The sequence below is a fragment of the Meles meles genome, chromosome 3, assembly GCF_922984935.1.
Source record: "Meles meles chromosome 3, mMelMel3.1 paternal haplotype, whole genome shotgun sequence".
NCBI lineage: Eukaryota > Metazoa > Chordata > Mammalia > Carnivora > Mustelidae > Meles > Meles meles.
Genome location: NC_060068.1, coordinates 149,432,970 through 149,560,348, shown reverse-complemented (window position 1 = coordinate 149,560,348; position 127,379 = coordinate 149,432,970). Strand labels below are relative to the sequence as shown.

At 40.5% G+C, this 127,379-nt stretch overlaps 1 protein-coding gene and 1 non-coding gene across 6 annotated transcripts; both read left to right on the top strand.

The window, feature by feature from the left end:
• Positions 1–23,146: 23,146 nt before the first annotated feature.
• On the top strand, positions 23,147–117,134 carry NNT (nicotinamide nucleotide transhydrogenase). 5 transcript variants are annotated; one of them, XM_045999579.1, is made up of 22 exons: positions 23,147–23,260; positions 28,565–28,765; positions 32,911–33,140; positions 35,620–35,837; positions 39,349–39,436; positions 45,292–45,380; positions 51,025–51,212; positions 68,801–68,934; positions 69,219–69,410; positions 70,508–70,661; positions 73,774–73,935; positions 74,930–75,040; positions 76,224–76,369; positions 77,595–77,790; positions 80,342–80,575; positions 81,711–81,871; positions 84,625–84,804; positions 92,602–92,761; positions 94,173–94,254; positions 113,000–113,118; positions 114,352–114,467; positions 116,149–117,134. In XM_045999579.1, exons 2-22 carry the CDS (start codon positions 28,618–28,620, stop codon positions 116,296–116,298), a joined length of 3,258 nt encoding a protein of 1,085 aa, XP_045855535.1. In that variant the 5' UTR covers positions 23,147–23,260; positions 28,565–28,617; the 3' UTR covers positions 116,299–117,134. The 5 variants fall into 5 exon arrangements, with proteins under 5 accessions (XP_045855535.1, XP_045855531.1, XP_045855532.1 ...); XM_045999575.1 differs by having other exon boundaries at positions 23,253–23,390; XM_045999576.1 differs by lacking the exon at positions 23,147–23,260 and adding an exon at positions 23,397–23,504.
• On the top strand, positions 34,853–34,979 carry LOC123939554. The gene has a single exon (XR_006817919.1). It is a non-coding gene; the product is annotated as a small nucleolar RNA SNORA33 (small nucleolar RNA).
• Positions 117,135–127,379: the final 10,245 nt, after the last annotated feature.

Sequence of the window (127,379 nt, the reverse complement as noted above, 5' to 3'; positions counted from 1 at the left end):
AGAGGTAGTGGGAGAGGGAGTAGCAGTCTTCCCGCTGGGCAGGGAGCCCGTTGTGGGGCTTGATCCCCGGACCCTGGGATCATGACCCGAGGTGAAGGCAGACGCTTAACGACTGAGCCACCCAGGCGCCCCTTGAGAATCATTTCCATAGGAACAAAACTCTTGTTAACCGTTTTCTCTTCGTGCTAATAAGAAAAAAATAACATCTTTACCTAAATGAGTGAGAAGATTGACTTTAATGAGGGCAATCATAAATAAATGAGTCATGCTGTTGATTGTTGACAAAAATAATGAAGTCAGGGAAGGAAGCCAAAAAAAGTATGGTTCCTTGGTGTAGAGAAAGAATGTGGGCCCGAGCTTGGTTTAGATCCCCGTCTTGACCCCCCTCTTTTTTTTAAATTTATTTTTTCAGTGTTCCAAGATTCATTGAGGTCTTGACCCTTAATGCCTTTGTGATCCTGGGTAAGCTAGGGACTTGGCATCTCTGAGCCTCATTTTCCTTATCTTTAAAATAATGAGTATGTTGTAGCACTCAGCATATATTACAAAGACAAGATTACAACGTAAAAATTAGATGAGGTGATACTCATCACATTAAAATCCATTCTTTTGGGGGGCACCTGGGTGGCTCAGTCGGTTGAGCATCTGCCTTTGGCTCAGGTCATGATACCAGGGTCCTGGGATCCAGTTCCACATGGGCCTCCCTGCTCAGCGGGGAGTCTGCTTTCTCCCTCTACATCTGTCCCTCTCCCACTAGTGTGCGCACGCTCTCTCTCAAATAAATAAAATCTAAAAAAAAAAAAATTCCATTCTTTTATGTAGTGATCAGTCACTTCTTTTTTTTTTTTTTTTTTTTTTTTTTTTTTTTTTTTTTTAAATTTATTTATTTTTATTTGCTTATTTACAGCATAACAGTGTTCATTGTTTTGGCATCACACCCAGTGCTCCATGCAGTACGTGCCCTCCCTATTACCCACCACCTGGTTCCTCAACCTCCCATCCCACCCCACCCCCTCCCACCGCCCCTTCATAACCCTATGGTTGTTTTTCAGAGTCCATAGTCTCTCATGGTTCATCTCCCCTTCCAGTTTCCCTCAACTCCCTCTCCTCTCCATCTCCCCATGTCCTCCATGTTATTTGTTATGCTCCACAAATAAGTGAGACCATATGATACTTGACTCTCTCTGCTTGACTTATTTCGCTCAGCATAATTTCTTCCAGTCCTGTCCATGTTGCTACAAAAGTTGGGTATTCGTCCTTTCTGATGGAGGCATAATACTCCATTGTGTATATGGACCACATCTTCCTTATCCATTCATCCGTTGAAGGGCATCTTGGTTCTTTCCACAGTTTGGCGACCGTAGCCATTGCTGCAATAAACATTGGGGTACAAATGGCCCTTCTTTTCACTACATCTGTATCTTTGGGGTAAATACCCAGCAGTGCAATTGCAGGGTCATAGGGAAGCTCTATTTTTAATTTCTTCAGGAATCTCCACACTGTTCTCCAAAGTGGCTGCACTAACTTGCATTCCCACCAACAGTGTAAGAGGGTTCCCCTTTCTCCACATCCTCTCCAGCACACGTTGTTTCCTGTCTTGCTAATTTTGGCCATTCTAACTGGTGTTAGGTGGTATCTCAATGTTGTTTTAATTTGAATCTCCCTGATGGCTAGTGATGATGAACATTTTTTCATGTGTCTGATAGCCATTTGTATGTCTTCGTTGGAGAAGTGTCTGTTCATATCTTCTGCCCATTTTTTGATATGATTCTCTGTTTTGTGTGTGTTGAGTTTGAGAAGTTCTTTGTAGATCCTGGATATCAACCTTTTGTCTGTACTGTCATTTACAAATATCTTCTCCCATTCCGTGGGTTGCCTCTTTGTTTTGTTGACTGTTTCCTTTGCTGTGCAGAAGCTTTTGATCTTGATGAAGTCCCAAAAGTTCATTTTTGCTTTTGTTTCCTTGGCCTTTGGAGACTTATCTTGAAAGAAGTTGCTGTGGCTGATATCGAAGAGGTTACTGCCTATGTTCTCCTCTAGGATTCTGATAGATTCCTGTCTCACGTTGAGGTCTTTTATCCATTTCGAGTTTATCTTTGTGAACGGTGTAAGAGAATGGTCGAGTTTCATTCTTCTACATATCGCTGTCCAGTTTTCCCAGCACCATTTATTGAAGAGACTGTCTTTTTTCCATTGAATATTTTTTCCTGTTTTGTCGAAGATTATTTGACCATAGAGTTGAGGGTCCATATCTGGGCTCTCCACTCTGTTCCACTGGTCTATGTGTCTGTTTTTATGCCAGTACCACGCTGTCTTGGTGATCACAGCTTTGTAGTAAAGCTTGAAATCGGGTAACGTGATGCCGCCAGTTTTGTTTTTGTTTTTCAACATTTCCTTAGCAATTCGGGGTCTCTTCTGACTCCATACAAATTTTAGGATTATTTGCTCCAGCTCTTTGAAAAATATCGGTGGAATTTTGATCGGAATGGCATTAAAAGTATAGATTGCTCTAGGCAGTATAGACATTTTAACAATGTTTATTCTTCCAATCCAAGAGCATGGAACAGTCTTCCATCTTTTTGTGTCTTCTTCAATTTCTTTCATGAGTGTTCTGTAGTTCCTCGAGTACAGGTCCTTTACTTCTTTGGTTAGGTTTATGCCCAGGTATCTTATGGTTTTTGGTGCTATAGTAAATGGAATCGATTCTCTAATTTCCCTTTCTGTATTTTCATTGTTAGTGTATAAGAAAGCCACTGATTTCTGTACATTGACTTTGTATCCTGCCACGTTGCTGAATTGCTGTATGAGTTCTAGTAGTTTGGGGGTGGAGTCTTTGGGGTTTTCCATATAAAGAATCATGTCATCTGCGAAGAGAGAGAGTTTGACTTCTTCCTTGCCAATTTGGATACCTTTTATTTCTCTTTGTTGTCTGATTGCCATTGCTAGAACTTCTAATACTATGTTGAACAAGAGTGGTGAGAGTGGGCATCCTTGTCGTGTTCCTGATCTCAACGGGAAGGCTGCAAGCTTTTTCCCATTGAGGAGGATATTTGCTGTGGGTCTTTCATAGATAGATTTTATGAAGTTCAGGAATGTTCCCTCTATCCCTATACTTTGAAGCGTTTTCATCAGGAACGGATGCTGTATTTTGTCAAATGCTTTTTCTGCATCAATTGAGAGGACCATGTGGTTCTTCTCTCTTCTATTATTGATTTGTTCTATCACACTGATTGATTTGCGAATGTTGAACCAACCTTGCAACCCAGAGATGAATCCCACCTGGTCATGGTGGATAATCTTTTTAATGTGCTGCTGGATCCTGTTTGCTAGGATCTTGTTGAGAATCTTTGCATCCATATTCATCAGTGATATTGGTCTGAAATTCTCCTTTTTGGTAGGGTCTTTGCCTGGTTTGGGGATCAGGGTAATGCTGGCTTCATAAAAAGAGTCTGGAAGTTTTCCTTCTGCTTCAATTTTTTGGAACAGCTTCAGGAGAATTGGTGTTATTTCTTCTTTGAAAGTTTGGTAGAATTCCCCAGGGAATCCGTCAGGTCCTGGGCTCTTGTTTTTTGGGAGGTTTTTGATCACTGCTTCAATCTCATTACTAGATATCGGTCTATTCAGGTTGTCAATTTCTTCCTGGTTCAATTTTGGGAGTTTGTAGCTTTCCAGGAATGCATCCATTTCATCTAGGTTGCTTAGCTTATTGGCATATAACTGTTGGTAATAATTTCTGATGATTGTTTCTATTTCCTTGGTGTTAGTTGTGATCTCTCCCTTTTCATTCATAATTTTATTAATTTGGGCTTTCTCTCTTTTCTTTTGGATTAGTGTGGCCAATGGTTTATCGATCTTATTAATTCTTTCAAAAAACCAGCTTCTAGTTTCATTGATACGTTCTACTGTATCTCTCGTTTCTACCTCATTGATCTCTGCTCTAATCTTGATTATTTCCCTTCTTGCATGTGGAGTTGGTTTGATTTGTTGTTGATTCTCCAGTTCTTTAAGGTGTAGAGACAGCTGGTGTATTCTGGATTTTTCAATGTTTTTGAGGGAGGCTTGGATGGCTATGTATTTCCCCCTTAGAACCGCCTTTGCTGTATCCCATAGGTTTTGGACCGAGGTGTCTTCATTCTCATTGGTTTCCATGAATTGTTTAAGTTCATCTTTGATCTCCTGGTTGATCCAAGCATTCTTAAGCAAGGTGGTCTTTAGCTTCCAGGTGTTTGAGTTCCTTCTGAACTTTTCCTTGTGATTGAGCTCCAGTTTCAAAGCATTGTGATCGGAGAATATGCAGGGAATAATGTCAGTCTTTTGGTATCGGTTGAGTCCTGCTTTGTGACCCAGTATGTGGTCTATTCTGGAGAAGGTTCCATGTGCACTTGAGAAGAATGAGTATTCTGTTGTTGTAGGGTGGAATGTTCTGTATATGTCTATGAGGTCCATCTGGTCCAATGTTTCATTCAATGCTCTTATTTCTTTATTAATTTTCTGCTTCGATGATCTGTCTATTTCTGAGAGAGGCGTATTAAGATCTCCTACTATTATTGTATTCCTATCAATATGGCTCTTTATCTTGATTAATAGTTTTCTTACGTAATTGGGTGCTCCCATATTGGGGGCATAGATATTCACAATTGTTAGATCGTCTTGGCAGATAGTCCCTTTAAGAATTATGTAGTGTCCTTCTGTATCTCTGACTACAGTCTTTAGTTTAAAATCTAATTTATCTGATATGAGAATTGCTACTCCGGCCTTCTTTTGAGGCCCATTGGCATGAAAGATGCTTCTCCATCCCTTCACTTTCAGTCTGGGTGTATCCTTAGGTTCAAAATGGGTCTCTTGTAGACAACATATGGATGGGTCCTGTCGTTTTATCCAATCTGCAACCCTGTGTCGTTTTATGGGCGCATTTAGGCCATTCACATTGAGAGTGATTATTGAGAGATAGGTTTTTATTGACATCGTGTTGCCTTTGAAGTCTTTCTGTCTATAGATTGTTTCTATATTTCTGTTCAATGATATTCTTAGGATTTTTTCTCTTTTATAGGACCCCCCTTAATATTTCCTGCAGTGTCGGCTTGGTGGTTGCATAGTCTTTTAAGCCTTGCCGGTCTTGGAAACTCTTTATCTCTCCATCCATTTTAAATGTCAGTCTTGCTGGATAGAGTATTCTTGGTTGCATGTTCTTCTCATTTAGTACTCTGAATATATTTTGCCAGCCCTTCCTGGCTTTCCAGGTCTCTGTGGAAAGGTCTGACGTTATTCTAATGGGCTTTCCTCTGTATGTAAGAAGCTTCTTTGTCCTAGCTGCTTTTAAGAGGGTCTCTCTTGAAACATAATTCCCCATTTTAACGATAAGGTGCCGTGAGGACTTTCGAGAATCTAAAATCTTGGGAGGAGATCTTTCTGCCTCTAGTACATGAACATTGTTTCCATTCGTGAGATTGGGAAAATTTTCATAGACAACTTCTTCCACTATATCTTCTAGACTTCTTTCTTTTTCTTCCCCTTCAGGGATTCCAATAATTCTGACGTTGGAACGTTTCATGGCATCGTTTATTTCCCTGATTCTGTTTTCGTGGCTTCTGAGCTGTTTGTTCCAGGCTTCCTCCTGATCCTTTCTCTCTATCTGTTTGTCCTCCAGATCACTAATTCTATCTTCTGTCTCAGTTACCCTAGCTTTTAGAGAATTTAGATTGGACTGGAACTCATTGAGAGCATTTTGAACATCATCCCTGGTGGCTTTCAGTTCTGCCCTAACATTGTGAACATCATCCCTGGTGGCTTTCAGTTCTGCCCTAATCAATTCTGTTTGGTCATCCATGGCTTTCTCCAACCTAGCTATTGCCTGGATAATTGTTAGTCTGAATTCCTTTTCTGACATATTGTCTATGTCGATAGCCATTAGCTCTGTTGCAGAAGGCCCATCCTCTGTATTTTTCTTCTGTTGGGTATTCCTCCTCCTAGTCATTTTGGTAAGAGATGACTAAACAGATGCAGCTGGACTTATCGATTGTGGTGCAGTCAATGTGCACCCTGGAACGCTTCTGTGCAATCAGGATTCCCCACCCAAATGAGAGAAAAAAGAAAAGAAAAAGAAATAGAGAAGAAGAAAGAAAAAAAAAGGGGAAAGAAAAAAGGAAGAAAAAAAAAAGAGAGAGAGAGAGATAGGGAAAAAAAAGGGAAGATATAAGAGAAGGCTCAGCCCAAATGGGCCACAAGGTAAGATTTGTGGAGTATACAAACAAAAACAGACAGACAAAGAGTGATAAAAGTATATGACAAGAGAAAAAATATGTATATATAAGCAAAAAAAAGGGAAAAACCTCCTCAGAAAGAACCCCAAGTATAAGATTTATATATTGTCAGGACAGACACAAATTCACAGAAACACTGACAGAAGGAAAAATTGGGAGAATGGTTATAGATTCTCAGTGTGGGTGAGGAAGGTTATTTTGATTCTTCCTGAAGGTATCTTGATGTTTTTGTTAAGGGACTCAACTTTCCTAAGTTACAGGGGGATTAGAAACTGGTTTGCCTATAGGGGTAGCATTGATTGGGGAAAGGGGGTTACCTTGAAGTTTAACTCTATATGTATAGTAGAAAATAAAAATTAAAAAAAGAATAAACTAGACTAAACTAAGTTAAAATTAAAAAAATAGAAAAACAAAAGAAAAACACGGGTGTATGTATCAAAAATTTCAGGTTAGAAGGTTATTAAAGAATTTGATGTACTGGACATCTCAGTGTGATGGTAAATAGGTTAAAAATTATCTGTATGTATAAAAAAAAAAGAACCAGAATATTGGTAAAGAGTTAAAAATAAAAGTTGTATTTATGAAGTAGTGGTGGTTGTTCTCTTGTAGTCTTTTTTTTTTTTTTCCTTCCTTCCTGGTTGGTTTTCTGGGGGAGGGGCCTGCCACGTGGGTTTTCAGACAATGATGTTCCCTGAGTTAGGTCCTCCCGCTCCCCTCAAGGGGGTGAGCTCTTTTTTTTTTTTAGGAAACTGTTTTTTTTTTTTCAGCCTTTTGTTCTCTGGGGGTTTTTATGTTCTTTCATCTGCTTTCTCTCGCCTTGACAGCTTTTGATGGTTTTTGGAGGTTTAGAGGAGAGCAAACAGCACCCCAACCTCCCTCTCAGAGAGAAGCCTCAGACTGTTTTGCAAAAGCTGCTGGCAGAGTTGGTTCTGGGTCACTGTCCCTGGGGATGCAGGGGCTCCTCGTTGTGCCCAAAACCAGGGCAGCTGTGGCTGTCTAGGCAGCTCCAGACCGCCAGAGAGGTTCCGAGCAGAGATCGCGCACTGAGATTTTCCCGCTGTCCCGGGCTGGGAATGTCTGGTTTTTCCTGCTGCCAGAGCTCCAGGCTAGCGCCTATGAGCACCTATCCCAAGGGAGGGTGTGGGACGCGCGCGTTTCAGGATTGCCGTCAGGCCAGGCTCCCAGCCCCTCACGGGAGACAGACCCCACTCGTTCTCAGGCGCGCTGGCGTTCAGGTGCACTCGCGGCTCAGGGACCGAGACCTGATTTCTCCGCCACACTCTCTCTGGCTCCGCGCCAGGGGAGGCTGTCCTGGGTCCGGGGACTTAGGTCCCTGACCCTAACCGCCCAGGTTCCCACTATTACCCCCCTGCCACCGCGATCCTTTGCTGTTTGTTTTTTGAGTGCTTTCAACCAGACTCCAAGTTAATGCTGGTCCCCAGACGCAGAGCACTCTCGTGTTGGGGTGTTACTTTCCGATCGGTCACCTCTGGTGGCTCCCTCCCCCTTTTGTTTATCTTCCGATATCAGTGGGATGTTCCCAGTCTGCTTTACCTGCCACTGGCGTCTTCTGCTCCAGTAGAGATCCAGTAGAGATCTCAGGCTGATTTCATGGGTGGTCGGAGTTCTTTGGTAGGTAATCAGCTCACTTTAGGGTACAGGTTGAAATGGTGCCTCCTCCTACTTCCCCGCCATCTTGCTCCCCCCTGATCAGTCACTTCTTACCAGGACTTTTCAATAGGAAAGACACGCTGTATACTCAGACATACTGTATACTCAGACACAGTGAGAGTGAGTTATCCTGATGTTCCACTGAACTAGATGCCCTACTCCTGTCTCAGGCTTTTGTTTGTATTCATCATCCTTTTGTTTTCCTTAGACTTTGATGATGACTAACACTTTTTTTTATTTATTTGAGAATAAGTCTACTCAGCATCCACAGTAACATCAGGATATCTTTATAGCCACCTTTTGTTAGATAAGGTGGTTAATTGCGATGTTATCCTTTGCCTTCTCCCAATTTACTGTATGCAACTTTAGCCCTATTCTTGAGATGGGAAAGGTGGCCTTAGAGATAACACAGATGGATATAGCTTCATTATAATAACACTAGCTAATATTTCGTATCCACCAGCCACTCTTTCAAGAGCGTTATTTTATCATTTTATTTAACCCTCACATCCTGTGAGACAGGCATTCCAATTATCCTCATTTTACAGAAAGGTGTCAAGATATTGCAAGGACTGTATCCATCTGGGGACTGTTACAGTGCTAAATGGAGGTGGTAGGTATTGTAAAGCCCCAAGAGGCCAGGGACACCTGTCTGGCTCAGTTGGTAGAGCACGCAAATCCTTTTTATTTTTTTTAAGAGCATGAAAGAGAGACTCTTAAGCAGGCTGTAGACACCCAGACACCTTATTAGAGCATGCAACTCTTGATCTTGCGCTAATGAATTGGAGTCCCACACTGGGGGGAAAGATTCCTTTAAAAAAATGCCAGGTCACACACACAAACAGACATAAGAACCATATAGGACTCTCCAGAGAGAATCATCAAAAAAGCTCCTTCTCTACATTTATGCCTTTCTTACTGATTTAAGAGGGTTATGAGGGTAGAGCTAAATTTGAAGAGTTGGAAAATGTCTTATAATATGGGAAAAGGACCGGCTGTAAACTATGGAAAGGATTTGTTTCCTTAAACTGGGTTTGAAAGATGTTTTGCAGGAGGACTTACCCAAACTGTCTAATCTTAGATGCTTTCCTTATGATAGTTGTACTTTGGAAAAGCTGTGTCTTGGCACTTAGCATGCTAGATTGTTAATATTTGGTCTATTCCTTATTTTCCTTATTTAGTCTCTTCTCTACTTCATTAAACTACTTCTGAAATCAGAGGACACCTTTTTTTTTTTTTCTAAGTAACCTGTACACCCATTGTGGACCTTGAACTCACAACCCCAGTATCAAGAGTTGCATGCTTCATTGACTGAGCCAGCCAGGCGCCCCAACCACAGGACATCTTTTCATCTCTATACCCTTAGCTTTTAGCTGAGTACTTGGTACACAATAGGCTTTTAATGGTGATAGGGATCACATGCAATACTGCTTTTCCTTGGGTCACTATTATAGTAATAAAAAAAGGGGGGGGCGCCTGTGTGGCTCGGTGGGTTAAGCCTCTGCCTTTGGCTCAGGTCATGATCTCCAGGTCCTGGGATGGAGCCCCGCATCGCATCGGGCTCTCTATTCAGCAGGGAGTCTGCTTCCACCCCCCCACCCCCAACCCCACCTGTATCTCTACTTGTGATCTCTGTCAAATAAATAAATAAAATCTTTTTTTAAAAGGCTGGTTTTCTTTTATAGTTTTTGAAAGATTTAAATTAAATATTTTTTTTAAAAAGAAGATTGGTTTTCATAAACAAAGCAGAACTTAATGGCTTCAAGGTCATCATTGGATAATATGGGAGTAGACAGTGCAGCCTTTCAAATCCAGCTAATGAGAGAAAGTTTTCATAAATATGGGGAAGAAAATATTTGCAAGCCATATATTGACAAAAGATTTCTATCTAGAGGTGCCTGGGTGGCTTGGTTGGTTGAGTGTCTACCTTCAGCTCAGGTCATGACCTCAGAGTCCTGGGTTCAAACCTCAGCAGGGAGCCTACCTCTCCCTCTGCCTCTCCCCGCCACCCCCACTGATGTTCTCTCTCTCAAATAAAGTCTTCAAAAAAAAAAAAAAGACTTGTATCTAGAATATATGAAAAACTCTCAAAACCCAGCTGTGAAAGAATAATCCAGTTAGGAAATGGGCAAAATACATGAATAGATATTTCACTGATGAGAATATACAGATGACATTTAAGAATAGAGGGGAAAATGTTCAACTTTGTTGGGTATCAGGTAAATGAAAATTAAAACCTCAATGAGACTTCATTGCCTACTTATCACAATGGTGAAAGTAGAAAATACAACACCAAATGCTTGCAAGAATGTAGAGAAACTAGACACTGAGTCACTCATACTTTGCTGGTGGGAATGTAAAATTAGTATAATCATTCTAGAAACTAGTTTCTGGTAGTTTCCTTAAAAATTATATGTATAACTACTATACAACCCAGAAATTGCACTTCTGGATATTTGTGATAGTTAACTTTATGTGTCAATTTGACTGATCCATGGGATGCCCAGATATCTGGTTGAAACTTTTTTTCCTGGGAATGTGCATAAGGGTATTCCTGAAAGATTATCATTCAAACCAGTAGATTGAGTAAACAAGATGGTTCTCCCCAAAGTGTCATCTTATCCATTGAGTGCCTGAAGAGAGCAAAAGGAGAAGGAAGGGAGAATTCCATCTCCCTGTCTGATTGCTTGGGCTAAGACATTGGTCTTTCAGCATTGGACTGGGACTTAACACCATTGGTGCTCTTGCTTCCAGGCCTTCAGACATGGACTGGAACTATACCACTAGCTTCCCTGGATCCCCAGCTTGCATACAGTAAATCATGGGTCATTTCAGCCCTCACAATCATGTGAGACAAATCTGAGGATTGGTTTTGAGTATTACAGTGTCGTGGAATTTGCCTGCTAGTAGGTTTCTTTTCTATTTTCCTTTCGGAATGGGAATGTTTGTCTTATGCTTGTCCCACCATTGTATTTTGGAAACACATAACTTAACTGGTTTCATAGCTTCACAGCTGGAAAGGAATTTTGCCTCAGGAGGAATGGTACCTTGAATGTCATCCATATCTGATTTAATCTTATTTATTTATTTACTTATTTATTATTTAGTAGGTTCTACGCCCAGTACGGAACCCAATGTGGGGCTCGAACTCATGACCATGAGATCAAGACGTAAGCTGAGATCAAGAGTTAGATGCTCAACAAATTGAGTCACCCAGAGGCCCCTAGATAATATTTAGATGAAATTTTGGACTTTAGTTTTTAGACATGTTGCTGGAATGAATTAAGATTTGGGGGCTCTTGGAATGGAATGACTATATTTTGCATGTCAGAATTTTTTTTTAAGATTTTGTTTATTTGACAGACAGAGATCACAAGTAGGCAGAGAGGCAGGCAGAGAGAGAGGGGAAGCAGGCTCCCCGCTGAGCAGAGAGCCCAATGCGGGGCTTGATCCCAGGACCCTGAGGTCATGACCTGAGCAGAAGGCAAAGGCTTAACCCACTGAGCCACCCAGGCACCCCACCAATCTTCTTTTTAGAAAATATTTAATTTAAATCTTTCAAAAACTATAAAAGAAAACCAGCCTTTTAAAAAAAGATTTTAGGGGTGCCTGGGTGGCTCAGTGGGTTAAGCCTCTGCCTTCAGCTCGGGTCATGATCCCAGGTTCCTGGGATCGAGCCCCACATCAGGCTCTCTGCTCTGTGGGGAGCCTGCTTCCTCCTCTCTCTCTACCTGCCTCTCTGCCTACTTGTGATCTCTGTCTGTCAAATAAATAAATAAATAAAAATAAATAAATATAAAAAAATTTTAAAAATTTATTTATTTATTTAACAGACAGACATCACAAGTAGGCAGAGAGACAGGGAGAGAGAGAGGGGGAAGCAGGCTCCCCGCTGAGCAGAGAACCAGATGCGGGACTCGATCCCAGGACCCTGAGATCATGACCTGAGCCAAAGGCAGATGCTTTAACCCACTGAGCCACCCAGGTGCCCCCAGAATTTTTTAAGAGGGGCAGAATGGTATGAATGTTTGTGTTCCAAATTCATATGTGAAAGCTATAATCCCCATTATGATGATATTTAAAGGTAATTAGGTTTAGATGAGGTCATGATGAAAGAGCCTTCATAATGGTCCTCTTGTACTTATAAGAAAAGGAAGAGACCAGAGACCTCTGTCTTTGTACCATGTGAGGACACAGCAAAAAGATGGTCATCTGCAAACCAGGAAGAGGGTTCTCACCCAAACCTGGCCATGCTGGCACTTGATTTTGGACTTCCGAGCCTCCAAAACTGTGAGAAATAAATTTGTTCTTTAATCTACCCAGTGTGTGGTATTTTGTTAAAGCAGCTCAAACTAAGCATTTTTCCCAAAGAAATGAAGATTTATGTTCCAACAAAACCCTGTACCCAAATTTTAATCACAGCTTCATTCATACTATTCCCAAACTGGAAACAACCTACATGTTCTTTAATGAATGAATGGTTAAACTGTGGTTCATAGAATACTACTCAGCAAGAAGAAGGACAACTCCTGAGACACACAACTTTGACAGCTCTCGTAGGAATTATACTGAGTGGGGGAAAAAGCCAATCTCAAACAGTTATTACGTGATTCCATTTATACAACCTTGAAATGACAAAATTATAAAGATGGAAAATAGCTTAGTGGTTGCCAGGGATTAAGGAGGGGTTGGGGTTCAGAAGGAAGTAGTATGGCTACTAAAAGTGTAGATATTATGAGGAATCTTTGTAATGGAATTATTTTGTTCTTGACTATGGTGGGGGTCACGTGAATCTACATATATGACCAAATTGCATAGAACAAAATACATGTATGTGTGTGCACACACTCACAAATGAGCGCATGTAGAACTGAGGTAGGCATACTGTCAATTTCCTGAATATGATATTGTATTGTATTTATGGAAAATTATGTAAGATACTACCATGGGGAGAAACGGGGTAAAGAGTAAATAAGATCTCTCCATATTCTTTTTTTTGGGGGGGGGCTTATTTATTTGAGAGAGAGAGTGAGTACAAGTGGGAGGGGCAGAAGGAGAGGGTGAGAGATTTGTTTTAAGATTTTTTATTTATTTATTTGACAGAGAGAGAGATCACAAGTAGACAGAGAGGCAGGCAGAGAGAGAGAGAGAGAGAAGCAGGCTTGCCGCCGAGCAGAAAGCCCGATGCGGGGCTCGATCCCAGGACCCTGAGATCATGACCCGAGCCGAAGGCAGCGGCTCAACCCACCGAGCCACCCAGGCGCCCCAAGGGTGAGAGATTTGTAAGCAGACTCTGTACAGACCCCAATGTGAGTCTCCATCTCGAACCCTGATCTGAAACCAAGAACCGGGGGCGCCTGGGTGGCTCAGTGGGTTAAGCCGCTGCCTTCGGCTCAGGTCATGATCTCAGGGTCCTGGGATCGAGTCCCACATCGGGCTTTCTGCTCAGCAGCGAGCCTGCTTCCCTCTCTCTCTCTCTGCCTGCCTCTCTGTCTACTTGTGATCTCTCACTGTCAAATAAATAAATAAAATCTTTAAAAAAAAAATAAAAAATAAAAAAAAAAAAAAAAGAAGAAAAAAAAAAAAAAAAATGAAACCAAGAACCGGATACTTAACCAACCACAAGCCAGCCATGTGGGCCTCTCCATATTATTTCTCAAAACTGCTTGTAAATCTAAATTATCTCTAAATAAAAAGTTTTTAAAACTGAACACATATAAATAAACCTTGTTCCATCTGTTTTTTTAAAAGATTTTATTTATTTATTTGACAGAGAGAGACAGTGAGAAAGGGAACATAAGCAGGGGGAGTGGAAGAGGGAGAACCAGGGTTCCCGCTGAGCAGGGACCCCGATGTGGGACTCCATCCCAGGACTCTGGGATCACGACCCGAACTGAAGACAAATGCTTAACGACTGAGCCACCCAGGCGCCCCAACCTTGTTCCACCTTATCCCATCACTTCCTACACTTTCCTAGCTAGTTCAGTTCACTCCTCCCCATCCAAATTATCATTGCAATGTATATATCATAAACTAGTGGGGGGATATTAAGAGAGAGAAGAATTAGCTGACATGTTTGTTCTCTTGGGTCTCTTTTGTATAAATTATCTTCCACTCCTAGTCCACTCCAAGTCCCAGCCAGTCAGGACTTGACTCCCATCTGGATCAAGGCTCCAATCCATTTCTGAGTCTGAGATAGCAAGGAATGCTACTTGGGTTTTCCCCAACATCTGCTATGCTTACTTGTTTAATGTTGCTCTCTTAGCTGAACTATAATTCCATGAGGACAGAAATTCATTCACTCACTTATTCATTCATTCAGTAAAAAAAAAAAGACTTCATGCCCAATGTGGAGCCCAACACAGGGCTGGAACTCATGACCCTGAAATCAAGACCTGAGCTGAGATCAAGAATTAGATGCTTAACTGACTGAGCCACCCAGGTGCCCCTCACTCAGTAAATATTTATTGCATGTCTACTCTGTGCTGGACACTATTCTAGAGCTAAGGATAAGGACGGGTGTGTGATGAGTAACTGTGAGGTGTCTGAGACTAGAAGCGGGAAGACCTGTGATGGTTGTAGCAGAAATTCCAGAGGGAAATGATGATGGTGATTAAGGTAGTGATAGCAGGGCTGGAGAGAAGGGCCAAATTCAAGAAATGTTTCTGAAGAAGCTGACAGATGTATGCAAGGCTTACTAAGAAGCCAGAAATAGGGATGACTCCCAGGATTCTGGCTTTGATCTTTCAGTTTCCAAAAGTGGGCATACCAGAGGGGGGCAGGTTCAGCAAAAAAGGGGACACCCACTAGCTCCATTTTGGACATTTCATTTGACACCTGGTGCATCCAAGTGGAATTGTTCAGGGGATAGGTAAATTATGGAGTTAGGGGTCAGAGGAATGTTGCCTAGCATTAGATAACTGAGAGCTGAAGCCACAGAGGAAATAAGATAACTTGGGGAAAGTGGATAGAGGCAGAAGAGGAAAGAGAAGCACACAGTTAATGGCTATTATTATATGAAGAAGAGAGATCTGTTTATTCTGTTTACATAGGGCTAAACCTAAGAGAAGCCTCGAGAACAGAATGTAAAAAGGAGAGGGCCCTGGGGCACCTGGGTGGCTCTGTCAGTGAAACATCTGCCTTTGGCTCCGGTCATGATCTCAGGGTCCTGGGATCCACCCCCCTTCTCTCTTCTCTCTGCCCCTGCCTCTCCTCACTGCTCATTCTCTCTTTCTCTGTCCCTCTCAAATAAATAAATAATATCTTTAAAAAGGGGGGGGGGGATGGCCCAAGAATGTCATACGTTAAAGAGAGGCCAAATAAAAGTAGGATTCTGAAGGAATCCTAAGTAGGATTCTGTAAGAGGGCCCCTTCTCTGAGCTTGAGCCCTCTACTCATCTCGGCAGGTCCATGCTGCCTACGGCTGCTGACCCGCTGGACAGCAACTGCCTCTGGGAACCAAGGCCCCCTTCGTCATGTGATCTTCCAATTATCTATCTAAATTTGCTTTTTGAGAAGAACAATAACAACAATAATAGTTAATATTTAGCACTTAGTGCATTCTAAGTAAAAACACTTTACGTAAGTTATCTCATTTTAATTACCTAATTTCATCTTCCAAACAACCCTGTGAATAGGTACTATCCCTTTCCTTGTGTTGTAGATGAAAACACTGAGACTGAGAGAGCTTCATTAACGTGCCTAAGATCACAGAAATAGTGAGCAACCCAGTTCTGTGAAGTGCGGAGTCCACAAGCTGAAACCATTCTACACTTTATCTCCAGAATAAGTGGGTCACAGAGATGCAAACATCCTATTCTATTTGAATTCTATTTCTCACCATAAATTAATAAATAGACATTCTCATGAAATTTGCAAACGGGATAATATAGATTTGCGAGGGATTTGGCTACAAGCAGTTGTCAGTATTGACATTGACAGCTCTAAATCTGCCAGTGATATACATGGGAGAGAGATGTGAAGTTTGTAAGGCAAGGGTATTCCAGATGTTTTGTCCCCGTTATAGTTTCTTTTTTATTTTAAAGATGGGAGAAAGATGATTTGTTAGCTAAAGACAGTGAGGGGAGAAAGGAAAACATCAGGAGGAAGGGGGGAAGCTGAGGGACCAAAGGACCAGAGGAAGAGGCCGGTCACAAATTCAGAGTACAGGTGGCAGAAATAACTTCAGATGGAGGGAAGCTTTTTCCGCTAAGAAATGGAAGCAGATGCAGAGAAATTGCAGGAGAAGGAGGGTGCTGGAAACTTAAGATGATCTCCATGCTCTCAGTAAAATGGGAGGAGACGTCTTTACCTTGAGGGTGGGAGACATAAAAAGGGGGAGTTTGAGGAAAGCGCGACGGTGGCAAATGCTGCTTCGGAAGGGGGCCAGTTCACAGAATTCCTGGGGGCTGCAAAAAAGTCCAGCCGGGGTTGAAGACCAGGGATTTGCAGGGGCAACGCTCTGAACAATTTTGTGATTTTTCTCTAGCAACCCTTGACGACCTGATGTAGGAATCGAGCAGCCTGTTACTGGGAGTGAAATTTCATTACGCAGTTAAAGCAGGAGAGTAAAGTCAGAAGGGGTTGAGGGGCTGCTCATGGCTTAAAGCTACATAGAGAAAGGATTGAACACGAAAGATGAATGATAGATCAGAAGGAAAAGGGAATCAAGAGTCAGAAAGAAGGGAGTTGGAAAGAAAGAAAGTGGTGGTCAGAGCATGAGATCTGAGGTGAAAATTTTAGAGGAAGTTCTAGGTGAATAATTACAATGGGCAACATTCTACTAATTGCACAGTTCCAAGAATTGAACCGAAGTGCTTGCTGGCTAGCAACGAGGTAATGTAATAGCTAGAAATGTTATTTTCAGGATCCAAATATGGCATTCAAAAGACAATTAGGAACATCAATATTTAATGTATAAGTATCAAATAAGAGGTCTTTTGGTACTGATGTGTTCTATTTGCCTAGCTCTCTGCCACAGTCTGTGTACTGCTCTTTTTGTTGGCGCAAGGCCAGTACAGTCTATCTTTGAACAACATGGATTTGAACCATGCAGGCCCACTTATACGCAGATCTTTTTCAATAAATATAATATGGTACTGTAAATATATTTTCCTTATCATTTCCTTAACATTTCCTTTTTTCTAGGTTACTTTATTATAAGAATACAGCATGCAATAAATATAATATACAAAGCATAGGTTAATTGTTTATATTATTGGTAAGACTTCTGGTCAACAGTAGGATCTTAGTTAAGTTCTGGGGGAGTCAAAGTTATATGCAGAATTTCAATTATGGGGGGCAGGAGAGGGTCAATGCTCCTAACCCCTACATTTTTCAAGGGTCAACTAAATCTTCTTTCTGTTTCAACTCTTATAGGGTACTCACAATGTTTTTCTTTCTTTTAACAAATACATGTTGACTGCCTAATGACAGATAGCTTCATGACCCCGAGATCAAGAGTTGTAACCTGTGTGCCTGGGTGGCTTAGTCAGTAAGCATCTGCCTGTGTCTCAGGTCATGTTCCGGGGGTCCTGAGATTGAGTCCCCATGTCCAGGCTCCCTGGTCAGCGAGGAGCCTGCTTCTCCCTCTCCACCCCATCCCCATTCCCACCCAGGTGCCCCTATTTATTTGTTTGACAGAGAGTAGTAGAGAGTGAGGGAAAACACAAACAGGGGGAGTAGCAGAGGGAGAGTGGGAAGCAGGCTTGAGCAAAGGCAGACGCTTAACCCACTGAGCCACCCAGGCACCCCTATTTTCTCCCATTCTGTAGCTTGTTTTTTCATTCTCTTAACCTCATCTTTCATAGGTTTTCTCATTTTGATGAGATTCAATTTATCAGTTTTTCCCTTGGTAAATCATGCTGTTGGAGTCAAGCCACGCCCTGGATCCTGAAGGTTTTCCTCTTATTTCTTTAAAAAGGTTTTGTGGTTTTGTAACTGAACCAACATGAGTTTGCTCCTTGGTGAGTCAGAAATTGCACCAGGTTGAGTTGTTGCTCAAGGAAAACTTTCATTTGTAGCAAATGAGATCATAAGGAATGGCTTCCAAAGCTGTGGCTCCCTGAGAGGGTGAATGGGTTCCTTTGGGTTAGTGTTAGGATGAATGTTTAGACAGAGAAGACTTGTCATCCTGCGGAGAAGAGGGCATAAGGTCATGCTTGTGTCTTAAGGAAACATGCCTACACAAACATTGTATGTCATGGAAATGAGGCTGAGGCTTCTCCTGGAGCAGAGACTGTGGTATTATAATTAGGTAAAGGTAATTGTAGGTCATTCCCTAGATCAGACCATGGTCCATCTGCAGAGGTGTGAGCCAGGTTTAGCTCAAATGGTCTTGGTAGTCTGGCCAGCGGGGAGAATTTATCAGTGCAGTTGGTCACCTGGGGGGCGGATTTTAGGTTTCATGTGCCTGAGTCTAGAGGAAAGCCTGAAAGAAGTGCTTAGGGGAAAATGTAAGACCAAAGTTAGTGGGTACAAACAGGTGGGCAGTAAAGGGTCTTGGGGTCAGGCTGGTGACAGTTTTACATTAAAGTCTGTATTCCATTCTGATTTAATTATTGTATAAACTGTGAGACTTAGTTTAGGTGGAGTGATTGTTGCCAATGGATGTTCAGTTATTTTAACACCATTTCTTAAAAGGCAACCTTTCCTCCACTAAATTGCTTTTGCATTTTTGTCAAAATTAAACTGGACACACTTCTGAAAATCTATTACGGGCCGGAACCTGGGCTATCTTCTTTACAGTCATTTTTTCTCCTAGAAACAACATGCAATATCATTATTTAGCCTCTGTTCTGTGCTAAGCACTGTGCCAATTTGGAGAACGGAGAGGCAGAATGAGCCTGCCTGGAATGCTTCACAGAGGAAGAGACAAGCATGAGCACAAGTCTGCAAAGAGTAGGGAGAACAGGGAGAGCTTTCCGTGCTAAAGAAAAAGCATGTCAAAGGGCGAGCGGGTGTAGAGCAGCTTTGTACATTTAGGAAACAGTAAGTATATTACAGTTAAAAGAGAGGAAGAGGAGATAATTTTCTCATGTTGAGTTTAAAATACCTGTGGCTAACTCAGTGGAAATGACCAGCAGGGAGCTGGCTACATGGGTCTGGAGCTCAAGAGAGAGATCTGGGCTGGACACTAAGCTTTGGAAGTTGTCATAGCACAATTGAGCAGGGAAACTGACATGGGGCTTTAAACAAACTAGCAATTATTTAGCTTTGTGCTGGCTTTCTAATGTCAGATTTCCTCCATCCTCTTCCAATTGATGTTGAACAGTGTAAGTTCACTTAGTCGGTTAATATTTGCTTCCTCAAATCAATACAGTCTTGATTGGTCTGTTGGGAGAAAAAAGGGCTGAGATTGGGGTTAGCGATGGTTGCCTTAAAACCAGTCAAGTGTCTGCATTATTCAAAATCCCTGGAGTCTACAGAGTCTAAGAATACTTTCTCACTGGAGTTGTTCACTTTGCTAATATTTACTTGTAAAAGGGAAGCTTGAAACCATAAACTACCGATAACTGTTTAACATAATAATCATAATAAAAATGCATTTAATTGACCAGTCTCTGGTCTGGTTTTAATTAGATGCGGGGTTTTGATAACGTGTTCTCTTTAGGATTCAGGTGGGGTTTTTTTTAATTTTAAAATTTTATTTATTTATTTATTTATTTGACAGAGAGAGAGAGAGAGTGCATAAGCAGGGGGAGCAGCTGGCAGAGGGAGAGGGAGAAGCAGGCTCCCCGCTGAGCAGGGAGCCTAATGTGAGACTCCACCCCAGGACTCTGAGATCAGGAACTGAGCCGAAGGCAGATGCTTAACCAATTGAGCCAGCCAGGCACCCCTAGGATTCAGTGTTTGATCTCATATCTTCTCAGGCTCAGTCTACATTTTGATTTTTGGCTGTAGGGCACCTCTCTGTGTTGAGGCTCCAAGCAGAACCTAATGGTGTGTTATACTCTTCTAAAGATTTAATCTTTTTTTTCTTTTAATAGATTAGGACTCTAAATTTCAGAGGGCTTAAATTTGAATGTGTTTAAAATTGGATCTATCCAGGGGCACCTGGCTGGCTCGGTCAGTAGAGTGTAGGACTCTTGATCCCGGGATTAGGTTTGAACCCCATGTTGGGTGTAGAGATTACATAAAAATAAAATCTTAAAAAAAATAAAATTGGATCGTCCAAATTTAAATTATTAAATATTTATTATTTAAGTTTTTATTTATTTGCTTAAATTAATTATTATCCAAACCATAGCCCAATCTGTAATTCTGTAATGAAAATTTACATATATGTGAGAGATACTTTTCTTTCTTTTTTTTCAAAGATTTATTTATTTGAGAGAGAGAGAGAGAGAGAAACAAGGGAGGGAGGGGCAGCTGGGGAGGGAGAGAAGCAGACTCCCCTCTGAGCAGGGAACCTGACATGGGGCTCAATCCCAAGACTCTGAAATCATGACCTGAGCCAAAATCAAGAGTCCGCCATTTAACTGACTGAACCACCCCAGCATCCTGAGAGGGGTGGTACTTTTCTAAATGAGGACTGGGGGCGGAAAAAGCCGGGAAGAAGAAGCAGATATCAAAGTGGACAAAGTCCTCACAAAACCAAAGAGGGAATATAACATTTTTGCAAAAATTTTATACGAGATATTTTTTAAGATTCAGAAGCAACTAACTTACAAACTTTTGGAACTTAATCCAATTTTCTTTGGAGACTGCTATGAATATTTTGTAATTACTATATAGGAGAGTAGGGCCTAAAACAGAACCTTCCAAATGACAAACGTTTTCATCTGGAACAATGGCACCAAGCTATGTCCGACAAATGAGAAGAATGAATTTTAAAAATTATCATATACTTACTGTTTAACAGAAAAAGTGAAAAATGCTATGTCATCTTTGAATCTGTTCTGATATGAAATAAGAAGGTGAAATTAAACAACCCATTAAGCATTCATTTGAGCCAGGATTTCTCAGTCTTAGCACTGTTGGTGTTTGGGACCAGATAATTCTTTGTTGTAGGGAGCTGTCCTGTGTAATGTTGACTGGTTAGCAGCATCCCTGGTCTCTACCCATTAGATGCCTTCCCTCTGCAGTGTGATGACAAATGTCTCCAGACACGGTGGGATAAAAGTGTCCCCAGCTGGGAACCACTGATTTTTAAGTCTTGAAAGAGAAAAGCAACAAATATTGGCCCCCAGTGTTTTAAAACGAGTATTTGTTTTCCCCAGTTTGATTGAGATATGACTAACATGTAGCTCTGTATACGTTTGAGGCGTACAGCATGATGATCTGACTTACATATATCATGAAAGAGGCTTAGTCTTAATCCTTACCAATTACTTCTGCCTCATTGAAACTGCCGTATCTTGAACCTTTTTCTATGGTTACATTTATCATGGTTCATTACACTTTTTATTTTTTATTATTTTTTAAAAATTTATTTATTCAAGGGGCACCTGGGTGGCGCAGTTGGTTAAGCCTCTGCCTTCGGCTCAGGTCATGATCTCAGGGTCCTGGGATCGAGCCCCGCATCGGGCTCTCTGTTCAGCAGGGAGCCTGCTTCCCCTCTCTCTCTGCCTGACTCTCTGCCTACTTGTGATCTCTCTCTCTGTCAAATAAATAAATAAAATCTTTAAAAAAATTTATTTATTCAAGAGAGAGAGAGAAAGTGGAGGGGAGGGGCAGAAGGAGGGGTAGAGAGAAACCGAAGCCGACTCTGCACTGAACATGGAGCGCCACTCAGAGCTTGATATCATGACCCTGAGAACATGACCAGATGGAAATCAAGAGTCACAGACTTAACTGACTGAGCTACCCAGGTGCTCAAAGCTTTTATTTTTATTTTTCTTAAATTTATTAAGAAGGGGCGCCTGGGTGGCTCAGTGGGTTAAGCCTCTGCCTTCTGCTCAGGTCATGATTGGAGAGTCCTGGGATCGAGAGCCCCATGTTGGGGGCTCTCTGCCAGCGGGGAGCCTGCTTCCCCCCTCTCTCTGCCTGCCTCTCTGCCTACTTGTGCTCTCTCTCTTTCTAAACAAATAAATAAAATCTTTTAAAAAAATTATTAAGAGGATTAGAGGGGCACCTGAGTGGCTCAGTCCTTAAGCATCTGCCATGGGCTTAGGTCAGGATTCCAGGGCCTGGAATGGAGTCACACATCGGGCTCCCTGCTGGGAGGGAAGCCTTCTTCTCTGTCTCCCACTCTCCTTGCTTGTGTTCCCTCTCTAGCTGTGTTTCCCTCTGTCAACTAAATAAATAAATCTTAAAAAAAAAATTTGTTAAGGGGAGGAGAAAGAGGGAACACAAGAGTCGGGGAGAGGCCGAGGAAGAAAGGGATTCTCAAGGGGACTCCCCACTGAACCTGGAGCAGATGCCAGACTCATTTTCAGGACCCATGAGATCATGACTTGAGCCCAAATCAAGAGTCCTATGCTTAACTGACTGAACCCAGCAGCCGTTCACTGCCCTTATATTTTCTAAAATACGGGGCTTGTATCCTTTCCTGTCTGTGAACTCTTTCAGGAGAAAGGCAGTGTTTTTCCTTGACATCCTCTGGATGCCAGTAGAAGCTTATTAGTTGAATGACCTTTTATGCTGATTAAAAGCACGAGATGGACATCCTTTATTTTAAAATTTATTTATTTGTCAGAGAGAGGGAGAGAGGGAGCAAGCACAAGCTGGGGGAGCTGCAGGCAGAGGGAGAAGCAGGCTCCCTGCTCAGCTCGCTCCATCTGGGCACTCTGGGATCTGCTCGTGACCTAGGGCTGAAGGCAGACTGCAGTGTAAGAGATGTTATTAAAGGAAGGGTTTCTCTGAAGTTTCTTTTTTAAGGAATATCTCTGTTTTGCCTATCTTAAATATTTCACTTAAAGTAAAAAGCAGTGATCATGCTGACATTTCATGATGATTGAGCTTTGGCTAAGTGAACCATTTTATGTGTTTGATTCTTCTCACTTTTAATCAGAAGACACCCGCAGACTAACAGAACTATGTGGAGACGACAGGCAGGTCCTTAGGTTTTGGAGTCTTTTAATAGTTTTGGTGCCATCAACCCAGGCCATGCCCGGCCACTTCTTGTCCATCTCTAGCTGCTGGATATTAATACTACCAGCGGCACACGGCTTTCTCTGGGCCCGCCGTGGGAAGAAGAATACGTAGATGTGTGTTAATTTTTGGGCCTTGACATCGTTTCCGAGGAATTTAACTCCACCTCTCCGGGCAGAATGCAAAAACAGCGCCCTCCTTCCCGCCCTTCACTACCCCGTGACCTCCTCCCACTTGCCTTTTGGTCCTCCTGTGTTACAGAAGTTCTGATTTTTTCCTAGACAGCTAGAGGGAAGGTACCAAAAGTGGAGTTATATTATCTCTTTATTTGCTCTGGTGGGACGCTGGAGAGGAAATCACACTTGCAGCTGGTTCTCCACTTATAAATGTAGCGCTGCAAACTTCAGCGCCCGCGCAGGGCTCCAGGTTTGATTGACAAGGACGCGCCGAGGGAAAGCGCGGAGGCGGGGCAGGGGGCCGCGGGTCGAGCCCGAGACAAAGAGGTTTTGGCTGCTACTGAGGAGTGAAGGGCCCCTTGGGGTAACTAGCTTTGAGCTCCCAGGGGGCGTTCGGCTAGATCGTGTTTTGTCGGGAGCGAGGGAGGCAGGCACCGGGGTCGAGCGGGCTGAGGGCCGGGGTGGGGAGGGGGCGCGGGGCGGAGGAGGGGGCGCGGGGCGGGGGAGGGGGCGCAAGGGGGGTTGGGGGGGTGCGCCGCCGTCACGTGGCCTCCGCCGCCGCGGGGTTGGGGCTGTTCTTCCGGGTTGGAGGCGCAGAGCGTTGGGGCCCGAACCCGGGTCTGCCAGCGCGGCGTCCACCGCCGCGTGCTGCCCACGGCCGCCTGGCCTCCCAGCCAAGGTGAGCGGCGCGGCGCGGGCAGCCCAGGCGCTGGATTAGGGCGCAGCTGGGGAGGGGCCGGGGGGCTTGCGGGGATGGTCCGGGCCCCCGCCGTGGAGACCTGTCAAGGAGCAGAAGGGGGCGGGGTCGGCATTGACCCGGGTGCGGGGTGCCCCGCGGCGCCCGCAGGCTAGAGGCTTGGGTCCGGAAGGAGAACCGCGCTTCTAGGGCCTTCTTTCCTGTCTCTTGCTGGGGCGACGTGGAAAGGAGTGGCCGGGTGGTTGGGAAACTGGGTACTCTCAGGGGTCAGGGGACTGGCAGCTGTGCAGGTGCAGTTCTTGGAGCTTTGGGGGGGGGCAGCGGGAGTCGTGCGGTGCCATTTCTGCCCGCAGGACGGGAGGAGGAGGGGAGGTCATAGAGGACTTTTGACAGAGGGTGCACCTAGAGAAGTGGCGGCTGGACGCCCCGAAATTGTGCTAGAACCTTGAGGGAATTCGGGGTCGGCGATCGGCTGGAGACCTAGGCGAGCGAAAGTTGTGAGTGTGCGTGTGAGTGTGAGTGTGTCTGTGCGGGCTGATGGTGGTCCGGGCAAACTTCAGCCGGGCAGAGTGGGGCTCGGGGTTGGCGACGGGGAGGAGACAACGGTGGGGCCGAGCTGATTCGAACCCTGGAGGCGGAATGTCTATTATTCGGCCTCCGCCAATCGGCTCTGGGGGAAGGTTATAAATAGCGGTCCCGTGCAGTTGCCAGCAGCGCGGCAGTTTAGTGGCCGAAGGAGAGGGGCGGTACCGGTGGGTTTGGGCGAGGTCACGCTGCCTGCCAGTCTAAGCTTCTGTAGGGTATAGTGTCCTTGGTTGGTATGCTTCGATTTAAAAGCGTGACTTGTTTACGGTTGGAGGCGTCCTTTATTCGCCCTGTGGTGCAGGGCAGTCGTAAAAAGATCGCCTTGTAAGGAGTCTTGTGGGACAGACTCCGTTTGGATGGGGCTTGCATGCTTTTATTTAAAACGCCCCACTCTTCTCCATCGCACCCCCTTTATTTGCAAACCTGGCTATTTTTTTAAAAAAAAACTTTATTAAATGTACAGTTTAAGATTACTTTCTTTTTTTATTTTATTTTTATTTTATTTTTTTTAAATTTTTTTTTAAGATTTTATTTATTTATTTGACAGAGAGAAATCACAAGAGAGGCAGGCAGAGAGAGAGGAAGGGAAGCAGGCTCTCCGCTGAGCAGAGAGCCCAACGCGGGACTCGATCCCAGGACCCTGAGATCATGACCTGAGCCGAAGGCAGCGGCTTAACCCACTGAGCCACCCAGGCGCCCCTTAAGATTACTTTCTTATCGACAAGTGTGCTCAGGCTTTTTACCTTTGCTGATGAAATCAGTTTTCCACAAGGATACACAGCATTTCATTTTCAAAGGAAATTTCCTGAAACTCTGTAGAATGTGTTCCCTAGATACTAGGTTCCAGGTTACCTAGCCCTAGTTATTCATTCATTCAGTCAAAAAACTTGCTGTTTTCCTACATTGTGCAAAGCTCTGGGCCGGTTAAAATTCCAAAGTGAATAATAATAGCAATTAAAATAACTGTCTTTTTAATCTTCACAACCCAATAAGGGCGGTGCTGTCATTATCATGTTAAAGGTGAGGATATCAGGTTCAGAGGAGTTAAGTGACCGACTTGCTAAGGACACAGCTAATAAATTGCAGAATGGGGCTTACAACCCACAGGTCACCTTGTTAGGCTGTAGGCTGCCCTCTCTTTCTGCCCTCAAGAATTTACATTACATTACTTACATTACACTGCAGCACGGATGATATACCAATTTTTTTTTTTTCAATTTTGGTTGTAAAGCTTTCCTCCATCTCTTCAAAGTTACAGAAGCACATGGATAATAAAATAGAAGAGAGCTTTTTTTTTTTGAAAAGATTTTTATTTATTTATTTGTCAGAGAGAGAGCAAGAGCGAGCACAGGCAGACAGAGTGGCAGGCAGAGACAGAGAGAGAAGCAGGCTCCCTGCCGAGCACGGAGCCCGATGTGGGACTCGATCCCAGGACGCTGGGATCATGACCTGAGCCGAAGGCAGCCGCTTAACCAACTGAGCCACCCAGGTGTCCCAGAAGAGAGCTTTTTAAGTGAAGAGAGTGGTAAATGTGACAATTAAGCTAGTATTCTATGTTTGATGGAAATAAGTACCTGTCTGTGATAACACAGTCTCAGATATTCTCTGAATATCTTTCAGGGTCATTTGTATTTGATTTAGGCTTAGTGGTAGGAACCGTTCCTGTCAGTAAACTACTTTCTGATCGCTGTCTGGTTACGTTCATAACTTGATTAAGTGGAATTTTTTGGTGAGATAGGCCTCTGAAGGCCTTGTCCTTAACTGATGTCTGATGCCAGGGATCTGTTCAACATCAAATTCCCGTTTTCCAAGTAGGCAGGGCAGTTTTTTCCAGATTCCATGAAATAGGACTTCAGCTTTAAGGCATTGTAAAATCTCATCATAAAAGTTTTAGAGCCTAATGGGGGTCTTACAAATGAGCTTTTCTATGTTCTATAGATGAGCAGACTGAGGTGCAGAGAGATTCAGGTCAAGCAGGGAGTGAGTGGCAGTGGGTCTGGGTAAACCTTATCAGCCCCACGAGAACAGTGGTTGTTAGGGAGGTGGGATGATCCAAGAAGAGAAACTAGGGTAAGTGGGGAGATTGGAATAAGACTTGGTCATTGGTAATGGTAGGACAAATCTCCCTCAAGGCAAGAATTTTTTTATATCTGTATCTTTTATATATCTTTGGTTCTTGGCATAGATTCACTGAATGTTTTGAATGTGGGGCTGGATTGCTCTCCATTCTCAGCCATGACTAACCCTACAAGTGACCCATGAATAAATAAGGAGAATATTTATGGGACTCAGGAATGCTTGGGATTGAAATGAAACGACATGTGGAAACACTGAAAATATAAACCTATTCAAGGGCAAAGCATTATTCATATACATTTCTGATTGCCAGAACCAATCTCGCATGCTTCCCCTCCTTACCTTTTTTTTTTTTGTATTACTCTCTCCATCTTAAATCTATTTCTTTTATTTTTTCTGAGACCTGTAGGAATGCATAATCTCCTTCTTTGATGTCTCAAAGAACTTTGGACTTGCCTTACTCTGCTTTGTAGTGTTATTACTTGTTGACTTTTCTTATCTCAAAATGTGTGACCTATTCCAGTTTGATTTTACAGATGCTTCTAACGGCTGTGCCTCTGACTCAGCTCTCTATACGTGTTTGTTGAATTAAAGGGCATTTTAAGAATAAGCGCCATCTGGATTAAGGATTTCCATTCCCCCTGTGGCTTTCTGGTATTTGTAAAAAGTTGCTTCAGGGAGTTGTAGCAGCAGTTCTGAGGGAGCTAGACCCTTCTTCCTCTGGATGCTGGAAGAATGCTTATGGAGTCTTCTGGGACTGGCACATGATGGTGCAGAACTTAAAGTTGTTGGTGGAGTTAGCTGAGCTTGAATGATAGGGTTCCAGATCTTCCACTTTTTCCTAATTTTGAAGGAAAGAAAAGGTTGGGAGTTAGGGGAACATTGGGAATCCAGGAATGGTGGGGGTACCTTCTACATATCCCTGGGGATCTCCCATGGAGAGCAGTGGAGGGAACCACTGAAGCTTAGGTCATCCAACCCCGTTAGAGTTGGTAAAGAGTGGCCACTTGTGAGAACCACTGATGGAAGAATTCCTAGTGGCACTCATACCTACAAGCACAAACTTATGTGATAATGGCATTTTCCTTTCTTTTTTTAAAATTGGAGTCATATCCCACACATGTTTAATTTTCTTTTTTGGGGGGGGAGAAGATTTTATTTATTTGACAGACAGAGAGAGAGAGATCACAAGTAGGCAGAGAGGCAGGCAGAGAGAGGGGGTAGCAAGCACCCTGCTGAACAGTGAGCCCAATGTGGGGCTCGATCCAGGACCCTGAGATCATGACCTGGGCCAAAGGCAGAGGCTTAACCCACCGAGCCACCCAGGCGCCCCATGCTTAATTTTCTTAAGATGTGCACTTGGCAAACGTGCATCTCATGTTCACTTATCTCAATTCAGGGGTCTTACAGAATAAGCATCTTGTTGCACTGACTAGGTTGCCAATGTTTTCTGTTCAACATGGTGGCTACGTAGGTTGCTATTATACAGTATTATAGACAATTTAGGGGAAATTCAAAGGTAACTGTAATTTTTGCTGTACATGCAGACTCAGAAGGTAACTTGCCCGTAAGACGTGACTGAACTCTAGCAATTTTCTTTTTTAGCTTTCCAGCTACATTAGGGATCAATTAGACTTAGGTGATTGAGGCTTAGAATTGAATAATGGGTTTAGAACCACAATTTAAGTGGGAAAATGAGTTCCAAGTTTTAAATATCTGAGTTGGAAACAAACTTTTGAAGCATCTTTTTTTTTTTTTTTTTAGTTCATGTCTTTTATTATTAACTCATATATAATCACTTGTCTTCTGGTTTGTTGAAGCAATAGGTCAGACAACATTTGCTACAGTAATGTCTGTCGAAGTGGCTAGCCATAAAAACTCCAGCACCACACTCTGAAGCATCTTCTGCAAGTAAAGGACTTGGCAAATAAATTCATCTTAGGTGCCCACACACAACTTTTATATTCCAAGCTCTTTGGATTAGTATTTTTAAAAATGTTTTTGATGTTCCAATGGCAAAGTATGTTTTTCTTAGCACATAAATGCTTTATTTTCTTTCCTTTTAGCATTTTACTGTCAAGGAAATTTGGCATCCAGAAAGTTGGGAGCTCATACGAACATGGCGAGTCTACTTAAAACCGTGGTGTCTGGCTGTTCATGTCCATTACTTAGCAATTTGGGGTCCTGTAAGGTTATACCTGGGAAGAAGGATTTTTTACGAACATTTCATACTCATCAGGCACTGTGGTGTAAATCTGGAAAACCAGGTAAAGTCTCACGTCAATTTATGTAAATCAAACCTTCAAGTCGTAGAAGCTAATAGATCTTCTGATGATTGATGAAAGGAAAAACATGCAATGTGATAGCCTGGTGTTTGTGAGTCATTATTTTGCATTAAAAAAAGCCTAAGGAGTGCTTTTTTTTATATTTTCCATGTATAGAAGTTACTGATCATCAGTGCCCATAGAAAAGAAAAGAAAATAGAAAAAGAGGAACACTAAACCAGTTGAGTTGTATCCGGGAAGCTATTGCTCAGCGTAACCATTTCTCCCAGCAGCTCTTCCTCTTTCCTTCTCAGTACTGAGGAATTGTAACACACACGGCTCATCTCTGCTCAAGAATTAGCAACTAAGTATATGCATTAATCTGAAGCAGTGCTTCTTAGTTTAGTAAATGGGAACTTCATTTCAGTTGCTCAGTTCAGAAACCTTGGGGTCAACCTAGATCTTCACAGTAGGTGTGGGTCAGCTCTGCCTTGTATCTGGAGTCTGTTCTCACCAACACTGCTGTTATCGTCCTGTTCCATGGCACCATCATCGGTCACTGGGACTACTGTGCTAGGCTTCTAAATGCGCTCTATGCTTTCTGCCTCTGCTCCCACTACAGTCTGTTCTCTACACAACAGCATCATCTTTTAAAAATGAAAGACCATGTACTTTTCTATTCAAAATTTGCCAGTGTCCTAGCCCATGCAGAGTTAAGAGCTGAAGTCTTTCAGTAGCCTACAAGGCCTTCCCTGCTAGGATCCCCAAGCTGCTGTTCTAGTGTGCAGGCCAAAAGGAGATGAAACTAAATAAGGGCTTTCTAAGCTGAGTGAGATCCCTTTTTGCACTTTGCACAAAAGCCCTCCTAGGACTCTGTCTATACCTCATTGGCCAAAACTCAGATTGATGGCCATTATGTGGTTGTAAGGGAGACATGGACATAAAAGAGGTCCTTTGTTCTAGATGATGACATGTTGCACTAAAATTAGCTTTTTTTTTTAAACTAAAGTGGAAGAACAGGATGGATATTTGGGGGGGCGGGTAATCTAAAGTCTTTGCCACATAGAATAATGCCCTTCTTTTTAAGTTTGTTGGACTCCTTGCATTTGGGATCCCAACACTGCTATGCTTTTTGAGTTCTTAGGTCTGTCTATTACAGAATTCATAGCCTTTTTTCTTGTTCTCACATGGCAAGTGACTCTTGGCCAGGTACCTGACCCCCTGAGTCCTCAATTTTATGTTCAGATTTTTATTTTATTTTAGGTGTTCTAGAAAGCCAAGTGATCCAAGTGTGATAAAACGGTGTATAAGATAAAAGTAAGTAACTGCATTGAGGATGTGAGAATTGTCCTTGTGAATAACGGCTGGACATCAAGATCTCTATAGCGACTATGCAGGAGACTTGTTTATTCAATTTCTGGCTCTTGACTATTTCCCAGATAATTTCTTTTTGTATCTTAAAGATAAGGATTCTATTTAAAGTATATAACACCACAATTTCATTACCACATTGAAAAGCATGGACAGTAACCCGGTTAGTATTCATATTTTTTTTCCATTTTTTTTTATGGTTGCCTTACCCAAATAATGATCCAAACAAGGCCCATATGTTGTATTTGCTTGCTACATCTCTTATTTTGTTCTCTGTGCTTCCCTTTTTCTCCTTTTAATTTATTTGTTGAAGAATATCATTGTTGCCTTGCAGAATTTCACATTCTAGATTTAGCTGACTGAATTCCCTTGGTCTTATTTATCCAGTTCCTCTGTCCCTTGTATTTTCTGTGCCATTTGGCTAGATCTAGAGGTTTGACCAGACTCAGATTTCCTTTTTTTTGGGCAGGAATGCGTCATAGGTGATGCTGTGTACAATCTATTGCATTACATCAAGAAGATTAATCAGTGAGTTTAGATGTTGTTGGTATCCATCTATTAAGAAGTTCCCATTAGTGTTTCATTCAAAGGCTATACAGCTGTTTAATGATCATTAGCTAAATCCATGGTTTCATGGGGGGTTTTAAAATGGTGATACGCTCTCATTTTATCTCCATTTATAGCTAGAATTTTTCTGTAAGAAAAACTTTCCCTCTATTATTTAGTTACCTGGAGGTTGCGATGGTGAGGTGGGATGAATGTTGGATTCTGTCCCATTATTTACTAGTTTTGGTAATAATGTCTTGGTACCCTTAAGTATTAGTTGTCTATTTCTGCTGTAACAAGTGGTCACAAATATACTGGCTTCATATGGCACAAATATTGTCTTGTACTCCTGGAAGCCAAAGTCTAAAATGGCTCTCACTAGGTTTATATCAAGGTGTTGGCGGGGCTGTATTCCTTCTGGAGGCTTTAGGGGGAGGTCTTTTTCCTTATCTTCTCCAGCTTTTGGGTGCTGCTTGCATTCTTTGACTTGTGGCCCCCCACTTCCACAGAATCTTCAAATTACCGTTTGACTCTGACTCTTCTGCCTTCTTTTTCTACAGTTAAGGACCCTTGTGAGTGCATCGGGCCCACCCAGATAATCCAGGATAATCTCCTTGTTTCAGGGCCACTTGATTAGCAACCTTAATTCCATCTGCTACCCTGATTCTCCTTTGGTGTGTATCCTAACATATCCACAGGTTCTGAGGATTAGATTCTGGCTATCTTTGGGGACTCTAACTCTGCTTTCTACACATCTGCTAAAGTTGGCCAGCAAAGCTTTTTAAAAATACTTGTTTTTTGAGTATCATGACTAACTCACTTGGATGTGTTTTATTACTAGGGCCTAGGTAATCTGAGGTGGTCAGATAAGTAAACTCCAAATGCGATTTAACTTTGCACATCAATCCAAAATATTTTCCAGCTTTCTATTATTTTCCTCCCTCTTCTTCAAGTAGAGGGTAAGATTCATCATACTTTGCCTTTGGCTTATTATTGGTTATCACTGCTTACGGAGTATGGGGTCTAAGACTGTGATCAAGTGAAGGTATTTTTAGGTTGACTTCATTTCTCGAAGGCCTCACCCAATGATTATTGTTATTCTGTGGAGATAATTTTTTATTATGTATATCTAGAGTTTAAGTTGTTAGAGTAGATTTCCTAAGCTTTAGTAAAATGTATAGATGCAGATCTTTATTTTTAAAAAAAATCTATCTATGGCTGCATGTTGAGTAAAGCAACAGAAGAAACTAATCTACTTTAGCTAAAGCTGTTCAGAACCATCTATAAATACTTTATGTATATCATACAGGCTGTTTTGGTTTGCAGGGAACAGGATCCCATTAGGATATATTTTGTGATGAGGGTTTGTTGTATGTGTTCTTGGGAAGTACAGAAGCCCAGGAAACCGTTCATATACTTCTTGAAAAAGTAGAATGTTCTTCTGGATTTCATAACTATGGCTCATCTTTCGTCTTTGTATCGCCAATCCTGATGTTTCCACTGCTGTTGCTGTATACCTCCCTTTGATTACCTCATGACTGCTTACAAATAGCTTCTGTACCATTTGTCCCTCTGTCCTTTTCTGTGGCTCTCAGACTCCCTGAGAAAGAACCTGAATGGATTGGATCATCACTGGCCAACATAGAGTGTCCTTGGGCAGTTCCTGTGTAAGTCACATCAGAGGCGTCTGGCCTATAGACTGTTATCTTTGACCCAGGTGTGGATCCCTGGTCTGATCAGCTGTGGTCAAGAAGGTAGGGTCTCAGGATACAACCTTGGAAATCTATGAGGAATTTCTTGTGGTCAAATTGCCAGGAAGGAAACTCTTGAGTGTGGCAGGCCACCAAAGTGTCTAGTATAGGGTAGTTCTTCAAAACAGCAAATTACTTCTGTCTTCCTTAAAGGTAAGGACAAGGAGACCATAAATCCCAGAGGGGTAGTTTGAAGAGTGGAATTTGCCTGTTGATTGATTTTTCACAACCCATTTTTCCCCCACTAAGGCTAAACTAATCTAGTCTTCTGCCTTGAAGAGAGCCATTTGGCTAAATGAAATATTTGGGAATTTTCTGGGGAGCGGGCATAAATATTTCCCATCATTGATCAAAAAACTCAGTATGACTATGAAGTGGGAACATTATGTTGAGCTGTAACTTGTACGTGTAGTATATTTTGAACAAACTGCCTATTTTTGTTTTTATGTTGTTGTTTTACTTTTTTTTTTTCCTTTGTAGGAATTCCATATAAACAACTGACTGTTGGCGTCCCCAAAGAGATTTTCCAAAATGAGAAGCGGGTGGCCTTGTCTCCTGCTGGTGTTCAGGCCTTGGTCAAGCAGGGCTTTAGTGTTGTCGTGGAATCAGGTGCTGGTGAAGCTTCCAAGTTTTCTGATGATCACTACAGAGCAGCAGGTGCCCAGATCCAAGGGGTGAAGGAAGTGCTGGCTTCTGATTTGGTGGTCAAAGTAATTATTCTTTTCCCCCCTCATTTATGGCATGCTGACTTTTAAAAAACCTTTCATAAGAAAATTATATTACTCTATTGCTATGTCTCTTCATATTTTCAAACAATGCCTTTTCTCAGAGAGATGCTTGAATGTTATGAATATTCTTCATATTCCAGTAGAACTTTTATCAGGCAATGTGATCCATGGTTAACCACGAGGGAGAAAGTGATCTTCCTTTTTACATTTGTCGTATGGAAATTCCCTTCTTTTTGGCTGGGGAGAATTTGCACTTCCTGGTTCATATATATCTAAAATACCTACAGGTGAGTATTTAACTGCTACTGGAATAGAAAAAAGGCATGGAATTCCTCCTGGGACTGAGTGTACAGTGATCTTCTGATACATAAAAGGAACAGTGAGGTAATTGACATAAATGCTATTTCTAGAGAGGGCCGTGCTGCCCTGGATAAAAGCAATATGGGGCTGAGTGGAGAGTAGCCATACCTACTTTAATAAAAGGTTTTAATATACATAGAATCTCTGTGCTGAAGAACTTTAGATGTAAAATCTAAAGTAAAAATTCATATAGGGAAAGGAAGAGATTACATCACAAGTCTAGCAGAGATAAATACTAGAGGGGAGCATTAACTTAAATCCTAAGCCTTCTGCAACCAAGACAAGGAGGAAAATAGGGATCATAGAAGCATTATCATTAGGCTGAAAGACGCTCCTTTCAGGAAACATGAGCTGTGTGTGTGTGCATGTGTGTGTGTGTGTGTGTATTAATTTCTAAGATGAATCAGTCATACAATTTTTCTTCATAATCTCTACTGAATAACTTGGGTAGGGTCTTAGTGATTTTTGCAGAAGACAATTTTTTGCTATAGATGTTAATAGTAAAATTTATGGTATGTAGGTAAGTTGCAATTCAACTAAAGTTTTTTAGAATGTTTAGGTGTGCAGATGCTTCGTGATATAACTTAGTATATTAAAGAGCTTAGATAGAAATAAGTATAATCCATTCCAATATCTGCTGTAGGGATCAAAAACTTTTGAGACATCCCACAGTAAAGTGTTGGTAGGGTACACATAAGTTTTGGAAATGCTTTGTGTTATTAGAGACTCAGTGTGTACGAGCATGTTAAAAGCACTGAGAAATCCTATAATATAGAAACTTATATAACTCTGTGCTTCCATTAATAAACTACTTGGCTTTGGGACCTATTTTTTTAATCAAGCCTTTACTATCTTGTGGAACTAGTGATCTAAAAAGCACATTCAGGGAAACATTCTATTGACTTAAATCACTCAGATGCCAACTGTTTCAGCTGAGCATTTGATAGGGGTCGGTAGCATTAATGCAAAGTCGTCCTCTAATTTTTATTAAATCTATATTATAGATTCTCACTGAGGAAAAATAGACCTTGCCAGAGAGTCTTAATTAAGTCCAGAACCTTAATTAATTAATTAAAATCACATGCATCACTAGAGCAGCAACTGACATGGGAGTAACCAACAAAGGTGTCTCATAGGTAAATTGAGATGAAATGCTGTGGAATGAAAGTATTGACCCACTGTCTGTGTTTCTGTTTCCTTTTAAAATGTAAGTCCCCAAGCTGTTGTTTTCTGGGCTTACTTGCCTAAGAACACTGCTGCGAAATGAGAGCTAATGAAAGGATACATGTTCATTGGAGACTGATTTTTAAACTTGGATATAAAGCACATTTTAAAAGCCAGCCAATGAATTGGCTTACCTGAATGCCTGCAGGAACTTAGGAAAAGCTGGTATGGTAGTAAGCCATGTTACGAGCCTTAAAGACATCTAAGTCATTAAGGTCCCTGAAAATGGCTATAAGAAATTAAAAAACAAAACAGAACACGAGAAAAGCCACATTTAAAAAATCTTTTTAGGTGGAATTAAAAAAAAATGTGGTTTCAGAACATGCGCATTTGAAACGTCCTAACATATGGTGTGTATGTTCATTGACTTATTTGATACTTCTTCCCAGAACGGAGTTGCTTTTGCTTAAGCACAATTCAGCAAGGCTACTAGTTTGAATAGTGTTCATCCTATTCATCCATTCATTCCCCTGGAATTTTAAGGTGACATAAATCTATAGGTATGACAGTGGAGAGTTTAGGTTATACTATTCTTAACTTCTTGCCAATCCAGATGTTTGTGCTTGCCAAAATTTGCAAGAATCGAAGAACACGCAACAAAAACTCCCTGTCCATTTTTTCTAATATCTCTTAATCTTACCAGAATAATAGTATGCTCTGTACTCAGACCAGTTCATAGGTCATCAATCAGAGGACAGTGGCAAAGATCTTTGTGTTCCTTACCTCGTTTAGGAATTTAATCAGAAATTTATTGCTGAAAGATTACTTCTGGGGTGTTATTTCAATTATGGCATATTATTTACATTGTCCTAGTTATTTAAAAATATGATAAAGATATTTACATTTTTAATCAGTGATGTGACTTTTTTTCCCTCAGGTACGAGCCCCCATGGTTAACCCAACGTTAGGTGTTCATGAAGCTGACCTTTTAAAGACATCGGGAACACTGATTAGCTTTATTTACCCAGCCCAAAATCCAGACTTGCTAAATAAACTTTCTAAAAGAAAAACTACAGTTTTGGCAATGGACCAGGTTCCAAGAGTCACAATTGCTCAGGGATATGACGCGCTAAGCTCCATGGCCAACATTGCTGGGTATGTCGATTCTTTTCCATTTCAGTTGAACAAAAGTACAGTGGTGCTCTAGAAACATGCTCATTGTAGCTCTTCTCTCTTATAGGGATCTTACCTGTAATAATTGTTGGAGATTGCAGCTTTTGAAAGTTTGCTTATTTTTAAGGCTTATTTTATTTTTTCACAGTTATAGTTATAGTCTGTCATGTTATAGTCTGCTCTACACCCTTTTTTAGTCTTCATAGGTAGAAGCCTAATTTCCTTGCACTGAGCAAATGATTATGAAATTACTTGTATGAGGAATAGACTCTCTTCTACATATGTGTGGATACGTGAAATGCCCATTTTTGGTGATACGTTGTGATATATGATATATTGAGATGACTATTGTTTTTTCAAGTTTTATTGAGAGATGATTGACTTATAACCTCGTATAAGTTTAAGGGATAAACAATGATTTGATATATCAGTATATTGTGAAATGATTACCACAGTAAGTTTAGTTGATATAAATGACTTTATAGGTAAAAAATGGTTGGATATTGGCAGTTTCATATGGTTCAACCTAATGTATACATGTTAGTATTTGCCATTTTAATTAGGTTTTACTTAGGTAAATTCATAAACTATTTAATGAATAGGGAAACTGTCTGGACTTGAGGAAGTTTCATCTGGTGTCAAAACCCATATTGCTAACTGAGGGCTAACTATGTCCTCTTATCTTTGCCTGCCACTCACATGTTCCCCGGGTACTGGCTGGAGTGCTTTGTAGAGAGGAGACTAAGGCACTCTCTGCTCGGAGGAATGTGGCTCAGACTGAGGAATTGTGCCTACCCTGGGGAGGGATGGGAGTAGCTGTATGAGGGTAGCCTATTGCTGACTTTGCTAGAGAGTGCGAAAAATCTGGAAATAGATGATGCTTCTGAAATCACCTCCTCTAAGACACTAGTTGAATTAGGATTTAAGCATGAAAACCATTGGTAGTGACAATTTGCTAATATGAATGAGGCACCAACAGATGAAAATGGTTAAATAAACAATGCTTGAAACTGAGACTAACTTGAATAAAGCTTTTTACGGCCTGACACACGAGGTTAAGTTTTTCTTAGGTTTTGTATCTTACATGTTGTGTGTCAAATAGGCCAATAGAGCAAATAGATTCTACTTTGGGTTTCAACTGTCCATTTTTTATAGAAAAGTGGAAAACAGAATGGACAAATTAAAAACACATTTTGTTATTCTTACTATAATATGGCAAATGGTTGGTTTGGAAGATGATTTTTGTGATATAAAGTATATACCAAAGGACAGAATTTTTGCCATATTATTTAGTGTGTAGAAAAGTTACATTAGGTATTGTGGGACTAAAAATTTTTGTAGAATGGCTCTAGATCAGTGGTTTTTAACTGTGGAATCTTTTGAGCAAATGAAATACCGTGAGGAGATATTAACAAATCCAGGAAGAGCAGAGTGGCCTTGCTTGAATTGAGGGATGGAGGGGTGTCCAGAAACATGTTTATTCTTTACCCTTCCTGGAATGGCTCCAGAGCTGGCTGAAATTTGAACCTTTGGGGATTTATGGGGCACAATGTAAAGAATCACTCTCTTATGTCCTTATCTGATATATATAAAGGGCGTAGTTGCAGGTGAATCTTCTGGTATACTTATCTACACAGTATGTGATAAATCACTATCTAACTCACACACATAGCCATGTTACAGTGAGGACACGCTCCTTCCAGTTCACTGATGTTCTTCTGGGCTGTTTTGTTCTCATCAAAAAAAAGGACAAACTGTTACCACTTTGTCCCCCATTAACGTTTTCTTGTACATTTCCTGTATGCGCCGTCTCATTTTTGTTATTTTTTCAGCATAGCAACTGAATCTTTTGAAATATTCCAGTGTCTTACAGTGGCCTTTGAATCTTTATTATGTTTGCTTTTTGAAAATTTCTATGACTTGGATTCAGAAGTAAGACTAACAAGTAATGTAATCTCTACAATAATTGTTTTCCTGCTATAATAATTTTTTTTTAAAGATTTTATTTATTCATTTGACAGAGAGAGATCACAAGTAGACAGAGAGGCAGGCAGAGAGAGAGAGAGAGGGAAGCAGGCTCGCCGCCGAGCAGAGAGCCCAACGCGGGACTCGATCCCAGGACCCCGAGACCACCACCCGAGCCAAAGGCAGCGGCCCAACCCACTGAGCCACCCAGGCGCCCCCTATAATAATATTTAACTTAAAGTAATAGTGGTTACCATTTTATACTTTTGCGTCCATTATCTTATCAAGTATTATTTTATAAAAAATAGGATCAGGGAAAGGTTTTATTGTCAGCAGGTAGATCTTACTACATAGTTGCATTGTGATTTTAATTGTATGTATGTTATCAAGTGAGACTGCAGAAGTGCCTTTAAGGTATAAAACGATCTGAAAATGAACTTGCTCTAATATGTTAAAAATACCCTAGTAAGGAAAGTTGATATATTTTACTAGTTTTTCTTGCACAGAGTATTTCTTTAGCAGAAACACTAATATTTACCAAGCATTTATTGTGGCAGGCTTTGTGCGAAGACCTTCACCTGCATTATTCCAGTTAGTCCTTGCAACAACACTAAGAAACCGATGCTTTTTTTTTTTTTAAAGATTTTTATTTATTTATTTATTTTGACAGAGATCACAAGTAGGCAGAGAGAGAGAGAGGGAAGCAGGCTCGCGGCTGAGCGGAGAGCCTGATGCGGGACTCAATCCCAGGACCCTGAGATCATGACCTGAGCTGAAGGCAGCGGCTTAACCCACTGAGCCACCCAGGCGCCCCCCAATGCTTTTTTGTCCCCACTCTATAGATGAGGAAACCAAGGATTAGAAAATTATAGAAATTTACCCAAGGTCACAAAGCCTGGTTAGTGGTAGAATTGGGACCTGAGCTGAGGGCACTCTGTCTCAGCATCCCATGCTTCCATCTACTAGCGATCAAGGGAAGTGTTTTGTTTCTTTGTTTTAAATTCTCTACCTCTCTCTGTGTCTCTGTTTACTCATCTATAAAATGAAGGTAGTAACAGTACCTCTCTACAGGATTGTGGTGGAGGTTAAAGGAGTAGGTATCCATGCGACAGTGAGAATGGCTTTTGACAGGTTTCATGCTTAAAACCTAAGTCAACTAGTCTCTTAGAGGTGTTGATTTCAGAAGCATCATCTATTTTCAGATTTTTCCCACTCTCTAGCAAAGTCAGCAATAGGCTACACTCATACAGCTGCTCCCATCCCTCCCCAGGGCAGGCATGATTCCTCAGTCTGAGCCACATTCCTCCGAGCAGAAAGTGCCTTAGTCTCCTTTCTACACAGCACTCCAGCCAGTACCCGGGGAACATGTGAGTGTACTAGTGTACTAGTACTAGTAGGTAGTGGTACTAATAGGTACTAGAAAATGTTAGTGACTTTTCTTTGACAATTAAAGAAAGCTTAATTGGCAAGGTAGGATAATAGAGGAGTCTAAGATCTTTCATTTCATGGAAATATTTTTTTTTTTCAGTTATAAAGCTGTTGTACTAGCAGCAAATCATTTCGGACGGTTTTTTACTGGTCAGATCACAGCCGCTGGAAAAGTTCCTCCAGCTAAGGTAGGAAAAACTTTGCATATTTCTTCATAATATGACGGGATGAAGAGTGAGGGTAGGTGTAGTACTAAATAGTACTAAACTACAGTTGCTTAAAAAATTTTGTTCCGTGTTGACTTCACACTAATAACCCTGTGGCACGTACGGACACACGCTGGAGCCTCAAGGCTGTTTATGGATGCTTGACAGAAAAGAATTTGGACATTTCTGGAAGTTCTAGTGTTTTTCCACTTATGACTTACTAACTTGAATTCTTGGAGGTGTTTTGGGTGACTTGTTCTGTGTAGCGTGTTTATTACTATTTTTGAAAAAAAGCTTCAAGATACCATTCAGTAAGTTCTCGATTTCACAATGTTGAGACACTTGGTTCATAGGAAAGATTGTCTTAGTTCAGCAAATTCTCGATTTTCCAGCTGTTACATTTTACTCACAGAAAAGATTGTCTTAGTTTTTTCCCTTTTCTTCAAAAGTGGGTTAAGAGGCGGGGGGAGGGAAGGGAGGTGGCATAATCCCGGTCCTTGGCAGAGGGAAGGGGTGTGATTTCTTTAATCTAGATCAGAAGGGGAGAGGAGCCGTTGATGAGCAATGGGGATGGCTGGGTGGAAGAAGAGATTGCTTTGAAACCCTTCAGCCCTGCATCCACTAAATGACAGTGTAAGCACATTTCCTGGGTAGAGGAAATCGGACTGAAGAGTATGTCTGTAGGTACAGGTTTCCTTGGTGCTTCCTGCTCTTAAGTACTTTATTATACAAACTGAGAACTCATATGAGATAAATCTCCCAGAAAAAAATGAAAGGGAAAAAAAAAAAAGATATGGCAGCTTTGAGGAATCTAGTGGTATATTGCCTTAAAAAAATGCCAGGTGAGGAAAATGGCAAGTGGTTTAAAGGGCGGCCAGAATACACAGCAAGGAATTTAGCAAAAACAACAGGGGGGCGCCTGGGTGGCTCAGTCACTTAAGCGACTACCTTCAGCTCAGGTCATGATCCCGGAGTCCGGGGATCGAGTTCTGCATCGGGCTCCCAACTCCACGGGGAGTCTGCTTCTCCCTCTCTCATGCTCTCTCTCACTGTCTATCTCTCAAATAAATAAAATCTTAAAAAAAAACAACAGGGATGTGACATATGAAGGGATTACATTTGGGGGGGCGGAGTGTATTTATTTATTTAAATCATCTCTACACCCAGTGGGGCTTGAACTCATGACCCCAAGACCAAGAGTCACATGTTCTTCTGACTGAGCCAGCCAGGTGCCCCTGAAGTGATTCCGTTTGATTTCTTTGTCAGGATCGTAAGAGTAGGTCTGGCACTCATGGCAGCCAGCAGTTCAAGGTTGTTTTTAAACTGGCTGAGTGCTGTGATGCACAAACCTGTTACTCAGTTTGGGTTAGACTCTTTCCTGAAGTGTATGGAAACTGAGAGGGAAGCTGGGAATATATTAGAGATTAAAACGTGAAACAGAAGACGAGAGGCTTAAAGGAAGGAGAATCAGTCAGCCTTTAGAAGGTAGAAAAGAGACTGTCTTCACTGAGAATTTAAATTGCAGCTTATAAGGGACTGTGGTCATCTGTCAGAAATAGTTTTCTGGTATTGAAGAATTAGACACTAGTAGGGGCTTATCAAGGTAGATTGAATAATATTTGTGTTTCCTATAAATATGGAGGGTTCTTCCTTGTCTAGAATGAGCTCACAAACATCGTTTGATGGCTTATGATATGTCAGGCACTATTCTGGAAGCTATGGAATGAACAAGGCAAACGAGATCCCTGAGCTCTAGTATGGGCCACAGTGAAGCGATAAATCAAATAAATATATGAGATAATCTTAAACATTGAAGGGACCAGGATGATGTGCTAGCAAGTTGTGGGGGCCAGCTGCTTTCACTAGGGCAATGGGAAGGCTCCTTTGACACTTGAGCTGAGACCTAAAGGATGGTGAGAAACGAACCAGGTATTCAGGATTTCAGGCAAAGGGCACAGCACCTATGAAGCCCTGAGATGAAACAGAGAAGGATAAAGAAGGCTATTGGTCTTGAGTGTGGTGAACAAGGTGGGGAGTCATGTGAGTTGGTGGCAATGTAGGTTGGGGCTGGATGACATTGGGCTTCTCTTGTCAGGCTCGCTCAGATTTTCTTCCAGGTGACGGAAATGTCTGATTCAGGGTAGTTTTGGAAAAACTCACTTTTGCTTCTGTGTCTCTATTGTCGCATAGAACACTTCACTTCTGACAATTCTGGTCACCCAGTGTGTGGGGCTTTCTCTACACCGAGCAACTCTGTGACACCAGCAGTGTGTCCCCCAACTTAATTCTAATACCATCTCCTTGGGGGTAGTGTGCGATCCACAGGTAGAGGGCTCAGTCCCCCAAGGCTGCCCTCACCCCCCTTCACATGCCAGTCGCCAAGTTCAGGTTGTTACAGACAGGCTGACTATAAATCATTCAGAGGTTCCCACGATCCCCCCTCCCTGGGTTCAGTTAATTTGCTAGAACTGCTCACAGAACACAGGAAAATAGTGCCTTTACCATTTACCAGTTTGTTCTAGAAGGAGATGATAACGGGTACAGGTGAACTTCCAGATGGAAGAGATGCCTGAGGCAAGGGAGGTAGGAAGGGGCGTGGAGCTTCCGTGCCCTCCCTGGACACTCCTGTCTCCTTGTACTTCCCTGTATTCACCCAGAAGTTCTTCAAACCCTGTACTTTTGGGATTTTTTTTTTTTTTTTAGATTTTATTTGTTTATTTCACAGACAGAGATCACAAGTAGGCAGAGAGGCAGGCAGAGAGAGGAGGAAACAGGCTCCCCGCTGAGCAGAGAGCCCGATGCGGGGCTCGATCCCAGGACCCTGGGATCATGACCCGAGCTGAAGGCAGAGGCCTAACCCACTGAGCCACCCAGGCGCCCCGGGATTTTTTTTTTTTAAAGATTTATTTATTTATTTGACAGAGATCACAAGTAGGCAGAGAGACAGGCAGAGAGAGAGGAGGAAGCAGGCTCCCTGCTGAGCAGAGAGCCGATGCGGGGCTTGATCCCAGGACCCCAGGATCATGACCTGAGCCGAAGGCAGAGGCTTTAACCCACTGAGCCACCCAGGTGCTCCACTTTTGGGATTTTTAAAGGAGGCTTCATCACGTGGGCATAATTGATCATTAACTCCTTTTCTAGCGCTTCTCCTCTCTCTGGAGAATGGGAGGTAGGGCTGAAAATTCTCAGCAGCTGTCCACAGACTCTGGTGATCAGCTGCTATCCAGGAGCCCACCAAGAGTCAGCTTGTTAGAACAGAAGATCCTGCTATCACCCTCGAAATTCCAAGGGATTTAGGAACTCTGTGTCATGTACTGGGGTCACAGATGAGTTATTAGAGCAAAAAATGTTCCTAGTGCTCTTCTGGTTTTGCAAATTAAAAGGGTTCTAGGAGTTCTGTGTCAGGAACTGGGGACAGAGGCTAATATATATATATTATTATCTCATGAGGATTTAAAAAAATCGTATGGAAGTTCTGTGGGAGAATGGTTAGTAGGGGAAGAATGAAGGCAAGATCTGCTCGGAATTGGCTGCGGAAGTCGTGCCCTGGGAAGGCAGTGGCAATAGAGATGTGTAGAAGGGGATGGATCAGGAGATCTTTGGCGGTTGACACCAAGAGTACTTTCTGGTGGATTGAAGGTGGAAACGTGCAAAGGGAAACCTCAAGATGACATTCCTGTTTTGGCTTGAGTTGTGCACACAGCGCTTGAGAGGAGGAACAGGTTAAATGACTGGAAATGAAGAGTATCCCTTTTTTAAAAAGATTTTATTTATTTATTTAGAATGTGAGCGATGGGAAGGACAGAGGGAGAGGGTCTCAAGCAGACTCTGTGCTGAGTGTGGAGCCTGACATAGGACTTGATGATCTCACGACCCTGAGATCATGACCTGAGCCAAAATCAAGAGTTGGACACTTAACTGACTGAGCCACCCAGGCACCCTGGAGATAAAGAATGTTCCTAAAGGTCATTTCTTTCCCATGACCTTTCCTGTTTCCTGAGTTTGTGTCTGTGGTGTGCCAGTCAGCAGTCAATGCTTTAGATTCCATCCTTTGATATAACTGCTCTCCGCGAAGGGGTTTTTGACTGCTCTGTTGCACAAACCAAGCGGCTTGCTCAGGGTCACCCAGGACTAGTTGGTAGTAGAGTCAGGATTTGACTGTGCCCTTTAATCTCTGTGTCTTTTTCTTTACCCGATGCTGCAGAGAAAGTAAATTCCTGTTGTGAGATCTACATGGCTTTATTATTGTGTAGTTATGACTTTTAAATTTTGGGATTTTTTTGTTGTTGTTATTTCTTAATTCAGGATAGCTTGGTCTAGTTCTGTGATTTTTACTTAGTTTATTTTTATTTCACATTTTCTTTTTTGTTAGTTTTTTTTTTAAAAAGATGTTATTTATTTATTTGAGGGAGAGAGAGAGAGAGCGCAAGAGAGAGAACATGAGCAGGGCCAGAGGGGCAGAGGAAGAGGGAGAAGCAGACTCCCCACTGAGCAGGGAGCAGACTCAGGCCTTGATCCTACGGCTCTGGGATCATGCCCTGAACTGAAGACAGATGCTTCACCTGAAGTATCCCTCAGTTCACATTGTCATAGTGTGGAGTGGGGTGGGTGTCTTGGAGCCCAGAGCCTCCTTGGTCTCTCTTTTTCCCCCTTTCTGTGGAGTAACCCCCAAACCCCAAACCATCACCATCAAGATGAATACACATGATCTCTAAAACACTGCTTAGGGGGGCCCTGGAGCACGGGTTGACTAGGCTTCTTAAAGAGGCAGAAGGACATGTGGACATGATGGGTAGGTGGGAATTTATAAAGCTTCACTCTTTCTGTATCTGTGGGTGGCTTTTTTTTTTTTTTTTTTTTTTTAAAACACAACCACAAGGAGTTGCCTCAATTGACTGGGGAGTATAATAGAACTTTTTTTCTGGAAGGCCCATTCCAGACTAGAGACAACACTGCTCTTATTGTGTTTCTCAGAAGGCAGGGCAACTCTCGTTTCTGAGGAATTCTTTGGTTTTCTTGGCTCTGACCCTTCCATGGCTAGGGAGAGTCATTGTGTTGCTGTGGTACAGTTCATTCATAATGGTTCAGAATTACGTAGTTCATCACCTGCTGTTCTTTCAGAAGCATTTGAGCTCCAAATACAGGGTAGAGTGGCTATTTCACCAAAGTTGTACCCATCCTTGAAACTTATTTTGACATCTTACGAACATAGGGAAACCTTCACATTTGAGAGGACAGATGGTAGCTAGAATGCTACACTGGGAATTTGTTTCAGTACACATAGCTTTTATACACTAGGAAAGACCTAGTAATTTTTTTTTTAAAGATTTTATTTATTTATTTGACAGAGATCACAAGTAGGCAGAGAGGCGGGCAGAGAGAGAGAGGAGGAAGCAGGCTCCCTGCTGAGCAGCGAGCCCGATGTGGGGCTCGATCCCAGGACCCTGAGATCATGACTAGAGCCGAAGGCAGAGGCTTTAACCCACTGGGCTTTAACCCACTGAGCCACCCAGGTGCCCACCTAGTAATCTTTAACGTATGTACTGTTCATCAGACTGTATGTGGCTTCCACACGGAGAGGCTGGGTGTTTTCAGTGAAGGTTGTGGGCCTTTGCCAGCAGGTGGTCCTTTGATGAATTTGTAAAAACAGTGGTGGTTCCATTAAAGTGTTGTCTGTCCACTCAGTGTATTATCTGAGGGCTGTTCACCACCAGCATACCTGATATGTTATTGAATTAACTGTGTAGTGCCCTAGCCGCTGAGAGTTATTAGCTGGTGGTTTTTCATAATCAGTTGATAATGAACTTTAAAACATACCATTCTGCCCTTTCCCCTAGATTCTGATAGTTGGTGGTGGTGTCGCTGGGCTGGCTTCTGCAGGTGCAGCGAAGTCGATGGGTGCAATTGTTCGAGGATTTGACACCAGGTGAGTGCCTTTCTAGTGATTGCTGCTAAGGCAAAAGCATTTTGTTTCAGGTGGATATTATGCTTTCCTTAGAATTTATAAATGGCAGTTGCACATTGAAAACTGCTTTATAAGCTCTTTCCACTTAAAAATATTTCTATTTCTTCAGTGTTAACTCAAAGTGGAAAAATATTATCTAGTGGGGGAAAAAAAATGGAAGGGCCCAGACTCAGTACTGAAGAAATCATTTAAAAAGCAGAAGAATGGGAGCGCCTGGGTGGCTCAGTGGGTTAAAGCCTCTGCCTTCGGCTCAGGTCATGATCCCAGGGTCCTGGGATCCAGCCCCACATTGGGCTCTCTGCTCAGCGGGGAGCCTGCTTCCTCTTCTCTCTCTGCCTGCCTCTCTGCCTACTTGGGATCTCTGTCAAATAAATAAATAAAATCTTAAAAAAAAAAAAGGAATTGGGGGCGCCTGGGTGGCTCAGTCGTTAAGTGTCTGCCTTCAGCTTGGGTCATGGTCCCAGGGTCCTGGGATCGAGCCCCGTATCAGGCTGCATGCTTGATGGGAACCCTGCTTCTTCCTCTCCCTCTCCCCCTGCTTGTGTTCCCTCTCTTGCTGTCCCTTTCCCTGTCAAATAAATAAAAATCTTAAAAAAAAAAAAAAAGCAAGAGGAATTGAAAAGGAAAGACTCACATTCAGTTTTGTTTCTTTCTGTGGATTAGCAGTGGGACCAGAGTTAATCCTATCCTGAGTTTGAAATATGTTGCTCTACAATTTCCTCTTTCTGTTCAGGATGCATTTACAAATCAGGCAGGACGTGACCACCACATCTGTGAGTTTGAACAAAGAAAGTAGTAGAGGAGATATTTTGGGGACACTGGGTTGGCTCAGTCGGTAGAGCGTGTGACTTGATCATGGGCTTGTGAGTTTGAGCTCCATGTTGGGTATAGAGTTTAGTTTAAAAAAAGTCAGCATTAGAGACATTTTGGAGAACAGACAGGTGGCAGAGAGGTAAGGGGTATACTCTGCCTTGAGTGGTTGGAAGCAGATAGAGGTGATTGGGCAATAATAGAGCCCCTAGGGGAAAGTAGTCAGGTTCACGGTGTAGTTTAAAGCAGGCATATCAATGTTGTCTATAATTCTTTAAAGAAAAGTTTGATTAAAATTGTTCTTCATTTTAGAAGATATTAGCTACTGGATTTTATTAAATGCTTCTTGAGAGTGGCTATCATTTATGGGTATGAATACTATTTGAAGGTTGACACGTATGGTGGTTATCAGCTGAGATCGTAAAGGAATAATACCGTGGCTAATCTTGAAGATAGAATGATCAAAATTTTCAAATAAATTTGTAATATTCAAAGTTGGAAAGAGTGTGCGTTTCCGGAGTAAGGAATGTTCCATAGAACGTGGTTGTCAGGGCTTACCTAGAGTTTAGAGAAGTGTTGTACTGATGGAAAGCTATCCCGCTCACATGAGAAAAGGCATTTTTGAAGTAACCAGGTTGCAAGACAAGGATAGCCAAAGTCAAGCCTGTCATTAGTGATGTCTTTTAATTTTTAATATTTGCTGATGTGAAGTCTTTGAAGACAGCCAAACCCAGAGGGAGGAGGTTGTGCAAATTTTCATAGTGACGGTAAGCAGCATTAAAGTGGAAATGTGTATTTTTGGCTTAGAGAGGTTTTGAAACTTGATGTTGAATTTATTAGGTATTTTGATGCCATTGGTTTAGATTGTGTTCAGAGCTGATAGCTTGAGGGTGGCTGTTGCTTAACTCCATTTACCGTTTATTAGGATAGTTCAAGTACACAACGGAGAAAGATGTGCCCAAACTGACATAATGCTTTTCTAAGAATTATAGCTCATTATCACTATTTTGAGACTAAAGATTGGTATCTTATATACATATGAAATCCAAATGTATTAGAAAACACACGATTATAAATTCTTATTGGAAGACTGAAAAATATATATTTTCAGATAAACATCCTAAAATCTTGAGGACAACTCATTGCCCAGTGATATTAAAGGGACGTGATTTAAAAATTTTTTCAAACAATAACTCAGAGATTCCCCTCGTAACTATAGTGAGCATTCTACTGAATGCCTACATTGAGAAGTTTAGAAAATAATAGCTTTACTTTTTTATCTTTGTGTGTGTGTGTATATATATATATATGTATTCCAATAAAGTTTTATTTACAAAAACAATTGGCAGGGGCGCCTGGGTGGCTCAGGGGTTAAAGCCTCTGCCTTCGGCTCAGGTCATGATCTCAGGGTCCTGGGATTGAACCCTCTCTGCTCAGCAGGTAGCCTGCTCCCCCCACCCGGATCTCTCTCTCTCAAATAAATAAATAAAATCTTAAAAAACAAAACAAAACCAAGAAACAATTGGCAGGTCAGGAGTTGTAGTTTTTGGACACCTGTTCTAAATAATGCTTACTCTCTCAGGCATTGTGCTATATGCTTTATTTTGTTCTTTATAGAACTCTAAGATGTAGAGATTAAATAGCCCTGTTTTATATATTATAAAGAGATATAATCAATATTTTAACATTCAGTTTTATTTCTTATCATAAACATAATACATGCTTATTTCCCCAATTCAGAAAAATATAAAAAAGTATAAAAAGTGAAAATAGCCTATTCCCTGGAAAGAACTATTACCATCTTTGTATATGTTCCCTTTTCTACATGTTAATTAAAAATATAATTTTACTGATAGTACTAGTTAACTGGCTTTTTTTTTTTTTTGCTTAACAGTAGATCATGAAGATCTTTACTTACCTACAAATATATTTAATGGCTGCATAGGATTCCACTGTGTGGAAGTACAGTGACCTACTTAATTAGTCTCCTATAAATGGACATTTTTACTATGTATAAACAATACTGCATGTATTTTCTGTGTCAGAACATATGTATTTCTAGAGATTTCATTATTTCCTTAGGGTAAATTCCTAGAAGAGGAATTTTGGGGTCAAAAATATTCATGTCTTACATTTTGATATAATAGTTTTAAATGATAATTATTTTGAAGGCAGAGATTCCAAAATAGGGGACGCCTGGGTGGCTCAGTCAGTTAATCCCAGGGTCTTGGGATCAAATCCTTCATCCTGCTTTCCCTCTGCCTGCTGCTCCCCTGCTCTTGTGTGTGCTCTCTCTCTCTGACAAATAAATAAAAAATATCTTTAAAAAATTACAAAAAAGCATTTATGGTTCTGATTATTCATGTTCATTTTTGAAAAATACAGAGAAACCTTAAGGAGAAAAAGAAAAATGCCTTTTATAATTCTCCCAGCTAGATAAAATTGCTAATGATTTTTTGGGCATCATTTCTTACAGATATTTATGTAGATACCTTTTGATCAAAATTGTGATTACTCACACATATATGTCATTTTATTTTTTTTTATGTCATTTAAAATTTATCTTATTTCATTAAAAGTAGTAGACATTTCTAAAACTTGGTAAACAGTAGTGTACCTTTGGCTGTAAGGAATAGAAAACAACTCAAACTGGCTTAAACTCTGAGAAAATGTATTAGCTCTCCTAAATGAAAATTCATGGGAAGGGCTCCCTTTTTCACACTCGCATCAGCAGCGCATTGGTGCCCTCCACGAGCAGGTTCTTTTTGTCCTTTCTGTTGTCTTCAGCTTTGGCTCATTTCCCTGAGTCACAAGTTCGCTTCCGCAGGCAATCTGGGCTTAAAGTTTCCTTGTTCAAGCCAGCAGAAAGGTGAGGACCTCTTGCTCAATCATGTCCTTCCCATTGGGTCTGTTCTCTCTGACCCCAATGGTTGCTGGGGACTGGGAGGCTCAGACCACAGTTTCCCCAAGTTCCCTGATGGCCAGGATTACCTGCAGCTCTTGCTAAAAATAAGCTTCTGGCCTCTCTGCGGGAGGTTGTAATTCAGTGGGTCTTGGAGGGGGCCTACGAATTTGAAGTTTTAACAAGCCCCTGAAATAATCATTATCATCAGGGCTGTTTGGGACTCACTCTAGAAGGAGAGGGAGAAGCAGACGCCCGGCTGAGCAGGGAACCTGATGTGGGGCTCAGTCCGAGGACCTGGAGATCATGACCTGAGCCACCCTGCTGCCCCTAGTGTTTATTTATTTATTTTTAAACTGAATGTATTTTTATGTAATTGAAATATATTGGCTCTTTATATCTTTTATAGGTTGTTTTTTTCAAACACAGTTTAATGAGAACTAGGGACAAAAAATCACTTTGTTAAAATACTTCTAAGAGTCATTCATGAGAGAGAGGTCCCCCTAATTCAGAACATTTATAAATGAAGACCTCAACTTGAGTGGTTTGAATGAAGTCAAATCTTAATGTAGGTCAGAGTTCACATCATCATTGACAGTGGGGCTCCAAGAATCAGAAGTAATTGTTGGAGTTATAAGTAGTGAAATTCCTTTTGTGACTGAAGTAGGTAGAAGTTGGAATTTCCTACAGTTTTAAATTTTCCAGAAAAACTTAATTTTCATAGAAGTGGCACATACTTTTGGAAATAACTGAAATAGTCCAGTCAGAGATATCAAAAGAAAATGTCCAATTTTGCATATATACAGTTTGCTCTTCTTAAAACTCAACACACAAAAAACAAACAATCCAATTAGAAAATGGACAGAAGACATGAATAGACATTTTTCCAAAGAAGACATACAGATGGCCAACAGACACATGAAAAGATGCTCAACATCACTGATCATCAGGGAAATACAAATCAAAACTACAATGAGAGATCACCTCACACGTGTCAGAATGGCTAAAATGAACAACACAAGAAACATCAGGTGTTGGTGAGGATGTGGAGAAAGAGAAACCCCCTCTCACTGTTGGTGGGAATGCAAACGGGTACAGCCACTCTGAAAAACAGTATGAAGGTTCCTCAAAAGGTTGAAAATAGAGCTACCCTACAATATGGCAGTTGCAGTACTGAGTATTTACCCAGAGAACACAAAAATACTAGTTCTTTTTTTTTTCCCAAAAATACTAATTCAAAGTGATACATGCACCCCAATGTTTATAGCAACATAATAATAACCAAATTATGAACGCAGCCCAAGTGCCCATTGACTAACGAATGGATAAGGAAGATGTGGTATACACACACACACACTCTCTCTCTCTCTCTCTCTCACACACACTCACATACACAAAATGGAATTTTGTTCAGCCATAAAAAGTAATGAAATCTTGCCATTTGCAATGACATGGATAGAGCTAGAGAGCCTAATGCTAAGTGAAATAAGTCAGAGAAAGACAAAAAACAATGATTTCACTCATATGTGGAATTTAAGGAACAAAACAAACAAAAGAAAAAAAAGAAGGCAAACCAAGTAACAGACTCTTAACTGTAGAGAGCAAACTGGTTACCAGAGGGGAGGTAGGTGGGGGGATGGGTGAAACAGGTGATCAGGATTAAGGCGTGCACCTGTGTGATGAGCACATAGATGTATGGAAGTATTGCCTCACTATGTTGTACATCTGAAACTAATATTATACTGTATGTTAACTAACTGGAATTTAAGTAAGTAAAAACTTAAAAAAAAAAAACACCCGAAACCCCCCCCCCCAAAATGTGTAGGTAAAAGCCGATCTTGATTTCTGTTAAGGGCCTAAAATAACCACTGCTTTCCCTTCAATAATCACCAGAGCTGCAGCTTTGGAGCAGTTCAAGTCTCTTGGTGCTGAGCCCTTGGAGGTGGACTTGAAGGAATCTGGTGAGGGGCAAGGAGGATATGCGAAAGAGATGTCCAAAGAGTTCATCGAAGCTGAAATGAAACTCTTTGCCCAACAGTGCAAGGAGGTGGACATTCTCATCAGCACAGCGCTGATTCCAGGTATGTCCTTAATTAAGCTCACGCTAATCAGCAGAGCACTTTGACTAGTGGTATTTCAAAAGGACAGTGAAAGTTGTTTAACATTGGAATTTCTTTAAGTAAAGATTGATTTACTTTCTAGAAAATGAGAAAGCACATGAAAGGCAGAAAGGGCAAAAATCGCAGTAACCCCTACATAAAGATTATTATTAATAGTGGGATCCATTTTTTTCCATATATTTTTATGTAGCTGTGTTCATAGTCATATTCTGTATATTGTATTATATTTGTAAGCAATTTCATTTGTGTATACTCTTGATGAATTGGTTTTATAATTTATTTCTGTTCCCTTGTTAAGATACTACATCCTTATTGTAGGACATCCAAACAATACTGAAAAATATGAAGAAAAAAAGTACAGACCAGAAGTTGCAACAGAGATGACCATTATTAATATTTTAATCATTTTTCCATACACTAGAGAGAAAGAGAAGGGGACTTGGTGTGTGTGTGTGTGTGCATGTTTTTGGAAATTCTGGTATATGTTTTTTACTAAAGGATATGACACTTTATCACTTTTTAAATAATTTCCTTTGGCATGTTTGGTCTTTGCAACCAAATTGCAAGCTCTTTGATGGCAGGAATTACTTTTCAACCCTTTACCACATCCTCTTTAAAGGATATTTTTCACTCAATTATTGATTGATTAAACCTTACTGGTTTAATAAGCAGTTATTAATCAGTAAACAGTAGCTTGATCTAACAAGATTTTTGCTTTGAAGAAATACTCCACCCCTCCTCTTCTCCCTCTCCTTCTGATATTGAATAATGACCACCGGGCTAACTGTACTGTTTTCCTTTCTGAAAGGAAGTAAGCCAGATAATGAGAGCTTAGAGGGTTAATGCTTACTTGTGTTAGAATCTTCTAAAGGAGCCTTGCTTTCTCCAGGGGACAGTGGAAAATTAGAAGTTGCTTTGTCATGAGGTCACCGGGGAGGAGAAGTTCTCTTCTGGCATCTTCCCACAACCCCCCAGCTGAATAATGTGTATGCAAGGGCAGGAACTTGAGTGACACCACATCTGTGAGCTTGTAGGGGAAAATATGTCCCCCAAACTCTTCTTTCTGTCCTCTGTTTACCCAGATGATATCAGATAGGCGAGCTGCTCTCTCCAGACACCCACAGCCCACCAGAGCTGGCTAGGGGAAGCAGATGGGATGGGCTGGTAATACAGGGTTAACCCATAGAAGAATCTGTGAGTCTAGAAATGAGGTGGGTGGGTTACTGCAGGTGGACGCAGATCAGGCCAGCCGGGGACTCATGGAGGTGTTGGTGAAGTCTGCTGGCTATGATAGGACTCATGAACAAGCAGTGGCAGGAGAGCGCTGAAGGATTTTGTCCTTTCCTTTTGTGGCAGTGGCTTGTGGCCCAGCTGTTGCACAGGTGCCTTTGAAGGAGGGATGGGTGGCCTTTGCTGTAGCCCTCATCTGACCTTTGGAAGTTAGTTGCATGTTGGGGAGAGGTTATGAGCTGACTAGGTACAAGTGGCCAGCAGAGGGTGCTAAAACATTTCCTCATGGAGTAAATGATTTCAGACGGGAAGCTGGTTTTAGTCAAGTCATGCTCTTTTTGGACATAAGATAATTTGGACATAGTATATAGAAGTATTATTGGTGATAAAACCTAAAGTAAGCAATACAACTCAAGACTTCTTGTATAAAACACATACTCTTTTTAGCGCCTACTCCCTCCAATAATACTTATTTTTAAATAAGGACTTTATAGTAAGTGTACTTTAGTAAAAGGTCAAATCGTGTAATAGTCTTAAAGAGGATTTGTTAAAGACATTTTGTTAATCTGTTCCACTGAGCCTCTACTGTCTTCCGTCTTTTCTGAAGCAGTGATCTGTTCAGAGCGTGTTCAAGTTAGATGAAGTGCCTGACCAGTGGACTGGCCCAGAGCAGGCACTCAGAGGGCTAGTCTTCTGTCTTTTTTTTCCCTTTTTAAAAAGATTTTATTTATTTATTTGACTCAGAGAGAGATCACAAGTAGAAAGAGAGGCAGGCAGAGCCGGAGGGGGAAATAGGCCCCCTGCTGAGCAGAGAACCTGATGTGGGGCTTGATCCCAGGACCCTGAGCTCATGACCTGAGCAGAGGCAGAGGCTTAACCTACATTTTTTTTTTGAAAGCCCCCCCCAAAAAAAAAAGAGAAAAGTTGGTGGGAATATTATGAGGAAGAAGATAATCTTTCTAAAGATCTTTCTCATCCCAGGGGGACTGAGACCTGAAAGTGTGAGCATTTCAACAAAAAGATGAAAAGACTCTATAAAGGCACAAATACCCTTTGAAAAACTGTCCTTGGCATTGTACCTTGACTGGTTTATGTCCTGAGTCTCTGCATGGATCACCTGATGTGTGTCGAGCTCCTGAAAGACTCTCGGAAGAGAAGCTGTTCTCAAATTTCCTTGAGTGGATCCAAAGGGGATTAAGTCAAATGTCAGAAGTTGGCCAAGTTCACTTGCTTGGACACAGGTGCTTGGAAGGCTGGACACAGGTGCTTGGAAGGCTGCACACAGGACCAGATGTGGATAAGGACACTAAGAGGGGGGCATGGGCAGTTAGCTAGCTTCGGGTAGCAACCTTATGGAGCTGGCAAATTTTTGATCCTCCAAGGTGTACTCAGTCTGTGGGCTTGAAAGAACAATTATGTTGTGTTTGTGTAGATTGTATGTGGAATGAAATGTCTCTGGAGGTTGCTAATTATTATGCTGCCATTTTGTACCACATACTTGTGCCATCATCTGGACTCCCTAGACTGGGGCGGGTGAAGGGTTAAAGGCTCTAGTGTCACTTAATGTAGGTAGCTTTGGGACAGGGCTGACCGTCCCGTTTTGTGGTGTTCTGCACATGGGAAGACTCCCCAACTTCCCCGTCTGGCTCTTTGTCCTTTGGGGCTACTATTAAAAAGTAAGTCCCTCTGGCCATGTTCAGGTTGTGCTCATAATCTTTTCTACTAGACTTTTTGAGACTCAAGAGATTTTTCAGCATCTGTATTGTTCTGGGTGCCATCCTGAGGTCTTCATTGTTACAGTGTCTTATTTTTCAGTGCTGTCCAAGGAATGAGAGAAAGAACACTCTGTTGGCTCAACTTTTGGATAGGAACGCTGCAAAGGCTAACTTAAGACTGGGAACCTAGCTTTCTTAAATTTTCCCAAACCAGAATACTTGCCAAATGTGTAATTTGAGGTGGTTAGCTAGGTCTCTCAGGAGATAGAACTGGGAAGTAGTAGGAGGTCTGTCTAGGAGTTAGAAAGTGTCTATTGGTCAGGAAGGAAGATATTCATTGCATGATTATAAATTATATCCTAGGTCATATATGCTGGGACGTCTTTTTAGGCATAATACAGATTATGGTAATGATAATTTTTATCTATACTAGGTAAGGTCTGTAGAATATATCCTATAAAGGATACTTGTGGTAATTCTACATGACTCTGGAGAATTGGGAGGGGCTGTTTTCCCCGACATGCAAAGGCTATATATATATATATATATATATATATATATAAAGACAGCAAACTAGAGATATTTTGCCATTGCCTGGAAAATCAGCATTGGTTCTCCATCTGACATTACTTGTCTTTTTGAAATCTATCTATCCCGAAGAGTAGAAATATGGCACACAAGAATACTTTTTCACAGTAATGTTCAAACTTATGTTCAGGCAAGAGAATAATTGATACAGTGATATACTCTCCCATTTGTGAAAACCACCAAGATAATATTGTTTTCATGCCTCTACAGAGTTTTGGCCCAAAGTCCATGTTTATTGTTAGGGAGACTGGTCTTTTCCTTCTCTGTAAGCAAGAGGATCTCACAGTACAAAACTAGAGAGATCAGTCATTTCTAACTTTCTATTTTAAATTATTTATTGTGTTTTACTGACTCATCTAATTCATGGGTCTTCCTTCCTTCCCTTAAATTTATCATATGGCTGTATGGAATTTTGTAATATTACTTCTACGAATTTTCATTTGTTTTGAGAGTTTTGAAGGATGGAGAGAAAGACTTAAGTGTTGCAACATCAAGGGTTGGTAACCACAGGCTGTCTACACACCTCTTGGTAGCTTTCAGCACAAACAGGGCAACTTGTCATCAGGAGGAAGATGCCAAGATGGGGGAGTGTTCATTACCATTTATCAGTCGTGACTTCTGAGAGTGTGTTTGAGCACACTTAGTGAGTTATTGGGCCAAATTTAACAAATGGTCTGCTAGGAAAATTTACGGCACAGAATTATATTCTGGTTTGGTCTGTTATTTCTCCAAAAGTGTGTTGCAAGATTGGAAGCATTGTGTTCCCATCTCTGGCAGTTCCTGAGTTGAAAAGGATTGGGAGGCCGAGGCTGTCTCTGGGGAAGAACCCCGGATGGAGTCACTGCGAGCGGCTAGCGTGGCACTCCACGTGCATTTCTGTATTTTCCTCCTTTCCACTCTCCCTATACTTTCTTGTGCCTCCGTGTTGGGGTGGTCTAGGTGCTCTGAGAAAGCAAGGCAAAAACTCAGACATTACGGAAATTTACTCCTTGCTCAGTTAACAGGAACGGGCGGTTGACACACTGGTGAGCAACTCTCCTTCACGTGGTTGTCTGGGGATTCAGGTAGGACAGTGTAGCTGTCGTCATCATTATGAGGCTCTGAAGGGTACTCTAGGCACGGTCTCTCTTCCAGTCATCCGGAAGGGATGGGGACCTAGAAGAATGTGTATAGGATGCCTAGAAATGCCACCTACCACTCCTGTTCACGTTTCTTCGGAAGACTTAGTCATATGGCCAAACCTCACTGTTAAGAGAAGCTGGGAATTGTTGCTTTGCTGTGTGTGCAGGAATAACAGAACATTGTATTAGTCTGCTAATTAGTTAGCTAATTAGTAGCTAATTTTGCTACGAAAATCCCAGTTTCAACAAGGTGTTTATTTTCTCACAGTCTGGAGGTCGGCCGTCCCAGGTCAAGGCATAGGCAGGTCTGGTTTCTTCTGAGTCCTCTCTTTGGCCTGTAGATGGTTCTGTTCTTGCTGTGTCCTCACATGGTCTTGGCCTCTTTTCGTATCCACATTTTCTCTTATTTTAAGGATATCTATCAGACTGGATTAGGGCCCAGCCTAATTGCTTCATTTTAACTTAATCATCTCTCTAAAGGCCATCACTCCAAATACAGTCCTATTTTAAGGTACTAGGGGTTAGTGCTCCAACATAGAAATTTTTTTGGGACACAGTTCAGCCCAAAACAAACATGGATTTTGGTGAGCAGCTAATAGCTTTTTCCTTTTTCTCACTTTGTAGTTCTGTCTGCTCATGTTTAATGCATTCACTGGGGATCAGATCTTGGATTTAGAGCCCGATAGAGTAGAGTCAGATGCTGGGTCCACTGCCCGATAGCTGGCTGATGTGTCTCTCTGAACCTCCAAGTCTTCATCTCTGAAAATGGGGTAAAATTTTTATCCCATAGAGCTCTTTCTTGAGTAGAAGAAGACAATCCCATGTAGGGCCTGGCATAGAGAGCATTAGCGTTGTTCTCTTTTCTGCCATTGGTGATGCCTGGTCTTACAAATGGTACTCAGGACTGAAAACTTACCTCTTTTTTCTTTTTTTAAAATTTTATTTACTTATTTATTAGAGAGAGAGAGAGAGAATCTGGTCTTACAAATGGTACTCAGGACTGAAAACTTACCTCTTTTTTCTTTTTTAAAAATTTTATTTATTTATTTATTAGAGAGAGAGAGAATGAGCCTGTGCACGCCTGCATAAGCTGGGTGGGGGCAAAGGGAGAGGGATTGAGAATATCAAGTAGACTCCTCGCTGAGTGTGGAACCCAACTTGGGGCTCAGTCTCATGACCCTGAGATCATGACCTGAACCAAAATCAAGATTCAGACCTAACCAACTGAGCCACCCAGGCATCCCTTGACTTTTTTAGTAGAAAGTCCAGACAGTCTCAAGGACTCCATGGAATGTCTAAGACATTCCTTGAAAAACTGCATTTTCCAACGCTATGCATTTCATTAAGGCTCTTTTTTTTTTTTTTTTTAAAGATTTTAATTATTTATTTGACAGAGAGAGATCACAAGTAGGCAGAGAGGCAGGCGGGGTGGGGGGGTGGGAAGCAGGCTCCCTGCTGAGCAGAGAGCCCAATGCAGGGCTCGATCCCAGGACCCTGGGATCATGACCTGAGCCGAAGGCAGAGGCTTAACCCACTGAGCCACCCAGGCACCCCTCATTAAGGCTCTTTTGTCAGTTAATCTCATCCTGACCTGAGTTGAATAACATGGAAAATAAGCAGTATTATTTCTATTTTTAAAAATAATCTTTTAATTATTTTATAAAACTAGTGAAATCAGAATGTGTCATAAATATTCATTGCTTCAGTTTTTAAGACATTTTGGTAGCAAAGGTACATCTAAGCATGTGTTGGAGGGAACACAAAGAATGTTGTAATTTATAGAAGAATATAGATGTTATACATTAAAGAATGTATACCTTATATGTTTCTGGGGTGCCTGGGAGGCGCAGTCAGTTGAGCACCTGCCTTTGGCTCAGGTCATGATCCCAGGGTCCTGGGATCAGGCTCCTTGCTCAGCGGGGAGCCTGCTTCTCCCTCTGCCTGCTGCTCTCCCTGCTTGTGCTCTCTCTCTCTCTGACAAATAAATAAATACAATCTTAAAAAAAAAGAATATTATACTTTCATGCTACAATTTAAATATTGTAGACTGTTTGTTTTTTTAAGAATTCCTACTGCTTATGGAGCCATGGTAAAATCTTGACAAATTTTGATTTTTATTTATACAGAATTTTGTAGCTACGAGAGGCGGATTATTAAGATAATCCTTAAAAATTTTTTTATGAATGTGTCCTTTAATAATTAGGTAAAAGCTTGTTTTCAGTTTTTTTCATTAAACAGATCTTTCGGGATTTCTCTAATTTGCTAAAATATGCTGTTGACTAATCATATTTCGTAAGTATTACATTTAGACATATCTCACGGCATTCAATTTATAAAAGCCAAGGTTTTGCTGGCCTGGCTTTCTCTCTCTTCCTTATACAAATAATTAATTGTGCAGAGAAAACTTGTCTCTACTTTTATGGATAGAACTCACATGTTAATTACTCTGCTTGGCTCTTTAAGCTTGGGTTAGAATCTCTGTTTGTGAACATAGCTGTCTAAAGCTTAGCCAGTGATAACATAGAAGGAGGGGTTGAATCAGTATGTTGCTCTATCCAACGTGAGGCTGGCTAAATCAGACCCAGTAGATGAAAGACCCATGGATCACATACTCTGCAGTTTCTTGCCACTTCTGGTGAATTACATAATCAATTATCTGTTTTTCTCATAGGTATATGTAAGTGTATAAAAACCCTTTTGTCCTTCTCTGTAGGCATTTTTATAGCTTAAGAGCCAAAGCTTTAACCCCCATCTGTGATTTTGAAATTCCAAAAGAGCCTTTGGTATGTATTGATTATGATGACTTTGGCTATCAGAAGCAGAAATTCCTGCACATTCTGCCTTAAACAGAAAGGATATTTCTTGGGTTATGTATGCAGACCAAGTCCAGTCAGAAGTGTGGGTAGGTGTGCTGACATCAGGGGCTTTCACTGTGCTCCTGTGTTCTCTTGCCTTGCCCTGTGAGTTGGCCCTATCCTCCGTGCTGGAAGGCAGCAGCGGGTTGAGCCCAACACAACGTCCACAGGACAAGACAGGTCAGTTCCAATGGTTCCCTCTTGAAGAGGAAGGAAACTTCTTTTTCACAAGCCCCGAGCAAACCTTCCCATGTTCTTATTGGCCTTCATTGGGCCTTCATCTCTGAGCCAGTTCACGGAGACAGGGCAATGAGATACCCCTTGGCTTACATCTGGATTTCTGAACTGGTCACTAATAAGGTGATGAGATTATCCTTAGGCCAACCAGCCTGCATCTGGAGTGGTTTCTGGGGTCAAGTTCCTAGACTGTGTGGAGAAAATGGAAATCAGAGTAGTGACCAGAGAACAAACAAAGTGGGTGCTGGGTAGACAACAGCGCTCAGTGCAAAATTGTGTACTATTAGTAATGACATTTCTTTATGTGTAGATGCTGTAGTTCAGAATGTCTTTACATGCTGTGTTTTCCTTTGAATCAATGTATAGTATTGCATTATGTTAAAAATTCTCCTTATCTTGTTAGTGCTTGTTCACGAGAAATTCGTTTTGATTTGGATAAATATATTCTGTAATTTGTATTTTTAATGTCTTTGCTACTATATTGTTAAATATACTATGACCTTGTTAAAGCAGAAAGTTTTTCTTGAGCTTGTCTAATTGGATGCCTTACAGGTCAGGAAGTTAGGATTTTCCCCCATCCAATTACATGCTATTGAATAATTCCAGTAAATAATGCTAAAACTTCTTTAGAATCGTTACAGAATTTTGTGGTAGATCCATTTCATCTTGGTGTCTTTTTTTTTTTTTAAGATTTTATTTATTTATTTGAGAGAGAGAGAGAGAGAGCACTCACGTGAGCAAAAGAGAGCACAGGTGGAGGGGAGGGGCAGAGGCAGAGGGTGAAGCAGACTGTTCGCTGAGCAGGGCTACTGACCAGAGTGGATGGCAGATGCTTAACAGACTGAGCCACCCAGGCTCCCCTTGGTGTTTTGTCCTTAATATTTTTAGTGGTTTCCTCTTAATTTGTTTGTTTGTTTGTTTGATGTGACTAAAGTTGTCTGTGAGGGCTTGAGTCTTTTCCTGGTAGAGTCTGAGAATTTATTGATTTCAGATGATCATATTAAGACTGATTTATTCAATGAGGTATAATATATTGAAACGTTCTGGTAACTCTTACTCAGTGGTTTTTAGTTTAAGCTAAATCACTCTTTCTGAATATCATCTTGCAGAGAGGGCAATGATATATTTTTTTGCTATATAACCCTAGTTGTTACAGCTATTTTTTCTTTCTTTCTTTCTTTTTCTTTTTAAGTAGTCTCTATACCCATGTGGGGCTTGAACTCATGACCCTGAGATCGAGACTAAGAGTCACATGCTCTTCCAACCAAAGCCAGCCGGTGCCCCTAAAGCTGTTTTCAGAAATGAGTAATTTTTCTAGAAATTTCATTTTTTTTAAAGATTTTTTAATTTATTTGGGGGGAGAGAGAGTGAGCAGGAAGGGGAAGGAGAGGAAGAGGGAGAGAGCAAATCTCAAGCAAGCTCATCTCTGGGCATGGAGCTGGATGCAGGGCTCAGTCTCACAACCCTGAGATCATGACCCAAGCTGAAACCAAGAGTTGGATGCTTAACTGACTCAGCCAGCCAGGCACCTCTGGAGTTTTCTAACTTTAATACTTTAAAAACTTCATCTTAGCGTTCACTTGATGAGAAAATACATAGTATGAAAAGAATTCTATGAATTCTTAAACTGTGACTTCAGTCATATTTAAGATTGTATGTGTATGAATCACAACCATACATCCACATAGCTAGAACTGGTGCACAGGTGAGGCACTTTTTCAGCCTGGAGCCAATTCTGATGCCCACAGAGATTCAAGGATACTCACCCAAATCTATGCCATCCCCGCTCACCCTGAATAATGGCCAACCAATTAGGAAACTGAAAATTTTTAGATGACTGCTTTAAATACCTCAACTGTTTTGGGTAATGTAACTGTTCACTAAGCTTTGAATGTAGCTTCTTTCAGTCCTAAAATATTAGTCTTCAGAGTTACAGGGAAAATTCTCCTTCCCTATCCAGCCTGCACATGGTAGGCACTAAATAGTAGTTGAGTGAATGAAAAAATGAATATTTGAATAATGACTGTGATGGCACGATGTCCTACCATTGCCTTGGCTAAGATATGGAAACAAATGTCCTCCACTGGGAGAGAACCAAATAATCTTACTATGAATATGATGTCCAAGAACCAGGAAGAACCAAGAACTATTTCATGAAGTTGGACATCAGGTCATATCTCTTAGCCACAGTTTGCATTGTGCCAGGAAGTACATAAAAAAAACCATTCTCTCCTTGTTAATTTTTTTCTGTCATATTTTCTGTTGTCATTGTTGTTTTGGATGGAGGTGGTTTGAGGGAATGTAACAATTTTGGTCTTTTTGTATAGCTCATATTTTGCAGATAAAATTATTAAATTAACAGAAATGAGCAAAGGGGAAAGCCCAGTTGTGCCTGCTTAACAAAACAAAACAAAACAAAACAAAACAAAACACTTCTTACTTTTAAGAAGATTAACTCTTTTTTTTTTTTTTTTTTTTGGTAGGGTTTTATTTATTTACTTTAGAGAAAGAGCAAGAGCATGGTGGCAGGGAGGACAGAAGGAGAAGCAGACTCCCCACTGAGTGGGGAGCTGATGCAGGGCTTGATCTCAGGACCCCAGGATCATGATCTGAGATGAAGCCATATGCTTAACCGACTGAGCCATCCAGGCTTCCCTTTATTTCTTTTTAATTAAAAAAAAATTGTTTTTAAAATTTTTAGTGTTCCAAGATTCATGGTTTATGCATCACACCCAGTGCTCCATGCAATGCATGCACTCCTTAATACCCACTACCAGGCTCACCCAACCCCCCACCCCCTCCCCTCTGAAACCCTCAGTTTGTTCCTCAGAATCCACAGTCTCTCATGGTTCATCTTCCCTTCTGATTTCCCCCAATTCACTTTTCCTTTCCTTCTCCTAATGTCCTCCATGTTATTCTTTATGCTCCACAAGTAAGTGAAACCATATGATAATTGACTTTCTCTGCTTGACTTATTTCACTCAGCATAGCATAATGTCCTTCAGTCTCATCCATATTGATACGAAAGTTGGACGTTTATCCTTTCTGATGGAGGCATAATATTCCAATGTATGTATGGACCATATCTTCTTTATCCATTTGTCTGTTGAAGGGCATCTTGGCTCTTTCCACAGTTTGGCGACTGTGGCCATTGCTGCTATGAACACTGGGGTACAGATGGCCTTTCTTTTCATTACATTTATATCTTTGGGGTAAATACCCAGTAGTGCAATTGCAGGGTCAGAGGAAAGCTCTATTTCTAGTTTCTTAAGGAATCTCCACACTGTTTTCCAAAGTGGCTGCACCAACTTGCATTCCCACCAACAGTGTAAGAGGGTTCCTCTTTCTCCACATCCTCTCCAAAACTTGTTATTTACTATCTTGTTAATTTTGATCATTCTAACTGGTATAAGGTGGAATCTCAATGTGGTTTTGATTTGAATCTCCCTGATGGCTAATGATGATGAACTTTTTCATGTGTCTGTTAGCCATTTACATGTCTTCTTTGGAGAATGTCTGTTCATGTCTTCTGCCCATTTTTTGATGTGATTATCTGTTTTTTGAGTTTTGAGTTTGAAGAGTTCTTTTTAGATCTTGGATATCAGCCCTTTGTCTGTAGTGTCATTGGTGAATATCTTCTCCCATTCCGTGGGTTGCATCTTTGTTTTGTTGACTGTTTCCTTTTCTGTGCAGAAACTTTTGATCTTGATGAAGTCCCAAAAGTTCATTTTCACTTTTGTTTCCTTTGCCTTTGGAGACGTGTCTTGAAAGAGGTTGCTGTGGCTAATGTCGAAGAGGTTACTGCCTGTGTTCTTCTCTAGGATTTTGATAGATTCCTGCCTCACATTTCGAGTTTATCTTTGTGTATGGTGTAAGAGAATGGTCAAGTTTCATTCTTCTACACATAGCTGTCCAATTTTCCCAGCACCATTTACTGAAGAGACTGTCTTTTTTCCACTGGATTTTTTTTTCTGCTTTGTTGAAGATTGTTTGACCATAGAGTTGCAGGTCCATATCTGGACTCTCTACTCTGTTCCACTGGTCTGTGTGTCTGTTTTTGTGCCAGTACCATGCTGTCTTGGTGATCACAGCTTTGTAGTAAAGCTTGAAATCAGGCAATGTGATGGCCCAGTTTTGTATTTCTTTTTCAACATTTCCTTAGCAATTTGGGGTCTTTTCTGGTTCTATACAAATTTTAGGATTGTTTGTTCTAACACTTTGAAAAATGCCAGGCTTCCCTTTAATTAACTCTTCTGACTTCTGCAGTTATTTCTTGAAACACTTGATATTATCATTTGATCTTTTATTCTTCTATCTAGAATCTATACCAGACTGTCTCTAGGGTATATGGGACATCTCTTTATATTTGAAGGATTTGAATTAAACATTGGATATAGTCTTCTGTTTTATATTGTAAAAATCTTCCTGTTTGCTATCCATCCTTATTTAGGTCTCTGTCTCACTCTCTAAGTGTTTTAGAAGCACTTTGAAAGGCTGTCCTAACTGTGTAGCTTCATTTGCTGTAGCAATATTCAATTGGTAAGTAAATAGATTGGTCTAATGGCATTTTTAAGTTGTTTTAACTCTTATAGTACAACTCTTTTTTTAAAGATTTTATTTACTTATTTATTTAAGAGAGACAGAGGGAGAGCATGACTGCACAAGTTAGGGGAGGACCAGGGGAAGAGGGACAGGCAAACCCCAGGCTGAGTGTGGAGCCCAACTTGGGGCTCAGTTCCACAACCCTGAGATCATGACCTGAGCCGAAACCAAGAGTCAGATACTTTAACCCGCTGAGCCACCCAGGTATCCCTCTTCCAATCCAACTCTTAATTTACGTCTTCAACCTAGAGAAGAAACTGGTTGTGATTATACAGGAGTACTTTATTTATTTAGGAATACTTTATTTTATTTTTAAAGATTTTATTTATTTATTTGACAGACAGAGATCACAAGTAGGCAGAGAGGCAGGCGGGGGGGGGGAGCAGGCTCCCCGCTGAGCAGAGAGCCTGATGTGGGGCTCGATCCCAGGACCCTAGCACGACCGAAGGCAGAGGCTTTAACCCACTGAGCCACCCAGGTGCCCCTCCATGCATTTTTATCCTGTTGGATCAGGATATAATATCATTCTCATTTTTCACATTTATTTTATTTTAAAGATTTTGTTTATTTATTTGACAGAGAGAGAGATAGAGAGAGCACAAGCAGGGGGAGCAGCAGGCAGAGGGAGAGTGAGAAGCAGGCTCCCCGCAGAGCAGGGAACCTGATGTGGGACTCAATCCCAGGACCCTGGGAACATGACCTGAGCCAACAGCAGGCACTTAACTGAGCCACCCAGGCGCCCCTCATTTTTCCCATTTAATACTATATCATAAGTTTTCTCCTTCATATAGCATGATGAGTCATTAAGGAACTTTTGTATATATATTTTAATTTTGGAGGGATTTTCTTATTTTAATGCACCACATTTTATTCAATGGTTAACGCAAAGTTGGGCTTTTCATTTAATTCCACTTCTTGTCAATTAAAAATAATGCTCTAACATTTTTTCTATGTTATTCCATCATGTGTGCCTTCATTTATTTCCCTGGGATTAATCAAATCTTAGAAGTAGAATTACTGGTTGAGTGGATATCAAAGTTTTTGGCTGGTTGATACATATTGGTAAAGTACGCTTTTGTGAAACTTTTGCGTAGTTCATAATCTCATCAATAGATCATCAGCTAATTGTTTCATTTCAACATTGTTATGATTTTTAAAAGATTTTATTTTTAAGTAATTTCTACACCCAGTGTGGGGCTTGAATTTATAACCCCAAGATCATGAGTCTTATGCTCTACTGAATGAGCCATCCAGATCCCCCATTATAATGATTTTTTGATTCTTTCATTTTGAGAGACGAAAAAAAGTATCTCACTTTTATAACTTTTATTCATATAAGGGTGAACTTTTTTTTAAAATTTGGTAGTTACCATTTGTGTTTGTTTTTCATGTATTAGGATCTTAGTGTTTTGTCTTTATTAAATTTTTTATTAAATTTAATTATATTAAATTTTTATTATATTAACTTTTTGTCATATTGATTTTTGAGGAGTATAATACATACATATTTCATATTTCAATCTGTTGATGTTTTCCTTATTTTCCCCATTGCTTTAATTTAAGAAATACTTTTTAATTCAAAGACGAGAGAGAGATTCACCAAGGTTTTCATTTTTTCTTTTTCTTTATGGGTTGATTCTCTCTCTCTCTCTCTCTCCCCCTCTCTCTCTTTTAAAGATTTTATTTATTTATTTGACAGAGATCACAAGTAGGTAGAGAGGCAGGCAGAGAGAGAGAGAGTGGGAAGCAGGCTCCCCGCTGTGCAGAGAGCCTGATGTGGGGCTCGATCCCAGGACCCTGAGATCATGACCTGAGCTGAATGCAGAGGTTTAACCCACTGAGCCCCCCAGCTGCTCCAATTCTCTCTCTTTTTAAAAAATTTACTTAAGTGATCTCTGCACCCAAGATGAGGCTTAAATTCACGACCCCAAGATCAAGAGTTGCATGCTCTCCCGATTGAGCCAGCCAGGTGCCACAAAGGCTCATTCTCTTTTATAATTCATTCTGATCACTAGAATTTAGAGTTTAGTTTGAAGTCTGATATTAGATTTGGGTAGATTCCCCTCCCCGCATATCTCACTGATCATCTTAAACCTTTTGTTCCTTCCATTTTGTGATGTCACATTTACCATATATTACATTTTTACCCTAGTAGGCCATTAGGGTAAGACAGTATTTTGAAATTGCCTTCTTAGTCTTCCTCTTGAACTATTCTTTTGAGGATTTGCTCATTTGGAACTTTTATGTTCCAAATTTATGTACTTTGCTCCTCTTTTGGCTCTATTTTTTCCCTTCTGTTTTCAATTTTCATTTCTGCACTTTTAGAATTTTCAAAAAATTAATCCACATGTGAACGCTGAAAGCCAGCTGCACTATTATATTCATCATTGTATTCCCTGTAGCCTTTATTGATTTTTTTTAAATTATAAAATTAAAACTAGCTCTTACAGAAAATTTAGGAGATAATAGCACAAAGAAGAAAATATTCTTACCACTCAAAGATGTCCTGCTATGGTTAAATATTATACAACATAGAATTGACTAGAAACTATATAGTATATGTAGTATTTCATGTATGTATATAAATATATATAAAATTCATATATGTATATAAATTTTTTTTACATTAAGGCAGCAGTCTATACATACTATTTTGCTGTGTGCATTTTACTTATAATAGTTTCATGTATTCTAAATATTCCTCCATGACTTAAATAAATTTTAACTCACCCTCTAGTTATTTGACTAAAGAAATTACTTTATGCGAAGGAATAGCCTGTCCATTCAAAAGTGAATGGACTTCAGACTGACAGTATGGACAGAACACTTACTACCTTTGTTCAGATGCAAGTGTGTTTCTGCGCGTGTGTGTGTGCATTTAAAGTTGTGTCAGCTAGTGCCTAATTGTTTTGTGAAGGTCGAGTGAATAAAATCAAAGACAAATCGGTAGTATATCAGATGTTTTCTAGGGAGCCTAAATGGTTTTGGCCACTTCAAGTCACTAGGGTGACACAGTCTAGAACTGATCCTTAGCTCTCGCTGGGTCAGAAGAAGGAAGGACTCTAGAATTTTTAGGGTGGGAGGAATTAGATACCAAATCAAATTTGTGAAGCCTATGCCTGTAAAGTGGGGGCAGTTAGAAGTCAAAGGGGGTGCATTTGGACCCAGATTGCCCCTTCAGGCATATCAGCCCAAGACTGGAGGGAACAAGTAAGGTGTGAGGAAGAGCTGTTGCAAGCAAGAGTCTGGTTCACGGAGAAGAGCTCATGGACTAGAAAAGAGGAAGAAGGACGATCGGAAACACCTAAAAAGTACACATTGGCACTTGAAGTTTGCCAGTTTATGTGGATGCGACCATGCGATCCATAGCTTTATATTATCTCAGAGCTCAACAGTATGACCTCTGGAGGTTGGCGGGGGAAGTCCTCAGATGTATTTTCTTTGCATCCCCAAATTCTTGTGTTTGAGTAAAGTTTAAATATCCAGGATGGCTTTGTTGGACTGTAGTGGGGGAGAGTAGAGGAAAGGAATATTTCCAGAGAATTTTGAAAGGTGGTGAAACCACCAGGACTTCAGAGTATTGTCTCTGGGGGAAATACCTCCTCATTCTTGCTCTTCCATGGAGAGTCAAGGGGTTATCCAACAAACCATGTGACAGCTAGCCCTGCGTGGCTGGAACAGAAGGTCCAGGGGGTCAGTCATGAGAGAAAAATGAGAGAAAGTGCTTATACCCAGGCAGGAAGGCCTTCAGTAAGAGGAGGCATGGGATTTGGACTTTATCTTGGCAGTATACAGTTGGCATTGAGAAAGAGAGAAGTACTATATAAATACCCCTTTGTACCTTTACAACTCTTTTTTTCCACATGTGCTACAAATCTTTATTTTTCTTTTTTTGAATCACATGTATTCCAACCAAGTGGATTGAAAAACAGATTATTATAGTGCAAATTTTATTTTATATTAATTTCCATTTATAAAATCGATTGTGGTCTTCCTAAAATTCTGTAAACAGAGTTGAAAACTTTCTAAAAGAGGAGATACTTAGGCTATTAACTCTCTACTTTCCTACTACCAGTCTCACAAGTTTATTTCCTTTGTCTTTTGGCTAACGCATATATTGTTCCATGAAACTTGAGCATCGTAATAAACTGACAGTGTGGACCCTGTTGAATGTTACTAATATAGGTTAGGTTGAAAAATCTTTACGTTTGGTGCTTTATCTTCTATGTAAGAATCAGTGAATGAATTTTTTTAAAAAAATATTTTATTTGTTTATTTGACAGAGATCACAAGTACGCAGAGAGGCAGGTAGAGAGAGAAGGGGAAACAGTCTCTCCGCTGAGCAGAGCGCCCGATGTGGGGCTCGATCCCAGGACCCTGAGATCATGACCTGAGCTGAAGGCAGAGGCTTTAACCCACTTAGCCACCCAGGCGCCCCGTCAGTGAATGAATTTTAAGTGTGAACTATCTCATGGCTAGAGTGTTCCGTGAGAACAAAGTTCTTTTCTGTTTATCTACCAGTATATTCTGAGCACTAGTATAGGGCTCAAAGGAGAATTAACTCACCAGAAGCAGAATTAACAGTGTGCAGAGGGAATAAAAGTGTACGCGTGATTCCCAATTCTAATCCCAAACTGGGATTTCCTATTGTTTTCATTTCATGGCATTCCTCTGTATCTCCTTGAAGTTATACGGTGTTAAATGAAGGTAGATTAATAAAACATGTGGGAAAGTCTGGTGAAGTCTGTTGTTTGGAAATACTTAATTTAATTCAATTAATATTTAATTTAATTCATAAATTACTATTGAATATTCCCTTGACAATTGTGATCTTTATGAATTGTCCAATTCAGGTACACATATTTTCCTTAATAGCTTACTATATGCATTTAAAAAGAAACGGACCAAATGTTTGTGTTTTCATGAGTGCCCTTGGATGTAAACCCGTTTGGAAGAACAGGGTTGTGTGAAGTAAAGGGCGAGATCCCTCCTGCCCGTTGACTTTGCAGTTCCTACTTACTACGTTTCTTCCTAGGAGGATGACCAGTTTCACTGGTGTGATGGACTTTCGGGGTATCTTGAAAGAGTTAAAATTTCAGATGTTACATTTTTGAGTGTCCAGAGACAACTATAATAATTAGGAAATAAGAGTTTGAAGAAAGCATAATATAATTTGTGCTGTTCTCTTTGATTTTTATCAGGTAAAAAAGCTCCAGTTTTATTTAGTAAAGAGATGATTGAGTCAATGAAGGAAGGTTCAGTTGTTGTGGATTTAGCTGCTGAGGCTGGCGGAAACTTTGAGACCACTAAGCCAGGAGAACTTTATGTCCATAAGGTATAGCAAACAGCTTCTTCTGTGTATGAACCAACTCCCATGTCTTTAGTGATTTGTAAGGGAATGTTTATTCCTTTAAGTATTCAGAGAAACTGAGGCCTGAAAATTTTTAAAATTAAAAACAGGCATATTTCAAGCTCTTTTGAAATCTGTATTTGTTTGTGAGATGTGTATATATTTATAAAGGTATGTAATTTCACAACTTAGCCTTGGCTATGGCAGAGACGTGTCCTAGAAGGATTGTGAAGAGATCGACCTTTCTGACTGTAGATTTGTTCATGTAGGGAGTTACTCACATCGGCTATACAGACCTTCCCAGCCGAATGGCCACGCAGGCCAGCACCTTATATTCCAACAACATCACCAAGCTCCTGAAGGCCATCAGCCCTGACAAAGATAATTTTTATTTTGAAGTGAAAGATGACTTTGATTTTGGTACGATGGGTCATGTCATTAGAGGAACTGTAGTGATGAAGGTAAGTGACGAGACCTGTTCCCTCCTGAGTTTTCATTAGAACTGTGTTTTAAGCTTTCTGTTTTATGGATGGATCCTATGTTGGAACTGAGATATAACCTAATAAAGGATTGATGTGTTGGGATTATACCCATATAAGGTGTTTAGAAATGCAGAACGATTTAAAGAAAAATATCACAAAGGCTTACATGCACGTGAACTCATCCAAAATATGCATTGCTTTTGAAAAACAGAAACAAACAAAACAAAAAACCAGAACTGAGTAAGGTAAAAGTTAAACTTTCCCCTTGCCACCTATCTCCTTTTAGGGGATTGGTCTATGTTTTTTCCATATGTGTTCTGTGCATATAGAAATTATGTATCCATACATTTGTAACAAACATTCTATTTTTATATACACATATATATTTTATAAAATAAGTTAAAAGTGACATAAATTTATTTAAGATAACTTTTTTAAAAAAAGATTTTATTTATTTATTTGACAGACAGAGATCACAAGTAGGCAGAGAGGCAGGCAGAGAGAGAGGGGGAACAGGCTCCCTGCTGAGCAGAAAGCCCAATTTGGGGCTCGGTCCCAGAACCCTGGGATCATGACCTGAGCCGAAGGCAGAGGCCCTAACGCACTGAGCCACCCAAGCACCCCATTTAAGATTACATTTAAGAGGCGACTGGCTGGCTCAATCAGTAGAGCATGCTGCAACTCTTGATCTCAGGGTTGTATGTTCAAGTCACGTTGGGTGTAGAGATTGTTTAAAAATAGATCTTTTAAAAAAATATGTTTAGAAGAAGTCTCCCCGCCCCCCTCCCCCGAGCATAGTCACTATCTTCTGTGTTTTGTTTTTTTTTTAAAGATTTTATTTATTTATTTGACAGAGATCACAAGTAGGCAGAGAGGCAGGCAGAGAGAGAGGAGGAAACAGGCTCCCCGCTGAGCAGAGAGCCCGATGCGGGGCTCGATCCCAGGACCCTGGGATCATGACCTGAGCCGAAGGCAGAGGCTTTAACCCACTGAGCCACCCAGGCGCCCCTATCTTCTGTGTTTTTGACATGCTGGACTGATTGTTAAAAAAATGTCTGTTTTCTAATTTCTGTTAGGATGGCGAAGTGATTTTCCCCGCTCCCACCCCAAAAAATATTCCTCAAGGTGCCCCAGTAAAACCGAAGACAGTGGCTGAGCTGGAAGCTGAGAAAGCAGCTACAGTGACCCCCTTCAGGAAGACGATGACTACGGCTTCTGCATATACAGCTGGTGAGAGCCCCGTTCATGAGGATGGAGTCCTGATGGTTTGGATTTTGTAAGAAATGCATTAAGTGTCAAAATTAGTGAATGAGATCCTGTGGTCCTCTTTTGGATTCCATGAGGAAGCGGACCTGTTAGAAGCAAGTTTACGTAAAGGGGTTACTAGTCCCACCTCCGCGGCCTTGGGGACCCTGCTGATGGCTGACCCCAGAGATACAGGCACTCGCTAGATACTGGAATAAATGTGTGTGAAAGCACAGACGGGCTGTTAATGCTTTTCTTTTTTTCTTTCTTTTTTTTTTTTTTAAAGATTTTGTTTATTTATTTATTTGACAGACAGAGATCATAAGTAGGCAGAGAGGCAGGCAGAGAGAGAGATGGGGAAGCAGGCTCCCTGCTGAGCAGAGAGCCTGATGCGGGGCTCAATCTCAGGACCCTGAGATCATGACCTGAGCCGAAGGCAGAGGCTTTAACCCACTGAGCCAGCCAGGCGCCCCTGTTAATGCTTTTCTGTCATAGAAAACATTTAAAATACAATGTTAAGAGTTTCATCTTACATCGAATATATCGGGTAGTGATGTGTGTCAGATTGTGTTGGTGCTAAGTGCCTATATGTGTGGTTATTTATTTATCTTTATGAGTTATAAAACATCAGTTATTATTGTCTCATGTTGGGTTAGACTGGGGAACCACATGTTTGTGGTGAAGAATAAACAGTAGGAGACAGGTACGGCCCTTGGTTCTTTGTCTAACATCCTAAGTTCTTCACCTAGTAACAAATTTCAGTTTTTAAATTTTGATTTCTTTAAACTTTAACACAAATTCTTTGCCTTTTTCATCTTTATGAAAACATTAAACAGTCACTGTAGAATAGTGGTAAATATTCATTCTGGTTATGAAATGTTAGAGTCTGAAAGATGGACATTTGGTTTTTAAATTGGTTTCTCTCCCATCAAATGAATTAAAATTATTTAGATCCACTTGGAGCCAAAGCAAAAACAAAACAAAAGCAAACTATAAAGAACTCAGGAGCAGCAGCAGGCACGCAATTCTTGTAGCCTCAGCATTCTCCAAATTCCCCTGTGAGCCCAGATGTTTGAAAGAGAAAAATGTAGCTCTCCTTGAAGAAAGAGCAATTCTCAGCAAGATGACTGAAAGCCTCTGGTTGTGAACATGGGGAATAAATGGGGCGGTGTCCCTACTTGCACTTGCTTGTTAAAAAAAAAAGAAAGAAAGAAACCAGATTATTATATTGTACCTGGAGAGGATTCTTGGGAGGACTGTAAATTTCCATTTCTCTTTGCGATTCATGAGGAAATACAGTGAGGCACGTATGATGTTTTATTTTTCTAGGTTGCTCTTTCGTTCGTTAAGGTTTATTGTATTTTAATAGATATGAAATTAGCATATTTTAGTGAATAAAAGAATGGCCTGATACTTGTTTTTCTTTATCTTAAACTTCTTCCTTTATAATAAAAACAAGTATTTTTCTTTTATGTGTGTTAGGAATCTATTTGAATAGCATTCTCCAAACAATATGATATGCTTTCTTTTCCTTTTCTTTTTTTTCTCTGCCTTTCTCTTTCCTTTGTTACAAACACTATAGAAATATATTATTATTATTAAATATACTATAGAAAAAATATTAGTTTACTAAAGAGTTGATTAAAAAAAACCTTTACATAGGTGAGTTTTATCTTAGATGCCCAATAAAAAATGGACTCCAGATTAGGATAATTTAGCGCTGCTTGATTAATGTGCTAATTTAATGAATGGTAGACATTGCACTAAATACATCATATGCCTTAACCTCTTTACTCTCTACAAGACCTCAGTGAGGTGGGCATATTATTATTTTCTTTTTCCAGGTGAGGACAGAGAGTGTTAGTAATTTTACAGATGATGATACTATGGCACAGAGAAATTAAGTAACTTGCCTGAGATCACACAGCTAGTAAGCAGCAGACCAAATTTTGAACGAAGCAGTCTGGCTTATGAAAACATATTCTTAACCACAACTCTATATAGCTTCTCTAATGTTTAATTAGAGCACAAAACAACATTCTGTCTCCTCTCCCTCCAGATGGTCAACAGGCCATGTATTGGAGCCCTGGGCATTTTACTTGTGGGTAGGGCAATATAAATTAAAACTGCAGTCTTACTACATGATCTAAAGTAAAATTAATGTCAATTCCTAGGTGTTCTAGCTGTGCCACTTTTAAAGAAATACTTTGTATCAAGGGGAAAACAAGTACCTTACTCAAGAAAGTTGAATTCCAGCTCCCTGGAGCCCCGTTCGCATTCTGTTTTTACTGACCACTAGGTAACCCTTCCTTCTGTTGCAGAATAGCGGTCCGGACCACATGGTTGCTATTAGGAAAGGCAGTAATTAAAGATGTATGTTGAGAGCTGACTGTTTGTATTCTGCACATTCTTAATTTAATTTGTTTTTTTTTTGGTTTTTTTTTTTTTTTCCTTTTCTTTGTAAAATCCTGTTTGCTGACTTGGTGTTAAGGCTGGAGCTGAGTGCCCCGGCCAGCAGTCCAGTCCAGCTTCAGGAGCAATTGCAAAACTCCTGTCCCGGGGGTGGAGGGGGTGGAGGAGAGGCCATATGTTTTGGGGAGGTGCTGGAGTGAATGAAATCCTTCCTACTCTTTTAAAATCCCTCTTCCTCAGCCAAAGCTGAGTGACATGACTTTGGCTTCAAAACACTCCTGTCTTATAAAGGTCATGTCTTGCCCAAGTAGAAAATGTTTGGGTAGATCCCGTGTAGGTCTCTAATTCTGGAGCAAAAGCACTTGTTACACATGTGGCATTGTCAATGAAAGTCATAACAGGGAAGAGGACAATGGGGAAATTGTTATTAAGGTGACTCATAAATTTCAGTAGGTCTTTATAGCTTATTTTATTTCGGGTGGTGGTGGTCAGGAAGCCGAGTTTTGTTCGAAATACTTTTAGCCTCCCCTGCCCCCCATTGTGAAATGTGTTAAAAAAAAAAAATCTCATTATTGGAAGACTCATTACTGAGTGCAGAATGTAAAAGCAGTGACCATTTCACATTTGTGTGTGCTTTTAATCTTGAGATAATTGGATGTCAGCTCACACTCTTCTCTTTCTGTAGGTCTCACTGGGATGCTCGGTTTGGGCATTGTGTCACCCAATTTAGCCTTTTCCCAAATGGTGACCACTTTTGGCTTGGCTGGCATCGTGGGCTACCACACTGTCTGGGGAGTGACCCCTGCTCTCCACTCACCGCTGATGTCTGTGACTAATGCAATCTCAGGTTTGCTCCTCTCTTGTTTTTCCTCATTTTAGGGTTTCATGGGTTTATTCAACTCTCCCAACTGCTTTCAATGAGGTTTCCAGAGTCTTTGTTTACAAATTGTACGGCTTGGCCTCGGAGGTGGGTAGTTTGGGCTCCCAGAGTGGGAAGGGCAGGGCTAGAAGTGAGGGTCCAGCAGAGTGAGCACGTCAGGCCTTTGGGCTGCTCCCATTCCAAGCGGTGCAGAACCATTGTTCTTTCTTTAGACTGTAGTTTCCTTTAAAGAAAGGATTCCTCTGATATCACAGAATCGTAAGTGCAGCATCGTTTTGGGGCTCGTCTTAGATTCATCTTACATTCAGCGGTAAGTAGGCCATAGCTGTCGTCAGACTCACTGTGAAGCCTTTTGGAACAGGAAGCAGCCGGCCAGCCAGGGAGGCATCCGCCTAGCCTCAGAACTGTGCTGCGAGTCTTTACAGGGGTCCGTGTCCACAGAGCTGTCCAGAAGCTCTTCTCTTTGGCCCCCAGGGATGCTCAGATCTGAGGAGGGAGACCCACCTCGGACTGTCGGGTGTGGGGCCTGCCCTGGCGTGGAGGCCTCGTGCTGCCAGTGCTCCAGACACTGCTGCCAGGGGCTCTGCAGGGATCGTGCCTAATTCCAAGGGGTAGCGTACTCTGGAGGCTCAGAGTCATGGCTTTGCCCTCCTCTGTTTATAGTTCATGCATAGTTCCTTCCAGTTCCGAAGCAGCTTATCTCCCCATGCTCCCTTTTTATCTCTTGTCCAATGACAGGATCGGTTTAGATCTTTATCCGAGGCACAGAGCTAGAAAGTTAAAGGACGTCCAAAGTTTTATGCGGAAGGAGAAGTTGTTTTAACTCTTTGCCCACAAGAGTACTCCAGTGATGGTGGCGCGTGAGGACTTTCTCTGTTGTCCCTGTCCCCTGTGAGACCCTGTGACATTTCATTTGTCCTTGTCTCTACAACCATTCACCATCTTGATTCTTTCTTCCTAGGGTTGACCGCAGTCGGTGGGCTGGTACTGATGGGAGGACATTTGTATCCTTCCACAACTTCTCAGGGCCTTGCCGCTCTTGCTACATTTATTTCCTCAGTCAACATTGCAGGTACGGTGGCAGTGGTACTAAGAGAGTCCAGAGTGCTATTTAAAAAAAAAAAAATTGTTTATTTGCACAAGTTCTAGACCCAGAGTGGGGCTCGAACTCACGATCCCAAGATCAAGAGTCACATATGCTTTCACCTGAGCCAGCCAGGTGCCGCCCCGGCTTGAGTGCTATTTTTTTTTTTCTTTTAAAGATTTTATTTATTTATTTGAGAGAGAGAGAGGGAAGGCATGAGTGGAGGGGAAGGGCAGAAGGGAAGCGGGAGAACTAGGTTCTTGTCTCACGGAGTCAAATGAATCTTGCAGACAATGGAGAGTGAATAGAGCGTTAGAAGTTCATCGGGGGGTCCCGACAGGGTTGCCCTTGAGTGCTGTTATTGATGGGGATATGAGAAGCAAATATCAGTCCATACAGAATAGACATTTGGATTTTTTTTAGACATTTGAATTTCACGAATTTGATTGTGCCTTTAAACATTGTTTCACTCAGACCATGAATGCGCTCTGTGAAGAAAAATTATTTTGCCCACTTGTAATTTTTAGAAACTGTTTGATAAAAGAACACCCCCTCCCTCAGTGCCCCAAAACAAATAAGCAAAATGATTGTCTTGCTGCAAGTTAACTGGGAAGTTATTGAATGCATAGTTTTGAATTAAGTTAACTTGTAGCTATCACCATAACGTCTGTAGATGAGTATACTATTAGATAAAATTTTAGCCTTTGCCTTATCCTAGCTTGTGTTTCTGAAAACTGAAAGCCTAGCACATCACTTGCGTAAACTCATTTGATGCTCTGCTGTAGCCGAAAAATTAATTGAGGCTCCAAGAAATCTGGTGCCTGTTGATGTGGCATTTTTTTTCTTTTATCACTTATTATAGGTTTACAAAACAATAACTTATTTGAAAAAAATACTAGCCTTTGATCTTTTGCATTCCCAAGCTGTTTGAATGCCTGTTTACTTGTAGTCATGCAGAAATAGTTGGAAGTTTTCTTCCTGAATATAGGGTTTCTTGCCTTCAATGAAACTGTCTTGAGTGATAGAATAAATTTTAATTTTGAGGTTCTAAAATGTTATTAATATATTTATCCCCTGGTGATAAAGATGTCTTTAAAATGGAGAAATTGCACCAGTTTAAAAATCATGTTGCTCAAAGTACCTCTTTCTGTTTCATATTTACTTTGATAAGGCGGATTTCTGGTGACCCAGAGAATGCTGGACATGTTCAAGCGTCCCACGGATCCCCCAGAATACAATTACCTGTATCTGCTCCCTGCTGCTACTTTTGTTGGAGGATATCTAGCTGCCCTCTCTAGTGGTTATAACATTGAACAAGTAAGTGGCTGTCTTGAGAATTTTTATTTTTGCCACCCTGTTTTCTGTCCAAATAGATTCAACATCATCATTAGCCAAACTCAGACTCCACCAAGCAAATACAATAATAACTCTATAGACATCTTGGTCAACTAGAGCATTCCTGTCCCCTAAGAATCAGGACCCTGGATTCTAGAAACAGATTTGCCTGCTACCTGAATGTGCTAATGTGGGTTTACCTGTTTGTCCCTCAATTTTTCTACTTGTAAAAAGTGTCAAAAGGTTATTTTGTATCTGAATGGATTGTTGTGGGGATACAATGAAATAATCGGTAAGAGAATCTGAAATTTTTCTGTTAAGTACTGTTAGTCTTTTTCCTACTTACTTACTTCTATGAATTCAGTATATCATCTCTTGTAACCAGGAGATGTTATGTCAATGCATTTAAAAAAGATAGTGTAAAAATGAATGTTATATAGAAAAACAGAAATAATCAAGTTGAACTTTGAAAGTTCCATGTCTCAGTGTGATTATAATAGAGACTCAACTTTGTCCTGGACTCAGTATTTTTTTTTTTTTATCACTTTTTAATGCCTCCTGGGAGATTGCAACTGACAGCAGAAAGAACATGTCTCCCTTGGTTTCAGCTGTTTCTAACATTTCTTCCTTGTTGAGTGAACAAATCTTTTTTGAGAAGAGTTGGAGTGGTATGTCAGAGAGACCCATGTCTGAATCCTGCAATTGCTATTCCATGTGACCTTGGAAGAATTATGTAACCTTAAGTTTTGGTTTTCTCTTTTGTAAGATGAGGATGATGATTCTTTCAACTTCCATGAATCTCATGGGACTGACTTGAGTAAAGTAGATGTTATGGTCCCTGGCATTTATAGCATCAGGGGTTGGCTCCTTTACAGCGTTTGGTCAGGTCTAGATCCCATTATAACTCTGTTTAAATTTAGGTACTTTATAATGCATTCGTGCATGCTATCAAATCCAACCCCCTCCCAGTTTTCATAAATGGTATAATTGCAAGTACAAATTAAGATATTTAATTTGTTAATTTTCCTAATGGATGGGAACATATATTGAAACATTGAAAGAAGAAGTCCTACTGGTCCCTCCATTGTCTGAATTTAAAATTGTTCTTAGGAAATTGTGTTTCCTCAAGAGAAGTTCTCCCTGTGGTAAAAGACTGGATGTTTTGATAGTCTTTCTTTCTCTTTTCTCTTCTCTTTCTTTTAAAAAGATCATGTATCTGGGCTCAGGTCTCTGCTGTGTTGGTGCCCTGGCCGGCCTTTCCACCCAGGGAACAGCTCGTCTTGGCAATGCATTGGGCATGATTGGGGTGGCTGGAGGCCTGGCAGCCACCCTCGGAGGCCTGAAACCATCCCCAGAACTGTTAGCTCAGATGTCTGGAGCAATGGCTTTGGGCGGTACCATTGGTAAGCACTTGGTGGAATTCTGCCTTTATGGGAACACATGCCCATTTTTTAGCTCACTCTTTTGACATAGTTGATCTGCCTTCTCAATGTTAAGTGGTTTAAAATGTTTATATTTTAATGAGAATTACACCAATTAGATTGTTCACCAAAATAAATACATTATACACAACTTATATTATTCATAACTTTTTAATTAATTTGTTAGATTTTTTTTTCTATGCTCTTGAGATTACCCATATTATATCTGTTTTTAGAAACGTGTGAAGGTAGGCTTTTGTCCATCTCTTCCCAACTCCATCTTTAATGACATACATCGGTAGCTTGAAATTGATCATGGTGGTTACATTTATACCATGGAAATCAACAAATGTTACAAATCTGGGATTCATTTATTGTTTCGTTGATTGTCCAGACCTAAGAAAGAGATGGAGTAAATATTAATAGTACAGCTTAAACATAAAAGTGTGCTGCGACTGTAGCCATTACTTTGTAAATATCACCAAAAAATGAGCAAATATTCTTCCAATATTTGAAAACTATTATCAGAGTCAAGGTGTTGCTCACATTGTTGACAATGAGTTGGTCTCACATTTATCTCGTTTCACTTTTGTCTTACTTGTTAATGCAAACAAAAATGTCAGCCAACATTCCCATGGGAACTACACTCATTTCATCAGTTGCAAACACTAGATTGGTAACAGATTGAAGAGTTTGGCAAAAGTCAACAAAAACACCCCGTGAAGGTCAATTGGCAATATGGAGTTTACCACAAAGAGTATCTTATATTTTATTATTTGAAAATTATATGCCACTTTATATGATTAAAAACTCAGATACACATTTATATAACCACATGTTTTATCCAGAGAAGCTGTGGTTGTATATTTACCAGTGTAATAGTAGCTTTAGGCCTGTTTTCATACTTCCCCCCAAGCTTTGTGTCCTTTCCTGATGGTCCCTGGAGAGGAACAAGGACAGTGTGCTGTAAGCTCATGGCAGGAGGACCTTTAGATAAGATCTTAGCAGATATTCTGAGGCACACCCCTTCTCTGTCACCTGCCTAGAGCCATGTAGCTCTTTCACAGTCTCCTCATGTGGGTATTAACTACCCAGGTATTTGCATTTCTTTACCTTTGGACAGGGCTCCCGCTCACCCCCCTGAAAGCCCAGGCTTTCCTATTCCAGCTGTGTCTCCTGCGCTCAGGAGCAAAAACTTGTCTTATGGAGAAGAGCGCTTGGGTTATTCATGCTGTGGGGTGAATGTGAGGGTTTGGTTGGAGCCTCAGGTAATCTGAAGAAGTGTTAGGGAGTGTTTGCAGGTTGCGATGGAAAAGGCATGTGTTAATGTTGTATATGTGGGTTTTTGGAGTTGGACCTTGGTTAGGTGTGTTGAGAACACCTGCTATTTTGAAAGGGTACGTAATCAATGTCCTTACCTTCTGTACAGTCCCTGTAAGAGAATATTTAGCCCAGACTAGGAAGCAGATAAATACTTAGTAGGGGCAAGGATGGAAAACCTTAAATGTGGTCTTTTTTTTTTTTTTTTAATTGAGGTATAATTGGGGCCCCTGGGTGGCTCTGTCAGTTAAGCATCCGACTCTTTGATTTCAGAATAGATCATGATTTCAGGGTGGTGAGATCAAGTCCTATACTGGGCTCCATGCTCAGCGTGGAGCCTGCTTGGGATTCTCTCTCTCCCTCTCCTTCTACTCCTTCCCATATGCATGTGTTCTCTCCAAAAATAAAATAAAAAATATAAAATTGAGGTGTAAAGTTGATATATTAGTTTCAGATATCCAAAATAGTAATTCTGTATTTGTATATATTGCAGAATAATCACAGTAAGTCTAGTAAGCATCTGTCACCATACATAGTTGCAGAATTTTCTTTCTTATGATGAGAACTTTTAAGATCTACTCTCTTAGCAACTTTCAAATATGTGATACAGTATTATTAATTATAGTCAACATGCTATATTTTATATACATATGACTTCTTTTATAACTGGAAGCTTCACCTGTTTTGCCCACCTCCCATCCCCTGTCTCTGGCAACCACCGATCTGTCCTCTGTATCTATGAGCTTGGTTGGTTGTTGTTTTTTGTTGTTGTTGTTGTTTGTTTGTTTTTTAAGATTTTATTTATTTATCTGAGAGGGGGAGAGAGAGAGTGAGCAGGGGGAGGAGCAGAGGGAGAGGGACAAGCAGACTCCCCACTGAGTGCAGAGCCTGATTCAGGGCTCAATCCCATGACCCCAAGATCATGACACGAGCTGAAACCAAGAGTTGGATGCCTAACTGACTGAGCCACCCAGGTACCCTGGTTTGGTTTTTATTATTTTTAGATTTCATTAGTGAGATCATACGATATTTGTCTTTTTCTGTCTGGCTTATTTCACCTAGCATAATACCCTCAAGGTTCATCAATATTATTGCAAATGGTAAGATTTCTGTCTTTTTATGGCTGAATAATATTCAGGTGTTGGCTTTATTGTCGTTGCTTCTCAGAGGTCTGTTCAGTTTTAATTTCTCTTTGACCTGCCTTTCCCAACAGGACTGACAATTGCCAAGCGCATCCAGATTTCTGATTTACCTCAGTTAGTTGCTGCTTTCCACAGCTTAGTAGGCTTGGCAGCTGTGCTCACTTGCATAGCTGAGTACATTGTCGAATATCCACATTTTGCCACGGACGCAGCAGCGAATCTCACCAAGATCGTGGCCTACCTCGGTACTTACATCGGCGGTGTCACGTTTAGTGGCTCTCTTGTTGCCTATGGAAAATTGCAAGGTAAGTGATTCCACGTAACAGAGGAACAGCTGTTGTTCAGGGGACTCAAGGGTCTGTTTCGGTTTCAGAAAATGGCTTCATGGTAGAACTGTTAGGTGTAGAATTTGATTAGCACTTGGAAATACATAAATATATTAACCTATATAAATTACGAATATATAAAAGATTGCTTTCCTGAATTGATCCTTACAGATCTCCTGAACGTGGACCTGTTCTTCTGCAGACAGCCAGTGGAGGAAATAAGTGCACAGAAGTTTGTGTAGAGGGACCAGTTGACAGTTGATACTATGTGTGAACAAAACTCCGTCTTCCTAAATCCTTAGTTAGAGACTTCTGTTCACAGAAATGAACTTGATACGTTTTCCAGAGTAGCGAGAAGCTTGTTGAATAGGTTTGTGTGATCACCGTACAGTACTTATTTTGAACACGGCCACATTTTTCGGCTCTGGCTTGCCATCTTCTGCTACTGCCGAGGTCAGCCATGAGATTAGAAGTGGGGGGGGGAACCCTCCAAATCTCACAGAGGCTGTTTTCAGTGTTTTTGTGAATAAGTGAGTCTATAGAGAAACTAGTTTGTGATACAAAGATCTGGTCTTTGCCTCTGAGTAATCAAGCCATTGAAATTAAATAGAGAACTTCCATGAACTTAAAAGTTACAAAAGAACTTCAAGCCTCCAATGCCCTTGTCTTCTGCTTTTGTTTTCAAAAACAACTAGCAAACCAGGGCTCTGCTCCCTTGGGCTCAGTTGATAGAATCAGAAATGTGAATGTGCTAGGACTCTGTTTTGAGGTTTTAAATAAATGAAACCACACTTAACAACTTCTGTGTTGGTCCTACGGGAAAAATGTAATTTTTTAAGATGCTAGGACAAAGAGTAAAGAAATTGTTGTATGATCAAAGTAAAGAACAGTTAAGTTGAGCCATACTTTTCCTACTTCTGTTAACATTTGTTACATGTAAGAGCCCTAATTTGCTTTTATGTTTCAGGACCTTTTTTTCCTCCCGATATTTAATTTTGATAGTTTAGGATTAAATGGCATGCACTTAAGAGTGTGTATGTGTGTGTGGGGGGATGCTGGTGGTTGGTGTTCCATGACATGTGCTGGCTTCTGACGGACTCGCACTTGGTCCTAGGTATCCTGAAATCCGCCCCTCTCCTTCTTCCTGGAAGGCACTTACTTAATGCAGGCCTGCTGACGGCTAGTGTGGGAGGGATAATCCCATTCATGATGGACCCTAGCTTTACCACCGGCATTACCTGTTTGGGCTCTGTGTCGGCTCTCTCTGCTGTCATGGTAAGAAGTTGGGGTGGAACGCACGCCCTCAGTGAGGAGCTGAGTGCGGTCTAACCGTGTCTCTAGCTCTTTAAGACCCTTGATGCAATAAACATGTCTCAGAATGATGTTACATGTTCCTCTTTTTAGAATCTGGCTAATACAGAAAAGTGTAAGAAGGAAGCCACTCTTTCTCTCCACTGAATGGATCCTTTCAAAGTTGTCGGCTGACATCTTTAGTGCTCTGGGGTGTTTTCACTGGATTGATGGGAATTTTTAAAAGCCAAGTGTTTCTATTCTTTTCATTAGGTGCCTACTTACTGTGACAAGGCCCACAAAACAGTGCTTTGGGTTGTATGCAAAAGCATCAGATACTTCTTGTACATTAGTTATGCTCTCATTTACTGGAAGTTGTGGTACCAAGTTAAAGAATTATATAAAATGAGATGCATTAATAAACCTTGTGTGTTCAGTGGGGGAGGTCAGGGAAGCCTTAATGATCAGTATGGTCCTCCTCTCCCACTCTCATTTTTGCGTTTCGTATATTGATATGCACAGTGTTCTCTAGTTGTCTGTGTGCCCCAGTGAAACATTGTATTATATCAGTGTACAGTGCTTTGGAAAGCAGCTGTCATCCATGGATTCCTTCATGTTTGTCTAGACTGGAGTCCACATTATAGACAGGGTATGTGTTTTAGGTTTTTATTTTTTATTTTTTCAAAGGTCTTATTTATGTATTTGACACAGAGAGAGAGGAGAGGGAGAGAGAACACAGGCAGGGGGAGCAAGATCCGGAGAAGCAGGCTCCCTGCTGAGCAAGGAGACTGGTACAGGGCTCAATCTCAGGACCCTGGGATCACACCCTGAGCCGGAGGCAGATGCTTACCAACTGAGCCACGCAGGTGCCCCATGTTTTAGGTTTTTACAATTATTTTTAAAATAATTTGTATTGTTTTACACAAATTATTGCTTATCAAACACATACTGGCTATTTGGCTCAAGATTTACAGTGTTAAAAATGATGCTTATTTTTATGTAATGCTAAGAGGCCTGATTTTGGCAGAGAAAATTTAGAAATCTGAAAAGTAGGGGTTCCTGAGTGGATCAGTCATTAAGTCTCAAGTCTTGATCTCAGGGTTGTGAGTTTAAGCTCCATGCTGGGCTCCGCACCAGGCATGCAGCCGACTTAAAAAAAAAAAAAAAGAAAAGAAAAGTCTGAAAATTAACTTAAAATTCTTTTTATTGATTACTGACAGTCCATTTTTTTCTGGTGTATGTAGCACTGGTTTTTGTTTATTTGAAACAAAATAAAAATGGTTTTGGTATTTTTTTAATCTGGTAAAGCATAATGTCTCAAAATAAAACCAACAGCATAGAAAAGCAAAACTTTAAGAATTACTCTTTTTGAGAAGAGGTGAATTTGATATTTAAGAGGTACTTTGTGCTTGTATGAGAATGAGTAAGATAAAATGTTTTGTGGACTATTTTAATGGCTTTTGACTTCATTAAGTGGTACATGAATGCATTCACATCTGAAACTCAAAATACATAGGTAGGTGTATGTGGACTAAAAAGCAAAAATCTGGGGCGCCTGGGTGGCTCAGTTGGTTAAAGCCTCTGCCTTTCGCTCGGGTCATGATCCCAGGGTCCTGGGATCGAGCCCCGCATCGGGCTCTCTGCTTGGCAGGGAGCCTGCTTCCTCCTCTCTCTCTCTGCCTGCCTCGCTCCCTACTTGTGATCTCTATCTGCCAAATATATAAATAAAATCTTAAAAAAAAAAAAATAAAATAAAAATAAAATAAAAAGCAAAAATCTGGGGCACCTGGGTGGCTCAGTGGGTTAAGCCTCTGCCTTCAGCTCAGGTCATGATCTCAGGGTCCTGGGATCGAGCCCCACATCAGGCTCTCTGCACAGCGGGGAGCCTGCTTCCTCCTCTCTCTCTGTCTGCCTCTCTGCTTACTCGTGATCTCTCTCTGTCAAATAAATAAAAATCTTTAAAAAAAAAAAAGCAAAAATCTTTCTCCCCATCATTCTTTTCCCTTTCCAGGGTTTGGTGATTTGGGTTTGCATTAGAGAGAGTTTGGATTCTGTTATATTCCTCCAAAGAATATTGATCAGTATTTTTTACCTGTTTTTGTAGGAAGCTAACTTGGCTGCATTCAGATTTCAGATCTGGCTCCCTTATGGTGGGGGCAGCTGAAACCTGTTATTACTTTATCCTTCACAGGTTTGCTTGGAGTCAACCAGAGTTTTGGGCAGAGTTCATACATAAAATTTGGGGCTCCCTCTCTTTTGCCTGCCCCTCCGCAATTTCCCTTCTCACTTTCCAGCTACCGTAGTCACCCTAAGTCCTATCCTTGGATCTTCAAACTAGCAAGGCTGTGGGCATATATTTTGGATTTAGCTATTTATCTTGGCACCACTGGGCCTGCCCTTACGATAACACCGTGAAAACTGGGAAATTCACTTAGTGCTATTACTTTTTTTCAAGTGCAGACCGCTCTCTGGTTTCTGCCTGCTTTTCGTCACTGCCTGCTAGGGATTTAGGGCTATTTCTGGGGGTGGAGGATGGAGAGGAAGGTGGTTCAGTGCTTACCTGTGTTATATCTGTGGGAGAATTGATCAGATGGGAGGCACTTAGTCATTACCAGCCATGGAACTTCAAGGTAAATACTTTAATTGGAAAACCAGAATGATCAAAAACCAAGATGTCCAATGTCAGAGGTTTTATTTTTATTTTATTAATTTTGTTTCCACTTTGGATTCCATCATAGGGTGTGACGTTGACAGCAGCTATCGGGGGTGCGGACATGCCCGTGGTCATCACTGTGCTGAACAGCTACTCAGGCTGGGCCCTGTGTGCGGAGGGTTTCCTGCTGAACAACAACCTGCTGACCATCGTGGGGGCGCTCATCGGCTCCTCGGGGGCTATCCTGTCCTACATCATGTGTGTGGTACGAAACTGGTGTTTGAACAGAAAGGGAATGGTGTTCTGAAAATAGGGATCTGTTTGTTATTTTACTTGCAGTCAAAAACGACTCTGTCAGTTCTTACTTTAATTCAGTAGAAATGTCCAAGGGTTTCATTTGAATAAATTTGTGAGACTGCTTTTAAAGTCCCCAAGTATAGATAATTAGGAAAATTAAATTTCAAGCTAAAAAATCTGACTCCATCTGGAGATAAGCACTTAAGATTTTGGTTTATTTCTTTCTATTTTGCTTCTTTCTGTATCATGTATCTGTGTATTTACTAGTCTGATCATATTGTATACTGTTTTAGATTTTATTCTTTTTATTTTTTTTTAAATTATGTTCAGTTAGCCAACATATAGTACATCGTAAGTTCTTGATGCCGTGTTCAACGATTCATTAGTTGCATATAACACCCAGTGCTCACCACATGTGCCCTCCTTAATACCCATCACCCAGCTACCCTCTCCCCACACTCCTTTTCCATTTTATTCTTTTCATCTTACTATAGGCTTGTCATTTTCTTATTTAAAATGCTTTTAAAATACCATTTTAAGGCACTTCATACAAATCCATCATTTGGATATATACAATTTATTTAATATTTCCCTAATGCTCTACCTTTTATGCTTGAGTTTTTAATTTTTCTCTGTCCATAAATACATGTTTGGTACTTCCAGTTTTTGTCTTTGGATTGATTCCTCGAAGTGAAAGAGGTTTGCTCATTTTTCTCGGCTCTTTCTGCTTATTACCGTGTTGTTTTGGGAGGGCTTGCTCCAATCTACACTCCCACGGGTCATCTGTGAAGGTGCCTGTCTTAAAGTTCTGTGGTCAGCATGATTTTTTTTTAAAAAGAAAAGAAAAAAAAATCAAGAAAATAAATACTTCTTGGCTTCCTTTTTGTTTCTAGTTCTCTTCTGGATGGCAAGAAGATAACCTGCAAATAATTAAAGGTTTGACTAGGAAACTTTTTCAAATGGTAGATAACTGTTTTCTAACCCACTGAGCCACCCAGGCGCCCCAGATAACTGTTTTCTAAATGATAGTTCTGAATGACTGCAGAAGGGCAAGCGTACAACGGAGTGACGTCAGATCATGACTGTGCTGGTTAATAGTTCAAGCAGAGAAAGGATACTTCTTCCACCTCCGTTCTTTTATTACAATATTTAAAAAGCCCCTTTTTAATTTTATATTTATTTTTTATTATTTAAAAAAGATTTTATGTATTCATTTGAGAGGGAGAGAAAGGGAGCACAGGCAGGGGGAAGGGGTGGGGAGAGAGGGAGAAGCAGACTCCCCACTGAGCAGGGAGCCTCTCGGGGCTCGATCCCAGGACCCTGGGATCATGACCTGAGCTGAAGGCAGCCACTTAACCGACTAAGCCACCCAGGTACCCCAGAAAAGCCCCTTATTTTATAATTCAGAATTCCTCATATATATTAATTGAAAATCTCTTTGTAAATTGAATACTGAAGTTATCTTTTTATAATAAAAAATCAGTTTTCTTTGGCCATTTTGTAGAACAAATGATTTGATCGCCCCAAGGAAGAGGTTTTAAAATAAATCTCCCAAGTTGTTCAGGGAATTTGGAAAGGGGGGTTTTGTATCTCCTATTTGAAAAGTTTCAGGCTTTGGGGTTCTAAAAAAACAAATGTTATAAAGAAGGAAAAATTTATTCAGTTGTATTAGACATAGTTTTCTCTAAAAATGAACTTTAAAAAAAAAAAGGTTTTTGTTTTGATTCCAGTATAGCTAACATACAGTGTTATATTAGGTTTGGGTGCTTCCCCCAACCTACTTCCACTCTGGTAACCATCAGTTCTCTATAGTCTGTTTCTTGGTTTGTGTCTTTTTTCCCCCTTTGTTTGTTTGGTTAGTTACTTAAACTCCACGAATGAATGGAATCATATGGTATTTGTCTTTTTCTGACTGACTTATTTCACTTAGCATCTAAAAACGAAATCGGAAGGGGAGACGAACCATGAGAAACTATGGACTCTCAGAAACAAACTGAGGGTTTTGGAGGGGAGAAGGGTGGGGGTTGGGTGAGCCTGGTGGTGGGTATTAAGGAGGGCACATATTGCATGGAGCACTTGGTGTGGTGCATAAATGATAAATTTTGGAACACTTTAAAATAAAATAAAATAAATTAAAAAAACACAAACTTTTAACACTTCATTTGACTTTGCTTCATTTGGTGAATTAGAATGACCAGCAGGGGGCAGCAGATTTTCATTATTACTTTAACTTGTGGTTGGTCAAAACTCTGATTTTAAAATTAAATGGGAGGATTTGAATTTTAACAAAGCCAGTGGCATACTGATATGGGGAGGGTGAGGACCTGTGTCTAGTTCTTGGCGTGTCATCACAGGTGCCTTCTTGCCTATAGTGTTTTTTTCTTAAATGGTTTTACTTCGGTATTTGTAGTATTTCCCAAATTTGTCTTTATTTCCTCCCGCCTTCTTCTTCACCAAGTTTCTTTTATTACTGTCGGTTATAGTAACTACAGATACTTATAGTAGCAGTTCTATGACAGTAACTAGAATAAGGTAGTCAGAGGCACTTGCTGAAAAGGCTTTCTCCTGCGTGTATTTCTGTAACTATACCCTCTTTCTCTTATTCTTTCCTTTCACATTTCTTGATCTGTTATCTATATTTCTTTTTTTTTTTTTATTTCTATTTCCACCACCTCAGGCATGCCATTTACTGGCCACATACCATAGCTATTTTTTATTCCTGTACTCTATAATAAAGTGTTCTTGTAGCTCTCTGTGACAATACGTGTCACCCTGATCAGACGGATACTCAGTTTATAATAGCAACTTTATTAATTAATTAATAAATAGTTAACTAATAATTAACTAATATATATAACTAATAACTAATATAATTAAATAATAATAAATAATTAACTAATTAATAAATAGTATTAATTTGGATTTAAAGACAGTTGAAGCTTTAATTTTTTAAAAAATACTATTCAGCTACAAAAGTAAAAGATGTCTAATGTGGGAAATGTAGAATAGAGTAGAAGAGGATAAATAAGTCATTTGTAATGCCATTATCACTTAACTCTTAAAATGTAATATTCTAATTCCAGTCTTTGTTCATAAGCCTATATTCAGCTATATTCTGCATTTTGTTTAATTATATCATTAATAATTAGTGGGGGTTTTTTTCCCCTTCTGTGTACCTCCTTGTGCATTTTGGTTATTTCCGTGGGAATGGAGTAAGGGCTTTTTGTTGGCTGTTGATATTGATGAACTGATTTCCAGAAAGGACTCTCCAGCCTGAGCTCTCACCAGCGATGTGTGGGGTGCTTGTTTTCCTGCATGCTCGCCCTTCCTCCATCTTATTACAAAACAAACAAGGCCAACAGCAAAAACCAGCCTGCTGTATTTTTCAATTTTGAAGATAGAAATTTTCTTTCCTTCTAAATTGCCCTGATTTCGACTTTTCACATTAATCTTCATTGATTCTTGGCTTGTGCTTCTTTATTATAAGAAATTGTTTCTTCATGGCTTTAGCTGCTCAGAGTGGTTTATGATAATAAAGAAGATGAAATAGCCACGTGTAATTGGGCATAGTAGCAGACATTAATATATGGTAGGCATTAACGCTGGGTGCTTTACAAATATTAGCTCATTTAATCCCCACGCTAATTCCGGAGGTAGAGAATACTATTCTCATTTTGCAAGGAAGGTATTTTAAGATGCCATTGATGATTTGCCTTTGTGTTTATGGAGGCTGACCATGCACCTGGCACAGTCATACGAGTAAATAATTATTAAGTGAACATTAAATGAATGTTTTATTTGTTTGCTCATTTCATATTTTGGAATCTTCTCTGGATAGGCTGTGGTAACAGATGTACTGCCATATATCAGGATCTGTTGATAATACTAGTATGCTTAGTTTCGTTATTTTATTATCTGCCGAAGAAACATGCAAGTCCAAACCAGAACAGAATAGTTTTATTATGGGAGAGGGAATGGAATGCTCTCCAAGTGGCTAATCAGTAATCCCTAAAATTGAATTTTTGTTCTGATAAAGAATTCTTTTGGGTGTCTACTAAGCCAACATGCTATGGTTATACAATATCCAGTATTAAACTGAAAAATGTCTCGAGTGTTTGGACAACCAACTCAAATGAGTGATTTGTTTTATGTCCAGGTGTCATATAGACATTAACCTCTTCATGATTCTATAGAGATCGTGTCCAAAGTACCTGGGAAATAGAGGGCTTGCAACAATGGGACAGCATTTTCAAACCGTATTTTCTAATTTTTGCACTTTGTTACTTGTTTCCAAATGAAAATAGAACAGAAGGAAAGTAGGTCAAAGCCAAACCAATAATATCTTTTTTTTTTTTTTTTTGCTTTGCAGTCAATTAGTCAGCACCCACAAAACACTGAAATGAGAGATGATAGTAAATAGAGTATATGGTATTATTTCTTTGGTTTTGTCTATTTTATGACCCTCCCTTTGTTTTCAGATTGTTTTCTTAGAGTTCGCTTGGAATTATGTGAATTAGGGGTCTCTTTAATGTAGCATACAATTTTCATTATAGGGCTTAATGACTTAAAAGGAACAGTCTTGGACAGTGCTGTGAATACTTTGTCTTGGAAGCTGGGAACTTCTCAATCTGTGGATCAGTGCTCACAGGATAGTCTCATTAATCACTTAAGCAAGCAGGGGGAAAAAAAAAGGGACAGAACAAAGTCCTAAACCCTAAACATTTGTTGAAAATATGATGTTGCAATGGTAAATTCAGAGATGAAAAATAATCCAGTTTTTAAGAGACCACATGGAATCAGCTTAATGATGATATAATTGTGGATATGTGTTCAGCAAGTTGACTTTGATTGTTAAACTACTGTGTGGTTCCTTTTTTTTCTCCCGAAGATGCCATTAGAATAGTGGGTAATTAAATGTCCTCAGAAATTCTTTTCTTCTCCTCCATTCAGTTTTATAGGGAAGGAAGAATGGTTCCATTTATTTTATAAGCTTTTATTTCAATCCTAGTTAGTTAACACAGTGCAATATTAGTTTCAGGAGTAGAATTCAGTGATTCTTCTCTTACATGTAACAACCAGTGCTCATCATAACAAGTGCCCTCCTTAATGCCCATCGCCCATCTAGCTCCTCTCCTGCCCACCTCCCTCCATCAACCCTATTTGTTCTCTCTCATTAAGAGTCTTTTATGGCTTGTTTCCCTCTCTCATTTTTTTTTTCTTTTCCTCCTTCCCCTGTGTTCATCTGTTTTTCTTAAATTCCACATATGAGTAAAATTGTATGGTATTTGTCTTTCTCTGACTTACTTCGCTTAGCGTTAGCTGTCTAGATCCATTCATGTTGTTGCAAATGACAAGATTGCTTTCTTCCCGATGGCTGAGTAATAACACCATCGTATGTACATACCACAACTTCTTAATCCATTCATCAGTTGATGGGCATTTGGGATCTCTCCTTAGTTTGGATATTGTAGACATCGTTGCTGTAAACACTGGAGTTTGTATATGTCCCTTCGAATCTGTATTTTTTGGATAGAATCGTTCCTTTTAAGCGAAGTTAGAGTAAGGTGGTCCTGTTCGTGTACGTCTGTCCCTCTACATCCTGTCCCTCTGTCATTTGTCCCTCTGCAGGACAGTGGGATGCTGGTGATGAAGGACAGTTCGGGATGGGTTTGACTTTTCTAAAAGAAGTTATCTATGACAGAAATACATCAATATCTGAAATAGTCCTTTGAACCAGTTTTTGTTTTTTTAAAGATTTTATTTATTTATTTGACAGAGAAAGATCACAAGTAGGCAGAGAGGCAGGCAAAGAGAGAGAGAAGCAGGCTCCCCGCTGAGCAAAGAGCCCGATGTGGGGCTCGATTCCAGGACCCTGAGATCATGACCTGAGCTGAAGGCAGCAGCTTAACCCACTGAGCCACCCAAGCGCCCTGAACCAGTTTTAAGGCAAACATTTGATAGATGATATTTCTGGTAATTTAATTTCAGAATCTTCTAATTCAAAACTAGGATTTGTCAAAATTGACAGGTGTTGAATGTTTGGACGTTTAAGGTGTAGCATTTGGATTTTCAGTAGAACCTGGATTTGAGTACAGGAGGCTGGGTTAAGAATTGAAATCTGCATGTCAGATTGGGACTATATATCTAATTAAAAGCATTATTGATTTTTCTCTGACCCTCTTACCTGTTCATAAATACAGTAAAGGTATTCTAAAGGCATTTATTTTGTATGTAGTAATCTTAGACCAGTTTACTGAAGTTTGGACTCTGTAAAGTGTGAATGCTATGTCTGAGAAATAACCTTAAGTCAAAAGGACAACTTAGAAAATTCTGACAGCTTTTTGACCCATCACCTTTCTGTTATTGATATATGCTTTAATCAGGTATGGCTCTTTGTTGTTCTTTGCTCCTTTTCCCACTTGTGTCCCACTTAAGCAGTGTATATACATGTCTCCACTAAGATGGTAGCAGGCTGGGCTGTCTTTGGGTGGATGGTCATGATTTTTCTTCTCCCAGTGTGTTACTTATCACTGAAAATCTTCAGGTGCTTTTTCTTCTTTAGTAATAAAGTATTGTCTTTTTTTTTTTTTTTAAGATTTTGTTTATTTGACAGAGAGAAATCACAAGTAGGCAGAGAGAGAGAGAGAGAGAGAGAGAGAAGCAGGCTCCCTCCTGAGCAGAGAGCCTCATGGGGGGCTCGATCCTAGGACTCTGGGATCATGACCTGAACCGAAGGCAGAGGCTTTAACCCACTGAGCCACCCAGGCGCCCCTGTCTTTTTTTTTTTTTTTTAAGTGATAGATCCACACTTGGAATAAACAATGGGTCAATGAGATGTTTACTATAGCCCTTAAAATAGGGTTTAATAATGTTTTTCTGAAGTGAGACATCCAGTTATGATCATGTAAAATGACTGCTTTCTTCCTGTACTGATTTGAATTCTTAAAAGGCGTTTGGTTACCCAGACTATCTAGCTTCTTGTCTTGTCTTTTACACCGCAACTCCAGAGGTCTGCAGAAGAGCTGTTTCAGAAACCACCCCTGCCCTTGTCATGTTTCAGTTGTTGCGTTTGTGTGGCACATTGTTGGATGATTGTAAATGAGCATGCCCTCCTCTGATTGCTTTTGAGCTTATTTTTCTGGTTAAAACGGCTGGCATAAATTTCAGTGAAACAGGGTATGAACTTACTCATCTGCCTTTTCGGAAGTCAATATTTTAGGAGCCTAATGATGAATCCAGTCACTTCTGCTACAGCTTCGTAGAGCTGTAAGTAGCTGATCTGGAAAGTAAGACCCTGTCAGCTCCCGCATTTCTTTTTTTCTTGACGACAGAGGGCAGCAGACTTCTAAATCTGTGGCTCGCTGTCCTTTAACAACTCCTTGTTGCCTCTTGACAACTTGTAGCTGGTAGCAGGATTCACCTACGACATCTGTAGTCACCTTGTAAAATTTCTCATAGAGACCATTCTTTTACGCTGGTGAAATATATGTGAATATGGAGATAGAACTTGCTTAATAGTACATGGACAGTAATAACTGGATCTGAATTTTTCATTGATTTCTTAATGTTATTGGTAATTTTCCATTAAATTCCTTTTTAAAATTAACTTTTACTGAAAATATATCTTTAATAGGTGTGATCTATGTGATTTTTTTTAGATGATCAAATCTCTTAAAATAATTATGGATATCATATACATAGGATTCTACCACTTTCAAAAAGTTACGTGGATTAAACTCTCACAGCTAAAAATTTTGCTCTCCAGGCAATGAATCGCTCCTTGGCTAATGTGATTCTTGGAGGCTATGGTACCACTTCAACAGCTGGTGGAAAACCCATGGAAATTTCTGGCACACATACAGAAATCAACCTTGACAATGCGATTGACATGATCCGGGAAGCTAATAGCATTATTATTACTCCAGGTAAAAAAAAAAAGAAAAAAGAAAAAAAGCAAACAATCTATAATAGCTATTGGAATTATGTTGGTGCAGTTTCTTATAATAGAAAAATTGAATTGGAACTTATTCATTTTTGAAAATTTAATGGAAACATAGACGCAACACTATGATTATCAACTAAAAACTCTCAATTATGTTGAGAATCCTCAGCTTCAGTTAATATTTCGGGGATCACAGAGATTTTACAGATCAATGTGGTAGGTTCTAGCCATGTCTTTTTGCGATTCTGTTCACACATTTTAGTCATCTTTGAATTTTGGTTATGTATTCCTCATAGATAGTTTTTGAAATTATTGTCAATATTAAATTAGATGTAGTACAAGAAAGTATTTAGACTCATCCAGTGAAGGCTAGTAAATGTTAATCTCTTTCTTTTCTAAAGTAAATATTTTAAAAAACCATTGAGAATCATATGGTTTCCAATAAGATGAAGTAACATGACCTAATAGAAAGAACTTAATCATGAGGAGCCTAAGAAGGGTTGTCAGGAAGTGAGGGGTTTTGGGGGGCCTTGAGGATGCACCGTGTTCGGGATGGGGGAAGGCAGAGGGAACAGACTGAGCACAGACTTGATATTTGGAAAACTGGGAGTAGAAAAGTGAGGACAGGTGTGATTGATTGTATGGGGGGAATGGACAGAGTGCAGGGGTTAAAGGAGAAGGAAGAGGACTGCAGTTTGTGGTCATACCTGTAATAACATCAGAAATAGGGAGCACTTTTGGGCTTTTTTGGCAGAAGAGGACATTTTTCTGTTCTTAGGAGACATTAAGTTTGAGGTGAGATAGGACAATGGACCTGCCATCCTGGAGCTCAAAGGACAGGCTGAGCCTGGGCACAGATTGGGGGTCCTCAGATGGTTGTTGAAGCCATGGGATGGGCTGAGACTTTCCAAGGAGAGTGTGAGGGGCAAAGCCAAGGCCCTGGGGAGTTTCATTGTTTAAGGGGAACTGAAGGAGATTTAGTGAAGGATGTCAAAGAAGAATAGTAACGAAGTGGGGAGAGGAACCAGGGAACTGCAGTGTTCTCAAAACCAAGTCTTAAGTCAGTTTAAGACTGTTTACGCAAGCCACAGGCACACACACCCAGAGTGTGTGTGCATATACAAGTGTGCGTGTGGTGTGGTGTATGGAGAGGGAGTGCCCAGCAGTATCAGACAAGCAGTATCAGAACATGGAGGAGAGACCATTAGATTTTGAATTTGACATTTAGGCCAACATTTTTAAAAACTCCAGAAGTTTGCTTTCATTTCTCATCCTATTAACGGATTGCCCTTTTCTTTTGGCATAAAAATATGTTTTGATCAAGGGAGAAATTATTCTTCATAAGATTTCGAAATAAAAATAACCCTGTTCTGTGTGCTTCATGTTCTTTGCAGGCTATGGTCTCTGTGCAGCCAAAGCGCAGTACCCCATTGCCGACCTGGTGAAGATGCTCTCGGAACAGGGCAAGAAAGTCAGGTCAGTTGGTGTAGTGTGAGGCTTGTGGGTGTGTGTGTGTATGTGTGTGTGTGTGTGTGTAAGAAAAGGAATAGCATGACTTGTGTTTAGATGACTTTCTTAGAGTGGAGTAAGAAACAGTTGTTAAAACCCTATGCTTGATAGTCTGGGCACCTTGTTTCGCTGTCTCTCATACCACAGAACCTAAACACAGACTCATTTTAGAAAAGGAAACTTTATTATACTGAATTCCAGAATTTTTATTAATGGGGAGAAACAGAAGTCTGATTTCTGGTGGATTTGAGGAAGGAGGTCAAATAAAGGAGGTCAAAGAACCACATCAAGTTGACCCTTTCTGGTTCCTAGCATTCGCACTGACTCATGAAAAGTATGTCAAATGAGAGGTTCCTGATGAAGAGTGAGTGAGACCCGGTGGTGATCCTGTAGGCTGGTTAAGGTCTGACTGGGTTCGCTCTCATATTCTTCTGACAAGACCGGTGCAAATGTTCTTTTCCTAACGCTGTACACCTTTTGAATTAAGGATGAGGGCAGTAGCTGTGGCTGCTGCTTGGCATTTGAGCACTAGACTCTGCCTTTGGGAGGATCTTGAGTACAGTGGAGAAGTGGAGGATGCTGCATTTCCAGATGATTCCCTGTGACCTTGGATAAAGGGTTTGAGGGATGTAAACATGGGGTCAGTGGGGGACAGACCCTTGGAATACTTTGCATCTGTCCGGTGTACCTTTGGATCCCTGTTCTGGAACTCTGCTGTCAGGAGTCTGTGAAGGGACCATCTGGAGTTGTCCCTAGGAGTTGATACCGGCTGCCTCTTTGCTAGAGAAGCTGGTTCTCTCGCAGCTTCATCGACATGGTACCATAAGTCAGAGAGACAAGCTAACTCTATTATTAAATAAAATTTGTTTGTTCACCAGAATGTTAACGTATGTTGACAAAACTGTTAATGTCTATTAATGAAAATTCCTTTTAGATGTCTATCTTAACACTTTTTCTGAGGCAGATGATAAGAAAATAAGCTCAGCCATGTGCCCAGAACTAGTCAGAGTGTCTATGCAAGACTGGGTGCAGAATCTGGAATGTCCCAGCTATTAATAGTGGTGAAGACACTTCCATGATGAATAAGGAGATCTGACATTTTATTTTTTTACTTTAAAGATTTACATATTTATTTTAGAGGAGGAGTAGGAGGGACAGACGGAGAGGGACAGAGAATCTCAAGCAGATTCCCTACTGAGTGCAGAGTCTGGGCTCCATCTCATGACTCTGAGATCAGGGCCCGGAGATCACGACCTGAGGCAAAACCAAGAGTCTGGCGCTTAACTGACTGCGCCACCCAGACGCCCCAAGTGGGTATCAGCTGCATTTGCTCTCTTCCTTCCTTCCCTCCCTCACTCCTCACTCTGCCTTCCTGGGATCCATAGTTAGTGTTTTCATGTATAGAGAGTCAAAATACTCTTTTGTGGTAGGACTAGCTTTTCTGTGATGTCAGTGTTTCCATGTTTAGTATAATGTTAGAAAATTGAAGATAGACGATGAGAAAAATCACTTTTTTTTTTTAAAGATTTTATTTACTTATGTAAGAGAGAGCACGTGCGTGAGAAAGAGCATGCGAACGCTAGTGGGGCAGGGAGGGAGAAAGGGAGAAGCAAGATCCCCACTGAGCACGAAGCTGTGGGGCTCGATCCCAGGACTCTAAGATCATGACCTGAGCGGAAGGCAGGTGCCCCGCTGACTTTGTTTTTTGATTTTCACCTATGAAGTCTCATTTTGGTCACCATTGTCCATTTTCTTATCCGGTGTTGTACAGGGCTGCCCTTTTAATCATACGCTTGCCGCTTAAAGCATTTGCAGACCTACATAAGGAAAGGATGTGTTAAAGAATCTTTGATGATTTTCTTAAATAGAGATTGTTTTTCTTTATTCAGTCCACATGTGAGAAGTCTAATGTATTGGTAATGCCTTCTATCACCACAAATGTTTAGGACATGAGTGGCAATCTTATGAAGTAGAGAAAGATGGCTTTCCTGTCTTAGATTATTCCCTTCCCAGGGGATAACTAAGACAGGAAAGCCATTTCTCCTTTGGGAAGGGAATGATTAACCTGACATCCCTCTCTTATTACCCACTGACCAGCCCATGTTAACCAGACATCTTGGAAAATCAGTCCGGGGGTGAGGTGGATGCAGTATTGGAGGGCATCGTGACTGTTGGGTAACTTGACGGAAGCAGGATGTGAGGGAAAGGAATAAGAGGGATGGAGAAAATGTTCTGGAAAAGAAAAGGGATGAGACAAATGAAATCTCAGTTTCTGACCTGACTAAAATTTGATTTTGATCCATGAGGACGTAAGATAAATTGCTGTTTAGGATGATTTCTGTCACCCTGAGTGGGGAAAATAGTTGCTTGACTTAAGCTATATGGAAGATATTAAACATATACGGAAAGTATCTCAGTTATAATTTGTGCTTTATTGAAGTAATTTTGTGAACGGGATGTCAGACTTGATGTGTGAGAGCGCTGCTGTCATTTCACATAATTGTCATAGTTTGTTCAAATAATTTTTTAATAATAAACTTATTAATAATTTATTATGTAGGATCAGAGTAAAACTGTTCAGTCTAATTTCTCTACTTTTGAGTTAGGAAAAATTAGCCACTTATATTGATCAATTTCATAATAAAAGTGAAATTAAGTATTAATATATCAGGTTTTTTTTACTGTGATCTGTTGAATTTTCAATATGGGCTTTGTAGCAAGTTATGCAGATTTCATGTTTGAATTAAATGGAAGATTCCAGAACTATTCTTGCTGACACAGTAACAGTAGATTATCCTATTCTTCCCTTCTAGTTTCTGACTAGGGATTTATTTTTTTTTTTTTAATTTAAAGGGAGTCATGGAAATTGTTGATTTTTGTCTCATGTGCGTCGTCGTCTTTTCCTAGGAGAAATGCAGATTTTCTTGATGGAATTAGGAATATGTGTATCCATAGATGCTAGCTTTTTTTTTTTTTTAGAAGACAAATGTCTGTTTGCACAAGAGATGGCTGCAATATTACCTCGTATTTTAATGAAATAAATCTGTATTTACAGTTAGCAGTAATTTAGTCCTTTCATCACCCTGTGGAGCTCCCACGGTGTTCATTGAGCACAGCTGCTGGGCCTCTGGTTTTAGGAGATCTTTGTGCCTCAGGACCCAGCGTGCCTAGCATCCAGATGTGGTGACATACTCACACACATCCCCTGTGGAAATATGCCAGTGTGGACATACGATTGTCATCAATTAGTTATGCCCAAGTGGTGCCAAGAAAAATTGCCTCTGTCATACAGTCTGTCTGGCTTCACGGCCCATGATTGATTTAGAGACACTCCTGTTTTCCTTTGCTTTGGCTGTAGTCATAACATGCTCACCGGGAGCTGAGATGACATAATGAACCACATGACATTTCATGACAGGAGCTCATGAGTGTTCACTAACCTAGACTTTCCTCAGTGGCCAGCGTACAGTTGTTTCCCAGTTGCCCAGAACACCTCTGTAACTCACCTAACTTGTGCTTGATCTCTAAAAGCATTTTATTATAAAAACCTTATGCTATGAGAGTACAGACATTTTTTCTCTTGATTTCCCAATCTTTGGATTGATATGATGGGCTTTTCCCTATAGAGCAGAAAGAGGGTTCCCACTGAGTAATTCTTAGAAAGAGGTGTAATTTTTTCTTTTTGCAATTAATCACAGTTCGATTTTCATTTCGGAAAGCATTATTGCTTAGATTATCATGGAAGTCTTTTGAGTTTATGAAACCACCCTTCAATTTCTTTGATTGGCTAACTGATGTTATACATTGCTTTCCTGTTAATGTTCAACCGTATCTTTCTATTAATAATTTGCTGATAGAAATTTCTTGTTATCAGGTATTGAGAGAAAAGGATGCATAAACCCAGTTGCCACTCTCGAAAGTGTATGGTTCTGAAGCAAACAAACCTATAAACAGATGACTCAGTGAATGAATTCCATTTAATGTGATAGTGTGCTAGGAAAAGTAGAGTCGGAGGAGGGTCGGAATGCAAAGGAGAGTAGTTATTTGTCCAGGGGACATTTTAAACCTTTTATGCTACTCGTAACATGAATTTCTTTGCAGGTTTTGAAAAACATTTAATCTTTTTTTCATTTTCTGTCTGAACACATCAGCCACCAGTAGTGTTTGTGGTTTAATAGTGTTTTATGGTCTTGTGTGGCATGGCTTTGGTTTAAATATAGGTTAGTTTTGCTTAGGAATCCACTCTTTGAAGATATTTCAGGATGAGATACTTTGTCAAACTAACTGGATTTTCTTTTTTCGAAGGTTAAATGTAATTCAAGTAAATAGAGTTCAGCCTTCTTGGATTTGTTATTTATTGAGGTACAAGAAGAGATAGGACATTCACATTTGTAGAGTGATAAAGCACATGCTTCTGTAGAGAATAGATATTAGGCCAGATAAAAGATTTTGTATTTGAGCAAAGAAATAAGACATTATTTAGCATTTTTAAAAAAGATTATTTATTTATTTATTTATTTGAGAGAGTGAGAGAAAGCATGAGAGGGGAAAGGTCAGAGGGAGAAGCAGACCCCCCGCTGAGCAGGGAGACTAATGCGGGACTGGATTTGGGGACTCCAGAATCATGACCTGTGCTGAAGGCAGTCGCTCAACCAGCTGAGCCACCCAGGTGCCCTATTTAGCATTTTTTAAAAAAAGGTTTTCTTTATTCATGGTTTGGGGGCAGGCAGAGGCAGAGGGAGAAACAGGTCCTGGAGATCCTGATGCGTGACTCGGTCCCAGAACCCTGGGATCATGACCTGAGCTGAAGGCAGATGCCCAACTGACGGAACCACCCAGGCACCCTTAGCATTTTTATGATAGCTTTGCAATACATTCTTTTTAGATGTGACTACTCATGTTAATGACCATTCACTGAACAACTAATTACCTAGTTTTTTGTGCCAGGCGCTGTTCTAGGTCCTGAGAATACATCTGTGAATATGCAGATGAAAATTCCCGACCCTGTGAAGTGCACATTCGCAGGCACATGATTTAATAGGGTTGAAGATATTCTGACTTGGAGACACTTACACCCCATTGTGTCCCCAGCTCAGATGCTGGTGGAAGCGATGACAAACAGCTGAGCATAGATCATTGCATTAGAGTTTCAGAGCTATGCCGGGTACTGTCAGGTGATAAGTTAGCCAGGGCTTCAGGTTCTCTGAAAGACTGTGGTGTATTTCCAAAGGAATATTACTCAGCTGTCACAAAGGATGAATACCCACCATTTGCGTCCACATGGTTGGAACTGGAGGGTATTATGGTAAGTCAAATAAGTTAAGCAGAGAAAGACAATTATTATACAGTTTCATTCATATGGAACATAAGGAATAGCACCGAGGACCATAGGAGAAGGGAGGAAAACTAAAGGGAGAGAAATCACAGAGGGAGATGAACCATGAGAGACTCTGGACTCCAGGAAAAATCTGAGGTTTCAGAGGGGAGGGGCGTAGGGAAGTTGAGTGAGCCCAGTGATGGCTAACAAGGAGGGCATGTGTTGTCATGAGCACTGGGCCATGTACGCAACTAATGAATCATGAAATGTTACATCAAAAACTAATGATGTACTATATGGTGACTAATATAACATTAAAAGAAAGCATATGGGTTATTTCTTTGCACTTTGCTATGAGCCTGCCTTTGTGAACAACATAGTAGCAGGAAGGTGGGTGTGATGGGAGTTACTTGTATAATAAGTCATATGAGTGAAACTTTTGGTAGAAGAGAGTAAAACCAAAGAAAGTATGTGCCCCCACTCACATCTGTGTTCAGCCTATGGTATAGAATTGCCAGCAATTTCTCAGCTCAGAGTGTCTCTTGTGCTCTTAGAAAGCAACCCTGTCCCTCCCAGATTCTGGCTTTTGGCCAGACTACCTTTGGCTTTCTGTTTATATGGTGTATTGGTGTAGCAGAAAGAAAGCCTGTGATGGTTTGTACAGCCCCTGCCTTACTGTTCATTCTAGGGGGTGTTTCTCAGTCTGTCTTCTTGCGGTTCTGGTGCTCTGAGGGAGAAACTTTACTCCCGATGAAACTGGTGCCTCTGACCACCAGGGTGTTTCTCGGCTTCTTGTTCTAGTATTAGTCGTGATAAACTCTGAGCTGAGGTTCTTCAGTGACGTTCATGTAAATATGGTGGAGTATAAATAAACAAACGCCCGTTTCTCATTTCATGTTGCCCTTCTTTGACATTTTGCTGACAGTGTCATCTTATGGTGCTCACCGGCCATTACTTCCCAACAGCATCATGAAGGTCATTCAGACAGGAAGATGACATTGTGTATAATTTTTTTTTTACCAAGTCTCTGTACTATGCCAGAATATAATATTTTAGAACACGAGTGGCAAATAGAATTTCAATTTTTCCTGTGATATCATTCTTCAGGGTCTTGTTGGTTGTTTTGAAATAAAAACCGTGTCAGTCATCATACAGTTTCTGTTTGGGGCTCCGTTGCTGGATTTGGTTCAGAGATGGAAAAGCCAGATTTGGGCACAGTCTGTAAAAGCGTCCTTGGAGGGGAATGGGTGGTGTTGTGGTGTGGTTCTGTAGAGGGCTGCGTTGATGTTTGCACTGTCGTCTGGCCTGACCCCCTTTAGATGACTTCTCATTCTTCCGGTGACCTCAGTGTCCCAGGCCACAGGCACAAATAGAAAATGGGACTGTAGCCCTTTGGCAAATATTTTCTCATTCACAGTCATCAAAAAGGTTATATTCTGTATTAGAAAAACTGTGCCCCTGAGACATTTCTGTAAGCTCTTTAAAAAATTTAACAATTTTTTTTTCCTAAAGAAGGGGAGGCTATAGATAAACATCAGATTTCAGATCAGCCCTGATTTGCCTTCAAAAAAAGAATGAAAGGTACATAATGTTTTCTAATTCTGGCTGTTGGAAAGCTCTAGAAAATTTAAATGAACATTTTTTTTCCCATTCAGAACCATGTAAACGAGTTCATCTAAACCACTATTTCTAAGGTCTTTCACAATTTTAGAGAGGTGGGTGTCTGTCCTTTTACCTAAGAAGCCTCTCCAGGAAGTTGATTCCACAGCCTTTCTCATTAATCAGCTTTTGTGGACATCAGTGGCCTTGTCATGAGGGTTTTTCTCTACTTCATTACAATGTTTCCCTTCAGGTGAATAAGCTAACCTTACCCAGCTGGTCCCAGCCTTTTCACCAGTAAGGACCATTTGTGTAACATTTGGCCTGCTTCAAGCTTTACAGGTTTTTATTCTAAACTGCATTTACTACAGTTATTTATTAAAAAAACAAAACTTCCTTGTGCTTTTAATCAGTGACGTGTAGCTGTCAGTCAGAAGTTGTGATCAGAATGTGACAAACCAAAGGAGCCTGCCTTTTCAGGTCGCACCATATTTTCCACAGGTGGAATGCACAATTAGATTACAAAAGTAATTGAATATAGTACAGATTTTTTTTTTTTTAAAGATTTTTAAAAATTTATTTGGCAGAGAGAGAGAGAGTGCAAGCACGGGGAGCAGCAGAGGCAGAGGGAGAAGCAGGTTAAGCAGGGAGCCCAATGCAGGGGCTCGATCTCAGGACCCTGAGATCATGACCTGAGCCGAAGGCAGATCCTTAATCAACTGAGCCACCCAGGTGCCAAGATCTTTTTATTACCTTCATGGGCCCAGCTCAGAATGGAGCATTAACACGTGCAAACATAGAATACAAGAGTCCTTAAGGTGTGTGTGGCCCAGACCAGGGACTCTTCCTTGCATCTGCAGTGGCGCTCCCAACCTGTTTTGTGATGAATACAGTGCACACGTATTTGGTGTAATTCTAAATAAAGGAGTCCTGCCTTAGGAAGTAGTTGATGGGAGAATCTTTAAGGTCGATTTTAACTCTTTTTTTATTTTTTAGGTTTTTATTTTAATTACAGTTAGCATACAGTGTTATATTAGTTTCATGTATACAATACAGTGATTCAGCAGTTCCATACAAGACCCGGTGCTCATCACAAGTGCCCTCCTTCATCCCCATCACCTGTTTCCACCATCCCCCCCAACCCACTCCCCTCTGGTAATTACCAATTCTCTACAGATAAGAGTCTGTTTCAGTTAGTATCCAGAACATATGAAGAACTCATAAAATTCAACACACAAAAAACAAATAATCCAGTTAAGAAATGGGCAGAAAATATGCATAGACATTTTTCAAAGAAGGCATACAGATGGCCAACAGACACATGGAAGGGTACTCAACATCACTGATTATCGGGGAAACACAAATCAAAACTACAATGAGAGATCACCTCACACCTGTCAGAATGGCTAAAATAAACAACTCAAGAAACAACAGGTGTGGGGCGCCTGGGTGGCTCAGTGGGTTAAGCCGCTGCCTTCAGCTCAGGTCATGATCTCAGGGTCCTGGGATCGAGTCCCACATCAGGCTCTCTGCTCTCTACTTGGCAGGGAGCCTGCTTCCCTCTCTCTTTCTCTCTGCCTGCCTCTCTGCCTACTTGTGATCTCTCTCTCTCTCGCTGTCAAATAAATAAAATCTTTAAAAAAAAAAAAAAGAAACAACAGGTGTTGGTGAGAATGTGGAGAAAGGGGAACCCTCCTGCACTGTTAGCGGGAATGCAAGCTGGTGCAGCCACTCTGGAAAACAGTATGGAAGTTCCTCAAGAAGTTAAAAATAGAGCCACCCTATGACCCCGTAATTGCATCACTGGGCAGTTACCCAGAGAACACAAAAATACTAATTCAAAGGGATACATACACCTGGATGTTCATAGCGGCATTATCTACCACAGCCAAATTATGGAAGAGCCCACATGTCCACTGACTGATGGGTGGATAAGGAAGATGTAGTATATATACACAATGGAATATTACTCAGCCATCAGAAAGAATGAGATCTTGCCATTTACAACAACATGGATGGATCTAGAGGGTATCATGCTAAGCAAAATAACTCAGAGAAAGACAAATGGCATATGAAACGTATCTTTTAAAGGTTCTTTAGTAAGATATTAATAATTAGTTTTCCTTGTCTCCTTTTATGTACCTTACAATTCCATGGTGACAGTTATTTTCTGTCCGATCTTTGCCGATTTTATTCCACAGTCTTCTGGCTTCCCTTGCTTGGGTTCAGTTCCAGACCAGTGCAGAAGTCTCTCAGTGCCTTGATCTCAAGATTTCCCAGCCTCCAGAACTGGGAGGCGGACATGTTTGTTGTTTTAGTCGCCCAGCTTATCGTATTCTGTTATAGCAGCCCGGTCAGACCAAGACATTCCTGTTCGAGGAATTGGATAGCATTCTCCTTGAGAAAGACATCATCATTAGCACTCTTGAAAACATTCTTTTACTGGAGAGTTTTGGATAGTAAGTGACAAAAATCTAAGGAATCCTGAGGTAGGGGAATGAAGAGAGAAATGGTGAAGCGACTTCATTTTTGGGAGTGTGGAAGTGGAATGTTTCCACACGCCCAAAAACCTGTTCTGAGTGTGGAAGCATGACTTCACCTTGCCTGTAATCACAAGAGGAAGCAGTAGCTCCCTGGGGCCTGGTTCCTGAGCTGCCTAGCGGCTCCCCAGCCCTCTTGTTTTGACTCTTAAGGTTTTATTGGTTTATAAATATCTATGGATAAAAGCAAGAAGAATAAATAGGCTTCCAACAAGCGAAACTTCAAAAAATTTCCCCTTTCTTACATCTTTTTTTCTCATTAATTTGTCAACTTCCTAGGAGCTTAGAGTAACATATTTAGAAAAATTGTGGGATGATAATACTGGGAAGCGGAATTCCCAAATGTTGTCAACATATATTTGAAAATATAAAACACAGCAAGAGAAATGAAACGAACTCTTTGAACATCTTGAGTATGAAAACACATTCTGTGCAGTGACTGGCAAAAATGTATGACCAAATAGTTGAAGGTTATAAAAGGATTTTTTTTTTTGATCTGAAGATCGTTTGCAGTATTTATAATAGTAGGAGGCAGCAAAATGGAGAAAACACTAAATACTGTAGAATGAGGCCCTGTTGTCTCTGTAGTTTCTTTGTCTTATTGTTGAGTTGGGTCACTTGGCTCTTCTGCATGTTTTATTGCTGAACTAAATCTGGATATTTCCATAATGCAAGAAGGAAAATGTAGTTTATTTGAGCAGTTGTGGTAGGATCCATGTGGTGAATGTTTTATGCTCTCTTCACTAGTCCCACATGTCCTAAAATAACTGCTGTAACACACCCTGGTCAGGACATATTGTCTCCCTGGCTCACGATCATGGGAATTCACATTGTTGTGTCCCCTTTAGAACATGTGGTGTCTGAAATCTAATGAGAAGTTGCGAAAAATTGTAAGAATGGGGTTTATATCATGTGTTATAAAAGAAGCTTAGAAAACGTGTTTTCTCACTTGCATTTTTACCATGTTTTACCCTGTTAACACGAAATTTACAAATCACTCTTGTATACGCTCTCATTTGTTGTTCTTTCTTGGGTAATTTAAAAGGCTCTGAAGATCATGTTGTTTTATCCAAGTAGATTATTTCCCTTTTTTTGAGCCGTGCCTGGGTCTATCGGGAACTTTTAATTATGGACTGAGGCCTTAGTGTTTATTATATTTTATTACATTTTTATAGTATTTTATTATATAATGTTTCACACAAAACTATCATTTTCATATTTGAGAGAGGAAAAGAGCAAAAAGGAATTGCATGGCATCTTTTTTCTTGAAATTTTTCTTGCTTCAAGATAAGTGAGACAATTATCCTGACTTAATGATGACATTTGTTGTATTTGTCAGTTGAGGAAACCGTATTCTTTTGCCTAATAGTATCTGTGGAATGGTTAAATGGGACCTTTTGAAATCTGATTTTATCAAAGAAGTGCGTCTCTGCATATTGGTCATGAACACGTTCCCAGTGAGTCCAATATTCACAGTTACTGGCCTTAGTCTTTATTGACTATATCATTCTTTTAGTCTTTTGATGTAGTTGTGAATACAAAGAACTTATTGGACTGTCTTGCTATTTACTGGAATTTTATGGTAAAAATTAGAAAACCAACTTAGACATGTTGACATGAAACCAACACTTTTTAATGTAAAAATGTGTATTTTTCTATAAATGGTCATTAAGAGGTACATTTATTTGAAAAATACCATGAGCATTTATATTACACAGATGTACTTGAATAGAATATTATCATTGAAGGTTAATTTATTAAATGCTTAATTATGCTCGGTATTGGTCTAAAGTATTTTGTATGAAAACTCTTTATATGAACTATCTCACTTAAATCTCACAATAGTCCTCTGAAGAGGTTTGTTCTCATTCCCACTGGGTGCAGAGGAAAGGGAGGCATACAGAAGTGAACTGTCCAAATGTTGGGAATCTGGGCAGTGGTTTTCCAGAACTTTCACTGCAATTCTTTACTACTTCCCTAAATTCTTTCTCTAAAAAGAGATGTAGAACATCTATGAGTCAATGTACCTTACTGGGCACATGGTGTTACTTAAAACCTTTTCTCTCCTTCCTTCCTACTGAGTCCTTAGAAGGAATGCCAGGTGCTGTGGGAGCTGATAAGTAAGCCACTATGTTACTATGATGTTACTATGTTGCAGTGCAACCTAAGGAGGAGATACATTAAGAGAGTTCTGGGAACCTGGAAGATCTTTCTGTGATCTCGTTTTTGTATTTATTTTCCTTCTGCAGAGTCTTGTTGTAGACAGGGACAGCTGATTCTGCTTTGTTAAGTATGTGCGCAATAGAGATAATTTTCATGGCTCAAAGGGAAGAACTAAAAGGCTAGTAGGCTTTGCATTTTCAAATTCTGGATATTCTTCATACGATGATGGAACATTGATGAGCTTTGGCCATCAGTTCCTGGAAATGACTGGTCATGGCCAAACCAATGTCTGGTATAATTAACTGTAATACATACTTTGGAGATAAGCCAGTTACATGGGCCAGAGTTGTTATTAACTCACATTGACTTATCAGTGTGCACATATATATTTCTACAAATTCAGTGTGTTCTGTTATTTCTCTCAAAACACTGGCATTTTCTTGTAAGAGCCTTGCGTGTGTTTTTCTCCAACATTAGAGTCTTAAGATTTAGCATAATAAATTATTATGCCAACAGATATAAAATGATCTGTCCTTTGGGATATTCAGCATAACAGATTGGTTAGCTTTGCCATTATTTCCTCTTCACAACTAGCTCAACAGATATAATGTCTTTATGCAGTCTGTAGCTAATCAAATGTTACAGTAACAGCAAATACATTTAGAGCTCTTTGATTTCTAATTTGGCCCAAGACATGTCAGTTTAAGCATAAAGATGATGGCCAGATGGATTAATTGAAAGATAAGCAAGGACAGTATTCAAAACAAACAAATTAATTAAGATGAAGAACTTACTGGAGTAAAGGAGGTATACAGAATTGTTATCCAAAAGTAATTTATATAGTATATATTGGATTACTCAGCTAAAGTAGAAACCCTAGTTCATGGAATTTTAGGACTGGAAAGGATGTTGGCGGTAGACTGAATGATGGCCTTGAAGTGTCCACCTACAATTCCCAGACCTGTGGACATGTTAGTTTACGTGGCAAAGGGGGCTTTGTAGATTTGAGGGGAGGATTTGGAGGTGGGGAGACTGTCTTGGATTATTTGGGCAGGACCATGTCATCACTAGGGTTCTCAGAGAGGAAGGAGTCAGAGAGAGTCCTAGAAGGAGCCGTGAGAGAGAGTCAGAAGAAGAGACATGGCAGTGGAGGCAGAAGTCGGAGGGATGCGTTCACAGGCCGAGGAATGGGGGCTGCCTCCGGAAGCCAGAGAAGGAAGGAATGGATTTTCCCGTAGAGCCTCTAGAAGACTTGCAGCTGTGCCAGCACCTTGATTTCAGTGCAGGGAAACCGATTCTCTGCTTCTGACCTCCGCAACTGTAAGATAATCGATTGTGTCATTTTAAGTTACCAAATATGTGTAATTCATTACAGCAGCCATAGGAGACTAATACAGACCTTAAATATCACATAGTGCAGTGACTTAAAGTCTTCCTCAAGTCTTACAAATTGGGTTTTGTGAAGAGGTTTGGACCTGGGGGAGGGAGGAAACACTGATTGGTAAGATTGGGAGATTAGGAGAAATTTTCCGTGTTCAAGAATTGTAATTTGCATTTCAAAAGAGCACAAATGAGTAATTCATGGCAGTTATGGTACCACTGACTTGAGGTAGAGCGGTTCTTTATTTCTGGAAATCCTGAATTTCATCGTTGTCTCCTATTAATGGTTAAGACCGTTGCTTTTTTTTTTAAATTAAGATTATTTATTTATTTATTTGACAGACAGAGATCACATGTAGGCAGAGAGACAGGCAGAGAGAGGAGGAAGCAGGCTCCCCGCTGAGCAGAGAGCCCTATGCGGGACTCGATCCCGGGATCCTGGGATCATGGCCTGAGCAGAAGGCAGAGGCTTTAACCCATTGAGCCACCCAGGTGTCCCAAGACAGTTACTTTTAATCCTCCCCAGTCCTCCCTTTAAGGGAGGACTGTGGCTGCAACTGTCTTGATTACGTCCACTGCCAGCCAGCTATCCTTTGCGTTTGTATGGGAGATGCTCTTGAATCCTTTCTGTACTGAACTGGTGGATGGTACCTCAGCTCACATTGAGCCTCTCTCTTCCTCACTCCAGAAAAGAAGATGGACACTTTCCCTAACTGGGACATTTGTTTTTAAATAGTTAACAGAAAGTCTTTTTTTTTTAAATTAAAAAAATTTTTTTATTAACATATAATGTGTCATTTGTTTCAGGGATTCATGGGTACAGGTCTGTGAATCATCAGTCTTACACAATTCACAGCACTCACCATAGCACATACCCTCCCCAGTGTCCGCAACCCAGACACCCAATCCCCCTCCCCCTCTCCCCTCTCCTCTCCCTCCTTCCCCTCCAGCAACCCTCAGTTTGTTTCCTGAGATTAAGAATCCCTTATGGTTTGTCTCCCTCCCCGGTACCATCTTGTTTCATTTTCTCCCCTCCTTCCCCCCACAACCCCCCCCCCCTCGCTGCCTCTCAAATTCCTCATATCAGAGAGATCATATGATAATTGTCTTTCTCTGATTGACTTATTTCGCTTAACACAACAGCCTCTAGTTCCATCCACGTTGTCACAAATGGCAAGATTTCATTTCTTTTGATGGCTGCATTGTATTCCATTGTACATATATACCACCTCTTCTTTATCCATTCATCTGTTGATGGACATCTAGGTTCTTTCCATAGTTTGTCTATTGTGGACATTGCTGCTGTAAACATTCGGATGCATATGCCCCTTTGGATCACTACATTTGTATCTTTAGGGTAAATACCTAGTAGTGTGATTGCTGGGTTGTAGGGAAGCTCTATTTTCAACTTTTTGAGGCAACTCCATGCTGTTTTCCAGAGTGGTTGCACCAGCTTGCATTCCCACCAACTGTGCAGGAGGGTTCCCCTTTCTCTGCATCCTCGCCAGCATCTGTTGTTTCCTGACTTGTTTATTTTAGCCATTCTGACTGGTGTGAGGTGGTATCTCACTGTGGTTTTAATTTGTATTTCCCTGATGCCGAGTGATGTTGAGCACACACAAAAATTTTTTAAATTCTAATTCTTTCCTATGCCTTTGAAGACCATTTTCTTTTCTTCTGTTTTATGCAAGTGAGGATGATTTGGTCAACTTCTGTTTTATTTGGTGTGCTTGAAAATCACGTTTTGCCTTTTTTTTTTAGCCAGTTGGTCTTTTTTCACTAGAGGTTATTTTCTAGGTCATTAGATGTTTTGTGTTTCTTTTGAACTTTAGCCAAGTACCCTCTGATCCTTTTCAACCGTAGCTCCTAGAACTAAATCCGTTGTTTACTTTTTTCATTGGGTCTAGTCAGTGATGAAAGTGAGCATACCTTTTTGTGAATGTAGAGAACCACCCTGCTGTTTTTCACCAAATCAAACACCTTTGAGACTTCCATTCATCGTATCTTGTCTTTTTCTAAATACATGGAGTCAACAGGCTTAGGAATATATTTTAGTTATTTCAGTATAATGCACTTTCTCTCTAGGTCTGTTTTTTTATACTCATGCTTTAAGTACTGTATTATTATTTTTTCTTTCTTTCTTACTTTTTTTTTTAAGTAGGCTCCATACCCAACATGGGACTCGAACTCACTTTCCCAAGATCAAGAGTTGGATGCTCTTCTCACTGAGCCAGCCAGGCGCCCCGAAAATACTATATTATTATTAAAGTATTAAAATGGTATTTATGTTCATATTTGAAGTTTAGTAATAATAAGCCTCATTTATTGAGATAAGCTTGGGTGTTTGAAGAATTTTTTTTAAAATGTTTTATGTTATTGCCACTGTAAAAAATACTAAAATTTTAAAGTAGGTACCCCAACCTAAGAGTTGATCTGACATTGCAGAAATGCTTGCTCTGAGACACAAAAGAGCCACAGTACTGAATATAGTCTGCATTACCACATGAAGAGTGGGAACATAAATTGTCAGTAGTTCATCTTATTTCTTTTGTTTTCAGGAGTGATTAAAAACTCTGGTTTGGTATCGATTATGACATTAGGAGAGCAATTTGCAGTTTAAAAAGAAAGTAATCTTGTCTTTAGAGAATATTTTTAAAAATTGTACTCAAGTGTCGAACTATTGCAGTCCCCAAAATGAAAGGAGAATTTGTAGTTGAAGAACTTTAAACCTTATGGGGTGGTGAGTTTGGGTGATCATGGTCTGGAGTGAACTAATTAATGACTGCCCTGAATTTTATTTTCACTAGAATAAAAGTACAGCTAGCCCACTGAGGGGAAGGATGATGAAGTAGTTGAAAGAGATGAAATAGTTCATTCTGTCTGGGTAATTTCTAACTCCCGTCCTGGGTAATTTTTCAGAATCGACTTGCCCAGCATTCCGCAGGTGCTCGTAAATGTTTTACATTGTGCTGGATACTTTGTATACTGCAACGTATTTTTCTCCTGTGTCAATTTTTCATGCAGAGATTTAATGTATTTTGTTTTATAGCTCTTAGCATTGTTGAAACTTTCTGGGCTCTCAGTGATTCTCAAAGAACACTGTGAATTGGATTGTTGGAACTCCTTCAGGCAGAGAGAAATAATAGGTGTTTCTCAAGCCTGTTCATGCAGCGGTTTCTCTAGCCCTTGGCAGGATGTGGGCTTGTATTAACTGCGGGTTACTGCTTGGTGGGAAAACGGAGACAGAGAGAGGCCTTAAGTAACCTGCCTGACATCAACGTAACTAGTAAACGGGGGCTGTTAACCAAGCAAAATACCTCTCAAATTGCCTGACCGCAGTACTATATGGTATAATAGCTACAAGTTCAGATTCTCGAGGCAGAACGACCTGGGTCTGAATCCTAGCTTAACTACGTACTGAAAAGGTTGTACACAAACTGCATAGCACCTCACGAAGGGCCAGCATTAGCCATCCTGTCAAAAGAGATCTACGTTCTTGCTTCTTTTTGGTGGGTAGAGGAATGCAGCTCCACAGGCTTGTTTATCTAACCAAGGACAGGGCTTGAATCACTTGCTGGACATTCTCATTCTTGGTGGAGATTTTTAAAAGACAATTAGGGATAGAATGAAATAACACATGAGAAATCCTTTGTAAATTGTGTTGCAAGAGAAGAGCGTGACGTGGTAACTTGTTTTAAATGCAGTTAATTTTTTTCCACCATAAAAAGCGTACGTTTTCCTCCTTTTGGCACCTGTGAAACTGGGAAGCTCCCAGCTGGCCAAAGTCATTGATCTCATTGTCCTCCTAGCCCTTCACAGTTTCCCTGAAGCCCCTCAGTGACATGGTTTGACTCCCCCCCACAAACGTACACATTCTCACAGGAAATTAGGAAACCATATTTAAAAAAGAGGAGTAGTACAACGACTATCTCTTGTATAACTGCTTAGAGGTAAGTGTTTTGTTTCCTTTCAGCTCAGGGTTTCTGTTTTTGTTTTGTTTTAACATAAATTGTTATCTAGGAACATTTAGTGATCCCAGAAGGGAGATGATATAAAAGTGAATTTGAAAAAAGAACACCTGTCACTTGATGTCCTTTTTTCTCTTCCCAATTACAAGACCCCTCATGTAGGCTCTTCGTTACCACTTTTAAAGATGTAGAAAATCATTTATCAGCTATTGGGGCAATCTAAAAGGCCATTTTAAAACTCTTTTCAAGTCTACTTTTGGGGAGGAGCCCATTCCTTGGTGGCTTTAATCTGTTCCTCGCAGGACCTGTGTTCAAAGTGGGGAAGCCTGACTCGGCTGCAGTTCCCATGAAAAATGAAAGGGCATCTTAAATGATCATAACTTTTGTATGAGCCAGCAGTGTGTTGTGGTGGCTATAAATGCCGAGGCCGACTTGGGCACTGTCAACGGAAGAGCCCAGGATGTGGTTTTCTTGCTGTGCTTTGTGCATCCAGATCATGATATCCAGCATATTGTATTCACTTCCGGGGGCGTAAGGTTTGAGCTGGATTTTGACACTATAGAGACAGGTGACTCGGACAGCAGTGGGTCTTGTCGGCATGAATAGTTGAAAGAACTGAGGGTGTTTTGCTTAGTAGGCGTCCTGGGAGAGCTCAGAGGAGTCCACATATGGAAAAGGGCATAGAGGCTATAGATGGCCAAACTACAGACCTTGGAAAGCAACGCGATGGGGGTTCTCTTTGGCTGAATATGAGTGTATGTGTGTGTGTGTGTGTGTGTGTGTGTGTGTGAGAGAGAGAGAGAGAGGTAATTATTGGGATTGTCTAGTAATGGAATTGACCTCTGGAGGGAGTGAGTTTCTGGTTACTGAAAGTATTTAAGCTGAGGTTGGATGGATCCCTGCCAAGAACTATAATAAAATGCATTTCTTTGCCGCATTTATTCACTCTCATTCACTCACCCACTCACTCCCTCCTTATTGAAGCCTTCCTATGTGTCAAGGATGGTGCCCAGTGCTGAGGACACAGAGATCAATACTGTGGGCAAGATCCCATTATGGTCATGGTTAGAAGAAATTTCTTGATGCTTTGACTTCTTTTGCCTTAATGAAAGTGTGGAGCTCTGATTTGTGTCTCACTCTTTGAAACGCTCCAGCATGTTGCTATCAGATTTCTCCTGGGATGCGGAGTCATGCTTCCTATCATGCTCGGAAAGATCGGAGGCCTTTAACTCCTGTAATGACAATATTTTATTTCTCGAGCTTTGAACATAGAGGTTAAAGTTGAATGCGGAGTCAGCTTTTGATGGAATTGTGGTGATTTTTCATGGCAAGTGTTTAATTCCAGGCTGACTTACGTAAGTTTTTAAAGATGCAAGATTTATCGGAAAGTATCATAAAAGAACATAATGCTTCTTAAATGTAAGGTGATATTATTTATTCATGCTGGGAATTCATTGTACTTGAAACATACAAAGAGTCAGGTTCTAAGGTTACATTTATTTTTCGAGAGGAGCTCTCATTTGTGTATACTGAGAGATTAAACTTCCAACTTCAACATTTGTAGATTGATCATATATCTGGACTATTCTAGCCCCTCTTGTTCTAGCCCCTCTTGTAGAGATCAGATAGTACCAGGAAGAGTGAAGGTGCCAAGAACAAAGTGTGCAGATCTGGGGGTGACATGGGGGTCTCTGTACGTTTTGGCCCATCTTGTAAGGCCAACTGTTCATTTGTTTCATATCTAGGTTTGGAATTCACCCAGTCGCAGGCCGGATGCCTGGTCAGCTGAATGTGCTGCTGGCTGAGGCTGGGGTGCCATATGATATTGTGCTGGAAATGGACGAGATCAACCAAGATTTCCCAGGTAAGTAGTGGGGGTGATGGAGAAGCTTGTTCTTAGTCTGAATAAAGTGATACCAGTTTTAGGACCTACATTGTGGGATTACTGAAGACCTACTAGTCAGATGAAGAGTAACCTGCTTCTAGGAGGGGTACAGTTGAAATGAAATAAACGAAGGACAGTACGGAATGAGGTCCAAGAGGCTTGTGAGTGGGAAGGGTACTTTTGGGCCCAGGAGGAGATTGGAAGGTGGTGAAAATCTCGGGGTGGGGCATGGGCAGTGGAAGTCATTGCAGAGGGACTCTGAAGAGACCTGGCTTTCGGATCCAGGTTCTGACTCTCGCTTTTGGAAATGGATACTCAGCCTCAGGTTCCTCACTTATAAAATTGCTTCTGTTGATAATTTCATGTCCAGTTCTTTTCAGCATCTGAGATTTATCTGGTTTCCAATTGTACCAACTCACGATCAAGAAAGTAGTTTTTGGTTTTCTTTTCAAGTGCCAGGACTTTGCTAGATAAGGTGCCGTACTTTATGGCTGTTGTTGGGTAGATGTTGAATGTTAATGACATTTGGCTCAAGATCATGTTTGCTAAAGTTAAACCGGTTCTCTCTGGCAAGTATCCACTCTAAACTTAAAAAATACTGTTTATTAGAGAAAAATAATGAAGTTGTGTGTATATCTACATTCACATGGCATTTTTGGCAAAGTTCTAAGGTAATTTATATTATAGAGGGAATTTGGGACATTTTATGCCCCCTTTCAGATTTCACTGTTGCTAAATTATGTGTGAAACCTGCCAGTTCCAGAAATTATGGACACAGCTTTAATACAGTACAGACCCTTAGACCATTTTCTTTGAGACATCAAATAGCATCTTATGTGGTCATTTTAAAAGATGAAATGGGATGAAAATCTTATAAAATAATGTAACTGGGAAGATCATTGTGAGATAATAAAAAACCGTCAAGTCAGATTGGGTAGATGCCCTGTGGGGGAGGGGAAGCACAGCAATGCAAGGTTCGGTGAGGATGCTCAGGCTGAGCTGCAGGATCTACTGTTTTAGCTGTGTGACATTGGCTAGGTTACTGAGCCTCTCTGAGGAAGCTCTTTGTACGGTGCCTGGCACAAGTGTGCATCCTATAAATATTAGCTTCTGTTATTGTTGTTTTAAAGTCCAGATCACTCTAATTTGCTTGAGAAAAAAGAAAATGACCCATTTGCGGTTTTTGTTTCTCTTTTTTCCTTTATTATGTAGACACCGATTTGGTCCTTGTGATTGGAGCCAATGACACAGTGAATTCAGCCGCTCAAGAAGACCCCAACTCCATTATTGCAGGCATGCCGGTCCTCGAGGTCTGGAAGTCAAAGCAGGTAAGGCTTCAGACTTGTGTTTCATTGTAATGATCAGATGTCTCCTAGAACACGCACACAGAGCTGTCCTTGTTCACGTTGGTGAGGAGTGCCGATGCCTTTTGGGAGCCCCAGGAGCTGGAGTGGGTGTAGGGCCCCGCCGTCTCTATCCAGCTTCTGTCTGTTCGGTGGTCACCAGAGAACCCAAGTAAATGTGCTGGTCAGCATTCGAACTAGATGATGTTATGTGGGTGGATTAACAAAATCTGTAACCACAGCTGAAAAAAGAACTGTGAGCCTTTGGAATGAGTCTGGCTGACTTCCAGAGAGCATCCCGTGAAGCAGATGGCTTCCCTCTGGGACAGTGAGTCAGTATCATTGCCTTCATATACGAAGACGAGCACATTTTTTCATTTAGTTTTTTTAAAAGGGCATTTTTTGTTGTTATGGAGTGTCCAGAAGAAAGGTGATTTAGAAGTCCAGACTGTGACATGGTATAAGGAGGCAAGCCCTGCTCACGCACCTTACCTCCGTGGAAGCTAACTGCTGGGTTATGGAGAAACTCACAGGCTTGTCCATTTCCGCCGCCCTGGCGGAGGGCTGGTCTCCTTACCACTCTCAGGTCAGATCTGCATTTTAACCATTGTAATGATGTGATGGACGTTTCCCTTTCATTTTGTTTCTTTTTGTTGTAAATATATGAGCTTGAAATTTGTGGTGGATGAGATACGCACTTGTTCACGTGTAGATGGAAATTTATTGCACTGGTCGTCATGCAGAATGCGTTACTGTACTAAGGCTGTGTGAAGTGGGAGTAAATTTATATTGCTTTCATTTTTGGATAGATTACACGTCCCAGACTACCACAGAAGAGCTTTCCATTTCTTTAAGAACTGACTTGGTATTTAACTGAATAGCACCCTCCATAACTCATGTAATTCTAAGTGACTCTAACGCATCAGTATTAGAGACAGACTGACTTCTTCCGGTTTGCTTTGTAGGAGCATAATATTCGTCATTCGCTCTCTTTGACGGGCTAGATCGCTCTTCGGGCTTTCGTCGTGGAACCTTCTGCTACACTTTAAAGTGATGGAATAAGAACCATCCCATTTTCCCACTCAGCTACATTTATCTTAGGATCTGTAGCAGAAGTTTATGTGCCAAGTTTGTTCTCTGAAGCCCAGTCAGAGAATGATACTTATTTTTCTGACTAGAAGATGTTACACAGTCTGTATGGAGAAAAGCAGTGAGAAGAAACTCTGTTGTTAATATGATTTTTCTCTCATGGATAGGAGTACGGGCACATTTTAAAAATGAGAGTTAAGGGGCGCCTGGGTGGCTCAGTGGTTTAAGCCTTCGGCTCAGGTCATGATCTCGGGGTCCTGGGATCGAGTCCCGCATTGGGCTCTCTGCTTGGCGGGGAGCCTGCTTCCCTCTCACTCTCTCTGCCTGCCTCTCTGCCTACTTGTGATCTCTCTCTGTCAAATAAATAAATAAAATCTTAAAAAAAAAAAAGGAGAGTTAATACAATGTAAACATGCGTTTAGAAAACATTCCCTGTGTGTCGTAGAAGTCTGTGCACTCGGGAGTTGGTCACAGTACGTGCTTCATTCAGAGCTAGGCCAGGGCGGTGTTGGCCCTGTCACGTCCCCGTCGTGTCTGTTACATACACTCGCTCTCTCCCTTTGTCTTTGCTCCGTAGGTCATCGTTATGAAGAGGTCCTTGGGTGTTGGCTATGCTGCAGTGGACAATCCCATCTTCTACAAACCTAACACGGCCATGCTTCTAGGCGATGCCAAGAAGACATGTGACGCACTGCAGGCGAAAGTGAGAGAATCCTACCAGAAGTAAATTTTAAAGACCAAGCTGTTGTCTGACAAAGCCACCTCTTCCGTTGTGGGAACAGACAAACACCGTATCACTATACACGGCTGATACACATCTGTAGCAAAGCTCTTGGAAGAAAAAGAAGACAAGAAAGCAAAACAACGTGGGGAGAATTTTCAGGAGCAGTGATCCCTTGATTTAAAAAAGAAAAAAAAGATTGAAAAGTCAACATGTCTTTCTGTGCGTATTTTTTGTGTCCTGAATTCCAGAAGTATTTTATAAAAGAAAGAACAGCCTTATTTTAGTTGTAATCCATTTGGATTTTTTTTTATTCTTCCTCAATAGTCAGCAGTGTTTTAAGAAATTAAATCTTTAGGATCTTAGTACTTACATTGTATACGTGGATCTGAAAAAATCTGACCCTGTAAACATTACCGCTACCTTCATTTATGTTCTTTACAGCAAATGCTACTTATTTGAAACTTCGGTCAACTCTCGAGCTATCCTCTTACCATTTGACCATAATCTGAATTAACGTTATCAAATTGGCTTCAACTTTTCAAACTGCATTTCCAATTCTAGGTTTCAGGGATGTATTTTCTGACTTCTATTTTAATATATTAAAGGACTAGATAATCTTTCAGAGATGCTGGAAACAAATCATTTGCTTTGTATACTTCCATCAGAACATCAATGAAACATGTAATTTGAAATCAGTATCGTATTTTTAAAAATCCATTTTCCAATCCCAGATCTTTTTTTAATTTCAATCAATTTATAATGTGTATTACTGTATTAAGTGCGCTTGAATGGAATTCAAGTACTTGACTAATAAAATGAGTTCATCATGTTTGCATAGAGATGTAGCAATTGTCTCTGGTAACAAAGGGCTAAAGGGAATAGTTCTGCCTGTTAGTAACATCTGGGGAAGGCTTGCTACTATGAAATAGATGAAGTTAATCAGTCTCTTAACTGTTGGCAAGAATTTTTTTTTCCCCCAAATCAGAGTGTGTTTTGAGGTCTTATGTAATTGATGACATCTGAGAAAAATGGTGGCACTTTTTCTGCGCTACCTTTGTTTATCTCAACACCAGTAAAGATCATGTCTTTCTGTAGCAAAAGTGTAGATTTTCTTTGTGATTTTGGTACTGTGCCAAAATGTCTAGGTGAATGTGTGAGGAATACTTGGGATATCTACCTCTCTACATAACTAATTTGGTACTATGTTTCTCAAAAACAATTATAAACACATAAAAGCCATTTCTAAACAGTAAATTTTTAACTGTCATGCTCGTGTTTACTCACTTTACAACTCATGGTATCTGCTGGTTTGGTAAGCAGCTTCCATTTTGTTGTGCCTGAGATCAAGATCTCTGTGTGTGTGTGTATGTGTTTGTGTGTGTGCGTACATATGTTTTAAAGCAGGAAAGACTCCTTTTTAATTTTTAAGTGGTAAATGCAATTTGCTAATGGATCTCAGGTCATTTGTAACCTCAGGTCTGGATTATATCATGAAAGTTCTACTAGAAAAAAGTAAATATTATCTTTATTTATGTCCTTTTCCCTTTATCAAAGTAGGTACATCTGGAAAGCAGCAACTTGGATTGTTTTTGTTGTTGTTGTTGTTGAGAGAATTCCTGCCTTCAGCTTAAACTAAAAATAATTATACTTGAATTTATTTATTTTTATTTTTTGTAGTAAGTATTTTTCTATATTTTTAGAAGTTAGGACCTCATTCTTTGCTACCCATTAGTCCTTTGTCATCCAGTTGTGTTAACTGAATTGAACCAAATCCAGTTGGTTTTATTTTACTTCATTGGTTAGGATATTTAAGTGAATTTGGATATATAATTTCTTAAAGTACCACTCCCTAAAAGTTGGTGGCCTTGGATTACTTATGGTAAAGTCTAATATCAACAAAAATAATCTTCATCTATCCCGTTATTTTATTTTATTTTTTTCTGCTAAGTCCTGTAACTGGAAGATCTGACTTCTTTTTATTCTTGTATTGCTCACATTGTATAGTGCTATTCAACTAGAAGGAATATTTAAAATCAATCCATTGTACCCCAGACTCTGTTACCAAAAAAAAAAAAAAAATTTTTTTTTTTTTTAAATTCTACCTAGGCATTGAAAGGTTAATGTTGACATGTCTTTTAGGCCTTTTAACAATCCTTTATTTTCTCTTGTTTGTCCTAAATTGGTAGTTTGTGTTTAAAGTTATGCATCTAAGTAAATAATGTGTAAAAGTAAATGTATACATTTTAATGCATTATATGGATGTTTCTGTCTGTGTAACTGTGGACAGTTTTCTGGCATATAAATCTTCTTATCATTCTCTCTCCACATTTTTTCTAGGGATTGGGATAGAGAGGACAGAGAGAGAGGACTAATCTTTTTCTGCAGTGGGCGTTTCAGGCGTTTATGAACTCAGTGAATAACAGTTAGGTATTAGGTAATGAATCTGGATAGTGGGCCCTCGCCTTTCTGATTCCATCCAAGTCATGGCCCTAACTTTTAGATATTGCGGTTTTATCATCCAACACAAATATGGGATATATTATGTATCTGTCAGGTTTATGGTTTAGTTCAATTTATCCTGTCCCAGAGCCTTATTATGTATAATTAATAACTCGTAACCCATGTGTTCATCTGACTGAGAGGCAAATTTTCAAGTCCCTTAAGACATAAGACTTAGGAGTTAAAGCATTTTCGTACTGGAAATTTGGACAGTTCTTTTGGATAGCTGGGGGAGAAGAGTTCAAATGTCTAATTTATAGCTCTTGCCAGTTTTTGAGAGTCTTTGCCAATAAATATTATTGGGTCAGAATGGTAAGAGAAAACAAAAACAAGAAACAACCAAAACTCTACACTCCAGTGGCAGCAACTTGTATATTCTGGCTCCTCTTTAGATTCTCAAAGAATCTAAATCTTCAAAGGAAAGAAGCATTAGTTTAATTAACAAGAAGGGGGAAAATTTTTTAAGTGAAACTTCTTTTTAAAAAGATTTTATTTTAATTAATTAATTAATTAATTTGACAGACTGACATCACAAACAGGCAGAGAGGCAGGCTGGTGGGGGGGGGCGTAGGGGGAAGCAGGCTCCCCACTGAGCAGAGAGCCCGATGCGATGCCCGGCTCCATCCCAGGACCCTGAGATCATGACCTGAGCCAAGGCAGAGGCCCAACCCACTGAGGCACCCAGATACTCCTTTAAGTGAAACTTTTAAAGTGTTAGTTTAGTAAAGGAGCAGAAATGGTAACATTTGAATGTCAAAGCACTTAAGATTGCTGTTCTTAAACTTTTAGAAGTTCCATATTGGACTAAGGGATTGAACTGTTCATGATTGAGGTGTTTATATGGACGTTTACTGTGGTGTATACTGTAATTCTGGATGGAAATCTTTTGGATAAAACAGTGATGTAGCTGATGAGACAGTAATTAGAATGTTAATATTTGAAACTCTGGCATATAACGATTAAGATAGTGGTAGAAAAAGATAGTTGGATCTTGGTACATGATTTTTGGGGGGAAGAGTGGAAAACTGCATTGGATAGGGAGAGAAAGGCCAGTTTATGATTATGGAGAATTTTAAAAGCTTGAACTGAAGTAGTGGGGAAATACTACATCTCTGTCATGTTGATTGTGAAAGCAGATGACTACTTGATTCTATATAAAATATTTGTACTTCACATTCTTGCCAAAGATCATAACTTTGAACTCTATTTTCCAATTCCTTCCAAAAGCCCATTTTTGAAGAATAATAACTAATGAAAAGATAGCCTAAAGGATATGGAGTCCAGTTTGCCCCCAGATATTTCAAATTCTGCTCAGAGACCAAGCCAGTCCTTCAGAGATCTAGGTGCTTGGGCTGTGTTGTGTGGGTCATTGTGGATAACAACGACATGAAGGTACTGGAATGGGGGCGGGGGAGGGATCCAGCTCACCTCAGGGGACTCTGAGTTTGGGGGAAGTATATGTGGCAGCAGTAGAATGGTGGGGAGTAAAAGTGGTTGTCACGGACTTTGAGAAGAATTAAAGTGATGTGGATTTGGGGTATGCAGGGGACACATGGGAAGATAGTGGCTATACTTCCTTCCCACAGTGATGCAGAGACGCGAATAGGAAGTGAGACCTTAGAGCAAGAGGTTGGAGGTGTTCCTATTTGTTATAAAGACAGAAGAGGAAGATCTAAGAGCTCTCTCCTCCTCCTTCCTGTTGCATTTGGGACGTTGAAAAAACACAGCAGCACAGTGATTTGATGTATAGTGAATATGAAAAACCCATGGAAATGGAACATTTAGAAATTAAAATAAGGCCATACGTCCCCTCATCCACACACTCTGTTTTTGGCTTACTCCAGGGGGGAAAACAAAAAAAACACAACAAAAAACAAAAGCAAAAAGAAAAACAAAAAATTTGGAAACATCTCCAGTAAGGTGTAGACCTAGATTTTAGCCAGTGAACTTTCATCTAAATCAGCAGTGGCCATTTCCCCCTCTCACCTGCTCTGATCCACCTGGACAAGACCTCTAATCCTGCAGACTCTGGTACATCAGGAACACCTTTTCTGCTAAGCTCTCTACATGGTTGCCCCCTGTGGCCCCTTGCAGTCTATTCTACTTTCATACTCCAGTGACGCCATGAAAATATTAAATCATGGCACTTTGGGACATGTTTATTACCTTCTTTGTTCTGTTTGTTCAACTTCCTTTATTTCCAGTGGGCGGGGGAAGGAGAATATATTATTCCAGAGGACCAAAAAGCTTATGCACAAATTAGGAATAGTGATACTTACCAGGCATTGTAATTTAAGAAGACAAATATAATTAATTGGCAGGAGATATGGTTCTTGTTGCTCCATCTGCCACAGGGTAATTAGGGGAACATTGTGATGTTTTGTGCTCCAATTTCCCCAGTGAAAATTACAATTAATAACATACACAGAAATCCTTATTTTTAAAAAAAATTTCATCAGTACAAAAAAATTAGATGGACTATAAATTCTAACTTGTATTCTTAAAAAGACAATAAATAAATAAAACCCTGGTGCCAGAGGACTGCCATTTTCCAAGTTATCGTGGGAAGGACACTTGGAGTCATGAGTCTTGGAGTAGTCATTGTTTTTAAAAAATGTTTCTATTGCCTTTCAGGAGTCATTTGTCAATTTTCGTACTGACGAATCTCTCTTTCCTCATGCTGCTCTCAGAAGTAAAATAAAAAATACCATTGCCTGTATTTTTCACAATCTCTTCTCCCCCATCTTAGGGCACGAGTGAAGGAGGAACGCTATTTGTGTTATAGAAGCCTCAGGTTACCAAGAAATAGTGGAGACAGTTGAAACTGGGCAGTGGTTATTCAGTAGTCCTAGTTTCTCTACCTTTTCCCAAGGTCTGGGACTTTTTTGACTTCTAAGTTGATCTCAGAAGATCTGTCTATCAGGCCTGTTTCTGATGGGTGGTGACCACAGTCCAGTATGGTTTTGTGTCAATTTAGCTAATCTGGAAGTACCATTCCTAGAATTTCTTTTCTTGTCTGAGTCTGCATTACCCCCAAGAGAAATTGTGTGAAGTTTGGGAGATGAGGCAAAGCAGCAGCCATACCACTCCGAAGGCTTGTTCCGGGCCCCTGGGGACTGCTGCAGCTCTGTGGGGGACTCATCTCCAGGCCAATTTGCTGACCTTGCACTTTAGTTGGGACCCCAGCTCCTCTCACTCGTGTTGAATCCCTTTCTTCAGCTTCTCAACTTTCTGTATTATGTCAGAGGGAGTAACTTCTTCCCCAGAGGGAGGAAACAGCATGTCATGGCTTTATCTTAGAATGTTTTGTCACTACTCTGAGTTTACTGGAACACTATGCTTCAGAAATCATTCCTTCTAGAAGAGGCCTTGTAAAGCTTTCAGGGCTTTACTGATTCATGGAAAATTTTGTTCTTGCAAATTGTAGCTGGTTCTGTGGTTTTGTCCCATTGGGGTATCTATGAGCATGGGAACGTAGACGTCCTTTAGGTACACACCCTTGTATCTGATTAGGGATAACTGCTTCATTAGTGTTGGGTATAATTCTGGTAACTTGGATACATGGTCCTATAAGGATTAGAAATCATCATTGTAAATGAGACCAATAGAACATTCAAAGACGATGACAATATCTTACGAAAGTCTTATTCTACATGTAAGAATTTTAGCGGATCTATACTGCTTTGGTCCTTGTTGACATGGACCAGAATACTGTCTCACCCAGAATACTGTGTAAGCATCACGAATGGGTGGTCTTTGATGACTGAATACAGGACAAGTGGTTGGATGATGGCATCACTGTGAAAAGTGTCACTACGTTCTACATCAGGAACCTCATTGGATAACGCTTAATATCTGGAGGGTCTCACCTTTTGCTAAATTAAACATAAAGGCATTTTAATAAGTATGTTCCCGTGGGCGTGGAGGGAGGGTAATGATTTTTGTGTGTGGTCCACATGGATTTCTGTTTAGGACTCATTATCTGGAAGATTATCTTAATCTTTTTTTTTTTTTTAATTCCAGATAGAGAGACTCTGCTCTCTTGCTTGTTTTAGTAGCTCAGTGGGTAGTATTAACAGCAGCTACTAGTTAACAAGTGCTCAGTTTGTGCTGGGCACCATCCTGTCCACATCCTGTGAGTTTTCAGGGCCTCCTGCAACAGAAAATGGCGCCCTCGACCTGGCTGGCAGCAGGTCCGCTCAATCACTCTGTTGATGTTTGTCAAGCAAAAGTAGCTAAAGGAAAGTTGGCACTCACGAAAGGGAGGAACCTTGTCATACTAAACCATTAAAGTATATTTTTCACATATGGCATGAGAAAAGTTGCTGCCTATTCCGTCATGATTTGCCTCTCCGCCCATTCTCTCTCCAAACACCTGTTGCTATTTGCCTCATGCACAAAAGCTTAAATCCTGAGATTGCTCCTTCCCTAGGAGCAGAACCAAGAAGCCTTTGGATCAGCCTTTCTGGGTGTTGCTTTCCAGAATCGTACCTACTGCACTGCCATGCCTGCTTTGACCTCTCACAGCTTCCCACCCCACAGCCAGTCAGTCAGGCCACAGTGTTTTGGTGTGAATTGTCACCTCCCAGGCCACAAACTCTGAAGTACCAAAATATGACTTTATTTTCCATAACCGAACTGAATTCCTTTCTTGAACTCCCATTGCTCCTGTTGTTGAAAACGTCCCCTCCTACTCCTGGGGCACATCTTCACTGGGAGGCAAAGTGGGGTGGAGAGCCGGGTGAGTTACAGAGACGTTTGAGTAGAGTACGCGGGTCCTTGGTCTTCATCAGTCTAGTCTGGCATCTTCTGACGTTGTTATTCCTCTTACTTTGTTGTGGTTACTGATATCTTTACCCATCGACACTCTCTAACTTCCTCTTTGGTCTAATGGAATGAAAAAAGTTACAAGATTGTTTAAGGCAATGTAGAATGGGAAGGAAGAAATATACAAGGTGGAGAATATCATCATCTCAACATATTTTGGCAAATTTATTTTTGGGATGAAAGCCTTTGTATGAGAATAGAATATTAATGTTATTTCTACAAAGAAAGTAGTTAAGTACTCTATTTAAATAATTTAAAATGAATTGATTAGAATGCTTTAACCAAAGAAATTCTGAGAAGCCATTTAATTATTTTCCTGAGACCAACTGAATGTGGGCTTCAGGTCAGAGACTTTTACTTTTTAAAACTTTAGACATTGAGCTGTTTGGGAAAGGTTTTTCATTTGGTCCTCTGCCCTACGAGGAATTTAAAGTGCTCTATCATCTATTAGTTTGTCAGCAGTACTTTGGTATTAAATCTATAGTCAAAGTCGAACCATTTGTTGTGAGTTGGAGCACATCTGAAATAAAGACAAAAATGTAAAAAAAAAAAACCAAAACAGCTCTTTTGATATTCATTGTCTTTCTGGGAAAAACCCATGTACGTGAATTTGGGAAGGGCACCAGCTTCTGCAGGTCACCTGTGTTGTTGTGTGTGTGACTGATGAGGGGTCAGTGTGTCCTCACTCTCTCGCAGTTCACGTTGGGCTGGAGGCTTTCACTTCTTCCCAGCATCTACAATCGTGTCAAGTTGTGTTCCTAGTAAATCCCTTTTTATCAGTCACAGTGGTTCTGCTTCCCTGATTGAAACTTAACTGGTAGAGGTCCCTCATGACATGTCATGAACGCTAATGTAACTAATTTGTGATCATTAATGGTGATAATGAATTGGGATGGCATAAGGAATTGAAATTACAGGTGGTCAAGTGTCTTGTTTAATAATTTCAACCGTTTCTCCTAGTAAATATCAAAATTAGATGACTCACATTTCACCAGCTTTGCAAATGGATTAAAAGATGAATTCAGTGAATGATTCTTTCATATAGATCCATGCTTTTTCCAGAGAGCACAATCTAGAGTCATAGGGGAGTAAAAGACTTGTGAAAGCTATCTTGTTTTCGGCATAGAGTGGGTGTGTGAAGAGAATGTTTGCTGGTATGAAAAAAAGAGCAGACTAAAAATTTCCACGATGTTTTTGTTCTAGAATATGCACACATACAGAGAATGATTGACACCATTTTTAGAAATTCCAAGAACTCTTGTTTTTGCATATGTGAATCAATCCTTTGACTCTGGGCTTTCCCACATGCCTCGCTTTGGCCAATGGGCATTAACAAGTCACATGCAGAGGGAGGCTGGACAAGTGCTTGCGAATCAGGGCTTGGCCTTTTGGAAAATTCCTTCTTGGGAGCTTGTGGTCATACTATAAGGAACCTTGGGCTGAATCACAAGAGGCAATCTGGAGAGAGTCTTGGAGGATTAGGGGCTGTCTTGGATGTAGCAGCTGAAGGCAGCTGCATGAACAACATCCTTGTAACAGGAGAATCACCAGCTGAACCCTGCCAGAATCCTAATAAACAGAATTCTGCACAATAACATCTTGCTGTTTGGGAGTGGTTTGTTATACAGCAATGGAAGATTGAAACAGCTATGACAAAGTGTTGATAACAGACTTTGTTCCTTCTCCTTCCCCTTCTTCTCCTCCTCCCTCTTCTCCTTCCTCCTCCTCCCTCTTCTCCTTCCTCCTCCTCTTTCTTCTTCTCCTTCTCCTCTTCCTCTTCTTTTTCTTCTTCTTCTTCTTCTTTCTTCTTCTTTTAGAAAAAAACCCATGCATTGACTTAGTTCTGACTATGCCTCCTTTCCCCCTTTCCTTAAATTCCTTCTTATTATGATTCATTGTCTCCACTTCCCCCTTCCTCGTGCAAGCATGGGTGGTCATTTTTCCAAGTGGCAAGAGTTGGGAGACACTTAGAAACCTTGTTTACTCCAGAATATCTTTCTTCTTAGTCTGTCCTGGTACTTGACACTTCAACATTACTTAAATAACGATTTTTTTTCCTTCTAAGCTAAGGATTTCCATCTCCGAAGATGAATGCGTAACTACCCCTGGACGCACAACATCGCTCCCTGTCATTGACCTTAGAGCCAGGCTTCCTTTGTTAGTTTGCTCTCCCAGGAAGCAGCTGAGAGGAGCTGGCCCCGCCTTGCCAGAGAGCCTTGCTCGCACATTTACATCAGTCTGCAAGGCTTTCCCCTTATTTTGTCATCCAGTTAACTACTTCTCTTCCTTCAGTTCTTGGCTCTGTTACCACTTTCTTAGGGAAGTGTCCCAGAAGTCCCTGATTAAGTCTATTCTCCTATGAGAGGTGCTCATAGAGCCAAATGCCTTCTCCAGAGCAATATCAATTTAAGCTTTTTTATATGTAATTATATTACATTTATACCACCTGAGGCCATAAGCTCCAAGGAGGCAAAGATCTTGTTGATTTTTGTCCACTGGAGTATTCTCGATACTTAGAATATACTGCGAGCTGTGGAATGTGTTCAATGTAAGTGTGTTAGAGAAATGAATGAATGGATGGAGGAACTGAGATTCTGAACAATTGACTTCTCTTTTACCTTCTTACTTTAGACAGTTTTGTGCCTGGACTGGGTGTTTCAGTCCTATTGTGGGCAAGAAAGCAGGCCCCTGGCATTCTGAAAGCTCTAAGAGATGCTTCAAGGGGGGACATCTGTTAAGAGTGCTACGCTGAAGCTAAGAATTACCAGAGCATGATGGACCCCCTTGCAATGCCTAATCCATTAAAATTCTTACCCCTGAATAAAGACCTTCTCAGAAGCAAGAAAACTAATAAGAGTTCACATGAGTGCTAGCCCACCTTGTAAAAACATCACTGGGCTGCCATAAATATTCCTGTTTTCTCATGCAATAAGAGTTAAAAGCTTCCCTTTCTTTTATAACTAAATTTCAGATTATTAAAAAAGAACTGTAATGCTTTATTTTAATTGATGTACAACTGACATATAACATTGTATTATTTTCAGGTGTACAGCATAGGGATTTAATATTTGTGTACACTTTAAATGATCACCATATTAAGTCAGAACTATAATGCTTTAATGCACTTTGCAGTTCTCACATTTATCTTCATTAAAATAAGTAATTAAGCAGAAAATCATTCATAGTGGATTTACTAATGTGAGCAGAAAAAAAGAAATGTTGGAGCTTTATGTTTTATTTTAACATTGCTATTCTGACTTTGAATGGGTTGAGCAAGAATGGCAATCATGATTTAGCCAATATTCAATTTATGAATAGCATTTTTATAATCCTCTGAGGGTTGTGAAATCAAAAGCTTGTACGTTTATTTCCTCAGGGATAACTGCTGTTTATTCTTTAATTTAGAGTATCTGGGAAGTAATTGACCTGGAGAGGCATTTCTCAAAATGTGGCGCTAATGACAGGTAAGAGGAAAACGGTTTCTATGGTCATAAAAGTTTAGGCAAAGCTGGATTAAACAAAATTCAATGGTATTTTTCTTTTTTTAATTACAGAGACTGATAACATTCATTGTAAAGCTCCAAGAAGGAAGGACGTAACAGACAGCATTTCCTACTGTCATCTGGTCACTGAATTTTAAAATGAAATTCAGTATTTTAATTTATTGTTTTGGTTTGTGGGCTCTTTGGAATTTAAATGTGCTCTGCTAAACACTTAGAAGTCTCCTCTTATGTATTTAGAGAGGTTTGTCTATACAT

What these genes read in the sequence shown, in the direction of transcription:
- NNT (XM_045999579.1), top strand. Translation starts at nt 28,618, where the DNA reads ATGGCGAGTCTACTTAAAACCGTGGTGTCTGGCTGTTCATGTCCATTA. An exon ending in CTTCTGATTTGGTGGTCAAA is followed by an intron (nt 33,141 to 35,619) that starts GTAATTATTCTT and finishes TTTTTCCCTCAG; the next exon opens with GTACGAGCCCCCATGGTTAA. An exon ending in GTTCGAGGATTTGACACCAG is followed by an intron (nt 45,381 to 51,024) that starts GTGAGTGCCTTT and finishes AATAATCACCAG; the next exon opens with AGCTGCAGCTTTGGAGCAGT.